Source organism: Phacochoerus africanus, chromosome 4, assembly GCF_016906955.1.
Source record: "Phacochoerus africanus isolate WHEZ1 chromosome 4, ROS_Pafr_v1, whole genome shotgun sequence".
Classification (NCBI taxonomy): domain Eukaryota; kingdom Metazoa; phylum Chordata; class Mammalia; order Artiodactyla; family Suidae; genus Phacochoerus; species Phacochoerus africanus.
In genome coordinates, this window is record NC_062547.1 from 134,560,438 (window position 1) to 134,671,247 (window position 110,810).

The 110,810-nt window shown below is 44.9% G+C and overlaps 2 protein-coding genes and 1 long non-coding RNA gene across 5 annotated transcripts; 2 read left to right on the forward strand and 1 right to left on the reverse strand.

The window, feature by feature from the left end:
- The first annotated feature begins 11,468 nt into the window (after positions 1-11,468).
- Positions 11,469-55,434, forward strand: SLC22A4 (solute carrier family 22 member 4). The gene is made up of 10 exons (XM_047778585.1): positions 11,469-12,074; positions 27,733-27,836; positions 29,696-29,850; positions 36,074-36,245; positions 40,546-40,672; positions 46,225-46,325; positions 48,243-48,457; positions 49,348-49,530; positions 52,186-52,321; positions 55,061-55,434. The coding sequence occupies exons 1-10, from the start codon at positions 11,682-11,684 to the stop codon at positions 55,134-55,136; spliced, it is 1,662 nt and encodes a 553-aa protein (XP_047634541.1). The 5' UTR covers positions 11,469-11,681; the 3' UTR covers positions 55,137-55,434.
- LOC125126314 (uncharacterized) lies at positions 54,679-76,044 on the reverse strand. Its single transcript, XR_007134592.1, has 3 exons — positions 75,719-76,044; positions 73,315-73,432; positions 54,679-55,068 (listed from the first exon to the last, which is right to left on the reverse strand). It is a non-coding gene; the product is annotated as an uncharacterized LOC125126314 (long non-coding RNA).
- A 132-nt stretch (positions 76,045-76,176) lies between these two features.
- LOC125126315 (solute carrier family 22 member 5) lies at positions 76,177-102,962 on the forward strand. Of its 3 annotated transcripts, XM_047778586.1 has the most exons (10): positions 76,177-76,740; positions 84,296-84,399; positions 91,314-91,468; positions 92,495-92,666; positions 93,830-93,956; positions 96,537-96,637; positions 98,201-98,415; positions 99,924-100,106; positions 101,049-101,184; positions 101,533-102,962. In XM_047778586.1, exons 1-10 carry the CDS (start codon positions 76,348-76,350, stop codon positions 101,618-101,620), a joined length of 1,674 nt encoding a protein of 557 aa, XP_047634542.1. In that variant the 5' UTR covers positions 76,177-76,347; the 3' UTR covers positions 101,621-102,962. The 3 variants fall into 3 exon arrangements, with proteins under 3 accessions (XP_047634542.1, XP_047634543.1, XP_047634544.1); XM_047778587.1 differs by lacking the exon at positions 84,296-84,399 and having other exon boundaries at positions 76,198-76,740; positions 91,427-91,487; XM_047778588.1 differs by lacking the exon at positions 91,314-91,468 and having other exon boundaries at positions 76,199-76,740; positions 92,604-92,666.
- Positions 102,963-110,810: the final 7,848 nt, after the last annotated feature.

The following is a 110,810-nucleotide window of genomic DNA, read 5'->3' on the forward strand; positions in this document are numbered from 1 at the left end:
ATGGTTTAGTAAAAAACCTAAAGCCATTTAACAATTAAGAATCTTTCGAAATCAAGCATGGTCTAGCCTCTTCCAACCTTTCCAAACTCATCCTTCTGCCTTCCCACAGCACAGGTTTGGTGATCACATGGGCCAATATCCCAGGCTAGATCAGAATGCCTGGGTGCCAGGGGGTGGCCCATGGAGCCACCTGCCCCACATTGTTGACTCCAAGCTCTTTTGGTCAGAAGGTTGCAGAGGCAGGGTTTGAACCTGTAAATGAGATTGCAAGGATCTTGTCTTGCTCAGGCTTGGGGGCAGCACAAATGCATCCTCCCCAGTCATATATGAGGAGCATGACTACATATGACACTTCAAGGTCACAGCTTAGATCTTCCAGGCCCACTGTTTACTCCAGCCACTGATAGGGCAACCAGCTTCTCTGAGGTATCTCACCTCAGCTGCACTGCTTACTTCTTACTTTCTGCTCCTGGACTTCTCAGATGCTAAGGCATAAAACACGTTTGGAAACCTGCTCAACACTCACACATGTGCAACGTGGAAGTGTGGGGAGTTAACACCCAACAGGGTGCCAGAACCAATGAGGAGTGGGAACCTAAGGATACACATTGCCTACTTCTGAATCTTAGACAGATGTTTCTGAGACATCTTCTCCCAGGTCCCCACAGCTGAAAATAGCCCTACACTATACCTTTGTACTTGCTTTTCTTCTTCTCTGTTTCACTCTCCAAGGTCCCTAACATCTGTTCCCTTAGAATCATTCCCAAATAGAAGGCAGACTAGAAGGCAGACTTGCATGGAAGGGATTCTACACACCTTTCAAACAGAGATAAGAACCCCATTACTGTTAGTAAGTAGAATGGTAATTTATTTTAATTTTTTTTCTTTTTTTTTTCTTTTTAGGGAGGCAGGTGTGGCATATAAAAGTTCCCAGGCTAGGGGTCAAATCGGAGCTGAAGGTGCTGGCCTACACCACAACCACAGCAACACGGAATCCAAGCTGCGTCTGACCTACACCACAGTTCACGGCAATGCTGGATCCTTAACCCACTGAGCGAGGCCAGGGATCGAACCCACATCCTCATGGATTCTAGTCAGGCTTTTTTCTGCTGATCCACAGTGGGAAGTCCAACAGAATGGTAATAATCGCAGCAGGCAGCAGCATCATTTACCAGAACTCTGAGCTTTGGTAGATTAAAATGAGATGCAAGTGGAAAGTGAAGCTTTGGCTTGTGTCACTGTTTTTCAGTCAGGTCTATTTAACACCACTCCCCCCGCCCACGCCGCCACCCCCACCCCCCACCCCCTGGTGCACATTTAGCAATGTCCAGACACATTATTTGTTACCACTAGGGGAGCATAATATGGCATCTAATAGGTAGAGGCCAGAGAAGCTGGTAAATATCCTAAAATATATAGGACTCCCTCTCACAAGAATTACCTGGGTCAAACTTCAGCAGTGCCAAGGTTGAGAAACCCTGCTAATGGCATTTAGAACACATGAGAACAATGGTGACTGTGGACTTTACTGGTTTTGCTAAGTGCTTTAGAAGCCTTGGAAAATGAAAATGGTAGGCCCAGGTGAACCAACTATAAACTCAAGGCCCACTGAAAGCCAGGAGGCCTCCATAGAATCTTATGAAGAGTCTCACATCTCCAGCAGCCACAGTGGAGATTGTGCTGGAAATCAAGCCCAGGATTTATTTAACTGATTTGACTTACTGTGAGCGTAGGAGAGTCACAACAAAAGGCTGCGTGCACAGCTATATTAGGTTTCCTATGACAAAGTCAGAGCCCTGATATGAAATGCACAAAACCCTGGAACGTGGGATAGGGACATTTGGGTAAGTTAATGTGAGCATTCTGAATTCTTGGATTCCCCTAAACCTTCAAGGCCAGAAGGAGCAGTTCTCTTCCCTTTGCTATAGGGGAGTAGCCCCTCCTTGCCTGGAATGCCTGCCAAGACTCCTCCTAAGACAAGTGGCTCCAGAGATGACAACTATCCTTCTCAAGATCCTTTCCTACCTCCCTATTGTCTCCACACCAGAGTTAGGTTTCAGCACAGCCTAAGTGGGGAAATACAGTCCTTGATCCACAAGCAAATAGCATACATATTGAAAAAAACGACAGGACCTATATCCTGGTAGGAACAGGTAGGAGTTTACTAAATGTCACGAGACATGTTTCTACAATATTTTCTTAGCCTCTTGCTGAAAATTCCATCTTGTCCTGCTTTACTTGACCCCATCTTCCTGCTTGAAAAACAGTCACAGGGCTGGTGAATGACTTAAGCTTAAGAACAAAGACCTAAAGGCCTAAGTTATTCATAGGGTCAGCTGAATGAGGACATAATGCGTTGGTCTAGGCATGCCAGACCTGTGCAGATAGGCACACCGTTTTTGCACAGCATGATCTGTCCTCTAAAGAATAAGAGAAAGAGAAGCATCATGGACCCAAGGGGTTTATGAGGGATCGTTAGCAGGATATGCATTAGCAAGGAGAACGAGATGCAAATCTAGACATGGCACACAGGGTTGCTGCAGATAGGCATGCCCTCTGCAGAAGCACAATGGTGATTCTCTAGATGCTATGCATAGATAGCTGACGCCAGACGTTCTCAAATGCTAATGATTGTTAAATGCCTAAAGGTCAGAATAAAAACTTAATCAACAACCGGCTATGTGACTTTTAAAATAACTTAAAAAAAAAAACCTATATCCTGCACCTACAACCCCCTCCTCACTTGACATAATCCTCAAGAGCACAATAAAAGCAGTGTGGTTTCTTGAGGCAGCGCTCTTGGTCCCTGAGACCTTGAGTCACCCGGTTCCCACCTTTACTTAAGATAAATGTCTCTGCGTCTTATTTTATGTTAACTTTTTTCCTTAAGTTTCACAGCACCCGTTCTTCAGCCCCAACCTGCTGAGCTGGTCTCGGCAACTAAAGTAAACCTGGAAGCACTCTCTCATTATTCTGGGTTTAACATCCAAAGATACAGAAAACCATTTTTAGGAGTTCCCGTCGTGGCTCAGCGGAAATGAATCTGACTAGTACCTGTGAGGACGCAGGTTTGATCCCTGGCCTTGCTCAGTGGGTTAAGGATCTGGTGTTGCATGCACTGTGGTATAGGTCTCAGATGTGGCTTGGATCCCTTGTTGCTGTGGCTGTGGCATAGCTGGCAGCTGTAGCTCTAGCCTGGGAACCTAGCCTGGGAACCTCCATATGCTGTGGGTGCAGCCCTAAAAAAAAAAAAAAAAAAAATCTTCATATGCTTCTGATACGGCTCTTTGAAACCTGGATACAATTATGGCCTTTGGAAATGAGGCAGAAATGCCAGAACTTTCTTGACAGTATCAAAGGGGTCTGAAGGCTCAGGGGAGTGAGAATGTTATACTGTATTATCAGGCAAGACCAGAGAACCTATCACCAGATTACACTCCCAAACCAAGTTCAGCAGACACTCCCTTCACTAACGCAAAACACAATGCACAGGTGTCAGTGGGGATGGTAGGATTCTAGAAGAGCAGAGGCTGGATGGTGACACTTAACCAACAGAGGCAGGGTGAATGTAACTACAGGCCAAAGGGGCGACCAGAGTGCTTCAACCCATGCGATCTGTGGTGATGGCTAATAGACCATGATTTTACCAGGAGTTAAATAACAGGCAGATGACTGAGTATTAATTAACCTCTATAACAACCACACCCTCACAATCAAGAGCTAGTGATCAGAAGGCGGATGACAACTGCCACAATGAAATATAGCATTTCTTCATAAATTTCTCAGATCCAGCCCAGATCATAAGCTTAGAGCCTACTGATTGAAAAGGAGGCTAAATCTCTTTAAAAAAGAACCCTCCCCAAAATGCCAAAGGTATATATGATAATTATTTCCCCAATCTTTCCCCACCAATAATCTGTGGCTATTTCAGACTGCTCAGGCTGCTATAACAAAATACCATAGACTGGGAGGCTTAAATGATAGAAATTTATTTCTCACAATTTTAGAGGCTGGAAAGTCCAGGATCTAGTGCTGGCTGATTCAGTTCTTGATGAGAGTCTTCTTCCTGGCGTGTAGACAGTTCTCTGGTGTCCCTTCTTATAGGGGCACTAATCCCAGCGTGAAAACCCCACCCTCATGATCTTATCTAAACCTAATTATTTCCCAAAGGCCCCATCTCCAACCATACCTCCATATTAGGGGTTAGGGCATTAACATATGAATGGGGGGCACACAATTCAGTCCATAGCCATGGTCATTTACCTGAACAACTCTGGCCTGAGACAGGGAAAGACCCAAATCCTTGAAGGCCTGTTGGATACAGAGTAAAAGCTGGCAATGATACCAAGGGATGGGTAACACCATTACGGTCCCCCAGTTATATTGGGAGTTCATGAAAGCCAGCTGGTAAATGGAGTTCCCCTTCAAGCAAGTCTGATGGGTCTAAAGATCCACAGTGGATCTTGGGTAGTTCCCTGGTCCCTAAGTGCATAACCGGGATAGAAACACTTAGCAACTGGCAAGATTCTAACATTTATTCCCTGTCCTGTTAAATAAGAGCAATTATGTTACAAAGAACCAAACAGAAGCCTCTAACACACCCACATTTCTGACCAGTTAATCACATCAGAAGTAAAAACACATCCTGGGAGGAATGGCAGCACTTAATGCGAACATCAAAGATTTTCTTCTGGAGTTCCCGTCGTGGCACAGTGGTTAACGAATCCGACTAGGAACCATGAGGTTGCGGGTTCGGTCCCTGCCCTTGCTCAGTGGGTTAACGATCCGGCGTTGCCGTGAGCTGTGGTGTAGGTTGCAGACGCGGCTTGGATCCCGCGTTGCTGTGGCCCTGGCGTAGGCCGGTGGCTACAGTTCGGATTCAACCCCTAGCCTGGGAACCTCCATATGCCGCAGGAGTGGCCCAAGAAATGGCAAAAAGACAAAAAAAAAAAAGATTTTCTTCTTAATCTCCTTCAGAAAGGAGGATCAAAAGCTGTTTGCTTTTCTGTGGGATGAATAGCAGTACATATTCACAGTCTTGCCCCTGAGTTATATTCATTCTCTTGCTCTCTGTCACAATACAGGATTTAGTGATTTTGATTATCTTAATAGTCCACTATAATATCATGATGGTCCACTGTATTGAGGACATGATGCTAATAAGTCATAACATAGTAAGCAGATGTCCTGGTAAGACACATCTTTGCCAGAAAATGGACAATAAAGAGTATGATTAAGGATCTTCCAGGCTGGTGAAGTTTTGGGTTTTTTAACTTTTTGTTCTAGAATGAGTAAATACATATAAAAGCAGACACACGAGTAAAATGAACCCCTAGGACCACTATTATGACCAATCATATTTCATCTACACCCTTATCCACTTCTCACTACAATTCATTCTGAAGCCAATTGGTGAAGTTATTAGGGATCCAGCACTCAGAAGCAAGCCAGGCCATCCTCTGTAAGGTAAAAGCACACTGTTTTACTCTGGACCCTCTACCACTAACAAAAAGACATGGTGCTTGGTGAGAATACTACTCTAACCCATTTAATGGGTGCCTTGGAAGGCTCCCACTTTTGAGTGAAGCCCAGAGCAAAAGAGAGCTCTACAGTGTGTCCAACTGTAGTACAAGGTTCTCTGCCTTTGGTCCATATGACGCAAGAGAATCAGTGGTGCTAGAGATGTTCATGGTGATAAGAAGCCTGGGTAGAGTCTCTGATAAGACCTAATAAAAGAGTTCCAGTGAGATCTCCAGGGTTCCAGAGCAAGGTCATGCCTTGTGCAGCAGAGAACTATTTGCCTTTTGAAAAGCAGCTATTTGAGGCCAATATCACTGATGAACATAGATGCAAAAATCCTCAAACAAACACTAGCAAAATACTAGCAAACAGAATACAACAATACATTCAAAGGATTATGCACCATGATCAAGTGGGATTTATCCCAGGGGCCCAAGGAATTTTCAATATATGCACCTCAGTCCTTGTTATACACCACATCGCCAAACTGAGGAATAAAAGACATATAATCATCTCAAGAGATGTAGAAAAAGCTTTTGACAAAATCCAACACCCATCTATGATTAAAAAAAAAACACTCTCCAGAAAGTAGGCATAGAGGGAACTTACCTAAACAAAATAAAGGCCATATGTGACAAACCCACAGTTAACATGATTCTCAATGGTGAAAAGCCAAAAGCATTTCCACTAAGATTAGGAGCAAGAGAAGGATGTCCACTGTCACCACTTTTATTCAACATAGCCTTGGAAGTCCTAGCTACAGCAATCAGAGAAGAAAAAGAAATAAAATAAATCCAAATTGGAAGACTGTTTGCAGATGACATGATCTTATACATAGAAAGCCCTAAAGATGCTACAAGAAAATGACTAGAGCTCATCAATGAATTTGGTAAAGTCGCAAGATACAAAATCAATACACAGAAATCTCTTGCATTCCTATACACTAACAATGAAGGGTCAGAAGAAGAAATTAAGGAAACAACTCCATTTACCATCACATCAAAGAAAATAAAATAACTAGGAATTAATCCACCTAAAGAGGCAAAAGACCTATACTCTTAAAACTATAAGACAGTGATGAAGGAAACTGACAATGACACAATCAAATGGAAAAATTATGCCATGTTCTTGGACTGGAAGAATCAATACAATATGTTAATCAATATGGTTAAAAGGACTATATTACCCAAGGCAATCTACAGATTCAATGAAATCCTTATTAAATTACCACTGGAATTTTTCAGAGAACTAGGACAAAACATTTTAAAATTTGTACAGAAATTCAAAAGACCCTGCATAGCCAAAGCAATCTTGAGAAGATGAACAGAGCTGGAGGAATCACTCTCCCTGACTTCAGATTATACTAAAAAGCTACAGTAATCAAAACAGCATGGTACTAAAAATCAGTATGGTACTGGCACAAAAATAGACATATAGATCAATGGAATAAGATAGAAGGCCCAGAAATAAATCCACCCTCCTATGGTCAATTAGTCTATGACAAAGGAGGCAAAAATGTACAATGGAGAAAAGACAGCCTCTTCAATTAGTAGTGCTAGGAAAGCTGGACTGCTACATGTGCAATAATGAAATTAGAACACTAACACGATAACACAAAAATAAACTCAAAATGTATTAAAGACCTAAACATAAGACGGGATACTATAGAACCCTTAGAGGAAGACATAGAACACTCTTTGACATAAATTGCAGCAATATCTTTTTTTTTTGTCTTTTGTCTTTGTTGTTGTTGTTGCTATTTCTTGGGCCGCTCCCTCGGCATATGGAGGTTCCCAGGCTAGGGGTTGAATCGGAGCTGCAGCCACCGGCCTACGCCAGAACCACAGCAATGCGGGATCCGAGCCGCGTCTGCAACCTACACCGCAGCTCACGGCAACGCCGGATCATTAACCCACTGAGCAAGGGCAGGGACTGAACCCGCAACCTCATGGTTCCTAGTCGGATTTGTTAACCACTGCGCCACGACGGGAACTCCAGCAATATCTTTTTTGATCCCTAAGCAAAACAAAAAGACAACCCACAGCATGGGAAAAAAATCTTTGTAAATGATTACTTTGCAAGTAATCAACAAGGGATTAATCTCCAAAGTATACAAAGACTACATGAGACTTTATATTAAAAAAAAAATCAAAAAATGGTCAACGGATCCAAACAAACATTTATCTAAAGATACACAGATGGCCAAAAAGCACACAAAAAGATGCTTAACATTGTTAATTATTAGAGAAATGCAAATTAAAACTACAATGAAGTATTACCTCATACCAGTCAGAATGGCCACCCTCAAAAAGTGTATAAACAATAAATGCTGGAGAGGGTGGGGAGAAATGGGAACCCTCCTACACTGTTTGGTGGGAATGTAAGCTGAGGTAACCACTATGGAGTACATTATGGGGGTTCCTTAAAAAATTAAATATAGAACTACCATATAATGCAGCAATTCCACTCCTGGGCATATATCTGGAGAACACCATAATTGGAAAAGATACATGTATCTCAATGTTCAACACAACACTATTTACAATAGCCAAGACATAGAAGCAACCTAAATGTCCATCAACAGAGTTTTGGATAGAGAAGATGTGGTACATACATAAAATGAAATATTACTCAGCCATCAAAAAGAATGAAATAATGCCATTTGCAGCAATATGGATGGACCTAGAAATTATCATATTTAGTGAAGTCAGACAGAGAAAGACAAATATCACGAGATCACTAATATGTGGAATCTAATAAAGAATGACACAAAAGAACTTACAAAACAGAAACAGACTCAAAATTTTTGAATCCAAACTTATGGTTACCAAAAGGGAAACACAGGGTGAGGAAGGATAAATTAGGGGGTTGGGATTGACATATACACACCGCTATACATAAAACTGAAGGAGTTCCTGTTGTGGCTCAGTGGTTAACGAATCCAACCATGAGGTTGCAGGTTCGATCCCTGGCCTTGCTTAGTGGGTTAAGGATCCAGTGTTGCCATGAGCTGTGGTGTAGGTTGCAGGCGTGGCTCGGATCCTGCGTTGTTGTGGCTGTGGTGTAGGCTGGCGGCTACAGCTCCGATTGGACCCCTAGCCTGGGAACCTTCATATGCCGTGGGTACGGCCCTGAAATGACAAAAAGGCAAAAAAAAAAAAAAAAAAGGAGGGCTACTCTGGGAGTGCGGCCCTAAAAATAAATAAATAAATAAATAAATAAAATAAAACTGAAGAGTTACAAGAACCTACTGTGTAGCACAGGGAAGTGTACTCAATATAATATAAAAATTTATATGGGAAAAGAATCTGAAAAGGAATGAATACATGCATATGTATAAATGACTTACTTTGCTGTATGCCTGAAATTAACACAACTTTCTAAGTCAACTACACGCTAATAAATTTTTTTAGCAAAAGAAAGAAAGAAAAGCAGATATTTGACTGCAGTAAAAACTGAGTGCCTGGCAATGGGACATCAAGGGTCTACGCAACTAGAAATGTCCAGTAAGAGCTACATATTGTTAAATTATATCAAGTCATAAGATTAAGCAGGCACACCAGCAATCCATCATATAACAGAACTGGCAGAGTCAGGATTGGGACTGAGCAGGTCCACACAATTCATGTAAGTTCAAGAACAGGTGGCTCAGACTCCATGACACCTACCTTCGCTATACCAATACAAACTCACACCTGTGGTCCTATGGGGTTGGTTCTCTATAACCAACTGATAGAGGGAAAAAAATACTCAGCACCATGCCACAGATGATATCAGCCAAAACCTGGATTATTTATTGCAGCATAACCCCATTTAGGAGTGGCGCAAAAGGACAACGGTGAAGGGACATCCTCCCTTCATTCATTTTGTTTGGCAGGCAAAAACGTTCAAGGTATGGATTTACATATATTCATGGACTAAGACAAATGGTTTAGTTTAGAGTGGTACCTGTTGGCTCTCACATACATGCAGCCTGGAAGTGAAACAGAGTTGACCAATGAAGCCAGAACTAGTAAACAAATGCCTCTTCATTCTATACGGCTCCTCAGAAGGTCCCAGCAAGATCAAATCCCAATTACGCCCAATTACGCTCGGTTAATTAGGGCTGGGAAAAAGCTGAGGCAAGTGAAATGAGTGCGGTACTTGCCTCAGGTGCAAAATTTAAGGAGGTGCTAAGAAATTCAATCACCAAGATCAATAATATTTTAACATAGGACTTAAAAAAATCAAAACCAATATAAAAATCCATGATGAACAGAATATCAAAATTTGAAGTAAAGATACCATTAGTTATTACTAATTTTCTCCTTTGGCCTCAGACTCCAACGTCTTAGCACAGCAGTGTCACTGCCCCTGGAAACTACCAATGACCACCTTAATTACAGCCTTGTGTTGGCCTTACCTCCTCCCCTGTTCACCCTCCCTAGTACTTCACTCCTTTCCTTGGGCTCACTCAAAATTAAATGATCTCATAAAAATTCTTATCTCAGGCTTTGATTTTTTACTGGGGGAAAGGGGGAAGGAAGAAATCCAAGCTAAGTAAGACAATGACATGAAACACTGTTCAAAGAAGGATACTTCTGAAAGTAAAGGGAAGCACTATTAATAATTCCACCGTACTAATAGGCATATCAGAGCTGTCCTGGCACATCTGGGCATATGGTCTTATTATATGTAAAGAAACTGAGTTCCAAGGGGGTGGGAAGCCAGCCTAAAACTGGAGACTACAAAAAATGAGGCAGAAAAGTCTCCTGCCTCTTAACCAGGGCCGGGAGAAGCAAACACTTGTGCAAAATCTCCAAAGAGGTAGGCCCTTCAGTCCATCAATTCCTTCTGCCTCAGGAACCCCAGGATTCCCAGTGCAGGCCCAGGCTAATTCACCCAAAAGCAGAGGGGCCTTAGGCCTGGACACTAGCAGGCTGGTCCCTGTTCTGGTTGCCCTGCCAGAGTTGGGCAGCAAAGTGAACCTTCTCCTCTTTCCTTCCTCCCTCCCTCTGTTCCTGGACTGGGGGTGTTCCCTTTGGCAAACCAGAGGCCATCCAGTCCAAAAAGACTCTAGCAGCCAGCCCCAATGAAAAGCCCTACGGGATCAAAATCAGAGCCCAGGAGTGGTAACAGATGGGCCTCCATTACCGTGCTCTCACGGGGCCAAGCTCCCTGTAGAATCTTCTCCAGAGGCCTCAACAGGATCCTGGGGCAACCTGGTCGTCCCTGCGCCCAGCTCCTCTTGGTCACAGCTTATCACTGACGCAGTGTGACCTTGTTCATCCCTTCTGGGCTCTGAGCCTGTTCCCCCTTTCCAAGGTGAGGCTCCTGGCTGTCCTCGGGACTCTTCTTCAGGCGCCGCCAGCAGGTGACTGAATCTCCAGACCTAGGATGGGGGGGTGGGGTGGGAACAGCTCCTCGTGGGTCCTCTGGTGCCGGCCACTTGCGCGGCGGTGGGTCAAAGGAGGGGGCGTGCTCCTGTCACCCTTGCGCCCGCAGAACTTTCCCGGGAGCCCGGATCCCACGGACTCGCCTGTCTGCACCCCGCCCGAGGCCCACTGACCTCAGACTCCGGGTTGAAGACCTCCTACCCCCGGCCGAGGCCTCACGCAAAGCCGACAGAGAAGGCAGAGGCCCTTCCTCTCAAAGACCTTGCTCTCCGGCCTCGGCTCTTGGCCCTCGCCTGCTCTCCCCTGTAAGACCCAACCTGGCGGCCGAAGGCGGCGCGCTCAGCGTTGAGGGTGCACAAGCGGCGCAGGGGGCTCAGGAGCCGGACCCCCTCTCCGATAGCTGGCGGCGGGGCTGACCTCCCACCCTCGGTGGGATGTACCGCGGGGTCGCCGGGGGCGGGGGTTGGAGCATGGGCGTGGCCACCAAAAGCCCCACCCCATCCCGCCCCGCCGCCCCGCCCTGCCCCGCCCCGGCCGGGGTGGGGGTGTGGTCCTGAGTTTCTGCAAGGCTTCAGCTTTGCGTCCAGCTCCAGGGAGTCTTCTAACGCCGGCAGCCCGTTTGCCGGGATCTGTCCCGGCCCCGCGCCCCACTTTCCCTCAGCGTGCCTGGCCCGCGAGAACATTCTGACGCCCTCGGGCAACGCCCTCGACCGACCTCGCAACACTGTCCGAGCAACGCTCTTTATTACCCCTTATTGCCACCTGCAGAGCAGCGGCAGAAAGAGCATGCGGGACTACGACGAGGTGACCGCCTTCCTGGGCAAGTGGGGGCCCTTCCAGCGCCTCATCTTCTTCTTGCTCAGCGCCAGCATCATCCCCAACGGCTTCAACGGTATGTCAGTCGTGTTCCTGGCGGGGACCCCGGAGCACCACTGCCGAGTGCCAGACACCGCGAACCTGAGCAGCGCGTGGCGCAACCACAGTCTCCCGCTGCGGCTGCAGGACGGCCGCGAGGTGCCTCACAGCTGCCGTCGCTACCGGCTCGAGACGATTGTCAACTTGTCGGCGCTCGGGCTGGAGCCGGGGCGCGACGTGGACCTGGAGCAGCTGGAGCAGGAGGACTGCCTGGATGGCTGGGAGTTCAGCCAGGACGTCTATTTGTCCACCATCGTGACCGAGGTGGGTGTGCGAGCGACCCTTCATCTGCATCAACCCCCTGCAGACACCTTAGCAGTGCCTGGGTCAGCGTCTCCAACTCCTCATTAAACCTGGCTAACAGTCACCTGGGTTATACTTCTAAAACAGGTGTGAAACCCCGGATAGTAGGACTCAGACTCATTCCTGATCAGTTTGTCTAGTACAGAGGGGAAGGAGAAAGGAGGCAGCTGTCAACTGCCTTTTCCTTTGGCAGCTTCACCAAAGACCAAGTTGTTTCCCAAGAACCTAGATACTGCCAGGCCTAGGCTCCCCAGATGTACAGTCTGAGTCAAGTTCCTGCCACAAACATAAGAAGGGATGTGGGGGAGGCTGCTGAGCCCATGAGCAGACACAAGAGCCTTGCTGCTGGGCAGAGCATGGGCAGATCTGGTGTGTTCCCTGGCTGTAGACCTCTGAAAGCATCTGGGGGCCTCCTGCTCTGTCATACAGCTATGGTGAGGCTTGGGTCCTATCCTGAGGCTCCAGTGTCTCTTGAAAAGGAGCAGAAGGCCTCTTGATACTGGGGGAGTACAGGGAACTAGAAGAGGCACAACCCTAGCCCCAGGGCACTCATGAAGAGTGATTCACAGAGGAGTTCCCATTGTGGCGCAGTGGTTAACGAATCCGACTAGGAACCATGAGGTTGCGGGTTCAGTCCCTGCCCTTGCTCAGTGGGTTAACGATCCGGCGTTGCTGTGAGCTGTGGTGTAGGTTGCAGACGCGGCTCGGATCCCGCGTTGCTGTGGCTCTGGCGTAGGCCGGTGGCTGCAGCTCCAATTCAACCCCTGGCCTGGGAACCTCCATATGCCGCGGGAGTGGCCCAAGAAATAGCAACAACAACAAAAATAAATAAATAAATAAATAAATAAATAAATAAATAAAAGAGTGATTCACAGAGACCCTAAGAGCATAGGGCCCAGTGGTGGTCAGGAGTTCCAGCTTATGCTTTTAGCCCCTTAACATCCTAGGTGGTTTGGTGGCAGGATTTCTAAGTTTCAGGAGCCAGTGCACCTCTAGATCCCCCCAGCATTGGCACCATGCCTACCATGGGCCCTGAGGTGGCCTGCTTCTATGGCTTTGATCATCATGCTTGCCCACCCTCTGCCCACAGCCTTGTCCTGGGAGGTCTAAAACGATGTGCCAGCTCAACCTACCTCAGTTCCTGGAAGTGTCCTCAGCATCTGAATTGGAGCTGGCCCTACTGGCTGCAGCCCTCCTTGACAGCAGCATTGGCCAGTCTCTTTCCCCTTCCTCACTGGTTTTATTCACCTCAGGGTGTGAGGGGTGAGCAGCTCCTAGCTTACAGATCCATAGCTCTCCTGTCATGCCCTGCTCACAGGGGCCTGTGGACACCTCTGGGCGTGCACATCATCACACACTCACACATATGCACCAGGATTTGTGGTTTTCAGCGGCCTTTCCCTTCCTTGTTTCATTTTTGGGTGTTGGGAGCAAAATAAAAGGCAAAGGGGCAGTGATGTTTGGGAGGAAGGAGAGAAGTATGAAAGTGAGTAGGGTGGGTGATCACCTCAGAGAAGTGGTGGCACAAGGAGGTGTTCTGGAGTCAGAGTGGTGGGCCAGTTCTGACCCCACCCCTAAGCCTCAGCTTCCTTGTTTATCAAAGAGAATACAAGCAAATAAGATGCTCAGCATCACTCATCATTATGGAATGTAAATCAAAACCGCAATGAGATACCACCTCACACCCATTAGATTGGCTGCTTTAAAAAAAAAAACCGGAAAAAATAACAAACAAGGATGTGGAGAAGTTGGAACACTTGTGCAGTGTTGGTGGAAATGTAAAATGGTATAGCTACTATGGAAAACAGTATGGCAGTCTCAAAAATTGTAAAATAGAAATTCCATATGGTCCAGCATTATCGCTTCCAAGTAAATACCCAAAAGAATTGAAAGCAGGGTCCAGAAATATTTGTACACCCATCTTTATGGCAGCATTATTCACAGTAGCCAAAAGGGAAAAGCAACCCACATGTCTAGCAGCAGATGAATGGATAAATAAAATGTGGTAGCTACATACAGTGAAATAGTAATCAGCCTTAAAAAGGAAGGACATTATGACACATGCTAAACACAGACGAAACTTGAGGACAGTGCCAAGTGATATAAGCCTGTCACAAAAAGACAAAAATGGTATGATTTCATTTATATGAGATATGAAGAGTAGTCAAACTCACAGAAACAGAAGTAGAATGGTAGTTGCCAGGGGCTAGGGGGAAAGGGATGGGGAGTAGTTTAATAGAATATACAGTTCCGTTTTGTAAGATGAAAAGAATTCTGGAGTTTAGTTGCACAATAAAGTGAATATATTTAACTCTACTGAACTTCACGCTTAAAAATTGTTAAAGTGGTGGAGTTCCCATTGTAGTGCAGCAGAAACAAATCCAACTAGTAACCATGAGGTTGCGGGTTCTATCCCTAGGCTTGCTCTGTGGGTTGAGGATCCAGCGTTGCCTTGAGCTGCTGTGTAGATCACAGACATGGATTCTGCATTGCTGTGGCTGTGGTGCAGGCTGGCAGCTGTAGCTCCAATTCGACCCCTAGCCTGGGAACCTCCATGTGCCACAAGTGCGGCCCTTAAAAAAAAAAAAATTGTTAAGGTGGTACATTTTATGTTATGTGAGTTTTATTACAGTTGTTAAAAATGAAAATCATAAGAATATCCAGCTTATCCAACTTGTAGCGAGGATTCACTGAGATCACGCACCATGTTACATCCCAAGGCACCAGCAAATGGGCATCACAGGTGGCTGGGTGAGGAGTGGTAAGGGCAGGACCTTGTCACCTCTGGCTGGGCACTATGAGCGTGGCGCGAGCTAAGGTGTAGGTTTCAGCCAGTGTAATGGATGATGAGACTTGCTGGTGGCAGAGCCCCTCTCCCTAGGGTGGACTTCTAAGGCTCAGAGAATAGGGCACAGGGCTGAATCCACTGTTCCAGGGGGAGAAATGGCCTAAGCTCCCCCAAAAAAGCAAGCACAAAGGCCCTGAGCAAGTTCTCTGCATTCTTCTGGCACCATACAGGTAGTGGGACTATCCTCAGAGTGTCTCTGCTTATCCCTCGGTATGGGATCTCCTGATGGGCATACCCTCTGGGACAGAGAAGCCTACCTGGGAAGACACCAGCCAGGAACTCAAGGATGGCATGTTCTGCTGTGGAAATGCCTTTCAGAGCATGCCAGGAGCCTGGGACCTCATGTTTGAGTTGGGACCTTTGACAGGGGGGAGGCATCTGCCTATGTGCATAGGTATCTATGTTGTTAAAGGCTGTTTGTGAAGTCAAATTTATTCATCCTGTGCAGAGCTAAGAATTACTTTTAAAAAACAGCTTTATTTTGAAATAGTTTTCACCTAGAAAAAAATTATTAAAAGAGCACAAAGAATTCATATATACCCTCTGGAGTTCCCGTCGTGACGCAGTGGTTAACTAATCTGACTAGGAACCATGAGGTTGCAGGTTCAGTCCCTGGCCTCGCTCAGTGGGTTAAGGATCTGGCGTTGCCGTGAGCTGTGGTGTAGGTTGCAGACGCGGCTTGGATCCCGCTTTGCTGTGGCTCTGGCATAGGCCAGTGGCTACAGCTCTGATTAGACCCCTAGCCTGGGAAACTCCATATGCCGCGGGAGCAGCCCAAGAAATGGCAAAAAGCCCAAAAAAAAAAAAAAATTCATATATACCCTCTATTGAGCTTCCTCCCATCTCCACAATTTGTATAACCATAATTCACTTCTCAAAAGTGGGAAATTAAATGTTAGTTACAATGTTATTAACTAAATTAAAGACCATGTTCGAATTTCACCAGTTTTCCCACTACTGTACTTTTTCTGTTTTAGGATCCAATCCAGAACCCCATGTTGTATTTCGTTGTCATGTCTCCTTCATCCCCTCCAACCTGTGATAGTTCCCCAGGCTTTCATGACCTTGACACTTTTTATGAGTCTCTCAGTTATTGTGATGACTGTTCCTCAATTTGTGTTTGTGTGATTTCTCTCGTGATAAGATTGAGTCTGTGTGCTTTTTGGTAAGAATACCATAGAAGCGATACGTCCTCTGGGCATCCTACATGATGCCCTGAGGTACATGATGTTGATTTGGTTGGTTACTAATGATGCTGACCTTGCTCATGTGGCTAAGTTAGTGTCTGCTGAATTTCTCTACTGTAAAGTTAACTATTCTTCCCTTCATAATTAATAAATATCTTGGGGGAGATACTTTGAGATTATATAGATATCCTGTTTCTCCTTGAAACTCTATCCATTGCTATCCATCCATTACCAGATGTCCACTGAAACAACTATTTTTGTGGGTGTTTGCCTAGTGGCAGTTTTCCATCTCCTGCATTCCTTCCAGTTTATTAATTGGAAGTCTTCTGTAAAGAAGAGTTTCTTCTTCATTCTCATATATTTACTTATGCAATTATTGCTTCATATTAGTACAGACGCGTACTATTTATTTTATTCCATGAATCCTAACCTAATACTATTCTTATTTATTTCATTGTTCTGCTTGTTCCAGCTTGAACCAAATTATTTTTTACTTTAAGGTTAAGTAATGTAAAAATCCAGTCTGATATTCTTCCTGTCTCTGGAATTTGGACTGGAAGAGCCTATGTTTGCCTCTGGGGCAAGAATGCCAGTCACCTTTTAGCTAAGTTATCTGCAAGGAGTGTAGCAATAGGAGCAGGAGTGAAGCTTCTGTTGGGGAAGGAAGGGACCCCAAGCATCCAAGACAGATGGAGCCCTTGTCACTGAGACCTACCGCAGTGGTGAGGCTGCTCTCCAAGGGCATGATGCTCCATATAGCTCTTCAGTACCACAGACCCCAGAGAGCAAAGGTCTTATGTATGAGGAAACGCAGAGCCTCCTGCCCTGAGGCTGAAGGAATGGGGAGGGCAGCAAATGCCCTGCTCTCCAGGGATTGAGGAGCAGGGCTGCTGGGCAAACAGTAGGAGTGAGCCTGGCTCCTGGCAAGGGTCTAACATGGGCTTGCCTTTCCTCTGACGTGTCCTCTTTCCCCCTGGAACATCATTAGACAGACTTGACCCCTTGTATCCATGGGCTAGGAAAACTAGGCAGTTGCCTCTGGGCCAGACCCCATGCTCCAGAGGCCCTGAGAAAGGCTTCTTTGGTAAAGAGCAGCCTTCTGTGGCCGGTCATCTGAGAGGTCAGGTCAGGCAATGACCCGAGGCAGGGCTGCTGTTCCCACATATCAATTTCTATCTTCTCCTCCAGCTGGCTGCACCCTCTAGGAATCCAAGGGTGGAGCTACTGGTAGCTATGCCCTTAACCATGATAAAACATTCAACAGAGGGCCTGGACCTCTGGCAGCACTAGTCTTGTGCTATTTTTCTTGCGACTTGGGATCAGGACTTGGACAGAACAGGACACACTGATTCTCCACCCACAGTGCGAAGGTATGAAATAAGAACATGGGGGCCTTATCCTCTGCCAACAGGGTGCTATGGGAGGCCCTAGGAGCAGTGAAGGAGGGAACGATGAGACAGACAGAACCTGACCTCTGAGTGACAACTACGTGGGATTCCATATGGCAGCTCATAGAGATGTACCTCCTTTGGGGGCTGTGTGAGCTCTGCCAAAGATGAAGCATTTGTGCAGGAAGCACGTCTTGACTTTTATCTTTCCATGAGGCCTGCAGACTGCTCTAGAATATTGCTGGCTGGTGTGAGACTGGCAGCTTAGCTATCAGGACAGTCCGAATATTAACCAGGTTCACAACTCAGACCTGCGCTCTGGCAGATTCCAAAGGGGATATAATGGCGACATCCACCTCAGCCCACACCAGCAGACTTTTATTTTTAGTCAGTGGTTTAGAAAGAGAAAAATAAAGGGGACGTGGGCCTTTCTCTAGCTCTGACCTGAATTTGCTTCCCTGTTTATCAGCTGCTTCATGCCAAACAGTTTGCCTCTTGCCTCTAAGTTGTGTTCCTGTCATAAAGGCCACCAGGATCTCAGAATGTGCCTTTGTCCAAAGGCTGCTTCACCAGCACCTCCTGCCAAGTTTCTGGACAAATAGACTTTGTCCATCTCTCTTGGTGGGCAGCAGAACCCTCACACTTGGTCTAAGAGGTAGGATGGTGTGTTGACAAAAACAAGGGTCTGGCTGGGCTGGTAAGAGGAGCTGCAGGTGCCTCAGGCCTCTGAAAGGACTGTAATTTCTTCTTTGTGACAGGCTAAATTTGATTTATATTCAAGGCTAATGCAGGCCTGCCTTCTAATCTGAAACCTTGGTATAGTTTTAAGTACGTTTCTAGAGGCCAAAAGAAGGCACAGACAGCCCAAGGCTGGTGGCTCCTGCTCTGTTTTCAGGACTGCAGGGCAGGTTCACAGTGGCATCTTTCAGAGTTATCCCGTGGTGCCATGTGGCTGGCAGAGCCCTCATCCCATTTGCCCTGACTCGCAGAGTGGAGCCCAGTAGAGCTGTGGTGGATGTAATATCAGGACACAAGGGAGAGATCCAGGTCCCTGAGTGCCCCTTCTCCTTTCCTCAGGCCCATTCCTTCCCTTCCTCACCACTCCACTTAAAGTCACTGGGTCTTTTGCTTCGGCTCAGCCTCTGATGGCCACAAAATTCTTCACTGAGACCTTTCCACTTATGGGTGCTTTTTCCTTACCTCTAGTACAAAGAAAGAAAGATACTGAGAGCATTTTAAGATTTAACCCCTCTCCATCTCCTGAGCTCTGAGTTGCAGAGTCTTCATTTCTGGTGAATGCAGCCAGGAGACTGGAGGAATCCCATCCTCCACTCAGTCCATATTGATATAGTGGCACCTTGACTCCAGTTTCGACAGGCTGAGAATGTTGGGGCCCTGGTTGCCCTTGTCCCAGCTTGTTGTAGAATGGAGATCCCAAGCCAGGAGAAGCAAGCCGAAAAGAAGGACACCATCACCTCCAGCCAGCATCCAACTCATAAGGCAGGGGTGTCATTCTGAGGGCCACTTTCCCTTCCCCCAGCTCTGGAGTAAGGGCTCAGAGATTTTTCCCCAGGGGAAGAACCAGGTCATAACAGCAGAGTTCTGAAGCTGTCCCCTGCAGAAACAACTTCACTTGAAACAGGATGTGCAGAAGTTGAAGCTTAAGAGTGCTCTTTAAAACAGTGGAGATTGTGGTGATAAACAATTAACAGACTGGAAGCTACCTTAGAACAACAAGCTAACCCATAGGGCAACCAGTTTACCAGAGAGAACCAGAAAAATAGACACCTCACAGCAGCCCTCCTGAAGTCAGAACAAACTTCAAAGACCTGGCTCAAAACTACTTCTTCAAAGGGGATTGAATTTAATTGAACTAGACTATGAAGTGATTTATGCTCTGAGGTATTGTTTAAAACAATCAAGGAATCAGCCTGCAATTGGTGGAGGCTAACAGCTAGGTGTGATATCAGCAGGGCAGCCAGCTTAATTAAAATACCAGGGAGAGTTCCCTTCATGGCGCAGTGGTTAACGAATCCGACTAGGAACCATGAGGTTGCGGGTTCAGTCCCTGCCCTTGCTCAGGGGTTAATGATCCGGTGTTGCCGTGAGCTGTGGTGTAGGTTGCAGACACGGCTTGGATCCCGCGTTGCTGTGGCTCTGGCGTAGGCCGGTGGCTACAGTTCAGATTCAACCTCTAGCCTGGGAACCTCCATATGCCATGGGAGTGGCCCAAGAAATAGCAAAAAAGACTAAATAAATAAATAAATAAAAATAAAATACCAGGGAAGGGGAGTTTCCATTGTGGCTCAGTGGAAACAAATCTGACTAGCATCCATGAGGTCACAGATTTGATCCCTGGCCTTGCTCGGCAGGTTAAGGATCTGGCATTGCCATGAGCTGTGGTATTGGTTGCAGACGCAGATCTGATCCCACATTGCTTGGCTATGGTGTAGGCCAGCAGCTACAGCTCTGATTCGATCCCTAGCTCGGAAATCTCCGAATGCCATGGGTGCAGCCCTAAAAAGAGAGAGAGAGAGAGAAGAAAAAAAAAAAATAGAGAAAGAGACAGTCAAAAAGAACTCCTCTAAAACCATCATTATCCTAGGGTAACTGTGCACATGCCCAAGGCTATGCCTTCTGAGGAGCAATATCAGAGGCTTCACACTACAGGGGAAATGGACTTCACTAAGAATTCAGCCAAGTCATTAAACAAATTAACAAGCAAACAAAAACGAATGCCCCTAGGGTGAGGAGGTACTCAATGCTCAGAGTTTCCACAATATAGTGCCTAAAATGTCCAGTTTTTAACAAAAATAATTACAAGACATGCAAACATGTCTTATATAAGACAGGAAAACATGACTTATACACAGGGGGGTAAAGCAGGAAACAGAAATTACCTGAAAGTGCCTACCTGTCAGATTTAACAAATACTGCAAACCAGTCATTATAAATATATCCAAAGAACTAAAGAAAGTCTCGCTTTAAAAAGCAAGAGAAGGTATGATGACAATATCTCATCAAATACAGAATACCAATTAAGAAATAAAAATAAAAGTTATATTAAAAATCAGGAGTTCCTGTCATGGCTCAGTGGCTAATGAACCCGACTAGTATCCATGAGGACGCAGGTTTGATCCCTGGCCTTGTTCAGTGGGTCAAGGATCTGGTGTTGCTGTGGTTGTGGTATAGACTAGCAGCTGCAGCTCCGATTCAACCCCTAGCCTGGGAACCTCCATATGCCACAGGTGTCCCCCTAAAAAGACAAAAAAAAAAGAGTTATATTTAAAAGTTAAATAGAAGGTCTGGAGTTGATGCATATAGTAAGTGAAATTTTAAAATTCACTACATAGCCTTAATAGTAGATTTGAACAGAGAGAAGAAAGAATCAGCAAATTTGAAGATAGAGCTACAGAGAGTATATAATCCCAAAAACAGAAAGGAAAAAAGGAATGAAGGAAAATGAACATGGTCTTAGAGAAATGGGGAATGTTATTAACCAGACCAACATATGCTTAATGGGAACACTAGGAGAGGACAGAACGGAGCAGAAAAAATAGTGAAAGAAATAATCACTGAAAACTTCCCAAATTTGATGAAAAACCTTTTTATACACAGCTAAGCAGCTCACTGAACTCCAAGTAGAAGAAACAAAAAGAGTTTCACACACAGACACGTCATAGTAAAACTGCTAAAAGACAAGATAAAGGGAAATTTCTGATAACAGTGAGAAAAAGATTACTTGTCTCATATAAGGGAACCCCAATAAAATTTATATTTGACTTCTCCTAAGAAACAATGGAGGCCAAAAGGCAGTGGGATAACATATTCAAAATGCTGAAAGAAAAAAGATATCAAAAATCTTATATCTGGCAAAAGTGTCTTTCAAAAATTAAATAAAGATCTCCTCCCAATACACACACACACACACACACACATACAAACAGAATTTTTTGCTAGCAGTGCTGCCTTATAAGAAAGACTAAAGGAAATTCTTCACAGTTTTTTTAAACATACAACTTATTATTTGACAACTGTAAAGCATCTTTGAAAGAAATTAAAGAAGGCCTAAATAAATGGCAAGATATCTCATGTTCTGTTTGTGAAGCAGAAAATTTAATATTGTTAAGATGGCAACACTCCCCAAATTTATCTACAGACTCAACACAAAAGATGTTTAGTATCATTAGTCATTAGGGAAATGCAAATCAAAATTACAGTGAGATACTTCTTAACATTCGCTGGGATGGTTCAAATCTAAAAGACATACAATAACAAGTGTTGATCAGAATATGGAAAAATGAAACCCTCATTCATTGCTGTTGGGATTGTAAAATGATGCAGCCATTTGAGAAACGTTTCTCAAAAGGTTAAACATAGATTTATCATATGACTCACCAATTCTATTCTTCATATATACCCAAGAGAAATGAGAGCATGTGTCCATGCAGTGTCCTGTACACAAACGTTTATAGTAGCTTTGTTCATAATAGCCAAACAGTGGAAACAACCCAAATGTCTATTAACTGATAAATGGCTAAATAAAATGTGGTATATGCATACAGTGGTATATTATTCAACCATAAAAATGAATGAAGTACTGATACTTGGTACAACATGGATGAACCTTGAAAACATTATGCTAAGTGAAAGAAGCCGGTCACAAAAGCTATATATTGTATGCTTCCACTTACATTAAATTAAATGTCCAGATAGGCAAACCCATCGGGACAGAAAGTGTATTAGTGGTTGCTAAAGGCTGGGGAAAGAGAATAGGAAGTGACTGCTAATGGGTATGAGGTTTCTTTCCGGGTGATGAAACTGTTCTAAAATTAGATAGTGCTGATGATTGCACAATTCTGTGAATATAGTGAAAACCACTGAACTGTAGACATTATAAAAATGAATTTTAGGATATGTAAATTATATCTCAATAAAGCTCTTACAGCCAGTTTCCCTCCCACTCCCCCAGTGGTTACAAAATTCCAGCTTTAAGTCTGCAGCTAAGTTATAAAGAAGAAATTATGAGTAGATGTATGTTCTATTACTAATTACTGCTTCCTCTCCCCCTCCCCCTGGAATGAAAAATAACTATAAGAGGACACACAGAAGTCTGGTTTTCATTCTTAAATGGACTGTTGCTAATTTTTCATCCACAGTCATCTCTGAGATTGAAGTCCATTTTTTTTTTCTTTTGGCCGTGCCCACGGCACGTGGAAGTTCCCAGGCCAGTGACTGAACCTGCACCACAGCAGTGACATGAGCCACAGCAGTGACAACACCAGAGCATTAACCTCCTGTGCCGTAAGAGCACTCCTGAGGTCCATTTATAAAGAGATTTTACACCTTGTGGTAAAAGCTTTCCTGGTTTCGGTCATTGAATAGAAAGTTCTCATTTCTACGAATCTCTTCTGTCTTGTCAGGTTTAAGTATAACCTGCTTTGCTTATTCATTAATGTTTGTTCAAGTCATGGTTTTGCTTAGGACAAAAGCATGAGATTAGTAGCAAGGGAACTATACTTAATGAGGGCTGTAATGTGTCAGACACTCTACTTACATTTCCTGTCCAACACTCACGAAACCTCAGGAGGCAGTATTGTCACCTCTTTGAAGATGAGAAAGCAGGCTGCAAGAGGTGAATGCCACGTGGCCCAAGTCACACAGCCAGAAGTGGCTGGACCCGACAGAGCCTGTGCTCTTTGCTCAACGTCAGACTGCTTTCGAGAGTTCTCAGTTCTATGCAGGTCACGGGGTACACATCTTTATGGTCCTTTATGGCTTTGGTAAAGACAAAAGCTGCTAGACTTTGGCTACTTGCAGAGTTCAAGGTTGAGGGTGATTTTCAAAGGACAGTGTGTTTGATACCACACATTTCCAAACTCATTTTCTGCGGCTCCAAATTCATTCATTCGTCCACAATTTGTTAAGCATCCGGCCATGTGCCTAGCCTTGTGCAAGCATCAGGTATCTAAAATGATTATACAAGTGTATTCAGGTTTTAGAACGCTGGCTGTCTGAAGGAGGATAAGCGGGGCCGCCTCCGTTCCTCTCTAGTCAGAGAGCAAGGGCACAGTGGCTCAGAACAAAGCCCTCAGGACTGCGGGGCTCATGCATGCACATGTGCACACCTGCTCTGTCCCATAAAGTATGCCTGACCTTGAGCTTTGTAGAGGCAGTGACCATGTCTGCTTTGTGTCCCATTCAGAGTCTGGCACAGAGCAGGTGTTTAGTGACAGATGAATAAATGATTCAGCAATTCCTTTTACCAATCCACTAGAACTTGGCCTGGCCACTTCATCGCTCTGTGACGTCTTCATGTGTAAAATAAGGATAAGGGCAGTACCCATTTCACATGGCATCTTTGAGATCCCAGGAGATAATATGAGGTATACAGTGAGCACTCAATACACTGCACTCGTTATTCCTGTTATTATTACTGCCGAGGGCCTGAGAAGCATATTCTTCTGGGCCAAGAGTGACCTCCCATCCCCTATGACCTTGTGACTTGGATTTTTGTGTTTTGAAGCAGAACTGAAGGCTAGATGGCCAGCCAAATGGAGCTTACTCTGTTAGGGAACATTAGTCTAAGACCTTGAGGATGATTCAGACACAGTAATCCTGCAAGGGCACACTTAGTGCCCCAACCCTGCAGCTGGGGTCATATGGTTCCCACACTCAACTCTCTGTCCAGAGTGTATGTGGGAGTATGGGGGATGTTTAGAAATGGTAATTGACCTGAAACCACAGCTCCAAAGCAACGCCAAGCAGCTCCTCACCAGGTCATCAGCCATTAGCTTCTGAGTGGATCTTGTGTATGAATGTTTGTGTGTGCATGTATGTTTGTGTGTGCATGTATGTATGTGTGTGCACACATGTGCCTAGACCCATGGGACAGTTCTGTCTCATCAAGGAAAAGACTGTCTTCCACTGGTCCTGCCCTGTCATTGTTAACCACAGGGACCCTGGGACCTAGCTAGTGGAGCCCAAGACACACCCCTAAAAACTCCAAGGGGGTGGGACAGGCAGGGCCTGGCCTCCTCAAGAATAGCCAAATGGAGAAAACGGCCCCTCTTCAGGGTGGCATCTGATTTATTAAACACCAGTCCCATAAGCTGCAGCTGGAACTTTATCTGCCAGTCTTGTGTCCTATTACGAGGCCTCTTGCAGCTTTCTAAAAAGACTCTTGCATACAGTAACTCCCCAAGAGAGAGCCCAGCCTTGAAAGCAACCATGGGTAGCCATGAGGTTTAGCTGCCTTCCCCTGCCAGGTGCAAGCAGATTCTCTGGACAGAATGCTCCAAGGGTCTGGGGCAGATGGGTGCTGTGTGTACATGGCCACCTTCTCCTGAGAGGGCTTCTTGGACCCCTCTTCAGGGAGGGAAAGGCTTCTTGGCCTCCAGTAGGAGAGTGATGGGGAACTTGCCCTCACCTCACCCTTCTAAGTACCCTATTCGGAATGCCTTTCCTCGCTCCATTCCCCAAAGACACCAGGCTCCGTGGGCATCAGCCCCCCACAGTCATACAGGGCCCCATACTTTGTTTTAATGCTCCACCACTGCCATCTTGAAATTCTTGTTTTTGAACAAGGGGTCTTTCAGGTGTGCTTGGCCTGCGAAGCATGTACCTGGTCCTATTCATTATCTTTGCTCATACGATGCCTAGAGTCACATCTGACAGCCTTCCTCTTTCCTGTCTGTTTCTAAGTCCTGTCTATCCTCCCCTAAGGCAATGTCCTAACAGAAAAACATTTAAAAAAAAAAAAAAAACACACAAAGGAGAGCACATTATCTTGGGAAGAACTTTCCTGCTTGACTTCACATGGAGTGGTGATGGTTGATAATGGACACTTTAATACCCCAACCAAACTTGAGATTTTTCTTGGCTCTGTCCAAGGCTAAAGGCTGTGGTGGAGGCCTTCTACCCCTAGCTCTAGTGTCACAGTCCTTGAAACATTGTAGGGGGTTGTATATAATAAGCTGGCCTTGGGAGTTCTTGTCCAAAGCGGGACATGGGTACATGTTCTGAGGCCCCAGTTGGTATCTCACTTGCCCACTCACTTGATATGACTTCAGGCAAACATCAGTCTCAAAGCCTCAGTTTAGTCTTCTGCAAAATGGGCACACTCCACATCAGGAGGCTTTGGGGCCTCAATCACTATTCTCTGTGTTGGGGCAGACACTTTGGCGAGTGATTTTTGGAAGCGGGTAGCCATTGATTCAGGTACATGTCCTGTCTATGCCTTCTGACCCATGGCATGGCAGAGCACATGAATCTGGCCATACAGTTTTGGAGGGTTTGTGCCTTTTCCCCTGAAGCTCGTTCAGGGACTCCAGTTGAAGCTACCCTACTCTGAGTGTGATTTCGGACTTATCCTCAGATGTGCCTGAGGGTTAGCAAGCCAAGGTTCTAGCCCTCATTGTTTTTCTTCTGCAGAGCTGTGCTTGGGTGTCCTGCTTGTGGTACCTGGAGAGGCAGTCTCATGAATCTTGTTATTGTCTCTGGAATGGGGGTGTTCTCAAGGACGTTAGCCTCAACATCACAGAGCGGCTCCTTTGAGGAAGGAAGCCTATGGAACAGACTTCTCTCAGCTCTCAGTACTCAGAAAAACGGAGCTTTTTTGCCATGAGTTTATCACTTTGGACACTGTGATCCTGAGAGCCGAGCTGCTGGAAGAGTCAAAGCAGATTTCAGGGCTTTCCTGGCAAGCAGACAGGCCTTTGGGCAGGACGGCCAGCGGTCAGCCTTAACCCTGGCTTAGTTGTTTTGTAATCCCTTCTCCCCTGTGATTTCCACTTGCCTCAATTCCCTTAGTTTTTGCTGTACACGTTTCTCTCATATGTGTCCTTGTAAACACCTCTCTCTGCTGCACAATAAGGCATGGCATAAATATATGAATTCATTTTTATATCTAATTCAGGCAAGTTGTGAGGACTAAGAACTAAATTGGTTTGGGAATGTCATGGGAGCAGCACCACTGTCAAGGGGGCTGAGGTTGGGTGGGAGGCAGGGGGTTTTCCTCTAGATGGGATCATTAGAGCAAGGCCCTGACCCACAGCCCTGAAATACTTATTGACACCTACTTATTTTTTAATTAAAGAAAGCTCACTGAACCCACTTTGAAATTTTTGTACCCTCCCCTTGAGATTCTGCTGAATTGACTTAAGTCAAGAGCTGGGAACTGGGGAGTTCCCGTTGTGGCTCAGTGGCTTAAGGATCCGACTAGTAACCCTGAGGATGTGGTTCGATCCCTGGCCTTGCTCAGAGGGTTAAAGGAACCAGTGTTGGTGTGAGCTGCAGTGCAGGTCACAAATGTGGCTCAGATCTGGCATTGCTGTCGCTATGGAGTAGGCTGGCAGCTGCAGCTCCAATTGGACCCCTAGCCTGGGAACTTCCATATGCATAGGTGCTAAAAAGACAAAAAAAAAAAAAAAAAAGGAGCCGGGAACTGAAACTCTCCCTGAAACTCTCATTTTATGGGTCCAAAGCAAGGACTTGTTAGGGCTTCAGTAGCCCATGGGCCCTGGGGAATGGGAGGGACCAGATTCTAGGAGGGCTGCATGGGAAGTAGGGTGGAGGAGTGTAGAGCGGAGATAAGGTCCACTGGAGAGGTGTGGGATCCCCACCCCTAGCACACTGGGGCCCTGGATCAGGCCCTAAGCATGGCCTAGGGTGCAAGTAGGCCAAGGAGTACAGGGTAGTTCACTGGAGGAGTCTCAGAAAATATAATCGCAGGCCCCCTGAGGCCCACTTGCATTTTTCAACAAGGTAGAAGAAACTTCTATGTGTGGATGAAGTGACCATGCTCTCTTCCCCACCCTGCAGGCACTGCAAACACCTTCCCCCCCCAGCTGGAATGCCTTCTAAAGCAGAAATGGCACCTTTGTTTCATAGACCTTCACAGCTGAGGAGTCATACCTCAGCTGACTTCTCGAGATGCAATGTAAACAAAGCCAAAGGCATCACCTTCCCTTTCAGAAAAGGAGAGTGAGACTCAGGCAGGACAGTGACTTGCCCCAGTAAATGGTAGAGTCAGGAGTCAACCCCAGGGCTGTGAGGCCTGTGACCTTGGCACAAAAGTGAAAGCTTGGCACAGGGGAGGAGAGCCTGCCTGGCTGCCATGCTACTATGGCTCGGAGCTGGGCTAGGGCCAGACCTGCTGAGGGCTGGGCTCATGCTTTGTGTTTTTTCCTTGGCAGTGGAGCCTGGTGTGTGAGGATGATTGGAAGACGCCCCTCACCACCTCCCTGTTCTTCATAGGTGTGCTCGTTGGCTCCTTTGTGTCCGGGCAGCTGTCAGACAGGTAAGGATGTTGGGAGGGAGAAAGGGTGATTGTCAATTCATTGCCTGTCTTGGGGTTGAACTGAATTTAGGGTCTTTTTACCCAGAGATAGGGATGCCTCTTAGGCCACCAAGTGAGTGATAGGAGGAACCATGATGTCTCCTGCCTTCAGCCCCTTTCTGGGACCCTCTGGAAAGTGGTACCCTTGTGTCACCAAACCCCTCAAAAAAAGAATACTGTCTCACCACTGCCTCCCTGCCCATCGCTAACTCTCCGGAGCCACGTGATCTGCCCACAACCAGCCACCAGCTCAGTCAGAGTCAGACAACGAGTACCCCTCACTAACTGTGCACCCGCCACTGCTGTAGGTCAGACCCCTGGCTAGACGCTGGGGCTACAGAGCCGACCAGGCTGATTCTGGGACCCCTGGATCTCAGTCTGGAGGAGACAGCATCACAGCTCTGGGAACATGCTCCCAATGGCCCATGAATATTCTGTGGGGACCAGAGCAGGAAGGTGGGAGTGTTCAATGGCAGTGTTGGGAAGACGTCCTGGAGGAGAGGCTGTCCCTCCCTGAGTTATGAAGCCCAGTGGGACTTCAAACCCAACAGCCTAAGACCTGAGTTTGGAAGATGGAGTGGGAGACTGTTCTGCTCACACCCATGTTCCATCCTAGCCATTGGACACTACCAGAATGTGAAATTAAGACTTAAGCCAAGCATAGTGTCACTAAGGGGCATTGCTGGAAGCTACAGTTTCCATAGAGCAGTGGTTCCCAATCTGGGATGCACAGTAGAGTCACCTGGGAAACTTTTTAAGTCCTAATACCCAAACTGCCTCCGGTTGTCTACATCCAGATAATAAGAATCTCAGAATGCAGGTGTTTATTTATTTTTTCTTTTTATTTATTTATTTATTTGGTCTTTTTGTCTTTTCTAGGGCCACTCCCGCAGCATATGGAGATTCCCAGACTAAGGGTCTAATCGGAGCCGTAGCAGCCGGCCTACACCAGAGCCACAGCCACGCAGGATCCGAGCCGTGTCTGCAACCTACACCACAGCTCACAGCAACGCCGGATCCTTGACCCACTGAGCAAGGCCAGGGATCGAACCCACAACCTCATGGTCCCTAGTTGGATTCGTTAACCACTGTGCCACGACGGGAACTCCAATTTTTTTCTTTTTTTTTTTTTTAAATTGCAACTGCAGCTGCAGGCCTACACCACAGCCACAGCAACACCAGATCCGAGCCACATGTGCAACCTATGCCTCAGCTCAGGGCAACACGGGATCCTTAACCCACTGAGCGAGACCAGGGATCAAACCCATGTTGTCATGGATACTAGTCAGGTTCTTAACCCTCTGAACCACAACAGGAACTCCATCCAGATAATAAGAATCTCAGAAGGCAGGTGTTAGCACCAGTAATTTTTGAAGCTCTCTAGATGAGTCCAAGAACAGCCAAGGTTGAAGACTGCCATTGGAGGGACTCTTGGTTCTGGATTGACAGAATTTCCATGTTGCTGATATTAGATGTATCTGTAATCGGTACTGTACCCACTTTCCAGAAACATGGTGACAACTTCTACCCCTGGCTTGTTCTAAAGAGCAGATTTCCATGTCATCTATACATAAGCTGATCTGTACCTTTGAGATATGGTGCTTACACAGGAGGTTCAGAATCTCAACAGCTACCTCCTGGGCAGATGGATACCTGAAGCCTCACCAAGGAAGAACCTGGGAGGATGTGACAGGGTGAAAAACCTGTCCCAGCCCTGAGAAAAACAGAGTGCGAAGCAATGCCTGACTCAGGGCTTCCACACGCCCTGATTACAGCCCTACCTGCATGGGCCCTATTTTGTGCTGTGCTGTTCTTTACAGGTTTGGCAGGAAGAGTATCCTCTTTGCAACCATGGCTGTACAGACTGGCTTCAGCTTCCTGCAGATCTTTTCTATCAACTGGGAGATGTTCACCGTGTTATTTGTCATCGTTGGCATGGGCCAGATCTCCAACTATGTGGTGGCCTTCATACTAGGTAGGAATGGCTTCTGACCTGCAGGGCTCCTCCTTCCACCCCTCTGAGAGGCCTGGCGGGGGGGGAGGGCACTAAGGAGGGCACAGGGAGTGCTCTTACTCAACACAGAAGGCAACCCCTCAGCTCATGGACTGTGCTTCCAACATGTGATCAGCCTCAGGGTTGTATGTGCTGGGGATGGGGGTGCAGCCACAGGTTCTTTGACTCGGTCATAGGCAGGGCAGGCACTCACAGGGAGCCAGCTCTGTGCTGGGTCCTGAAATGGGATGGTGAATAAGAACTGCAGCTGGTAAAAGCCAGCTATGTAATTACTGAGACACATGTCAGGAGCACAGGGCTTGAGAGAGGCACAGAGGAGGGGATCTTGAGAGAGAGACAGTCTAGGGATGTCTTTGATTGGTGCTGCAAAAGCTTAAGACTTCTGCCTGGGCCAGGGCTAGAGGGTGGTTAGTGTGGCCAGTACACAGGTAGAGGAGGCATGTGCCAGACAGAAGTCCAGTGCCAGCCTGCCATTGTTAGGCAGGTCTGGCCTTACCGTAAGTCAGAGCCCACTCCCAGAGCCTATCAGCTACATGCAGGACGAGCTTCACTGCTGAGATCAGTCCTATCTCCTAGCAGCAGCCTTGGTTCTGGAATATTAAGCTGCTTAAGAGGGACTCACAAGCTAAAAGGCCATGAGGAAGCCCCCCGGGCCTTCACCAGCTTTTCCTGGAAGGCAGTGGGGTGAGCCCTCAGCAGGTGGATGAGGGCCGTCCGCAGGAGTGAGAGTCCCCGGAAGGCTTTCTAAACCCACCTGCTCAGAGATACGGGGAGATGGGGGCACCTCTGGGATATAGACACCAATTTCCATAATCTCTAGTGTGATCGTATATTCTGGCTGTCCCAGTTTATCCCTATTGTCACAGTGTAATTACCAAGATGCGCCTTTAGTGTAAGTCTAATAATTCTTATCTCAAAGGTCTGACTAGTAAGATGATTCTGATCCCTTTTAAGAGTCTGGATGACTCACTGGCTTTTGAGATGCTGTGTTCTCTTGGTCGAGGATGTGTACGCCCACTGTCCGGGTGCCAAGGTGGAATTGTTCGGATTCCACTCCTTTAATCATTTGTGAAGATCTCCTCACAACAGGCCCGGCCTTGGTGTCTGAAGAAGGAGGAGGGGAGGGCATGCTGAAGGTGCCGCTCTCTACTCTGTAGGCAAGGAGGGGAGCAAGATTTTCTTAAAGGAGGTCATCATGCAGAAGACTCAGAAAGCTGCAGGCCAGTGGTGTTGGAAACTGGAGATTGGAGGAATTTAGAAGAGAAACTCCAACCTCCTAATGCCTGATGGCCCCAAGAACATGGCTTTTGGACACAGCAGAGCCTATTGTTCTCATGGTCTAAATCCCACAGCCCATCTTCCTTGTGGTGACCCTCCCTATACCTGAAAAGCCCAGCGGGTAGCTTTGCTTGGGTCAGAACATACCAGAGACTAAACAGAAGAATCTTCCTGAGGCCAGCAGAGCCCTTTAGGAGGACCTAAAGGATCATCTGAAATGGAAGGGCACAGCACAGGATCATAGTGAAGCCAGAGGAGCCTTGTCATTGGGATCAGGAGCCAGGTGGCATCTGTACCACACCTGGCATCCCCCAGGTCCTGCTAAATGGTCAGCATTGAGACTTACCTTTCCAGGGGCACAGGGTGCTTCTGGAGCCATGGAGCCTCCCCTGTGTGAGTGCATGAGGCCCAGAGAGCCCACCCTGGGCCTCCTGCAAGAAGGTCCCTGCCCAGATGATCCCAACACTACAAGCAACTTCCCTCCTGCTCCCCATGCTAAGAAGAGTGAGGAGGGTCAGGGGGAAAGTAAATCTGTAAGATTATTCAGAGCCCAGATATCCAAGCCAGTGATCAGCAGGCGGGACTCTGGGTGCAACAGGTTCCCCATCAGTTTGGTCCAGGGCTGCAGCAGGGTGCTCTGGGAACCTCCCTGGCTATAGTGTTACGTTGCCGTGCTCTGCAGGAAACTGCTGATTTTTGAGACTCCTTACGCTGGGTTCTTAGACATGAACATTTAGGAGTGTCACTGCTCCCCCTGGAGCAGACAGACTCCATGAACAGCAGGGGAGGGAGCGGGGAGGACGGCAGCTGGCTTCTCACGGCACAGTAGCGCTCTCTGGTGTTCTAGGGTTAAAACAGTTGGATTCTGGGTTTTAATTAACTAAAAGAAACCGCAACTTGGGGTCTGAGCTGAGTTCTGCCTGGGCCTTCCACTTTTGCCCTCTGGCTCCAGGGAAGGTTGGCAAATTCTGTGATGATAATCTCCCCTTTTAGTAGGAGTCTTCACATTAATTCATAAGCTGAATTACCCCCACTCTCAAAGCAGTGCAGAAATGGATCCTCTCCTTGCTCTGCCTTTTAAGAATCATAAAGCTTGCTAGAGTCTTAGGAGACTAGAAAAGGAAAGAACAGTGCTAACTAAAGGAGCAGAACATGGATACACCTGCAAGTGAGGGAGCTGCCAGAGTGATGCTGATTCAGGAGGAAGTGACCACTCAGGACCAAGGACACTGATCCTCCTCACACTCCAGCTCCCCTCTCAATCTCCTACTGTTTCCCAGAAATAATGCCTTGGACCTGTCCACAGCCTCTGGGTGATATGCCAGCATCCTGCTCATCTTTCATAACTAGCTGCTTGAATTTATTTTGCACAGTTAACTGCCTCCTGTCTTGACTGATCCATTAATTCAGTATTTTCGCGGTACTCTTAACATCCTCCTCCTCTGCAGTATTTGTTCCAGCATGTGGAACCATTTAAAGTTCTACTTCCACTGATGTCTAAATGTGTCATCTTCCCTTATAACTTGGCTGCCAGGAAACTCAGGCAAGACTGAAATTTAACTGTATTAACTATGCAGCTTCAATCAGCCACATAGTTTTTAAATGTTTTTAAATTGAGATATACTATAATATTAATTCTTAAAAAGTGTGTAATTCAGTGGTTATTAGTACATTCACAGAGTTATACAATAATACCTCTGCTTAACTCCAGAACATTTTCATCACCCACAAGAGAAAGTCATTAGCAGTCACTCCCCCATACTCCTCTCTCCCTGGCCCCTGGCAACCACTAATCTACTTTCTATCTTTATGGATCTGTCTCTACCGGACATTTCTGATAAGTGGAGTCATATAATATGTGGCCTTTACGACTGACTTCCTTCATTTAGTGTTTTCAAGATGGGTCCATTGTTGTAGCATGAATCAGTTTTCTAGTGTATGGAGATAACACGTTTTGTTCATCTCTTCATCAGTTGATGGACATCTGGTTAATTCCATTCTTTGCCCAGTTTGTAGAATGTTACTGTCAACATGTGAGTACAAGTTTTTTGTGAATCTGTTTTCACTTCTCCTGGGTATGTACCTAGGAGTGGACTTTCTGGCTCATGTGGGAATTTTAACCATTTAAGGAACTGCCAGAGTGTTCTCCAGAGTAATCCATTGCATATTTTTGTTCTTTTCTCCAAGGCGTGACGTTTTACTTTTCTTTATATTTTACTCTAATGTTGCCATTTTATTTTATTCAAACGATAAGCTACCTCAAATGGGATATAAATACATTGGAAAGATGCAGAGATTTTCTGGCAGTCTTTGTCTGCACTGCACCTTTTGAGGGAAGAACAGGGGAGACCCAGGGAGGAGCAAGGAGTCACTCTGGTCTGGCTTTAAGGGCTCACATCTGGTCAGCAGAGGCAGGGGTGTTAACAAAAGCCAGTGTGGGTTGTGGGCCTGCTGGTGTTGGGGGAGCTCAGATAACTTTTAGAGGGTATATACAAAGATAGAAAAGGTTACTTTTACCTAGGATGATCCATCAAAGTTTATAGAAGGGAGAGGGGAAGCCTGAGCAAGAGACTATCTGTTAATCTGAAGAGGAGTCTGAGTATTTTCTGAGGAGGAAAGAGAAGTTCTGCTGTCTTCCATTGGGTTTCTTGGTCAAAGGCATCATGTTTTCCAACAGTCCCCTGACATGTGGCACATTTCAACTGTTTGACTAAAATAAAATAATTAGTTCTCTCTGAGCACCTACCATATACCAGACACTCACTTGACTAGGCCTTTTACCTACATTATCTCAGTGCTCATAAAAATAACTACATGAAGTAAGACTTATCAAAGTCACTCTAGTAGCAAACGAGTGACACGGAGCCCAGGCCCTGCACAGGGCTGATGGAGGGCATGCCTGCTCATCCCAGGGATGCCTGGGTCCTAGCCCATATCCTGACAACTGCACCACAGTCTTGGCTCTTGAGCTGGGGCCTGCTACGGAGATGATAATGAAGAAGAAGAAGAAGATGATAATGACGACGATGATGATCGAGGGAGAATGACTAAGAGTCAGAGCCAGAAAGTCATACTAACAGGAAAACGTTCAGCTTTGTGCCATCTGTATTGCTCCATGGGAAGGCACAAGGCGGAGCTATGAAGCTGTTGGTACTCTGCAAAGGTAGAACAACTCTGTTCCTGCCTGAGATTCAAGCTTAGGGATATTATCTGGGAATCCAGCAGTGTAACTTCTTGCTCTTATTAGGGTCACTGAAGTTTGAGGGAGCTCCCTTGGCCTCCTGAGTCTACAAGACTCTCCCTTGGGCATGTGCACTTCTCTCTTCCACAGTCACATCCTCAGCTGCTTCCCTTCTGAACCTCTGCTTAGGAATAAGTCACCCCCTATTCATTCTCATATCATGAGAATCACAGACAGAGGATTTAGAAACCATGGCATGGTGAGTCTTCTCTTGGAATGGTAGAAAGGTCATTAATGAGGTAAGAAAAGATCTGGAAACAATACTTATGATCCTCAAAGAAGTTTGGCCCTATTCCTGGGAATGAGTGTAGAGGCTGAGACATACGCTGGGTAGTTTATCTTCCAAGGTCTGCGATGCACAGTACTGGCCATTCTTATCAACCTGGCTTTTAGAAACAGCTGTTCAAGAGGGAACTACTGAGGCACATCCTCTGTTAGGCTGAGTGAGGAAGAAGAGGGGTGTGGACAGGAATAGGTAGGAGGTGAGAAAGGGAAACCAGTAGAAGTAGTAGTTTTACTGCCTCTCTGGATTTAGCCCTTAATTCCTTAGCCATTGCTCAGGGCATAGAAACCCAACTGAGAAATTCCGTTTTGAAAGCCAACCCTGAATGACCTTTGAATGGTCTGTTTTGTATTTTCTGGGCTATTTCTCTGTAGTGGTGGGCAGATCTTAAGCAAAGGATGGGGTGGAGCCATTGCCATTGGCCAGATCTCCACCCTAGGGCAGAGGACAGGAGTGGACTCTGTGGAAAGGGCCTGGAGCTTTGTGACAGCAGAAGGAGCTTGTTCTTGGACTCCTTGTCTCAAAGCAAATGCTCCAAGGAGCAGGCAACGTCCCAGGAAGAAATAGGGCCGAGCGATCCACTGTGGCACTGAGCAGAGCAGAAGCCTCTCCCAAAACAGGGCCAGAGGCCAAGCAGTCTTGGGCCTTTGTAGTGTTCTGGGAAAGCTCTGTGAGGTGCAACACACACACACACGATGTGTGGCCAGCTCCAAGGCTGCTGCCTGCCAGGCCGGCAGAGCAGCTTCATCTCATCTTTCCTTGGGCTGTATGGACTGATCCCTAAGCCCCGTGTGGCTGCCATGGAATTCAGCCTGGGGTGCCGGGGTCCTGCTCTGTGCACCTCCAGAGACAGCTAGATCCTCTTTATCATTTCTCCAGGCTCAAAGGTGGCTGAGGATGTCCTGACACGACTCAGTAACTGAACTCTCCACTATTTCCCAAGAGACCTATGCCTGCCTGTTAGTGCATTGTGAAAAAGGCTGAATGCCCCAAGATCCATGGCCCTCGGCAGAGCCCCCAAGTCTCCTGGGACACTCTCTCTGCTCCTCACCCCGGGGCTCTTATTTTGGAAATGTGGTAGTCTCAGAAGGGACTGCCTCTTGGGGTTGGGTATGATATTCCCATGACATGAGAAGGCCTTAAAAAAATGAAAATATATGACTCCTTTAAAATCTCATGAAAGCTCATCCTTCTATAGGGTGCTAAGTCTTGGCTCACTTCCGATCTTCCTCCACCCTGACCGCTCCTGCCCTGGGCCATTAGCAAACACCTTTGCTCTTTTCTAAGTGGTTATATTTTGAACTCTAACTGCCAGGTAATGATGTAAAAAGCAAATATGAAAGTGAGTTAAAATGCTAATACTCCTCCCTTGTTTTGAACAGGAACAGAGATTCTTGGCAAGTCAGTTCGTATTATATTCTCTACGTTAGGAGTGTGCACATTTTTTGCAGTTGGCTACATGCTGCTGCCACTGTTTGCTTACTTCATCAGAGACTGGCGGATGCTGCTGCTGGCGCTGACGGTGCCGGGGGTGCTGTGCGTCCCGCTGTGGTGGTGAGTGTGGCTTGGTCCCAGACAGCCCCCCTGCTACGGGCCAGCAGCCGGAGCCTGGTGCTGACCCTGGCGTGAGCTTGCTGACCTCACTGGCGTGATGGGGGCCTCAAAGCCTAGAGACATTTGCCTCCATGTGGGTGGGCCTGTGTGAAGGGGTTTCATTCTCCACCCACACCGTTCTGTTCTCAGCAAACCTAGTCCCCGTTAGGCTCTCCCCGCTCTTACCTTTATTGCCTGTTGTTGTTGATGTTTGTGGAGCTGGTACTGTTGGCTTCTGATATTTTTAACTCTGTCCTGCTCTTCTGACACTTTTCTCTCTAGGAAATCTTTCTCCTTATGGCTTCAACTAATGTAACTTCCCTATTACATGATGATTAGCATGCCTGTTTATGTGCTTTGTCTTGAAGGAGGAGAGAACTGTTTTTGTTTAATAAGTCATTAGAAAAATGTTCTCTTCTCTCCTCCCACAACCTTTCTTTTTCTTTTTTTTGTTTTGTTTTGTTTTTTGTCTTTTTGCTATTCTTTGGGCCGCTCCCGTGGCATATGGAGGTTCCCAGGCTAGGGGTCCAATCGGAGCTGTAGCCACTGGCCTTGGAACGAGCGATCCAAGCCACGTCTGCAACCTACACCACAGCTCAGGGCAACGCTGGATCGTTAACCCACTGAGCAAGGGCAGGGACCGAACCCACAACATCATGGTTCCTAGTCGGATTCGTTAACTGCTGCGCCACGACGGGAACTCCCTCCCACAACCTTTCAACCCAATTTTGACATGTCAATGTGGGAATAACCAAGTGTTGAGATACTGGCTCCAGTTTTATCTATATGATTATGTGGAAGATTTTAGGTTAAAGAACAGATTGAGAGTAATGGAATAAGGTTCCAACCATACCCATTTTTGGGAGATTCCCCATTTCTTTGGTTTTTTTTTTGTTTTTTTTTTTTTGTTTTTTCACATTTAGGCAAGAGGAAAAGAGATTTTTCCCATTGGTGGGTCTGCCTCTCTCTCTCTCTGTCTCTCTCTCTCAATAATTAGTCTTTGGTTTCATGATATCCAAGTCAAATCTCCCAGCAGTGACTGGTTTTCCTGAACTGCTTGATCTCTGTCTGCTTACACACAATGAAGTTTCTTTGATCAGTTTTTGGAACTCAGGGGTTAGACCAGCCCTCATGGTTGCCCTTTCCTATGGACACACTGACTTAGGAAGTTTCCTAGAAGAGCCTTCATCTTGCTGCAACTGTTATGCAGCCACAGAGGCTGATAGGTAGTACCTCTTGATCTTGGCCTTGTTATACCAGATGGCTCTGGTTAGACCACTTCAAACTACTGTCCTTTTATGACCTCTAGGACTACTGTGATTTACCAGTGCAAATTCTTAGCATGGGTGTGCCTACGGGAGAGAAAGCACTTTTTTTTCTTACTTCCCTAGAATTTGAGAGCCAGTGTGTTAGACGTCAGATACTATTCTGATTTCCTAACCCAGTCTGAGAGCTGGGCACTTTTCTGGAATGAGAATCCTCCTCCTCCTCATTATCATCACAGCCTCTGTCCCTCTCTCCACAAGCCCCTTGCCAACTTAATTTACTGCAAAAGATGTTGGTGATCAGATGGTCTCTCAAGACATAGGATAGAAGTATTCAAAGGTTATTTTCTGCCTCTTCAGATGAATGATTTTTTTTTTTGTCTTTTTGCCATTTCTTGGGCCGCTCCCACGGCATATGGAGGTTCCCAGGCTGGGGGTCGAATTGGAGCTGTAGCCACCGGCCTACGCCAGAGCCACAGCAACGCAGGATCCGAGCCGCGTCTGCAACCTACACCACAGCTCACGGCAACGCCGGATCCTTAACCCACTGAGCAAGGGCAGGGACCGAACCCGCAACCTCATGGTTCCTAGTCGGATTCGTTAACCACTGCACCACGACGGGAACTCCAGGTGAATGATTTTTAACAATCCATGTTCTCTGGCTCTAGCTGTCATTTTGGCATAAGAGACCAATACTTTTAAACCATGTTATAATCTTGCTGTACAGCAGAAATTGACAGAACAATGTAAGTCAACTATAACAGAAAAAATAAAAACCTAAAAGAAAAGAAAATATGTTAGAATCAAGCTTATTACTGTATGATTCTATCATAGAGAGAGAAAGAGAACAAAAATAGAAGGGCCCTGACTGGCTGTAAGAGATTAGTAGATTTTAATTTGTGGGGCTTGGATCTTAGCTTCAGAACTAAATATCAGAGCAGGGAACAACTCAGATATGTCAGCCCTTTGAGTTTCTAGCACAGAAGGTCCATGCCACAAGGGGCTGCCTTACTCTCGCCCTGAGGAGGGATCTTCCTCTGTTGTCCATGGGTTGGTGAGTGCCCCTGGCTGTGGGCACACTGTACCAGGGACAGGACTGCCCCAGAGAGAGGAGAGCCCGGGGCCAGGACAAATAAGCTGAGGGCTCATCCTGAAAGTTTAAAAATAGCATCACCATTTTTCTAGAAAAACAAAATAGCTTCTCTTGAACATCTTGTCCTCGAGAATGGGACTTTCTGAAGTGATGCCCATCTGTCCAGGTGGGCTGGGATAATGTGGGGAGTGCTTCAGGCTATCGTGATCTCTGCTGCCTACTCAACATGTGATACAGGCTCTCCAGCAACACCTTCCCCCTGTTCAGTTTGAATTAAATTGACAGAGGGACTATAGTGTACAACCTCCACCAACTTCAAATGATCAGCTAGACTTAATTCTTCATGCACCAAAAAACCACGGCAATTCAAAAGGAGAGAGCACAGCAGTCCTGAGTACAGTGAGCTGGGAATGGGAGGCTATCCAGGTGGTTTGGGGATGTTTTATGTCCCACGTTCCTTTTTATAAGGCTTGGTGGTAAGGCCACCGGCATGTTGAAGTATGTGTGTGTGAGTGGGGACAGGGCCCATAGATGCATCCTGGGGAAAGCTTTGCAATGCCTAGCTAAGTAAACATGAGAAATCTGAGGCCAGTGATGGCCCTCAAAGCCCACAGTCAGAAAGGTAGGATATTTCTAAGAACCACCTGGTTGGAAAAAGATACCTCTCGGAAGTAGAACTGCCCATGCCATGTATAGTGACTGTGGGATAAGGCCTCTTACTTTTTACTAATGCAGTCGCCACTGGCCACATGCAACTATTTAAATTAAAGCTAAATAAGAGTAAATAAAATTTAAAATTAGTTTCTTCAGTCACACTAGTCACACCAGCTCAGAAGCCACACGTGGTTAGTGGCTGCTGTATTGTACAGCACAACTCTAATTATGGAAGGTCAGTAGCCTAACGTCATCACAGCTGCTACAGGGACCAACAAGGCTATATTCAGGAAGGAAAACTGGGTTCACTTTTCAACTCATGTGCTTGTAGTAGGCTGGGGATGGAAGTCGGGGGTTGGCCGTTTTGTATGTTGTGTTTTGCTCTGAGATAATTCCTAGTGAGGCTTTGGAGGGGCCTATTAATTATAGGAGGACTCTGTCTGCTACATATAGTTTATTTTCCAGGATAACTAAGTACTGACAAATAGGTAAGGAAAGCAGGAGCTGGCAGAAGAATGGCTAAACAATTCTGAAAAATAAACATCAGGGAAAAAAAAATTAAAGTATGATTAAAGATAAATAGAAATAAGAAAGAAATCACCTGTGTTTAAGCATCAGTTAAAAATGTAGATAGACTGTATAATAAAAAATATGTTTCTAGACATTAAAAAATATGACCACATAGGCTATCTCCCCAAAATTGGTTTGGGTACTCAATGAACTGGGACTCTGTTGAAAGCCACGGGGACAGCCCACAAGAGGGTGTCGGTGCGTTCACTTCCTCCTCTGACTACAAGAAAAGCTCAAGGAACACAGATGCCATTTTTGACTCAGTAAACTTGCGAGCATCACCAGATGGGGCACCAGGGGTTCTCCTAGGGATGGATATACTAAAAAGATATTAGATTGTATTTCTTTCATGAGCCACATGGGATATGAAGTTTTAATGGCATTCTCCAGCTGCCCTGGCTTAAGTATGCCCCCAGTTAATGCTAACCCTGTAGAGCCTGGCTCTGGCTTCAAATACAACTGATGATCCATCTTATGATTTGATGAGAACTTTGCCCCTTGAAGGTGTTTTTATTTATTCCTACAATCAATGGAAATCTTAGGAGGCCTCCCCTCTGATGTTCTTTAAAAAGACGAACTAGAATTGTACAAAACAAAAATTATTGTGGGGAAACTTAGAGTTGATAGTACCAAACTCGGCTACTGTGAAAAATTATAAACCATTCCAAATGAATTTTAGGTTTATTCCTGAATCTCCCCGGTGGCTGATATCTCAGAGAAGATTTAGAGAGGCTGAAGAGATCATCCAAAGAGCTGCAAAAATGAACAATGTAGCTGCCCCAGTGGTGATTTTTGATCCTGTGGAGGTAAGCATTTGCAAATGTTTCCTCTTGAGATCAGCTATGTGTTCTTGATTATGGAATCAGAAATTTTTTTTTTTTTTTGGTCTTTTTAGCTATTTCTTGGGCCGCTCCCGCGGCATATGGAGGTTCCCAGGCTAGGGGTCGAATCAGAGCTGCAGCCACCGGCCTACGCCAGAGCCACAGCAACGCAGGATCCAAGCCGTGTCTGCAACCTACACCACAGCTCACGGTAACGCCGGATTGTTAACCCACTGAGCAAGGGCAGGGACTGAACCCGCAACCTCATGGTTCCTAGTCGGATTTGTTAACCACTGCGCCATGACGGGAACTCCTGGAATCAGAAATTTTTTTTTGTCTTTTGTCTTTTTAGGGCCCTATCCACAGCATATGGAGGTTTCCAGACTAGGGGTCTAATCAGAGCTGTAGCCTCTGGCCTACGCCACAGTCACAGCAACGCCAGATCTGAGCCGCATCTGCGACTTACACCACAGCTCATGGCAACGCCGGATCCTTAACCCACTGAGCAAGGCCAAGGATTGAACCCACAACCTCATGGTTCCTAGTCAGATTCATTTCCCCTGTACCATGATGGGAACTCCCAGAATTTAATTTGGTTCAGTAGGTTTTGGGTGCCTACTATGTACCAGGCACTGTTCAAGGCCTTAGAGACGCAATGATGATGAAGTTCTGAGATAAAACCCACCTCAAAGGGCTATGGACCAATTAAGTGCAATAATATATGTAAACTGCTTAACACACAGCAAGTGTTGATTAAATATTAGTTTCCTTCACTTTTGCAAGTTTATCTCCAACTTTTTATTGGTCTTGCTCCATATCATTGATGCAGCTACATACTGGTGAATTTCAAATGTCCAGATTAAGTGGGAAAAATGTGTTTAAGGGGTATTCCACCCATGGGTTCCCACACCATATCCTGAATCTCACCAAAGCCTGCTGAGGAAGCTGTACATGTCCTCAGTCTCGCTAAGTCACATCTAGAACTTTAAGGCCTGAGATCAGAGGCTGGAGGATTCACCCCTGCAGGCAGGAGACCACAAGGAAAAACTGATATTCATTGGAAGCAGACATGCTTCCTGACAGTCAGTGAGGACTCGCAGTGCCCTTGGCCATGCCTCATGCCACCTCCTAAAGAAAAGAAGGAAAATTAGATACAGTTCCTATGCATAAGAAGCACAGAATATAACCAACAGTGTCAAGAGGATTAGATGGAAGATAAATGATGACCAAGGGGTGGGCACTGAGCCAGCAGAGAAACAGAGCAGCAGAGTGACTCAGGGCTGAAGAGGCAGGTCCAAGCCAGGGGGGACATTTAGAAGGATGGAGAGGATGGCGCAGGGCACTTCTGGCTAAGAAAAGGGTAGGGGACTACTTAGGACACCCCAAGAAAACTATATGCTTGCCCTGTGCTCACATCTGTACTTCTGGCTGCCCTGGAAAGGACTCCGCAGGGTGGCAGGCGTGCCAGTGCTCTACCTCGAGGGCTTCCTCCATCCCTGGCCTTTGTGACCTTTGACAGAAGCAGATACCCTGGAGGTGGCTGGAGAGCCTAAACTCTCAGAGGAAGCCAGGACAAATATGTCTATCCTTTGCTTTTCAGATTAAGAATTCTCTTCTCAGCCTTGGTCACGTTAACTGGATGCAAAAGTAACACTGGGAGTGTCTCGCACTTCTGCATCTCAGGGTTGTGTTGGATGTTTGTTGATATTTAATGGATATGTGGTCTGACTCCTGTTTTGAGGAACTTACAGTCTAGTAAACCAGGAACAGAAGTACATAGTTAAGGACAAATAAGAATAAAGTCCAGTGTCAAAATGCAAGCTTCTGACAGCACCTGGTTTCCTCCTGCCATGAGGCACATGGAGCCTTAACCGAAAAAGCCCAAGAAGGGAAAGGGAGCTAGTGCTTTCCTGAGGCCCAGTCATCTCCCCTGCTCACCTCCCAGGTAGGGTCCTCTATAGGAGGACCTGCAGAGCCCTGTGCCAGCAAATGCAGCCCGCTCAGAATGATAATGGAGAGGCTACCAGATGCCAGGCACAGTGTTCAGCTCACTTGATGCTCATGCCATAACTAGTAGGTACTACTACAGGCCCATTTTTTAAGGAGAGAAAACTGAGACACAGTTCTTTTTAAATGAGTTCTTTGCCCAGGATCACACAGCTAGAAGTCTTACTTGGTCTCTCTGGTGCCAAAGTACATGCTCTTAAGTGCGCTTTCTCATGTCATGTTAGGTGCAGTGGCATTAACATGGACAGGAAAAAATACAGAGTTAGTATCATCTTAGAATGTGAACTTGGGCTTCTTGAGCTTCCCTTCTGAAGGTGCTGCTTCAGAAGTGCCTGGTCCAAAGGCATTTTGGTTGCTCCATACAAGTCAGGGATAAGCAATGGATACAAGGATGCTCTTATACTGAGGTTTCCAAATTTGACTGATTATCACCATCACCCAAAGAACTTAAAAAATACAGATTCCCAGGCCTCTGGGCCCCAGGAAAGATTCCGATTAAGTGGGCCCAAGGTGGGACCTGGCAGCTGCATTTTCACAAGAGCTCTGTGGAAGCACCAAGTGTTAGCATAGGCCTAACCCACAGGTCCCATCTGTGCCTGGCATCACTCCCAGAACCTTTCAGGAGGGCTGCTGTTCCCAGTAGTTTTTGCAGGGCCTTTCTTTGTTGTGATAACAGGGTTATACGGCCAGGGGCATGTTCCAGAGCTGCACACTCCACGTAGTGTAGAAGCGAAAAGATGGCTATGAGCTGCGTGAGGAGGTGTCTGATTGTTCTCAGGATGCTAATATTGGAGAAGCAACTGCTACGAGGGCAGGTCTGACACTTTTACTTCCTTCAAAGCAGAAAATCCTTCCTTAGCCTCTAACTGAACACACACCATAGGGCCATGGAGTCACTGTCCTCTGTACAATGAGATTCTCCACCCCAGAGCCTTGTAAATTTGAGTTTCCAAGTCTTTTTTTTATTGAAATACAGCTGATTTACAATATTGTGTTAGCTTCAGGTATACAGGAAAGTGATTCAGTTATGTATATTTTTCTGACTATTTTCCATTCTAGGTTATTTCAAGTATAGAATATAGTTCTCTGTGTTACACAGTAAATCCTTATTGCCTATCTACTTTCTTTTTTTTTTTTTTTGTCTTTTTCAGGGCCATACCCACAGCATATGGAGGTTCCCAAGCTAGGGGTCGAATCGGAGCTATAGCTGCCAGCCTACGCCACAGCCACAGCAACGCCAGATCTGAACTGCATCTGCGACCTACACCACAGCTCATGGCAAGGCTGGATCCTTAACCCACTGAGCGAGGCTAGGGATGGAACCCACAACCTCATGGTTCCTAGTCGGATTCATTTCCGCTGCGCCACGACAGGAACTCCACCTATCTACTTTCTATATAGTAGTTTATATGTTAATCCCATATTCCTAATTTTCCCCTCCCTCTCTTCCTTTCCCCTTTGGTAACCATCAGTTTGTTTTCTATGCCTGTGAATCTGTTTCTGTTTTGTATATAGATTTATTTGTATTAATTTTTGATTCTACATGTAAGTCATGACATATTTGTCTTTGTCTGATTTACTGCATTAAGTATAATATTCTCTAGGTCCATCCATGTTTTCTGTAAATGGCAATAATTCATTCTTTCTTATTACTGAGTAATATTCCATTATATACATATACCACATCATCTTAAGCCAATCCTCTGCTGATGGGCACTTGGGTTGTTTCAATTCTAATAAACTTAGTTATCCAATTCTTAATGTACGGCAAGTTAACAAGTAAATTAAAAATAAAGGAAGGGTGTTCCTGTCATGGCTCAGCAGTAATGAACCCGACTAGGATCTTTGTGGACGAGGGTTCGATCCCTGGCCTCGCTCAGTGGGTTAAAGATCTGGTGTTGCCAGAAGCTGTGGTGTAGTTGCAGACAAGGCTCAGATCCTGCGTTGCTGTGGCTAAGGCATAGGCGGCAGCTACAGCCCCGATTTGACCCTAGCCTGGGAACTTCTATATGCCAAGAGTGTGGCCCTAAAAAGACAAAAAAATTAAAAAGTTAAAAAAGTAAAGGAAGCCCATCAACAGCAATAAGAAATTGCCACCGGCCACTGACAGCTCATGTCTTTTCCTCAATGCTGCAGTAATTATGATAATAGTTAAAATGTAAAATGTATGGGGCATTTACTATGGTTCAAGTACTATGCTAAGATTTATATATATGATCTCATTTAATCTTTTCAATTCATAATTATTACACCCATTTTACAGAGAGGATAAACAGTAACTTGCCCTAGGTTCCCTAGTTAACCCTGGTGTGTCCTGACATTGAGACACAACAAGGAAAGTAGAAAAAGCACATATGGACCACAAGGCAGTTTGGGGATATAAGGATCTACCCACTCAACAGGCCCTAAGGCTCAGTGTGATTAAGGTCACCCATAGTGACAACCACGAGTCAAGGCAAACTATGTCAGCACTCAGGCTTTACATATAAAGAGACAGTGAAGCCAAAGTCACTTATTTTATTTTATTTTGTTTTTATTCTTATGGCTGCACCTGAGGCATGTGGAAGTTCCTGGGCTAGGGGTTGAATCAGAGCTATAGCTGCAGGGCTACACCACAGCCAGAGCCACACCCAGATCTGAGCCTCATCTGTGACCTATGCTCCAGTTTGCAGCAATGCTGGATCCTTAACCCACTCAGCGAGGCCAGGGGTGGAACCCACATCCTCACAGGTATTGTGTTGGATTCTTAACCTGCAAAGCTAAAACAGGAACTCCAATGTCATATATTTTATTTTATTTATTTTGTCTTTTTACGGTCACACTCACAGGATATGGGAGTTCTCAGGCTAGGGGCAGAATCAGGAACTGCGCCATGACAGGAACTCCCAATGTCATAATATTTTAAAGGCTTCTGTTTAAAATGGGCCACAGGGAATTCCTGTCATGGCGCAGCGGAAATGAATCCAACTAGGAACCATGAGGTTGCAGGTTCAATCCCTGGCCTCACTCAGTGGGTTGAGGATCTGGCATTCTAGGTTGCAGACGTGGCTCGGATCTGGCACTGCTGTGGCCGTGGCATAGGCGGGCAGCTACAGCTCCGATTAGACCCCTAACCAGGGAACCTCCATATGCTGTGGGTGCGGCCCTAAAAAACAAACAAACAAAAAAAGACAAAAAGACAATAAATAAAATAAAATGGGCCATAAACATTTTTGGGGGCCACACCCTTGGCATGTAGAAGTTCCTAGGCCAGGAACTGAACCCAAGCCACAGCTGCAGCCTGCATCATAGCTGCAGCAATGCTGGATCCTAACCCACTGCCACAGGGGACCTTCCAGCCACAAACATTTTTAAATGTTAGAATAAGCATCATATATTTAGATGCCCTTATTCCCTGCAAATTCCAGACTTCTAAGCATGTTCAAAGTGAAGTGAGAGTCACAGGCATAAAAAGACATATGACAGTACCGTCATAACTAAAGATACTTCTTTACTACCTCTTAATCTCATGGTTGTTTGCATTATTTTAGCAACAGGAGCTCAACCCCTTGAAACAGCAGAAAGTTTTCATTCTGGACCTGTTCAAGACTTGGAATATTGCCACAATAACCATTATGTTTTTGCTGCTATGGTAAGTAATAAGAGATCTGGAAATGCAATGTACAGCATGTAAATATACAGCTGATTTTCTTAATTCAAGGGAAAATCAGGTCAAGGCCTGGGTCTTCCTGAGACAAAATGAAAATTTTATAATTCTACGTTATTTGAAAAGGTCTCAATTTAATCATGGAACTAGATACTGAAAAATATGTCACAGGGAACAATATTTAAGTCTTCTAAACTGTGACCATCAGAGAAAGAGTTCTGCCCCTCCTAAACTTACTGGGATTAAGATGTCTCTGGTGCCTGTAGCCAAGATACTGATTCAGCTCCTGCTTTCTGAAGCTGCAGTGGCAGTTGATCAGTGAGGTTAGAATAACCTGAATCCCCATTGCCTGGACTAGAGTTTTAAGAAGATTTTTATAACTTGCTAATAGCAATCTACTGAGGGTTTTTAAGGCAGATGAATAATTAACTGACTTTATAGGCAATATTTAATAATGTACCTGCCAATAAATGAGGAAGAAGACAAAAAGAACATGTCTACCTTATGGTGGCAGCACAGAAAACAATAACAGAACTAGTACGTCCACACTGCAGCTAGTCTAATTTTAGAGCCATCCTGTATTGCAATTAGAAGAAGTCAGTGACAGAGTTTATGGCTCTGGATTAAGTATGTCCTGGGCACATGGTTTTCCTCACAGTAGACCTCTTTAGCTCTTACCTGTCAGCAGGTATCACTGAACAGTGGCACTACTGAGCCAATAATAAACTAGTCACTAGTTTTATCTAAGCCACTCTTATTATCAAATGTGAAAATCACTAAGATCCCTAGAGCAATAATATACCACTTTTTGTTTTGTTTTGGATAGCCCTTGTGCCACCCAACCTAGAGTATGTATAAAAAGATCCAACAGTGTTCCTGAAAACATTTTTTCAGATGTCCTTTGCATTTCAGTCATGATGATAATACATGGATTTCTGCACAGAAGGGTTTGCATGGGGCAGCTTTTTTCCACAGGAAAACTTTTCCATGGAAATTAACTATAATGGCAGGATATATAGTGTGCGCTCTGTGATACCTTGAAGCATTATGGGACTTGAGCTTTTTTCTCTCAAGTGAGTTTTATTAAATCAATTGAAATTTACTATAAGTGGATCCCACAGTATTACCTATGTATCTCCTTCTTCTTTTTTTTTTTTAATAAGAATGCAATATGGAGTTTATTTTCACTAATGTGCCTAACATTCTTTCTTCAAATAATAGCTCAAGGGAATGAGAATGTACAAACTCTTCTAGTGACATCTGAAATTAATTAGCCTAGAATATGTATTGTTGAATATTGGTATCTCTAGACTAGTGCTGTCCTAGTAGAATTTTCTGCAATAATGAGAATGTTTTACATCTTTATTGCCCATTATAGTAGCCACTAGCTACATGTAACCTAACAAGTGAAGTGTGGCTAGTGCTAAAGTGAGGATTGAAATTTCAAATTTTATTTAATTTTAATTTATTTACTTTTAAATAGTATGTAATGTGGCTAGTGGCTACTTGTAAGACAGCAAAACCTATAAAATTTCTTGACCATCATGAAACTGTAATGTGACTCAAGCTATCCTTTTTTTTTTTTTGTCTTTTGTCTGTTGTTGTTGTTGTTGTTGCTATTTCTTGGGCCGCTCCCGAGGCATATGGGGGTTCCCAGGCTAGGGGTCGAATCGGAGCTGCAGCCGCCGGCCTACGCCAGAGCCACAGCAATGCGGGATCCGAGCCGCGTCTGCAACCTACACCACAGCTCAGGGCAATGCCGGATCCTTAACCCACTGAGCAAGCGCAGGGACCGAACCCGCAACCTCATGGTTCCTAGTCGGATTCATTAACCACTGCGCCACGACGGGAACTCCCAAGCTATCCTTTTGTCCTTTTTGTCTTCTTTCTTTTGTCTTTCAGGATGCTAACCTCAGTGGGTTACTTTGCTCTGTCTCTCAACACTCCTAATTTACATGGTGATGCCTACCTGAACTGTTTCTTCTCTGCCTTGGTTGAAGTTCCGGCTTATGTTACAGCCTGGCTGCTACTTCGAACCCTGCCCAGGCGTTATGTCATAGCTGGAGTACTACTCTTGGGAGGAGGTGTGCTTCTCTTAATTCAATTGGTACCTGCAGGTAAGAAGTTATCCAATATTAATAGCTTACCGGGAAAGATCCACACTTTGACTGGGCTAATTGTTAGTCACTCCTCCCTGTTCATGCAGCTTTTACATCATAAACCGTTCACAAGTCAGTTATACAAGTAATAGCTAAGTCTGCGATTTCCTATGTTCAAAATTACTCCCTTCAAACATGGAGAGGTAGCCATGGAGATTCAGAAATCACCACCTGACAAAGAAGAGTAATTCTCCCAGTCATCCCCTTCACAGAAACATTCACCTAAACCCTCAAACCTCTTTCTTTGAGTCATAATCCCAACTGCTAATTTCCTGGTACATTCAGACCTTCTTTCTGATGTGTACATTCAAGTGTTAAGAGTTGGTAGTACATGACAGTTCCATTATAAGTTCAGTGATTTTTATGATCTGTCATCTTTTAAGTAGTTAGAGAACACATGAAAAGATATATGCTTTTTCCTCTTATGCCTTTCTCATATTGTTAAAAGGTTAAGTCAACATTATTTCTGATATACAGTATTATGCATAAAAATATATTTCTTAAAATAATAAAAAGGATAAAAAGGTTTGTTTCTTCAATTCAAAGAGTAAACTTACCTATATTAACATGTTAACAACTTGCTATGAAACTGTTGTAATAAATAAAAGTGGACAAAATCGCTGAATGCACAGATGATTTAGAATGACAGAAGAGCAAAGCTCAAATCAACCCTTCACTCTCCATCTTTATCCGTGTGCAATGAGGAAGACTTTGAAGAGCAAGTGTAATTTGGGGAACATCTTTATATTATAAAACATTCCCATAAAAGCAAAAAAGACAATATAAGCAACCATTAAGAAAGTATCACTTCTAAAGGCACCTCTGTTGACACTAGGTCTCTTTTCCAGATTACAACTTCTTGTCCATTGGTCTGGCCATGATAGGAAAATTCGGGATCACCTCTGCCTTCTCCATGCTGTACGTCTTCACTGCAGAGCTCTACCCCACCCTGGTCAGGAACATGGCTGTGGGGCTCACATCTATGGCCTCCAGAATAGGCAGCATTGTTGCTCCCTACTTTGTTTACCTTGGTGAGATGCATCTTATCAGTCTACTCTTTTTAAAAATAAAAGTAACAGGTTTTCATTGTGAAAAATGCAAACAGCATAGAAAGTACTGGAAAAAGGACAAGTTCACCTCTACTCTCTCAGTTCCCCAAATCACAGTCCTCGAAGAAACTAATATTAATGGTTTGGTGAGTAGTGCTTCAGGCATTTTGTTTTTCACAACATATATGTGTGTGTGTGTGTATACACACACACACACACTTTTTTTTAAAACACATGAGGAGTTCCCTGGTGGCTCACAGAGTTAAGGATTCAGCCTTGTCAGTGGTGTGGCAAAGGTTCAATTCTTGGCCAGGCAACTTCCACATGCTGTAAGCACACCCAAAAAAAAACCACACAAACAAAATTATACAATAAATATTGCTTCACAACTTTTTTTAAACTAACATTGTATCAGAATATCTTTCCATATTGGTATATGTAGCTCTTTTACCTTCTTTTTAGTTAGTACACAGACTTCCAATGAATGTATATACATTATTTATTTAGGCTCATGGATGGACATTTTGGCCATTTCCAGGTTTCTGTTACTACAAATAACACTGCAATGAACATTCCTCTACACCCCATAGTCTTTGCATATTTAGATCCATGGACTGTTGGAGCAGTTTAAAGATTTCATAGATATTGCCAAATTGACCTCTAAATACCGTACCAATTTACAATCCAACTACACATATAGATATGCCTGTTTCTCCATATCTTCACCAACAATGGGGATTATCTAATTTTTAATCATTGATAATCTGTTATGTGAAAAATTGACATAATTGTTGCTTTCATTTCTTTAATTATAAATGAGGCTGATAATTTTTTCATACATTTATTTATTTTAAGAGATCTGACTGTTCATATCTTTTGCCCATCTTTCTAACAGTTTGTTCAACTTTGTATTTTTGATTTGGGGAGCTCTTTGTGACTGAAAAAATCAGCCCTTTGTATACATATTATAAATATCTTTCCTAATTTATCATTTCCATTCTGACTTTATGAATTTTTTCACCATGTAGGAAATTTTAGCTTTTATATAATTGAACTTATCAACCAGATGGGCTTTGGTGGGATGTTCAGTGGATGTTGGTTCTGGTATTTCAAGCCTAATCCTCCTCAACAGCTCTACTGGTGAGAGATGCAGACACAGGTCCTTATTCTTCCTGATCATTGATGGTTGCCTACTGGTTCAAACACACACACACACATCCCCAAAGACATATATGATTTCTCAGAAAAGGTACACTCTAAATCGTTACAGAGACAGAAAAACATTTTTCTGCCTTAAACATACTCCACATAGCTGCCCTGAAGAACACCTGAGAAAGTACATTATTATATCCCTTTTATTTATATATATATATATATAAATTTTATATATATATAAATTTTAATGAAGTAAATAAAATAATTGATTTACAATATTGTATTAATTTCTGCTGCACAGCAAAGTGATTCAGTTATATATATTTTTCACATTCTTTTCCATTATTGTTTATCCTAGGATATTGAACATGTGCTATACAGTAGGACTTTGTTAGTTATTTATCCTATGTGTAATAGTTCCTATCTTCCCTATACTTCTAAACCATGCTCATATGATCTAACGATGGACTACTGGTACATAGGAAATGGAGTACATATTCCATAATAGCAGCTCCTGTTGGTGACACAAAGGCCTCGGAGAAGCTTCAAGATTAATATTTTTTAATCAAAGAAGATTCTTTAGTGTGTTGTTCCTCTGCAATCTCTGTATGCAGAAGGGAAGCAAGATGAGGATCTGTCATTATTCTCCTATCTCCATCAGATAAAGAAGAGGTAGAGTGGTTCTTCCAAGACATATAAACCAAGATATAGAAATATTGTAAAACAAACAAACAAACCCACATTGCCTGACATTTATGGATTTAAATTGGATTAACTATATTACTTAGGTTTTTTAATGAGTCTAGGAGTTCCCACTGTGGAACAATGGGATTAGTGGCATCTTGGGAGCACTGGGATGCAGGTTTGATCCCCGGGCGGGCATGGTGGGTTAAGGATCCAGCGTTGCCGCAGCAGTGGCTGCAGCTTAGGTTGCAACTGCAGCTCAGATCTGATCCCTGCCCTGGGAACTCCATATGTCACAGGGCAGCCAAAAACGGAAAAAAAAATTTTAAACAGTCTCACAGCTCTGTGGACCTAGCTTTCCACAACAGCCTACTGGTCTGGGCAAAAGCAAAGGTCATAGCAATCACAGCAACATGTACCTGTCCCTGCACCATCCTGGTCAACCCCTCTCCCCTTGGTATCTTCCCGTCCCTCATCTCCAATGATTTTCACCTTAAGAGGAGAAATTTGGTAGGCAGAGATTTATCAGAGGAATACGTATCACACATGGTTAAGCAGTAGCTTAGAGAAAACAAGTTGACATGAAAGACCTTATGATAATGCGAATGATTATAGAAATTTAGATGCAATGACACCTGCCAAACAGAAACTGTGGTATTTTGCACACTTTTTTTCTTCTGTAAATATTCATGTTTAAAACTGCTTTCAAACAGTGTTTGGTACCTTTACAAAATGATTCTCAAGAGCATCTGGAGGTTCCCGTATCTAACTGATGTTCTCATGTCCCATGCCTCACAGGTGCTTACAACAGAGTTCTGCCCTACATTCTCATGGGCAGCCTGACTGTCCTGATTGGAATCATCACCCTTTTTTTCCCTGAAAGTTTTGGAATGACTCTACCAGAGACCTTAGGCCAGATGCAGAAAGTGAAAGGGTAAGTGGAACTTTAAAAAGTGATATCAAAATTCCTCAGAAGGAATAAACCTGCAAGAATAGATAGGAAGTTTCTGAAAAGGAAGAGTAATAAATGGAGAACAGCTCTATCAGATAATAAAGCACATTATTAAACAATGGTAATTAGAAATAGTGTGACAGCTGTATAGGAAAAGAAATCACTAGAATGGAATAGAGTTCAGAATTAAACTGAAAAAAATAGGAGAATTCAGTGTATGACAAAAAGTAGCTCAAAATCAGTGGGAAACAGATTATTCCATAAAAAGTGTTACAACATACAGCTAGCCATTTTGGCTAAATAAAAAACTTGAATCCTACTTCAAAATACATCAAGATAAATGCCAGGAAGATTTAAAAACTGATACCTAAAAATAGAAAGTCATAAATATACCAGAAGAAAACATAAATATCTAAATAACCTTAGCGCATGGGTTTATAACCTTTCTAAGTATGATATGAAAAGCAAAGAGCCATAAAGAAAAAGATTTATATATCTGATTATGTAATTTTAGATATTGTTGGCACAGCAAAAATGAAACCATAAATTAGAATAAAGGTCGACAAACCAGGGGAAAAATATTTCCAGCACACGATATAGACACAGAGTTAATAAACTTTATATATAAGATGCTCTTAAATTGGTACAACATGGTAAATCAGCTATACTTTAAAAAATAAAAAATAATTTTGAAAAATTCAGGAAAAAAAAAAGCTTTTAGCCATCAGTGGGAAAACGAGAAACAACTCAGAGGAAAACTGGCAATGATCATGAAAAGGAAATTTTATTGAAAATATACACATGAAAAAGAAATACTTGCCCAGAGTAATTAAAAAATTCAGTATCATTTTTTGGCCTATGAGATGGTGTGAGCATTTTCTTCTGAAATCAACCAATTCTGACACCTGTTCTATAATTTCATCTAATTAGGACAGTAATTACCCAGAGTTAGCATCAGACTCTGCAGATTAAAGGGTCACTCCCACAAGACTGCCCTCTCTCTAGATTTTAGTTGCAAGTAATGAGTCCCCAAGGTTACCCACACTTGTGGCTATTGGGGAAGGGGAAATTTACCCCTCTACCCCTTGGAATTCTTATGACTGAATAATAAAATTGACACAAGTCAAATTAACAGGCGAAAAATAAACAAATTTTAATTCATGCACACAGAGATCTCTCAGAAATAGGCCCCAAGAAATGGCCAAAGCAGGTGGTTTTTACACTTTTTAGACAAAGAAAAAATAAATTTGAGAGGACTTGACAAACTTCAGTTTAGGTGCTTAATTAGTAAGGAATTTAAGCAAAGTCTGGGCTTGGGTAGTAAATTAGTAAAGTGGCAGCAAGGTTTGTTTATACAGATTTCTTGGTCCAGCCCTGAATTCCCTACCTCTAATACTAAGGGGGTCCTTCTACCTCCAGAGGCAGAGGTATACCTTTCGCATGAAGGATTTAATTTCTGCTCTCGTAAGGTCAGTTTCCTTTTGCATCAGCTACTTCACAAGCAACTTCAATTCCAAATAATCAATATGCCATTGACACATGTCCAACATGTCCAACTTGGCTACAAAGTATGGTGTTTCCACAACTTTCCTCCTCACCTTCAGGAACTAGAAAGACTCACAGAACTCAGGAAAACCTATTTACTTACTAGCACTGGTTTGTTATAAGCAATGTAAATGACACAGTGTGAAGTCCAGAAGGGTCGAGAGCACAGAAGCCTTTGTCCCTGTGGAGTTGAGGTATGTTACCCATCTTGGCACATCAATTTGTCTGCCAATTCAGAAGCTCCAATCCCTAGTGTTTTTATGGAGTTTTCGTTGCATGATCAATTATTGTTTAACCTCAGGCCCTCTCCCTTCCCTGGAGGTTGGAGGGTAGGCCAAAGATCCAGGCTTCTACTCAAGGCTTGGTCCTTCTGCCAATCAGTCTCCATCTTTGAGGCTATGGAGGGACCTGTCAAGAGTTGCCTCATTAAATAAGAAGTAAGACTCCTATTACCCTTGCCACTTAGAAAATTTCAAGGGATTTAGGAGCTTCATATCAGGAATCAGGACAAAAATCAAATATCTTTCTATGACATCACAGATTGGTGAACATTTCAAAGATGAGTGGTATGATAGGAAAAGTTTAGATTCTAGAGTGAGCGCCTAACCTCAAATCCCACATCTGCTGCATAAATTTGGGCAATTTTCTTACTTTTCACTAAACTTCAGTATTCCCATCTTTTATATGGTAATAGTTCATATGGCTTTTGTGGGAGTTATATACTAGAAAGTGTTTTTTAGTGCCTGGCCGTGATAAAAATAAGTCTGTATATGAATGGATTCTGACCCCAGACTGAACATGCATAGCCAAAGGTACCCACTTTTTATGGTTGGTCAGCAGTTGGTTGTGATTTTGTTTTCGTGAGAGGAAGTGAGCTCAAGTCCTCCTGCTCTACCATCTTGTCCAAAGGTGCCCACTTTCAATGTTGTTTCTTCTAATGACATAAGCACTTCAGTATCAGCTTTAACTTGCCAGGAACTTCATGCTAAGCACTCTGTGTTCTCCTCAGAAAAACTGTAAATCACAGACTACTGGTTCTAGACTAATGAGATTCTTATTAGAGCTAAAATAATTACCTGTTCAAAGACTGGAGAAATGTTTTTCAGTGTCATTTTGGCATTCTGAGGAGCGGAGCCTTGAATGTTTAATTTTCTTCAGCATTTATCTTATTTTCAGGTTCAGATCTGGGAAAAGAACAAAAGATTCAATGGAAAAAGAAGAAAGTCCCAAAGTGCTAATAACTTCATTCTGATAAAATTTCCACCTTATCTGGTGAACTGAAAAACAGACCCATAAGACTACGAAGAAACTAAAGCCTTTCCCGCTGAAAGGGACTCACTGTAAGGATTAACGCTAAAATGGACCTTGCTATGGAGAAGTGCTTATCATACAGCAAACTTGGGGTGACTCTTCCAGATAAGCTCCTTAGTTGACAAAACAAACCATTTATAGAGTCTTTCATATGAATTAATTTGTAAGAATTTTTGAAAATGTGTTGGTCAAGGATTGGTAAATCCATACAAAGATTAACACTCATCTCAAAATACAAATACTATCCACATTTTAAAAATATCATTGTATTAACACAACTATCAGGTGGCAACATGTGCCATATGTGTGTGTGTGTATGTGTGTGTGTAAGTGAACCAGCACATTCAAAATTTACAATAGTTTTTGTTTTTTGGTTTTTTGGTTTTTTTTTTTTTGTCTTTTCTATGGCCTCACCTGCAGCATATGGAGATTCCCAGGCTAGGGGTCTAATCAGAGCTGTAGCTGCTGGCCTACGCCACAGCCACAACAACGTGGGATCAAAGCTGTGTCTGCAACCTACACCACAGCTCATGACAATGCCGGATGCTTAACCCACCGAGCAAGGCCAGGGATCAAACCCGCAACCTCATGGTTCTTAGTCGGATTCGTTAACCATTTGAGCCACGACAGGAACCCCTACAATAGATTTTGAAGTGAACTCATATTGCTATAACCAAACGATTATATGTACTATTCCTATCCAGAAAATTTTATTCATTCCTTTGAGAGGAACTGATGCAGATATTAATAGCATTTTACAAGTGAAATACAGCAAGAGATCAAGTGGCCTGGTCCATATGGTCTCTTGGCCTTTGAAAAGGGCACTAAGGCAGTTCTTAGCTACAATTTCAGCAGCTTTGGCTCACAGCCTATTGAAGGGGCCACACTTGTGCTCTTTGCTTAGACTGGCTTAAGAGAGATTTTACTGGTAAACAGAATCAGGAACCACAAGCCAGTAAGATTGGTAGAGGTGGTTTGTGTGCCTCACAGACAAGAGGGGTCAGCATTCAGGAAGAAGGTGTTTCAAGCCAACAGTCTGGAGAGGATTTTAAAATAGTTCTTCCTGGAGTTCCTGTCATGGCACAGAGGAAACGAATCTGACTAGGAACCATGAGGTTGCGGGTTCGATCCTTGGCCTTGCTCAGTGGGTTAAGGATCTGGTGTTGCCGTGAGCTGTGGTGTAGGCCGGCAGCTACAGCTCCCATAGACCCCTAGCCTGGGAACCTCCATATGCCACGGGTGCGGCCCTAAAAAGACAAAAGACAAAAGACAAAAAAAAAAAAAAAGGTTCTTCCCATTAATATATATCTTCCTAAACATGGTATGCAGTTCTGTCTTCTCTAACCAGGGGTACATCAGTCAGCAATAGCAGAATCTCAGCTCTATAAATGAGCATAAAAGGTAAATGCCAGGGAGTTCCCATCATGGCTCAGCGGAAATGAATCTGACTAGTATCCATGAGGTCACAGGTTTGATCCCTGGCCTCACTCAGTGGGTTAAGGATGTGGCATTGCCGTGAGCTGTGGTGTAGGTTGAAGACTCAGCATGGATCTGGAGTTGCTGTGGCTGTGGTGTAGACCAGCGGCTACAGTTCTGATTCAACCACTCGTCTGGGGACCTCCATGTGCCTAGGGTGCGACCCTAAAAAGACAAAAAAATTTTTTAAATAAAATAGAATTTAAAAAGGTAAATGCCACTAATAGGATAATGTATTTGCATAAGATCAGAAGATAAGTGTCAGCTCTATGCCTCCTCATGTTTTAGGCACGCTGGGATGATGACATAGCAAGAAGTTCCTCCCAGAGACCTGAGCAGCATGCTTCCGCCAACAGCAGCTTCTCTGGGAGCAGCATGGTGACAAGCTACCGACCCTTTAACACATCCAGCATGACAGTGCATATGTAGAATAGGTAGCCATTGGGCTACTGGTTTTTAATATGCTGCTTGGTGGCATCATCTAAAATTAATTATCCCCAAATGTAAATATTTACTATATAAATGTTTTTCTTTCTTTCTTTTTTTTTTGTCTTTTCTAGGGCCTCTTCCTGCGCATATGGAGATTCCCAGGCTAGGGGTCTAATCAGAGCTGTAGCCGCCGGCCTACATCACAGCCACAGCAACACGGGATCAAAGCCGTGTCTGCAACGTACACCACAGCTCACGGCAACACCAGATCCTTAACCCACTGAACAAGCAAGGCCAGGGATTGAACCCGCAACATCATGGTTCCTAGTCGGATTCGTTAACCACTGCTCCACGAACTCCCTAAATGTTTTTAAAGGAAAATGTGGTGTGATATCTTGGTAAGCAATCTTCATTACTTCAAGATCGTTATCTTGAATTTTTCTGATTAACTCAGAATTTTTTTTATATTGCCATATTTCTTTCTAGCACACATTTTATATCGGACTGACACCGATCCCATTTTTGGTTACTTTAAAACCCCTAGACTATCTTAGAATAGTTGATGCTTTGTCACTGGAGACTCATATGCACAGTTTTATCCACCCAGTGCTTTCATCTCCCCCACGGATGCAGCCTGTCTGGATGACCTTTCCACCTACCCTGCCAGACACTGGCTGCCTGGCCTGCACAAAGCAGGTCCTGCTGCCTCCCAAGAAGCATTCCTTGAACTTCCTTCGCAGCAGCAATGACAGTTCACTCCACTGTGCTCTTCTGGTATTTGTCATCTTCATTTAATCAGGCTCTTATCTGCTTGCCTCCCCACCCCACTACAAGTCCATAAGCCTCTGGGAGGCCAGGGACCTCACCTTGCTTATCTTTTTATCCTTTGTGGTGCTGCTTAGCAGAAGTGCTTTCTTGCACATAACAGGCATTTTAGAGATATTCTTTTTTTTTTTCTCTCTCTCTCTCTTTTTACAGCTGTACCTGTTGCATGTGGAAGTTCCAGGGCTGGATCAAATCAGGGCTGCAGCTGAGGCCTATACCATAGCCACAGCAGCATGGAATCTAAACTGCACCTGTGACCTGCACCTCGGCTTGTGGCAACACCGGATCCTTAACCCACTGAGCAAGGTCAGGGATACAACCCGCACCCTCAGGGAGAGCAGGTCCTTAACCCCTGAGCCACAACAGGAACTCCCAGATATTCATTTTAATTAAAATACTTTGTAACTCTTTCTTGGTGAAAATGTTATGTTTGAAACATAGACATTTGAATTTTTAAACACCTAAGTATAAAAGGCCCTTAAAGTGATTTCTAAATATAAAAAGGATGTGATTATTGCCTTTTATTGCTGTTTGTATGAGTGCTTCATATTTTATAATAATAAGAGGTGACTTTTTAAAAAAAAATCTCTTTATAACAAGGCAACAAGTACACAAATGATTATTTCCTTGGTAGTTCAAAGACTGAGTAGATCAATATATGCCAAAATAGTATTTGATTAAATTCAAGATATATTCCTGATTTTTAAAAACTACTTTTAAAATTAGGTCTATAAGGCAACTACCTGAACTTGCTTATGAGTATCATTCTCAGACTGTTGGGCAATATTACGCCATATGTTTGAGTAAAACACTGGGGAGGCATCCCATTAACAGTAATTTTATGCATACATGTTTTAGCACCTTTTTGACATTTTTGGATAGGTTTTGGTAATTATAGTCATGGTATAAAATATAAGAAGTAAAACTATTAGAAAATAGACAAAATTATCAACATTTCAAGGAGCATATAATGATATCCCATTTTCAAAATCCAAGAGAATTAACCAAAAATTCTTATACTTAGAAATTTCAGTTTAAGTGGAGGCATATATGTTTCTAAATCACCAACTTTTTATGTATTAGAAATAGTCAGCTAGAAAATACACAGGAAAAAAAAGTTCCGTTCCTAATAGTCATAAGAACATAAAATACCTAGAAATAATATCTTTTAAAATGTATAAAACCTAAGTGAATAAGTTATTCTATTTTACTAAGACTTGAATAGAGGTGTCATGCCCTTAAATGTGTAGAATGAATACTGTGAACCTGTGATTCTTACCAAATTAATTCATTATTTTAGTATTATTAAAATTAATACTTCAATGAGACATTTTAAGAAATTAAAAAATAATTATAAAGAGCATATGAAAGAACAAATACACAAGACTAAGAAATTTTTGGAAAAGAAGAATGGTAAGATAAAATATTCCCTCACAGACTGAAAAAAAAAGAAAGATAAATAGGTAGTCCAGAAGTTTATAAAATTTGGCATATGATAAAAGTACATTACAAATGATCAAAAAAAGGATAAACTACTCAAAACTAGTGCTGGGACAATTGACAAGCTAGGAAAAAAACAACATCTCAACATAAAACACACCAAATTAATTCTGAATGGATTAAAGATTCAAAAGTAATAAATAACTAAGCTTAGAGAAAATATAGGTGATTATTTAATCTCAGGATGGATAGGGAATTAAAGGTAAAATAAATAAGATTTTGCTAAATTTCTATACATCCAAAAATCTTAAATTAACACAACTTGGAAAAATAATAAAAATATATTGGACAAAGTTTCCTTTCATTTGTGCATCAATTTTAAAACACCAGCTAAGACTCTAGTTAAAGCAAATAGTAAGAAGGTTAAGTTCATCATTGGAGACCAGTGTTCCTGGGCCTAATCCTGGGTCTGTCATTTATCAGCTGTATAGCCTTGAACAAGTTATACAGGCATACCTTGTTTTATTGTGCTTTGCTTGATTGTGCTTCACTGATAACGTGGTTTGTTTGGGTTTTTTTACAAATTAAAGGTTTATAGCAACCTCACATTTTCAGAGGGTAGTTAGCCTTTTTTAGTAATAAAGTATTTTTAAATTAAGGTTTGTACATTGGTTTTCTGTTAAGATTCGATGCTATTGCACACTTAACAGACTGCAGTATAATGTAAACATAATTTTTATATGCACTAGGAAACAAAAAAAAATCATGTGACTCACTTTATTGTGATATTCACTTTACTGCAATGGTCTAGAACTGGATCCATAATATCTCAGAGATATGCCTGATTTTTCCCAAATCTCAGCCTCTTCCTCTGTAAAAGGAGGCTGAGCAGTTCTATGAGACGATTGTAGGGTGTACACAAGATAAGGCATGTATTTAGCACCGTGCCTAGAAGACATAAATGTTTTCTTCTATCTCACATCTCACTGAACTCAACAGTTAATCATTATAATCAACTTCCTTGCCCCTTTCTTCATCCACCTTACTCTTTGGGCAAACTGGTTAAATCCACCAGCACTTGCAGAGCTAGACATAGCTAGAAAAAATATGTGAACATGCTGACTTGTTTCATTTAAAATTAATGAACAGTCACCAAGAGGAACGTTATTGCTGACTGACAGTCATGTTCCACTGCCCTGGTCTGTTCTCCATCCTCAGTGACCTTTCTCCTCAGCTCTCTAATATCTCCTCCCCGACGCTCACCCTCAGCTGTGCCTTTGTTTCCTATTTCATTTAGAAAATTGAAGAAATAGGAGAAACTTCCCCTCGCTCTCTTTCTCTCATGTGTGTGTTCTTGCATCTCTGAACTTGGTGCTCCTGCCCCCTTACCTACTCAAGGACATTTCCAGCAATTAATTCCCCTGACTGTTTACCCCATGATCAGTCTTCTCTCTCTACTAGATCTTTCTCAGTGAGCGTGCAAACATGCTGTTATTTCCACAATGATGAAAAAGCTCTCCTTTGACCCCACTTCTGCCTTCAGCTACTGCCCCACCTCTCCTTATCCCTTGACAGCAAAATTCCCCTAATGATGACTCTATATTTGCTACTTCCAATTGTTTTTCCTTCTGCTTTTCTCTTGAGCCCACTATAGTTGAGTTTTAGCCTCCACCTCTTCACCAGAGCAGCTTTTATCAAGGTCCCCAGTGACCTGCATGTTTCTGAACTCAATGGTCAACTCATAGTCCTCATCTCACCTGCCCTCTCAAGGCACGAGACAAACTGATTTCTCTTTCCTTGAAATGCTTCCTGGGACACCACACTTGCTCGGTTTTCCTCTTACTTTGTTGACTGATCCTTCATAATTTCCTTTGCTGGTCCTTTCTTATCTCCTCCAGAGCTAACCATGAGAGGGCTCAGAGCTGAGTCTTGGTCCTCTTCCTTTTCTTTAAACCCAGTCTTATGATTTTACATGTTTTTTCTATATTAACAACAACCAGATACAGAAAGAGCTTAAACCCAGGTGCACATACCAACTCAATACCCTCACTTAGCTAGCTACTGGGTATCTCAAACGTAACACATCCAAATTTAGTCTGTGCTCTTAGTTCCCCTTCCACCTGGCCCCAAGTCTGCTTTTTCTGAAGTCTTCCATATCTCAGTAAGAGGCAAATTCATTTTTCCAACTGCTCTTTTTCTGATACCCCATATCCAAACGGTCAATATCTTTGGTCATAATTTCAACATACCTAGGATCTAGAGTCTGGTAGCTTCCTAACCAGTCCTTCCTCCTTAATGCTGCTCCTTCCCTCCCTCGATCTATTCTCAGCCTGGCGGTATGAGTTACCTAAATGAGATCATTTCACTTTTCTGCTCCAAATCTTTCGATAGATTCCCATCTCGGTCAGAGTTTTAAAAAGCCAAAGTATTGGAGTTCCCATTGTGGCTTAGCAGGTGAAGAACCCAACATGGTGTCTGTGAGGATGCGGGTTCCATCCCTGGCCTTGCTCAATGGGTTAAGGATCTGGCATTGCTGCAAGCTGTAGTTTGGGTCACAGATGCTGCTCGGACCTGGTGTTGCTGTGGCTGTGGTGTAGGCCAGCAGCTGCAGTTCTGATTTGACCTCTAGCGTGGGAACCTCCATATGCCTCAGGTGCAGCCATAAAAAGAGAAAAAAGAAACCCCAAGTATTTACAATGGCCTCTAAGTAGAATGACCCCATATCTGAGTTTTACCAGGACAGTTGTAGCTTCTATCTACAGGCCTAGTGTAATTATCAGTAACACCTCCTTTTCACTCTAAAAATGCCCCAATTTGGATGGTAAATTGTACATGGTCCCCCAGGGCCCTACTCTATGTGCCCCACCCTTTAGCTCTCTGACTTCATCTCCTATTACTCCCGCCATGATTGTCCTATTCGGGCTACCAAGGCCTTGTTCTCCTTTGAACATGCTAGAGAGAACCAGCATGTTCCCTCTTCCTGGGAGTGCTTTTCCCATTTATCTGCGTGGCTGGCTCCCTTACTTTTATGTCTTTGCTCAAATGGCAGCTGATTAGTAAATCCTTCCTTGAGGACCCTACTTAAAGTTGTATCCTGTTCTCTCTTTGCCTAATCTTACGCATCCCTGCTTCACTTTTCTCCAGAGTTACCACTCTCTGACATCCTAACTAATTTACTTCTTCATTTTGTGTTCTTCTCTATCCTCATGGGGCTTATATTCCATGAGGATCACTTCTGTCTTCTCAGCACTTAAAACAGTGCTTGGCGAATAGCAGGCTCTCAATAAATATTCGTTGAAAACGTGAAGGAATTATTATCATTATTATGGTTAAATGGGCAAAAGAAATTGTTAGTTTTCAAATAAGAAGATATTGGTCAGCCAATAAACATAGCAAAAAAAGTGTTCTTGCTTCATAAACAATTAAAAGAATATTAACTGTAGTGAGAATGTGATGTTATTTTCCATGTAACATATTAATAAAAATTACAAAATGACATGATATTCATTATCATGTATGACAAGGGAGGCTCTCATATTTTTCTGGTGGAAATGTAAACTGGTTTCTTTTTTCTTTTTCTTTCTTTTTTTTAGGGCCCCACCTATGGCATATGAAGTTCCCAGGCCATGGGTTGAACCAGAACTGCAGCAACCGGCCTACACCACAGCCACAGCAACGCAGGAACTGAGCTTCATCTGCAACCTACGCCAAAGCTGGTGACATGCCGGGTCCTTAACCCACTGAGCAAAGCAAAGGATGGAACCCGCATCCTCACAGACACTATGCTAGGTTCTTAACCAACCCACTGAGCCACAATAGGAACTTCATATTTTTTTAGAAAAAAAATGGCAAAGTGTTTCTAGGGCCTTAACATGATTGGATTTGTGTGTGTGTGTGTGTGTGTGTATGTGTGTGTCTTTTTAGGTTCACACCCTTGGCATATGGAACTTCCCAGGCTAGGGGTCAAATCCGAGCTGCAGCTGCCAGCCTACGCCACAGCCCCAGCAACGCAGGGTCTGAGCCGTGTCTGCAACTTACATCACACCTCACAGCAATGCTGGATCCTTAACCCACTGAGCGAGGCCAGGGATCAAACCCATGTCCTCAAGGATAATAGTCGGGTTCATTACCACTGAGCCATGACAGGAACTCCTTGGATTATTCTTTGATGTAATAACTCTACAACTAGGAAATAACCAGAGATATATGAAATATTTATGCATATAGATGTTTCTCACAATATCATCTGCAGTCTTAAAAATTATGTGTGGCCTAACAAAGGAGGTGAAAAACTTATGCACCGAAAATACTAAACATTGCTAAAAGAAATAAAAAATAATACAAATAAATGAAAAGACATCCCATGCTTATACATTTAATGCTATCAAATATCATTAAAATGTCCATACTAAAGCAAACTGATCTACATATTCAATGCAATTTCTATCAAAATCCCAATGGCATTTTTGCAGAACTAGGAAAAACCAACCTAAAATTCAAATGGAATATCAAGGAACCCTGAGTAGCCAAAACAAACTTGAAAAAGAAGAACACAGTTGAAGGCCTCTCACTTCCTGGGTTCAAAATATACTATAAAGCAACAGTAATCAAGACAGTGTGGTACTGGTGGAAAGTAAGATATATGGACCAATGGAACAGAATAGAGAGCCCAGAAATAAACCCTTGCATATATGGCCAAATGATTTTTGACAAGCATGTCAAGACTACAAAATCAGGAAAAGACAATCTCTTCGACAAATGATTTTGTTAAAACTGGATATCAAACACATGCAAAAGAATGAAGTTGGACCCAAACCTTATACAATATACAAAAAAATATCTCAAACAGGTTAAAGACCTAAGTGTAAGACCTAAAACTATAAAATTTGTAGAAAAAAAAGCTTCAGGATGTTGAATTTGGGAATGGTTTCTTGACCATGACACCAAAATACTGACAACAAAAGGAAAAATTGACAAATGGGACTACATCAAACTAAAAAACCCATGAGTGTCAAAGGAAACACCCAAACAAAAAGGTAACCTATAGAATGAGAGAAAATATTTGTAAATTATATATCTGACAAAGGGTTAACATCTAGAATATAAAAGGAACTTCTACAACTCAGCAACAAAAAACAAATCCTGATTTAAAAAATGGGCAAAGGGTTTGAATAGGCAATTCTCCAAAGCAGATACACAAATTACCAGCAAACATAGGAAATGATGCTCAACATCACTAATCATTAAAAAAATGCAAATCAAAACCACAATGAGATGCCACCTCACACTCAATAGGATGGCTGCTATCAAAAGAACAAAAAACATGTGTCGGCAAGGATGTGGAGAAATTGGAATCCTTGTGTACTATTTATTGATGAGAATATAAAATGGTGCAGCCAGTAAGAAAAACAGAGGTTCCTTAAAAAATTAAAAAAATAGAATCACCATGTGATCTAGTGGTACCATATGATATCACATCTGAATATATATCCAAAATAGTTCAAAACAGGATCTCAAAGAGTTATTTGCACACTCATACTTGCACATTCAAGTTCATTTTTTGGTTTCTTTTCTGTATTTTTCCATGCTTTGTTTTGCAAATAACATACATTATTTTTATAATCATATAGAAGTTAACAGATTGCACTAACTTTTATTGATACTCATTATTTAAAAATATGAGTTAAAAACGTATTATTTTACTGAGTATCAACTCAACGCAAGTTTTATTTGTTAACTTCCATATGATTATAAAGTGCAAGGTCCCAGGAAGTAAAGATGAACAAGAAGAATGTAAAATCCGAGCTCTCCATGGATTCAGTCTAGCCAGGTTATAAACTCCTATCTTTGTGGCCTCAGCAACCAGCCCAGTGCCCCGACTCGGAGCTGAGCTTTGGAGCTGGAACCCAGGTCAAAGTCATTTTTTCCCATTCAAGACCTGAGTATCTGAATCTTTCCTCACTCTGTTTGAGCAGCAGTCACCTCTACCCTGATCTAGACCAAGTCCAACCTGCTCTGCTGTGGCGAATTACCTTAACCCAGAGGGTTATATTTAACAGACGACTGAATGGGTTGTAAAAATTATGAGGATGTGAACTATCACCCAGTGCCTCTGCGTTGGCAGGGAAACATGTGAAGCCTGATTTTGAAAACCCTGAAACCATCTCTCTCCAACACTGCAAACTTAATCCTTATCTAGTCCCTTCCTAGCCCCCCACTGTTTCCTTCCCTGCTACTGCGTCCTCCGAAACCCCCATTCCATTGTGGATAAACAACTCTCCTCCCTCAAGAATATCCCTGGTTGCTCACTCCAGTGCCCTGTCTAGACAGAGATCAGGCTCCCACTCCCCACCCTCTGAGAGCCCCACTTTCCCTGCGGTCCTGTCTCTCAAATGGAGGCTCTTCCTTTTCCACTTTCTATGAACTTCAGAGCCAGGTAAGGTCTCAGGGTTTTCCTCATTCCCCACCATAACTCCTTCACCTTCACTTATATAAAATGTCTCCTTCAAGCCTTGCACTGTGCCTTTCCTGCTTCTGTTACCAACAATCTGCCAGCTGCTTATCTACCTTCCATGAGCTCTCTAGAACCTGGCCTGAGGTATTGACTTCTGGGCTCAGAAGGTGAGTAATCCTACACTTCACCCTCATAGTATTTGACCTTTACCAGCACTTTAATCCCTCCCTGCCAAGGACACATCCTGGGCCCCAACATCAGTCACAACAACTCCACCTCATTCCAGGACCTTTTATTTTCCTCGAAACATTTTTTTTTTTTTTCCAGTTTTGGTCACCCCGTGGCATAATGAAGTTCCTGGGCCAGGGATCAGATCCGAGCCACAGTTGTGACCTACCTTCCAACTGTGGCAACGCCACTGTGCCAGGCCAGGGATTGAACCTGTGTCCTGGTGGTCCAGAGACGGGGCTGATCCCAGTACACCACAGCAGGAACTCCTAGTTTCCTCACACTCCTCTTATTTTAGTTCTGACTTTTTTATGTATTTATTTATCTTTTTAGGGCTGCATCTGTGGCACTTGGAGGTTCCCAGGCTAGGAGGCGAGTCGGAGCTGTAGCTGCCGGCCTACACCACAGCCATAGCAACTCAGGATCCAAGCTGTATCTGTGACCTACACCACAGCTCGAGGCAACGCTGGCTCCTTAACCCACTGAGCAAGACCAGGGATCCAACCTGCATCCTCCTGGCTGCCAGTCAGATTCGTTTCTGCTGAGTCGTGAAGGGAACTAACTCCTAGTTCTGACTTTAACACCCTTTCCCATCCCTTCCAGGTTATACCTCATGATCCCCCTCAATTCGCTCACACTACTTACTGCCTTGGTCCTTTTGTTTACTAATCCTGCAAAATCTAAATCCAAGATAAATCAAGCCATTTTACTCTTTGCTCTCAACCTGCTGCTGAACTGAGATACGGACAAGAAAGGGAATCACTGATGAGTTGAAAGAACATGCTGTTTCAGAGAGTGGCAAGTAGGGTGAAAGTCCAGCCACTACTGAAAAGGTAAGTCTGGGAGTTCCCGTCGTGGCGCAGTGGTTAACAAATCCGACTAGGAACCATGAGGTTGTGGGTTCGGTCCCTGCCCTTGCTCAGTGGGTTAACGATCCAGCGTTGCCGTGAGCTGCGGTGTAGGTTGCAGACGCGGCTCAGATCCCGCGTTGCTGTGGCTCTGGCGTAGGCCGGTGGCTACAGTTCCGATTCGACCCCTAGCCTGGGAACCTCCATACGCCTCGGGAGCGGCCCAAGAAATAGCAAAAAGACAAAAAAAAAAAAAAAAGAAAAGGTAAGTCTGCAGAGATATCAACTCACATGATTCTACAATCTTCTCCAGTGTCCCAGAGTAGGAGTGAAATGCACAAATGGTTGGATCTGGGGCTTTGCAGTACAGGTGAGGAGAATGACAAGACCATGGAGGAACTGAGATTGAAGCAAAGGACTAAATATCAAGATGAAACAGAAGGGAGTTCCTGTTGCAGCTCAGTGGGTTAAGAACCCGAAATAGTATCTCTGAGTATGTGGACATAGTGTCCCTGAGGATGTGGGTTCGGTCCCTGGCCTTGCTCAGTGGGTTAAGGATCTGGCATTGCTGCAAGCTGCAGCGTAAGTCACAGATGCAGCCCGAATCTGGCATTGCTGTGGCTGTGGTATAGGCTGGCAGCTGCAGCTTCAATTCAACCCTTAGCTTGGGAACTGCCATATACTGCAGGTGCAGCTGAAAAAAAAGATGAAAGAGAATAAAAACATGACAATTTCTGTTGATCCTTGTATGCTGTGTTCATCTACCTTTTTCCTCTTCATCTGGTGTATGAGAACCTGGCACAGTGTTAAGATCCAGAGCATTCAAAAGAAGAAACTGCTGATCAGTTTAACTAAGGTGGCAGGATCAGCACCATCTTTCTTGGATTGTTCACCACCACAAACATGTGACTATGGTGATATGAAACCTATGGAGATAGAATGCAGTCAGTTGGTAAGGGCTGAGGGCTAGATTTCATTTTTCAGAATAATGAGATTAATAATTAATAGTGTAAGCTTGAGGAGATAGAATGCAGTCAGTTGGTAAGGGCTGAGGGCTAGATTTCATTTTTCAGAATAATGAGATTAATAATTAATAGTGTAAGCTTGAGGCCAGAATTTTAATTTGGCCCTGTCACATACTAATTCAAGCAACAGGTTAGATGACCTAACTTCTTCCGTTTCTTTATCTGTAAAGTGAGGACAGTAAGAGCAGATTTGACGACTTAATGAGGCCTTGGGCTTTTGTTAGCTTATTATTATTATAATACAATAGCAGAAAGGATTGACACTTTCCCAGGAATTTCTAATTTCCACCCTAACCTGGCATCTAGTTCAGAAGATTAAGATCTTCAGTAACTTACATTATCCTAATTTAACTCAGTCATAGCCTTCTGATCTTTCCCTATGGAATTTTACTCCAATATGACTGTATCCTGTAGAAGACCTATGTGTTCTTAACGTATCTTCTCTCGTAGGTGATCTCATTCAGACCTGTGGTTATATTATCATCCATATGTGGGTAATATTCTACTTTATTTCTCATTCTGATCTCTCCTATCACCTACAGGCTCATATATCCAACCATCTCCAAACGTTTATTGAAATACAAGTTTTAAAAATTAATATATTTAAGTATCATTTTAGTTTTATATTTAAAACAAAACATTTTTGTTCAGAAAGCAAAAGAAAAAATTGATAAAAACTGAACTATACCAAAACTTAAAACTTCTGTGCCTGAAAGGATATGATCAAAAGAGTAAAAAGGCAACCCCTGGAATGGTAGAAGGTATTTGGAAACCAAATATCTGATAAGGGGTTAATATCCAGAACATAAAAACAATTCCTACAATTCAACAACAAAAATCCAAACAACCCAATTAAAATGAGCCAAGGACTTGAATAAAATATTCAAAGAAATATATGAATGACCAATAAGCACATGAAATAACGTTCAACCTCACTAATCATCAGGGAAATACGTACAAATCAAAACCACAATGAGGTACCACTTCACACCCATTACGATGGCTGCTGTTAAAAAAAGAGAGGAGTTCCCCCGTTGTGGCACAGCGAAAACGAATTGGACTAGGAACCATGAGGTTGCGGGTTCGATCCCTGGCCTTGCTCAGTGGGTTAAGGATTCGGTGTTGCTGTGAGCTGTGGTGTAGGTCATAGACACGGCTCAGATCTGGCACTGCTGTGGCTGTGGTGTAGGCTGGCACCTATAGCTCCGATTGGACCCCTAGCCTGGGAACCTCCATATGGCCCTAAAAAGCAAAAAAAAAAAAAGGCAAAAAAAAGAGAGAGAAAGTAACAAGTATTGGTGAGGATATGGAGAAAACTGGAAACTTTGTGCACTGTTGGTAGAAATGTAAAATGGTGCAGTCCTATGGAAAAGTATGGTGGTTCTTCGCAAAATTTCAAATATGGAGTTCCCTGGTGGCCTGGTGGGTTAAGGATCCATCACTGTCACTTCTATAGTTCAGGTCACTTCAGTGGCTCAGGTTCAATCCCTGGTCTTGAGAACTTTTGCATACAAAAGGCATGGCCAAAAAAAAAATTCAAAAATACAGTTACCATTTAATCCAGCAATTCCATTTCTAGGTATATACCCAAAAGAACTGAAAACGGGGACTTGAAGAGATATTTATACACTTATGTTCATATTATTCACAATAGCCAAAAGATGAAAGCAGCCCAAGTGACCACTGACAGATGAATGGAAAAAACAAATAGTGGAATATTATTTATACACGCAGTAGAGTATTATTCAGCCTTAAAAAGGAAGAAAATTCTGACACATGCTGCAGCACAGCTCAACCTTGAGGACATTACACTTACTGAAATAAGAAGCCACAAAAGGACAAATCCTGTATGATTCCATTTATATGAGGTATATATAACAGTCAAATTCAGAAAGACCGAAAGTAGAAGGGTGATTGCTAGGGGCTAGGAGAAGTGGGGAGTTAGTGTTTAAAAGACACAGAGTTTCAGGTTTGCAAGATGAAAAGAGTTCCAAAGATGGATGATGGTGATGGCTGTTTAACAACGGGATCTTACTTAATAGCACTGAACTATACTCTTAGAAATAGTTAACATGAGTTCCTATTGTGGCTCAGTGGTAATGAATATGACGAGTATCCATGAGGATGTGGGTTCAATCCCTGACCCCCGCTCAGTGGGTTAAGGATCCAGCATTGCCGTGAGCAGTGGTGGTGGCTAGTAGCTGCAGCTCTGATTCCACCCTTTCCCTGGGAACTTCCATATTCCATGAGTGTGGCTCTAAAAAAACAAACAAAAAATAGTTAAGATGAGGAAGATGATACACTTTATGTTACGTGTATTCTATCTACCACAATAAAAAAAATCTGTATTAAAATACAGTAAAACTCTTAATTTCCCAAACCCTCCACCCCACCCAATTTCCTCATTCCAAAAACTTGCACCATGTTGCTTAAGCCAAAAATCCAGGAGTCATTATTAATTTCTTCTCTCATGCCCATATCCAATACTAAGTCATGTTACCTTTTGCTTCCAAAATACATCCTGAATTCACCCATTTATGTCTTTCACAGATACCACTCTACTCCAGGCCCTCCTAGGCTCTTGTCTTCTATAGTCTATTCACCACCCGGCAGCCAGAGTAGTCTTTTTATGATAGAAATCACACCTTATCCTTCCTCTGCTTAAAAAGACTGATGGTTTCTCAATGTACCAAGGATAAAATTCAAACTCCCTGTCACTGGCTACAAGGCACTAGATGATCTGGTCTCCATTTAACGTGACCTCTTGCCAAGGTCTCTGACCTTATGTCTCACCACTATTCACTTTGACTACTATGTTCCAGGCATGCGGGTCTTCCTTCTGTTGCTTGAACACCCCGAGGGCACGTCCTCACCTCACAGCCTTTGCACTTGCTGCTCCTCTGCTTGGAACACTGTCTTCCCAGCTCCTCACAGGATAGGTTCTTTCTCACCTCCATTTCAGCTCAGCTATCATCTTCTTAGAAAACTATTCATTCACCACTCAATCTAAAGTAGCCACCCACTGACCGTCATTCTTGACACCACTATGCTCTTTTATCTCTACTTGACACTTACCACTATTGGAAATCCATATTTATTTTCACAAGTTCATTGAAGCTCCACCATCCCCCAACTAAAATGCGAGCTCCCTGAGAACTGATACCTTGTTTCTTTCTCAATTCCCAGAACCCAGGATGGGGCTGGGCACATAACAACGTATTCAAATATTTGCTGAATGAACAAAGAAGCAAATAATATTAATGACCCAATTTTCCTTTTATATATACATAAAAGCCTTTGGGGAAAACTTGTATTTCTAACTTTAGCTGTCACCAATGTCTTTTCCATCTATTCTAGAATGATCATCACATGCTCGTGTGATAACTAGATAACACTATCACACTCGTTTGTGGCTATGAGTAATTATTTATGTGGAATTTTAAAACTCGCATATGCCTCCTGAAGCCAAATTGTACATTTTCACATTGGAAATGACACACGTTCAAAGGAAAAGTCTGAACAGCTATGTCTTTAAAAAATTTTTCAGGAGTTCCCATCGTGGCGCAGTGGTTAACGAATCCGACTAGGAGGTTGCGGGTTTGGTCCCCGCCCTTGCTCAGTGGGTTAATGATCCAGCGTTGCTGTGAGCTGTGGTGTAGGTTGCAGGCGCGGCTTGGATCCCACGTTGCTGTGGCTCTGGCGTAGGCCGGTGGCTACAGCTCCGATTCGACCCCTAGCCTGGGAACCTCCATATGCCGCAGGAGCAGCCCAATAAATAGCAAAAAGACAAAAAAAAAAGTTAAAAAAATTTTTTTTTCAAAATATTTGATTACTTAATTCTCTAGTCTGCAAAATGTTTCGAGGCCCATTGTCTTCAAGATTAGTTAACCTATCTGTCCAGGCCAAAATAGACTAGCATTAGAATGCAGGATCGGGAGTTTCTGTCGTGGCGCAATGGAAGCAAATACAACTAGGAACCATGAGGTTGCGGGTTCGATCCCTGGCCTTGCTCAGTGGGTTAAGGATCAGGTGTTGCTATGAGCTGTGGCATAGGTCGCAGACTCAGCTTGGATCTGGTGTTGCTGTGGCTGTGGTGTACGCCGGCAGCTACAGCTCCAATTAGATCCCTAGCCTGGGAACCTCCATATGCTGCGGGTGCGGCCCTTAAAGACCAAAAAGAAAAAAAAAATCAGGATTGTATGACAGTACATGATTTCTCTGACCCTTCTATTTGTGCAATCCCAAACTCCTCCAAAGCCAAACCTCTGACCACAGTTGGGCTCATTAATAAGACTTTTATGTCTTTTTCTTTTCTTTTTTTTTTTTTTAGATGTATCTGCACTGGACACCTGGAAGACAGTACGGAAATGCTATAAATCAACTGACAAGTGAAGTCCTGCTATGCCAAGCTTAGCTGCAGCTGCTCTATACTGTGCCCCAAATGCTGATACACATGGATGGTGATGTACCACTTGTGACGCTATCTGATGAGGTGGCTGTTTTTTCTTTTGGACTATACTCTGTTTTTTCTTTTGGACTATACTCTGATGTTCTAAGGACAAGGCAAACAATGTCTCTAAAATATCTTGGCAAAAAGAGCTATTTCAGATTTTACTCAAGATGCCCTTTCTATAAAATCTGTATACAATCTATGGGATCACCAGCAGAGGCTGGACCCACCCTCGGAATCATCCTCCATTCTGAATAGAAAGGTCTAATATTGGACAAAGCCTGGACACTCTATCCCTTCTTTCCTCAAAGTTCTTTCTTTGGAGGCTTCCTCCTCCTTTGGCAAGTAAGAGCTGACTGCTTCATTCCACAGAACCTACATCCATGTCCAAAGGTGCTTCTTTAGAGTCAGTAATCAAAATAAAACGGTTAATTATGGCTAATATTTATTTTGCATTTGATGTGTGCTAGGCACAGAGCTAAGCACCATCATCCAGGATATAGAAGCTTGGAAAGCTTTAAAAACTTGCCAAGATAGAACTTGAAGGAGTCTGCCATTGATGACCAATCTTTATAAAGAAACAATGCTTTTAACCAATACCCTAAGCTGTGTCTTGACAAGGAAGTAATTATAAGGTTTACCTGTAAAACTTTTTTCTGTTGAATAGCAGGTAAAACAAATCAAGGAGGCACAGACATTTATTCTCCTGTACCTCAATTCAACATATTGTTTAATAATCTGTGAATTAGTTATACATTGCTGTATAACAAATCACTCCCAAATTAGCAGCTTATAAATGAACATTTATCTCTCACTACTGATGAGGGTTAGGAATCTGGGAGCCACTTAATTGGTGGTTTTGACTCAAAGTGTCTCATGAGGTTGCACTCAAGCTAGGGCTACAGTCATCTCAAGATTCAACTGATGCTGAAGTTGCTACTTACAAGCTCACTCACATCATGGTCAGAATGCCTCAGTTGTTCACTGGCTACTGGCAGCAATCTTGCCATTACCTGGGACTCTCAAAGGGCTGGTTACAACATGGCAGGTGGCTTGCTTCTCCTACAGAAAGAGACAGAGAAAAAGGACATCCAAGTCCTTTAAAATCACGGAAGTGATGAAACATCACTTGTGCTATATGATGTTGGTCACATAAAACAATCCTGGTACAAAGTGGGAGGAGCCTTCACAAGGAAAGGAAAAAGAAAAAAATCCAGGAGGATACAAGTTAGAAGAGCTTACCTGGAGTCTTAAGAAGTGCAACTTGGGAGACACAGACTTGTGTAACCCCAAAAAGCATTCCATGGAAGAGAAAGACTCAAGAGCTTATAAAGACAAAAGGCCATGGAGATTGTTAAAAGTTACCTGGCAAGAACTGTGATTGATTCTGATGCAAGTCAGAAAATAATTGCCCTTAAGACATCATGAGTTGATTTAGGGTAGGAGTCTGACAAGTAGATAGACTATCACAAGTTAATTTAGGGCAAGGGTCCCAATAAGTAGCTTGAGTTTGTGGTAGGTGTTCTGGATGACTTCATCAGGTCAAAAGGTCAGATTCCATCAGACTGAGACTTCCATAAGTCATAGTTCTTTAATGGCCTCTGGCTCCATTTTTTAAAGCTCTCTCAGCAATACCGACTCCATTTCCTTACACAGTACCAGAAGGCAGGGATCACTGGGTGTTATCTTGCAGACAAGCTACTACGTGTTAATATTTTAATCCATTTGATCTATAGTTCTAACCTTGAATCTGCTATCTGCCATATAAATCAGTCTTATTTTCTCTTATTTATAAAATAGGAACATCCTAATTTGGAATCTCGAGGGTTTTAAAGGGCCTCATGTAACTGATTCTCTCAGATTCTGAGTTCAATCTCTCCTTTACAAGATGCAATTTAAATAATAACAACATTTAGATAGAAATATCTGCCCCGCCAAGAAGCAGAAGGCGAGGCCCTGGGTTGCTTTTGGCTTTGTGTGTGAGGGCAAGTGGTTTGCTTTCAAGATCTGCAACTTCTTTGGTAGCCTACTGAATTGTTTCCAAGGAGTGTTTTTGGATGCCCAACTGGTATTTCTTAAAGTAAGACTTTTTCACCGTGTTTGGTCTGGACACAGGCCAGCATTCTTCTCAAAGTTTTCATTTATTTTGAAATATTAAAACAATTTTGAGAGTCGATACAAGAAAAATGTTTACTTTCAAGAAGCTTGGTTTTCCTTTCCAGTTAGTTCCAGTAAAGGACAATTACTTGAGATAAAATGTTAGAAAGGATTAAGTATATTACTGAAGGCCTAGCCAGGAATCTTCAGGAGGCAGGAATATTGGACAGTAAGTATAAATGAAAGGACTAAGACTTGTGTTAGGAATTTTAGCATAATTTTTTAAAAATCTATCATACTTTATGGAAATGTTTATATTTCCTTGTGTAAAACATGCTGGTAAGCTTAGCTTCCCATTCTCTATTTTCAAAGTAGAAAATATTAGTTTACCTAACAGATTACACTTAAAAGTGTACATTTAGAAGACTATTATTATAAAAAGGAGCCACTCTTACTATAAAAAGGAAAATCCTCCAATGCTAAATTTAGCAACCCTAATTCTTAAAGGCCTTAGAACAGTGTTGTCCAATAAGAGAGCTCACAAGCTACATGTGGCCACTAAGCTCTTAAAGTATGGCTAATCTGAATTGAAATGTGCTATAAAATACACAGTGGATTCTTAAGATTTAGTATGAAAATTCTTTAAATATAAGATCGATGGTTTATTAACATAAGAATATAAAACATTTCAGTAATTTCTATATTACATGATGAAATGATAATTTATGAACATATAAATTAACATATTAAAATTAATTTCACTCATTTCTTTTGACTTTATTATGTAGGGCTGCCCTACACAATACATTTGAACTGCATATGTTCCCTGCATATATTTTATCACTATAAAATAATCCGTTGTTTATCAGAAATTCAAATTTTCACTAGTTGTCTTATACTTTTGTTTACTAAATGCGGCACCTTTACTAATATGACCACTAAAACACTTTATATTCTATGGGACAGTGAAGCTTGAGAATCACCTAGTTACTTTTTTTTTCCCCCTATAACCCTTCAACTCTTAACTCTGTGGAGAAATAACTAATCTAAGGGAAATACTTAATCCTAGGCTGGGATCGTCAATAATCCTGAAGTTAAAATTTTACATTGGTTTGAACAAGTTAAAGGACAACAAAAGGGCTTGTTCGCGACCAAAATGGAAAGGGCATTTGGGTTAGAAGTCATTGCTTCCAGTCTCTCCATGCGAGTAATCAACGGTTCCGGTTTCAACATAACCCTTCTCACTCTTACCAAGATGAGCGGTGTCAAAGGCAGTAAACTAGCAGTGCGACCGTGGGCTAGTCCCAGTCCGCCTTCAGACCTCCGTAAAGAGGGGTAGGGGGCGGGCGGAATTTGTGCTACTCCAGCCTTCCGCCGCCTGGCCCACTCTGGCTCTTGCCCGGCTCCGGGCTGGGCCAACGAGCTGGGTCTCAGACGCCTCCCAGGCCCCAGGTCTTGCTGCCTCCCTCAGCGGAGCCAAAGCTCCTTTGGCTGTAACTCCGGGCCTACTAGGGTCCGCCCTGACCCGTCCACGCCGGGACCGCGGCTCGGCCCGAGACTGTGCGCGCGTCGGGCGGCCCGGGCCCTGCCACAGTCATCACGTGTGGCCCCGCCCCCGTTCGCCCCGCCCCGCCGTTGGGCTCGGCGGGATTGGCAGTTTAGGCCCAGAGCCCGCCCCAGCCTCGCGCTCTATGTAAGGCCGGTCTCTCCGGCGAGGCCGCGGTGGCGGCGGGAGCTCAAGAGCCTGCTCTGTCTGCGAGCGGTCCCTCAGGAAGGCTTCCCTGTGGGGGCCCGACGCGCACGCGCACGCCTAGCCCCGCCCCCGCGCGCCGCCGCGTCCTCTGACCCAGGGCCGCGCGCCACGGGCAGCGGAGGGCGGCATGCGGGACTACGACGAGATGACCGCCTTCCTGGGCGAGTGGGGGCCCTTCCAGCGCCTCATCTTCTTCCTGCTCAGCGCCAGCATCATCCCCAACGGCTTCAACGGCCTGTCTGCCGTGTTCCTCACTGCGACCCCGGAGCACCGCTGCCGGGTGCCGGACACCGCGAACCTGAGCAGCGCTTGGCGCAACCACAGTCTCCCGCTGCGGCTGCAGGACGGCCGCGAGGTGCCTCACAGCTGCCGTCGCTACCGGCTCGAGACGATTGTCAACTTCTCGGCTCTAGGGCTGGAGCCTGGGCGCGACGTGGACCTAGAGCAGGTGGAACAAGAGGGCTGCCTGAATGGGTGGGAGTTCAGCCAGGACATCTACTTGTCCACCATCGTGACTGAGGTGGGTACCAGCCCCGTGCGGGAGCCTGGGACCGGGGAGTAGAGAGGACCTTCGCAATCTTTAAGGTCGCACACTCCACCCGCCAAGGTGTGCGCTGTCACTCCCTCTCCGCAGACTTACTACACACTGGTGATGGGCATCCTCCAGCCAAGTGACTCGGGAGCACTTTGCACGGTCACTTCCAGCCAGATCTTGGCCATCGCAGCACGGGTGTCCGTGCTGGCCACCCATCGTGTTGGCTACCTTGACGAGGAAGCCAAGAAGGCCCTGGCGACTCCTGGTAGATACTCCAAGGTTTTAAGTAGTTAAAGACTTAATCTAGATGGGTGTGGGAATGCTGAGGACCAGAGCTAGAGCTTGGGCCAAGGAGCTGACACCGTTTTTTTCCTCCAGCCTCTTAGCATCTGCTCAGAAAGAGAGGAAATACCCACCACTTTACTTTCTTGAACTTGTAAAGTTAAAGGAAGCATGTCTATAAAACTGTCTCTTGCTCCTTTCTCCAGTTACTCCTTCCCCACCCACCTTCACCCCAAAATGACTGGTCCTTACCCAGGGAACTGTTTACCTTTTGTTCATAGTTAGTCATTAGTCTTTTAGAATTCCTGCATCTAAAGATCCATTCAGGGGGACACCTTGACCTGGAATGTTTTGCATATTTTAAGGAAAAGTCATTGGGCTGATTAAGTTAAAGCATAACAACTTTAGTTCATAGAAGCAGAGGGAAAACCTTTCTCATTCCCCAGCTCCTTGGATTTTCCTTTTGGGTGGCCTTGTTTATCCCCTGGTGACCTTGCAGTTATTAGAGCTGGATGTATGACCTGAGGTTTATGGATGCATGTAGATAAGCTTTGCATCTTACTCAGACACTGGCCCTCTAACTCCCTGCAGTTTCAGCAGAATTGAGCAAGCAGGTCACTGAAAAGGGTCCTCCTAGATAGGCTCTGGGGTGCCCGAGTTCACTGAGTGCCAGGATCAGGGGGTTGAGGCTTAGGGAAGGCTTCTTGGAGGAGGAGACGTCTCAGTGAGTCTTTGATGTTTAGGTCATCAGACGCAAAGTCTGGAACAGCAAGAAACAACCTGGCAGGAGGGCAGAGTTCACAGGGAGGGGGCTGAAGGGAAGGATGTACATGTCCCTGCTTGAGCCTCAGAGTGGCTTACATGAGTTCTGGAAACCCTGTGTGTGTGTTGCTTCTGGGGGTTGTCACCCTTCAAAGGAGTCTGAACACTGCCCCCAAGAGACTCGCGCTCGCGCCTGTGGGGTGATTTTGTATATTTGACTTTTGCTGTCCCCAGCATCTGTGCCCCCTTACTCCACATATATGTAGTACAAGCATGACAGGAGCGTCACTGGGATCTCTCAGCGAAGGACATCACTCAAGTGTCTTGAGGCATTGCTACTTGAGAAGAGAGGCACTCATTAGAGCTAGCTGACTGTGATTTGTGGCCAAAGAGGGCATGGAGTACTCAAACTTCCCATCGTCAGAGTTACCTGGTGGCCTAGTAGTTAAAGATCCAGCCTTGTCACTGCTGTGATGCCAGTTCAATACCTAGCCTGGGAACTTCTGCATATCCCGGGCATGACCCTTCTGCAAAAAAAAAAAAAAAAATTCCAGTCATCACAAATCCTCCGACCTAGCCTCACAAGCACATCTGTCACTCTGTTGGAAGTCAGAGCTGTGAAAGCACAGGCTGTCCCTCAGATTGCAGGTAGAAACCACAGAGGGGAAGCCATATTCCATGACTCAGGGATTCCTGAAAATTCTGCTTCTGGCTGCCGATGGAAGGAGGAGGCAGGGAAATCAGAAGCAGCTTATGGCTTCTCTTAAGATGTTCCCCTGACTCCTAGGGTCCCTGACTTAGGGACTGAACATTTGCTTTTTTTCTTTTTTGTCTTTTTAGCACCGCACCCATGGCATATGGAGGTTCCCAGGCTGGGGATCAAATTGGAGCTGTAGCCGCTGACTTACAACGCCACAGCCATTGCAGCACCAGATCTGAGCCGTGTCTGCCACCTATACCACAGCTCACAGCAACGACGGATCCTTTCACCCACTGAACGAGGCCAAGAATTGAACCCATGTCCTCGTGGATACCAGTCAGGCTTGTTACCATTCAGCCACAGCAGGAACTCCTAGCCACTTGCTCTTGCTTTGCTGCCCCAATCCTGTCTTCAGCTGAGAGTGGTGGCATTGATGATGAGCTCCCAAACACCCACTGTTCCAGAAGGGTCCTTGAGCTATGTTGCTGCCAGTGTCAGCCTTTCCCCTTGTACATTTAGCCTATTTCTTTAGCTGGCTTAGCAGTTTTCTACGAGTTGTGTGCCCTTTCACCTACTTACAGGTTGTCAATCTTTGCAGGGAGCCAAGATTAATACCTTACTGGGCCCTTTGTTTGGAGATGGTGGAATGCCAGACCTTAAGCTCAAGCCTGCTTTTTCCTCTCTGGCGAAACAGAGAGGCTGTTGCATTAACATTCTGGTGGCTCCATTTTTCTAAGGCCCATTTTCTTTCAACCCAGACCTGGCCTGCTGACCCCTGCAGCTAGTCTCGAGCCTGCTAAACGATCTCCAAGCCTGCCCTCTGCCCCAAATCATACATAAAGGTGCACTAGTATTCAATTCCTATTCATGTTTTTCAACAGAAGATGAAAACCTCACATCTCCTGTTTAGTTTTTTTCTGTGTTGAAGTTAACATGTGCACCTATAGTACCAAGCTTTGTAGTCGATTTCCATCTTCATATCTCCCGCAAGCCCCGATTTTGATGCTGGGTGCAGATCAGGTACTCATGAAAATTTTTGCTGAATGGATTCATGAATGATTTCAGAATCTTCTCTAAAGTGTGAGAACTGAAGAAGAAAAGGGCAGGTTTAATGCAAAGAAGGTACACTTGGGGGTGGTAGCCAAGCAGAATAATATTTTAAAGGAAATGTCATCCTCCCACCCCATGAACTGGGGCTTGCGCCTATGTGGATCTGCAGCAAGGTGTTAAGTCTGGCAGGAAGAAGGGGACACTCTGAGGTGAAAGAGGTGATTCTCCCATGTTTCAGGAATAGTGTGGCGGTCCACATGCTCCTAGGCTGGCCCCTTCTCTTGCCCTTCAGTCACCCCTGGGGTGCAGTGGAGTCAGCCACCTCCCCATGCAGTGCTGCTCAATCCCTGAGTGCTTCTTGGCCCAGGTTTCCCCCTTTGGCAACCTGGATGATTTCTCAAGCTGCCTGGGTCACCTGCTTTTTGGTGTCTCCATAGCACAGCCTGTGGCCATAAAGATTCCTTTAGAGATTTCTAGCTCTTCTGACACCCCCGAGTTAGGGTCTTTTCAGCCAAGATCTGTCAGTCCTCTTTGTCCCCTTGCTCCCTGCCAGTCTCTGCTTCCCAGAAGCCCCCTGCCCTGGCCCTTGGCAGCACTCTCGCTCACACCCTGCTCTCCTGGAAAGTCTCTTTTTCTGGACCAGGGTGGGGAGACCCAAGAGACCTGGACCCTGTGCCTCACTGCTCTACCTTTGATGACTTCCTTCACTCTAGGGAAGCACTGACCCTCACCCCTGCCTTGCACCGCCTGACAAGCTACCTGCCAGGTTCCCAAGGGCCCCTGTGCTCATGCAGTCCCAACAGACCCATCTGGCCATGAGTGGTCAGATTGATCCTCTCTCTGGTGGCTGAGAACTGACATAGAGAAGGGAATGAGGGAGAAAGGAAAATAATCTGTTCTAGAGATTGAAGGTCAGGGTTCACCTGGCTTTGGGCCGCCAATCCCAAGGACTCAGCCTCAGGGAGACTATGGTTTCGGAGATTAACAGCCTTTTTATTCATCTAGTCCCTCTCTCCTGTAGGTCCCAAATAGCTATCAAGCCTTTCCTCTGCCAGCTGCTGCCAGGCTTGACAGAGGATATGGTAGCAAATTCTTCATCTCCGACCAACACCGCCGCTTACAGCAATGCCAGATCCTTAACTCAGTGAGTGGGCAAACTGAACACTGAAGGGGTAAGGGGACAAGGATTCGCCATTAATTGTAGCAGGAGGCATGATGAAACATGTGTAGGCAAACATGGCATTCTGTAACAGGTAGTGCTTACCAGTGCGTTTAACCAGTGATGCAGTCAGGCTAGGTACATCTCAGAGAGGAGCTTCTGCCCTGTGGGCACAGACTCTGTCTCTTTTTTCTCCAGCCAACTCACAGGTAAGAACATTTAGTTCCAAGGAACTGTATTACCTCTCTACTTCCCATAACTGAGAAGGAGCACTGATTACATACTGCGTACAAGAGACACAATTCTCTTCCTTCTTAAAAAATGCAACAGCTTCATTGAGATATAAATGATGTAAAACACACTGCACATAACCAAAGTATGTAGTTTGAAAAGCTTAAGATACACACAAACACACAAACACACACACACCCACGTATATGAAGCCATCACCACTAGAAAGGTACATTTCTGACCAGGAAGGATGGCATGTCTAGCCCCCTGGCCAGGGTTACTCTCAGATTTCTTCAGTTTGCATCTGCTCTTATAGCTCACCCAGCTGAGGAGTAATGACCTAAATCTTAAACCTACACCTGTAGTTTTTTTTTTGTTTGTTTGTTTGTTTTGTCTTTTTGCCATTTCTTGGGCCACTCCTGCGGCATATGGAGGTTCCTGGGCTAGGGGTCGAATTGGAGCTGTAGCTGCCAGCCTACGCCAGAGCCACAGCAACGCAGGATCCGAGCCACGTCCATGACCTACACCACACCTCACGGCAACGCTGGAACCTTGACCCACTGAGCAAGGGCAGGGATCGAACCCGCAAGCTCATGGTTCCTAGTCGGATTCGTTAACCACTGCGCCACGACGGGAACTCCCTACACCTTTAGTTCTAATGTTGATATTTGTCATCATCAACCAGTGCAGCCCATCCTCCGTACCAGTTGGAGGCATTGGTGAGCGGGTTTATAGCTGCTTTAGTCACACCTGCAGAGCCAAGACCTCGGTATAGAAATATTAGATTGTTCTAAACACAGCAAGCCCAGGGTACCTAGCCTGGACTCTATGGGCTTCTCACCCCACCTCTCCTAAGGAGGATTCAGGCCAAGTCCTGGAGCCCACTGCAGTCCATCTCGTGGTTGACAGGTAAGTAGATGGCTAGGCTGGGTGGGACCTAGTCCGTGCTGGCCCTTCTGTTCATTTTTTGAGACCTGCTACCTTTGCTGACCCTACTCACAAGCTCCTTGTGGCCAGTAGGAAGAAAGTGTTAACCCATGCTTGCTTTTTGGAGGGTCCAAAGCCAGGCCGTGAGAATTATTAAGAAATGTTGGCGAGTTCCCGTTGTGGCTCAGCGGTTAACGAACCCGACTAGCATCCATGAGGACGTGGGTTCAATCCCTGGCCTCACTCACTGAGTTAAGGATCTGGCATTGCTGTGAGCGGTGGTGTTGGTCGCAGATGCAGTTCGGATCCCACATTGCTGGGACTGTGGTGTAGGCCAGTGGCTACAGCTCCAATTCAACCCCTAGCCTGGGAACCTCCATATGCTGTGGGTGCAGCCCTAAAAAGACAAAAAGACAAAAAAAGAAAAAAAGAAAAAAAAGAAAAGACATGTCAGTGGTGGATAGAGACCGTAGTGACTTCAGGTAGTTACTCACTTGCCTGAGTAAGGTCCAGGTGGTGGGAATGAGGCTGTGGGAGCCAGAGAGATGCTCTGGGGACCTTTCCCAAGAGGTGCTATAGGCACCTTGTTTCCTGCAGAGCATAGACTGACCTGGTTCCAGGTGGCACCTGGCCTTGCCAGTCCAGAAGTCCCTAGAAGCCTATATTGAGAGACTTGACGTGGTGTGAGGCTGGGGATAGTTCTACCCCAGGACTCATTGCAGAAACCCCTGTGGACGTCCCATCCAGTATTTCAGCTATATCAGTCCCTAACCCTCATGACAGACCTATTGGGAAGCAGCTGCTAATTCTCTTCATTTTGATTATCTTTTGATTATTAGTAATGCATGCTAGCTGGGAATAGTTCCCATCATATTCAAAAGTGGCAATAGCCTTAATCTGGCCCTGAAGCTCTGCCTGACAGCAGAGGCTGGCACCCTATCACCAAGTCCCTCAGCTCTGCCTCCCTTGCCACTCCCATCCTGACTTCAGCAGCTGTGTCCAGGCAGGGGCTGCCCTAGGAGCACTCTGAGGCTGCAGAGGTGGGAAGGCTCGCATAGCCTGACCATTCAGGCCTTGGTGCTCTTTGCCTGTCTCCTGCCAGACTGGGCTTCCTCTAGATTTAGGAGTTCGTGACCCCCGCCTTTTCCCTGCACAGGGAATCAGCACCCCATCCTCGGGCCATCCAAGGTACACGATTGTTCTAGAGCAGAGAGCCAGCTGTGTGGCTGAGTGATCCTTATCATCGGCTGCGACGGTTCTTCATGTCCACCCTGAGGGCTGCCCTCTGACCCCCTCTAAGATGCCTGGAGGCTGCGTGCACACACTGCCCAGCTGGGCCCAGAAACAGACTGGTTTTTCCTCTCTGGGTCTGGCCTGGAAGAGATGCAGGCTCTATGGAGGGCAGGCTCACTTTCTGGCACCAGACAAGCCAGGGTCTAATTTCCCGGGAAGGTGGCCTTCTTGATTCTGCTGAGCACCATCTCTCTCTTCTGGGAAACATCTTTCTGGGAACCACCAAGCTTCCTGTTTTGGTTTTTCTTTCTTCTTTTGGCCCTTGTTAGGCTGGAATAATCTAATGTCTGAGTGTTCAGGTGGTTCCCCACCTGCAGACCTCTCCATGCTGACTGTGGATGGAGCTCCACATTGGGTCCTGAGAAACTCAAGCACTGCGGCCCATTCCCTGTCTGAATCACTGTTTTGCAAATGGGGAAATTAAGGCACAACGAGGGGAAAGAGCTTGTCAAAGGTGGAATGACAGTAGGGTAGAAGTTAAAACTCAGTTTCTTAACTCCTTGTTCAGAGCTGTTGGCTGTCATTGGGCCTAGTGTTGGCGCAGCATCCAGGATCCCAGCTCTAAATGTCAGCAGAAGGACCCAAGGGTCATTGGCCCAGAGTTGGGGCCTGAGCAGAGCTGAAGGAACAGATTCAGATGGTATATACCATGCTCTCTGGCCTCAGACCTTCGCTGGATGCCTTGACTCTTAGAGCCACTGAGCCCTGCTCCAGAACCGCTCCTGTGCCATCCCTGCCAATGGCCTAACCCCCAATGAAATGAGCCCACAGTCCTGGGCTCAGCCCACATCCTTAAGAGCAACCGTGAGAGGCCTCACCTCCTTCTGAATTGGTACATAGGTGAAATATTTACTCCCTGCCTTTCTCCCCTCCTTGAATTGGTAGCAAAATAGTGGAGCTAAAAGCTCTTACAAACAGGAAGGCGAGCAAGGCCAGTCTCCCTGCGAGGAGACCCCTGCTTTCTGCCTCGTCGCCTGATGAACCTTCACTTGCCTCAGTGAGCTCACATACCCTTGCGGTGGTGTAAAGAGAGCGTGCGGGGAGGCAGGATATTCCAATTTCATTCAACAAGAAGCCTTACATTTAAAACATTTTTTAAAAGAAGTGAGTGATACATCCCTCTGCTCCTCTTTCAGTGGAACCTGGTGTGTGAGGACGACTGGAAGGCCCCGCTCACGATCTCCTTGTTTTTCGGGGGTGTGCTGGTGGGCTCCTTCATTTCGGGGCAGCTCTCAGACAGGTAAGGTGGCTGTCTATCTCCTGCAGCTGCAGGGGACCCCAGCCCTGAGCAAGGTAGTGTCTCAGCCCAGAGCCTTGTATTTTTAAAAAGGGAAGGCCCAGAGCCTTGTATTTTTAAAAAGGTATAGACTCCATACCAGGTAAAGAAAACCAGCAACCTCCTCTCCCTAACACTTGCTGAGCAGAACGACCTCAGCCAAGTGTATCCATGATCTAGTTGACCAGGAAATACGCCCCACTTCTCCTCTACACTGGCTGGCTGGCCTTCTCTTCGAGAGCGTAACTCTTTCGTGTCTTGGAGCCTAGGAGAGATGGACTCTACACACGTGCACGTGAGCGCTGTTGTAGATCTTGGGGTGCCCCATGGCTGACTGCCTCCATGTTCCCCAGGCCCTTGCTCTCCCATCCAGGTGAGAGGAGATCTCAGTAGCCAGTAGCAGCGTGATGGGCAGAACTCTTGTGTTCACAGGGCTGACACCCTTTAGCTAAGAGGCTTGTAGTTATGGCATTTCACGGCAATCAGGAAATGTGCTGTTTTGACCCATAAGCAGGTGTTCTATGTAATTCCGGGGCTCTTAACTTAAGGTCCATTCTTGGCTTTAGGAAGTTCATTTACTTTGGAGATTACATGTAAAATTTTAGAGCGTGTATGAGCGTTTTTCTAGAGAAAAGTCCATAGGTTCCATGATATCCACAGAGGGGTTTGTTTATCTTGCTGTGTCTTCCTACCCCTGGGCTTCAGGGTCTGTGGGAGAAGCCCATGGCAAGAAGAGCGGCCTTCGGCGAAGTCCTTGGCCACACTGGGAGGAGTCCCAGCATCCTCCCAGTCTTCGTTCATAAGGAATATGTGCATTTCTCACTTGATTTGTCTTTTCAAGAGTGTCATCTAGTGATTTTTTTTTAGGGGACCCATTCCTACAGTCACCAGTGAGCACGGACGTGTTAAGTAGGCCGTAACTACTGCCTGACAACTGTAGATGAGCCTGAGAAAGGGCAAAGGGCTTTGTTTCTTTAGGGGAAAGACCCGTAACCTAGCAGCAAGCATAGCCGATTACCTGTATTTCTTTAACAAACACAGGGCGTCTAATATGTGCCATTCACTCTTCAGCACACTGTACAAATAAATAAATTAATATTCATAACCCTATGAAGTAGGAAGTATTGTTATTCTCATTTTACAGATGGGGAAAATGAAACCCAGAGGAATTAAACGGCTTACCCAGAGTCACAGAGCAGGCAAGTGGCAGGGCTAGACTTCAGGCCCAGAGAATCCTAATCCCTTGTTTCATGTGGACTGCCATTTTAGAGCCCTGCTCTTCCAGATCTTGCCTTCTAGCAAGGCAGATTGTATTAAACGACACACGGAGGGAAGTATTGTTCTATTCTGTGGCGATAAGTGAGTGATACAGAGGGAAAGTGCAGGCTGCTCAGAGAGGCCCCGACGGAGGAGGCTGAGACCGTAAGCGAAGCTAGCGGGTTGAAAGGTGAGGAGAAGTTAGCCAGCTAATGGGGGGAGAGAGGAAAGAGCCCTCTGGGCAAGGGAGCCGCATGTACCTAAGACATAGGAAGGGCCTAGCACAGTGTGGGAGCCATAAGACAGTCCTCTGGGGCGGTGTGGAGATGATGTGGAGGGGTCCAAGCAGAAGAGCAGGCCAGGCTTAGCAGATGGCAGGTGGGCATTCGGGTTTTAATCACAGAGCAGTGGGGAGCTATTGAGGATGTGACATCCTCAGATTTGCCCTTTTATTTTTATTTTATTTATTTATTTATTTTTGTCTTTTTGCCTTTTCTAGGGCCACTCCTGCAGCATATGGAGGTTCCCAGGCTACGGGTCGAATTGGAGCTACAGCCGCCGGCCTACTCCAGAGCCACAGCAACGTGGGATCTGAGCTGCGTCTGCGACCTACACCACAGCTCACGGCAACGCCAGATCGTTAACGCACTGAGCAAGGGCAGGGACTGAACCCGCAACCTCATGGTTCCTAGTCGGATTCGTTAACCACTGAGCCATGACGGTAACTCCAGATTTGCCATTTTAAAAAGATTTTTTGAGGAGTTCCCATTGTGGCTCAGTGGAAATGAACCCGACTAGTATCATGAGGACACAGGTACAATCCCTGGCCTCTGTCAGTGGGTTAAAAGATCTGGCATTGCCATGAGCTGTGGTATATGTCATAGACTCGCCTCGGATCTGGCATTGCTGGGGCTGTGGTGTAGGCCAGCAGGTGCAGCTCTGATTCAACCCCTAGCCTGGAAACTCCCATATGCTGTGGGTGCAACCCTAAAAAAAGTTTAATTAATTAAAAGATTTTTTTGATAGCTTTGTGGAGAAAGGATTGAAAGGAAGCAAGAGGGATTGTGGAAAGGCCAGTTAAGAGGTTATTACAGTAATTTATACAAGAAACAGTGGTGGCTCGGACTAGGCTGAAGGCAGCAGAGACACAGAGGAGTGGTAGAAGGTGCACCAGCAGGACTGGGCTGTGGGCTGGACGAGGGAAGTGAGAGGAGAGAGACTTCCGGCTTGCCCAGCCAGACAGACGACGCACCCTTCTCTCGGACAGCACTCTGGAAGAGGACGGTATTTGCAGGAGAAGATGTGGAGTTCAATTGAACAGACTGGAGTTGGGGTGATAGGAGACTAGGGGTCTCGTAGGAGGAACTGAGAATGGGGTCGGATGTGTGGATGCAGTGCTGCGTACACCACAGGTCTGGGCTGGAGAAACACATTCAGGAATCGTGAGCTCATGGAACCCTCCTCAAAGCCCCAAACGTGGATGAGGGTGCCTGGGGCCAGTGTGGCGTGAGAGGATGGCCTGCCCGGGGCTGCTCTCAGAGGCCCTCCCAGAGGGCTAGTGGGCATTCCCCTCCCACAGGGTTGGGTGGCAGCGGAGACTCAGAGGGGTCACCTTGATGTGAAAAACAAGGAGGAGGGACCCGAGTTTCAGAGTCGAAGCTCAGTGCCTTTTTCTGGGTCAGCAGCTTCATGGGGTAGGTAGATCTCTGCGGGCCAGCGTCACAGCCTGATGACCGTGTAACAGCCTGATTCCCTGAGGAAGGTGGTTAAATTCCAAAGTCTGCACCCACAGAAACAAAATTAGTGAATACACTGAGGACCACCTTAATTTTCAGAAGCACTGGCACGGTATTTCTCAAACCTTTAAAAAATTTTTGGGGAGTTCCTGTCGTGGCTCAGTGGTTGACAAATCTGCCTAGGAACCATGAGGTTGTGGGTTTGATCCCTGGCCTCGCTCAGTGGGTTAGGGATCCAGTGTTGCCTTGAGCTGTGGTGTAGGTCGCAGATGCGGCTCAGATCCTGCGTTGCTGTGGCTCTGGCGTAAGCCAGTGACTGACTACAGCTCCGGTTAGACCCCCTAGCCTGGGAACCTCCATATGCCTCAGGAGCAGCCCTAGAAAAGGCAAAAGAACAACAACAAAAAAACTTTGCCAGCAGACCTAAGTATGATCTGTTTAAGTCCAGTAAGTGAAATTGCCAAAAATGTGCCTATTCTGGCCACAGCCCCTGCCTTCAGTTCTCAACACCAGCCCTCAAGCTTGTCTAAACTCCCTTGGAAAGCCCAAGGCTCTGTGGCATGGATAGTTTCCTCCTAAGTGAGCCATTTAAAAAACCTAAGCCAAGCAGATTACCTAAAAGCAATGGATTCATACCCTGCAGCGGGGTCTAGGATATCAATAGTAACTTTTCATAGAGGACTCCTTCGTGCAATATGAGTAAGCCTGAAAGTCAAGAGCAATTACAGTAATCTTGGGTTGTCAGAGCATCTGGCATCATAGAGTCACCTTTACGTGCAGAATTACAAGAGAGGCACACCCCTGCAGAGAGGTAGCTGAAATTTCCTATTTTCTAGGCATGTATGTGTGTCTGACTTTTGCTGACAGACTTTAAAAACAAGTGTCTCTAGCTCCACCCAGGATTGCCAAGGACTAGCTAGGGCTACGTAAGGGGTCCCTGGGTCTCCCTCTTCCCTCCTTTCCCAGGGGGCCCCTGGGAAGGGAAAGCAGGGTAGGAAGGCCCCATCTCTCGGTTGGCTGGCCCGGGGGACGCTCCTGTTACAGAGCAGTGCAGGGCGGAGTCGGAGTCTCCTTTTAGGCCAGGGCTGCTCAGCCTTGACACTGTTGACATTTTGAACCAGAGAATGCTTTGTTGTGTGGAGAGGTGCCATCCTGGGCATTTTATTTTATTTTATTTTTTATTACTCAAATGAATTTATCACATCTGTAGTTGTATAATGATCATAACAATCTGATTTCACAGGATTTCCATCCCACAGCCCAGGCACATCCCCCACCCCCCAAACTGTCTCCTCTGGAGACCATAAGTTTTTCAATGTCTGTGAGTCAGCATCTGTTCTACAAAGAATTTCAGTCTGTCCTTTTTTTTCAGATTCTACGTGTCAGTGAAAGCATTGGATGTTGGTGTCTCATTGTACAGCTGACTTCGCTTAGCATGATAGTTTCTAGGTCCATCCATGTTGCAAAAAATGCTGGTATTTCATTCTTTTTAATGGCTGAGTAATATTCCATTGTGTATATGTACCAGATCTTCTTGATCCACTCCTCTGTCGATGGACATTTAGGTTGTTTCCATGTCTTGGCTATTGTAAATAGTGCTGCAATGGACATCGGAGTACATGTGTCTTTGCGAGTCGTGGTTTTCTCTGGGTAGATGCCCTATCCTGGGCGTTTTAGCATTTAGAACATCTCTGGCCTCTGCTCTACGGGTTGCCAGTATCGTCAAAAACAAAACCCCCTGTTGCAGTGGGGAGAAGCTCCACACTCCTTACCATGGCCGAAGGCCTTGGGTGGTCTGGCTCCTGCCCACCTCCCCAGTCTCCTGGGAACAGCTGGCCCCATGTGTTCATCGGCCCCTCCGGCCACAGTTGTGTGTGCTCCTCTCACCGTCTTGGCAAAGTGTTCCCCGCCCCACCCCCACCACACAGGCTACCTCAGGGTCCAAGGTCTGCATTGCCCTGGTCCCTGTGCCCTGCCTTCACAGCACCTGTAAGAAACTGATAAATTAAAGCGTAATCATATGAATAATGTTGGTCTCCCCACTGTACTGTGAACATGCTTGAAAGCTGGTCCCTCTTCCCTACTTGTCAACAACTATTTTTCCTTTGGGCCTCCCATCAGGAGGGAGATGTTCCCTGAATGCCCACATCCCCAGCCCCTGCCTCCGGTCCAGGCTGGGCTCCTTTGCTGTGTCCCTTGTCACCAGCATGCTGATCCGTCAGTGCTCCTGTTTCAGTGTGTAATCCTACACTCAGTAGTGTGGTTGTTTGGTTAAAATGTGATTATTGTCTGTCTCACCAGCTATAGGCTCTAAGCTCCTTGAGGGCAGAGCAGTATCTTTTTTTATTCATATATATCCCTAGTGACTAGTACGTCATAGATGTTCAAATAAATAGTCATTGAATGAAAGTGGTGTCTGTCAGCCCTGGCCAGACTCAGGCTGAATCTGCTAAGTTGAAAGAACTAGGTTGACTTGTCTGTCCTTGTTGAAGCTCTGTCTTTAAAACCAAACAAACTCAAAAAAACCCAGTGTTTTTTTTTTTAATTTAAATGAACACAGATACAGAAAAGCACATAAAACAAATATGGCTTAATGAATTATACCAGGAAGAAAACCTTGTAAATACCACTGAGTCAAGAAATAGAACTTTGCCAGCCACCAAGAAGTCCCATCCATCTGTCCAGTCCCAAGGATAAGGGCCTCCCTCCCTTATAAGTAACCACTAGTCTGGCTTTTTATAGTAATAACCGAAGTTCCCGTTGCGGCTCAGTGGTTAACGAATCTGACTGGGAACCATGGGGTTGTGGGTTCGATCCCTGGCCTCACTCAGTGGGTTGAGGATCCGGCATTGCCGTGGGCTGTGGTGTGGGTGGCACACGAGGCTCAGATCCTACATTGCTGTGGCTCTGGCGTGGGCCAGCAGCTGCAACTCTGATTGGACCCCTAAGCCTGGGAATCTCCATGTGCTGCGGAAGCAGCCCTAGAAAAGGCAAAAAGACAATAAATAAATAAATAAATAAATAGTAATAACCCCCTTATGGATTTTTTGGTAGTTTTATCATCCAGTATGCATACTTAAACACAAGTTTAGTAATGCCCACTTAAACATTTTTATGTCTTTTATTAATCTAGAGAGTCTCCATCGTTTTCTGTGCCTGTGCTCTTTCACTTGTGGAATTTCCCAGGCTGAATTTTGCTGATTATGTACTCATGGTATGGTACAGCATATTCCTCTTTTTTCTGCATTTCTTGCAAATTGCATCTGCATCTAGAGGCTTGAAGATTCAGGTTCAGCTCCTTTGGCAAGACTCTAGGAGTCATGCGATGTTCAAGTGTCTCTTTTTACGATTAGCAGTCGTTGAAACATAATGTCATATCTATTTATTCGTTGGGTGTTGTAAAATGATGATGTTCTAATTTTATCATTTTGTTTTCATTTAATAGTTAGAATACTTTTATAAAGTGATACATTCCCCTCATCTGTTAGTGGCTACTCTTCACAGAGTTTCCATAGGAAAGCCAGGACACACGTTTTCCCCTTTATTTCCCAGTTTTCATTTATAATGAGTTGTTTCTCCATCATCCTCCAAAAGTAAACTAATTCTTCTTAAAAATAAATTATGAACGTATGAATTCAAGCATAATGAATGTGTTTCATTCCCTGGTAATCATTATCTTAATTCTGCCACTGCCCTGGTGCCCAGAGTGTACTTTGGCCCGGGAGAGTGGGGAGGGCGGGTAACAGGACTGCCCTGCACCAAGTGCCCTGGCAGCCCTGCCCACAGCCCCTCCCTGCGTGACTCTGGGGAGATGCCCCTTTGGGTGGAGCCCATTCCCTCTGCCTTCTCCCAGCTGGGTCTCTATCACTCTCCTTTCCTTCCCAGGTTTGGCCGGAAGAATGTGCTGTTTGTAACGATGGGCATGCAGACAGGCTTCAGCTTCCTGCAGGTCTTCTCGAAGAACTATGAGATGTTTGCTGTGCTATTTTTCCTTGTAGGCATGGGCCAGATCTCCAACTATGTGGCAGCGTTTGTCCTGGGTATGGCGATCAAGTTGGAGTTGAGTACTTGATCCTGTGTTTCACCATCCTCCCACCTCCCACTTTATGGAGGCAGCTGTGATGTCCCCCCCCGGGGATGTGGTCTCTGGCAGCACCGACAGGGATTCTTGGTGAACCCAAAGAGTAGCCAGGGAGACTGACTCGACCAAGTGCCCATCCTTGGGTCCCCAGCAGCACTGACTGCTGGATTCTAGTTCTTTTCTGGCTTCCAAGGTGTGGCACCTTGGTCACATGAGTACCTCATGGCCATTTTATCGGAACTCACCCAAGGTCATCTATTAAAAGTAGGGTGCCCCCCCCCCAAAAAAGGGCATGCCACTGCCCAGGGCTGGGGTAGCTAAGGAAAGAGGGAGGCATGACGTGAGGAGCAAGGGCCATGATTGGCAGGCTCACCAAGGAAGAAAACTACCCCTTCTGTAAAACACAGTGGCCAGTGAAACCAACTGGCAAAAGCAATTGATGGGAGTGGGCTTTAGTCACAGGAGTGGGCTTCCTGGTTTTAGTTCAGAGTCCACCCTGCAAGGCTTTGGCCTGTTCTCACTGAAAAGTTGCCAGTCTCACTATTCAGAGGAATCTAACTCTAGCTTATTGGTCTGTGGGGTCCTTGGATTGCTTGTTGAAAGGATTATTCCTTTCTTTTCACATTTATTACAATATTTTTCCTTAAAGTGTAACAGTTACCATATGTGGCTTAATAATGACTTCCCCTTTAATGAATCATTCCTCACATGAGGTTTTAACTTCAAGACCTCACGTGGCATCTTTAGCCTACAGCTTCAGGAAGTGATGACAGTTTCACTAGAGAACTGTGGCTGAGCAGCCAGTGAGGCCACAGTGAGGCACCCCCAGCAGGTGGTCAGAATCCCAACCCTCCCTGGGGCTTGGAAACCTCGAGATAATTCTGCCTGCCTTCTTATCTCTGTGTTGAAAATTATGCAATAGAAGATTAATAAGGAAATAACTGGAATTAAAATACTAACATGACTCCTCCCTTGTTTTGAACAGGAACAGAAATTCTTGGCAAGTCAGTTCGTATTATATTCTCTACGTTAGGAGTGTGCGTATTTTATGCATTTGGCTACATGCTGCTGCCACTGTTTGCTTACTTCATCAGAGACTGGCGGATGCTGCTGCTGGCCCTGACGGTGCCTGGATTGCTGTGCGTGGTGCTCTGGTGGTGAGTGTGGCCCTGTGCCCAGTGGCGCCCACCAGCAGGATGCCTTCTGTCTGGCCTTCACTAGGGGGCAGCAGCAACCCGCCAATCCCTACTTGGGCGCCCAGAGACAGGAAGTCTAAATTATTTATAAGTTGTTTCAGATGTTTTTCCATACTCAGAAAAGCCAAAAACAGAACAGAACAACCCCAAGGCATCAACAGACTTGTTCTCAGCCCTGTGCTGGGTTGATCAGCGTGCAGGGAGAGGAAGAAGCGGTGGCTGTGAGACAGTGGGGTCTAGTGTGACCTCCAGGAAGCTGTCAGACTGCAGGACAAGACAGCTTAAGCCCTGGCTCTGGTTGTGCGTTGCCATGGCCTCATGTCGTAGGCACTGGGGGAAGAGGGAGCACACTGTGAGAGTCCTCAGGGTAGCTGAATGGAGGAAGCCAGGTAGCTGAATGAGCCTCCAAGATAGAGGACAGGCAGAGGGAAGGGCAGTACATATCAAGAGAGAGAATACAGCTGAGGGACTGGGGTAGGGATGGTGAGATCACTGGTCCACATGGACATGAGAGCATGACATGGCCAAGCGTAGTGGGAGAAGGTAGATACAGATGAGTCGCAATCATGGCCTAAGAGCAGGGGCTACCTGGTGAGGTAGAAAATACGGTCCGCAAAGTCTCAAAGCACCCACATGCCTTGCAGAGTCAGCTGACTGAGTCAGGGGTTGGGATGGGGGAGTGCTAAGGAAAAGCTAGAGGCTAAGAGGGCAGTGCAGAAACACTGCACTGCCAGGAACAAGCAGAGGAGAACAGCAAGGTAAAGATCTGGGCTGGGCTGCGCCCGTGGCTGAAGCCAGGCTTCAGGAGCCCGTTTCGTGCCTGTCTACCTAGTGTCCAGCAGGTGGCATCACCACTCCTCAGAAATGGAGGTGGCTAGCCAGGGGAGGATTTCCCATCCTGGTGTGCTGGCCCCTTGAAATTTTGTGATCTCCCATGTATCCAAAGCTCACACTTCAGGTCATTCCTGGGTGTAGTAGGGTACATCTCTTAGCTTCTGTCTTGGAAACATCGAACATTCCCCAAACCCAGTTCTGGTTCTGAAACCCCATTTCCCGCTTCCACTTGTGCTACACTGGTCCATTAGGCAGGAAGGCCTCAGTCAGATTGCTCCTTGCACTTCCAGGTTCATTCCTGAGTCCCCCCGATGGCTCATCTCTCAGGGACGATTTCAGGAAGCTGAGGTGATCATCCGCAAGGCTGCTGGAATCAATGGGATCGTTGCGCCCTCCACCATCTTTGACTCAAGCGAGGTGAGCACTGTGTGGGAGCTGGCGAGAGGGTCTTGGTGACCGTGATTTTAGGGTCGCACCCAGAGCCCCAAAGCCCCCCTTTCACGCAGGAGCCCAGCCCTCTCTGCCTGAGTGACAGCTGCCCCCAAGGCAGGCCCTGTTAAAATTCAGAAATTGATTGGGTTTAGGAGATTCTAACTGTTATATTTAAAATGGATAAGCAATGAGATATTACTATACAGCACAGGGAACTATATCCACTCTCTTGGGATGGACCGTGATGGAAGAAAATATGAGAAAAAGAATATAGATAAGTAGATAGATAGATATGGTACTGTGTCACTTTGCTGTACAGCAGAAATCAATACAACACTGTAAATCAACTGTATGCTAATAAAAATTTTTGAACAATGAATTTTAAAAACTCAGAGATTGAGAGGAAGGTGCTAACTGCCTAAATCCCTTCACCTTTTCCATGGATTTTAGGTTTTCATACTTTATATAATTCTTTTCAGTTGAACCATTACCTTTAAATACTTTATTTACTTATTTAGTCTTTTTAGGGCCTCACCTGTATCATATGGAGGTTCCCAGGCTAGGGGTCAAATTGGAGCTACAGCTGCTGGCCTACACCACAGGCATAGCAAGGCAAAGCCCAAGTTATGTCTGGGACCTACACCACAGCTCTCAGCAATGCCGGATCCTTAACCCACTGAGCAAAGCCAGGGATCGAACCATCGTCCTCATGGATACTAGTCGGGTTCGTTACCATAACAGAAACTCTCATTACATTTAATAAGAAAAACTCTTTATGAGTAATAGGCCTCTTGTGAAGTTGGTATTTGGGAAAATTGTTGTCTCTTACACCTTAGGTAGTTCCTCGTCTTAAGAAAAATCATGCAGTACCTGAACTGTGAAGCATAAGTAGATTTATTTATTTATTTATTTATTGGTCTTTTTTTTTTTGCTATTTCTTGGGCCACTCCAGTGGCATATGGAGGTTCCCAGGCTAGGGGTCCAATTGGAGCTGTAGCCACCGGCCTACACCAGAGCCACAGCAACGCGGGATCCCAGAGCCACAGCAACGCGGGATCCCAGAGCCACAGCAACGCGGGATCCGAACTGCGTCTGCAACCTACACCACCGCTCACGGCAACGCCAGATCGTTAACCCACTGAGCAAGGGCAGGGACCGAACCCGCAACCTCATGGTTCCTAGTCAGATTCGTTAACCACTGCGCCACAACGGGAACTCCAGCATAAGTAGATTTAGAGTTAGACATGTCCTGTCCCTTTCCTGCCACCAACAGGGAGTTGTTGAGTGTTGTCTTGGAGCCTGGTCCTTTTGGATACTCGCCCTCCCCCGCCCCACCCTACCTGCGAACCCTGTTCTCACAGGCCAGGAGTAATTTCCTGGCTCTGCCTGACTCCTGGGTCTTGCTTCTCCTTCCTATTCCCTTTCTTTCCACCCTCTCTGCAGCAAGAGGTTTTCCTCATCTCCTGAAGGGTAGAAGTTGTCATGGCTGGCCGATGGGGTTCTGGAGTGTATCTCTGCTCTGATGAGAAGACAAGGGGCTGGCTGTGAGAACAGCCACCAGCAGTCATGCTGCAGTGTGCAAAGGCGTGTTAGCGTGTCGGGCTCCAGATGCAGACCTGGGGCTTGGGAAAGGGAGACCAGTTATTATGGGCAGCAAAGAAGCTGCTGGCCACTTGGCAGTCCTGCCAGCCTCACAGTTAAGTGGTGACCCAGCACCAGTCCCACTTAGCATGTCCTAGAAAGGGCCCTGGTGCACAGAGGGGAGGGGTCTATGCAGGGAGGGCTTTTAAGGGAGCTAGCCTCCGTAGCTTTGCAGGGGTCAGTCTGTGTGAACCCGTAAGTCCCACTGGCATCTTTGTGGAAATGGGGCTATTTCAGGGGATCTGTTAAGTCAAAAGTTGACCTTTTGTTGAACCACGGACTTGGGAAAAAACAAACTCCAAAGCTGGGTTTGCTTAAGAAAGCAACCTCAGTGTGTTTAGACGTGTGGTTTATTAATGTCCTTGGCTGTGCCAAATTTCATAGGAAGTTACTCTGGGTGAAGCTGAGGTCAATTTTCCTGTTTTTCTATCTGAAAAAATTTTTTCCCTGGAAGTAGTCCATAACTACATGGTATGAGGACTGAAAACATTAATTCTTTTAAAATATCCTATCCATAAACTACACAGCCAGTTTCTTTCTATGACCCAGAAGGCTGGGAGCCAGCCTCGGGGAGGAATGCTCAGCGGCCTCCCTGGAATGTGGCCATTGACTGGGCTGGGGGTGGTGCCGGGAAGGCGCAGTCAGCTGGGGCCTCCTCCTCCGCTGCCTCATCGCCTCAGGGACTGGTCGCCTCCTCTTCCTCCTCACTCTTGTTCACTAATTCGTTTATCGACAAGGCCTGGGGAGCCTTCTGCAGCCCAAGATACAGTCACCACAGTCCTCTTCTTATCCAGCAAGACACACAAAACATTCCCCAACCCAGAGATGTGCAAGGCTAAGATGCGAGGGTTTCAAGTATGTTTTCGCGTCTCTGAGTCTCCAACCTTCTCTCCCTCCCATACCCTTGTCATGTTGTTCCTGCAGCTACAAGACCTGAGCTCCAAGAAGCAGCAGTCCCACAGTATTCTGGATCTGCTCCGAACCCGGAATATCCGGATGGTCACCATCATGTCCATAATTCTGTGGTGCGTGAGTGAGCCCTACCTGCGTCCAGACAAGGTGCTGGCCGTGGCCGTCAGGCCCTGCATTTACAGACGCGTCTTAGACCAGAATTCAAAGCCTGTATCATCGGGGATGTGTCTTGCGATGAAAAGAAATGGGCATGTCCAAGTTCTTAATCTTGGAAGAGGAGAATGAAACTGTTGTGGGGGCTTGGGGGGAGATATGGGATCTCTGGGGATCCCTTCGGGTCATAAGGCAAGTCATTGCTCACTTTGGGTCTTAGTTTAGTTGTTCCAGTCACCTGTGCATCAGACATTGACCGAGGAGGACAGCTGAGGCCTTTTAGAAGTTCTAAGTGAAGACACCATGTCCTTTCGATTACAGAGGATGCTAAATACATTCTGAAAATGTGGAGACAGGACATCCTCCCTCTGGGATGGTTGAAGACAGTCCTGGAGGCAGAGCCAGGGCCTAGATGTCCTCATCAGGGCCCTTCTAACACGGCATTTCTCCAAGTGTGTCGGGGAGGGGTTCGTGATTGACCAGGAAGAAGGAACATAGCCAAGTGCCTGCATGGAGTTTGCTCAGTGGCCAGACCCTTGGGATTGCAGGCAGCTACCTGAGCTGCTGGGGGAGGAAGGCAGACTTCCTCTCAGCATCCCTTCTGCTGGAGTCAACAAGCCCTGGCAGCCAGCTCTTTTGCTCACTGAGGGTACTATGAGTCACCCATTTCCAAGGAATGGCCTGGGATCCCTTAGGGTGGTGCACCACCCCTGAGTTGGCCTCAGGGGTGATTCAGCCTGCCCCACAGACCTGCCAGCCTGCGTGAGTCACCTAGGCCCTCCTCTTGCACGTGCCCTTTTCCCTGATTGTACCGGCTGTGCTTTCAACCTGCTGGCCAGTTAAAAACAGTCTGATTCACATAGGTCTGGTTTGCCCAAGAGTGCTGACCATCAGTAGCGAGAATGCCTAGTGGGGACAGGTCTAGGCCAGGGGCAGTGAGGGGCATGCAGATGGCCCACTGGGAGCTCCCTCGAGTCCAGTGGGGGTGAAGTCATCAGCTTCTGACCAGCCTCTTCCTGGCTGGTCGCCCCAGTGGGTCTGCCAGGGATCTTCCTCCAAAGGTTTGACTCCATGATTGTTCCTTATTTTCTCTTATCTCACCAGTCTGATCACACCTCACTTGCTACCTGCCTCCTTATTCCTTAGCTCCTTCTACAGTTGGATTTAAGCATTCAGAGGGTAAGGAAGCAGGCTTTTGTGAGTGCTTCAGCTTAGGATTTTTAAAGCCAAAAGGCAGGTTGAAATTTTTTGGTTTGGAGAATTTTTTCCAACAAAGTAAATCTATCTGAATTACATATCTTTTTTCTGGGACATTCTGGAATTGACTGAAAGTGCTCTGGCCCAGAAGCTACCCTGGGCTAGGGCAGGTTATCTTTCTTTCTGAGAAACAAGACTCAGGGTTAAATCTGCTGCCCTCTTGCTAAGGATAGTTTTCAGTTCCCTCCACCTATTGTATTTCAGTTGTCCAGGTTGGGAGGCGTGTGGATGCTGCCTCTCCAGCTTCCTTCTGCCCTCTGTTCCAGGATGACCATATCAGTGGGCTATTTCGGGCTTTCGCTGGACACTCCTAACTTGCATGGGGACGTCTTTTTGAACTGCTTCCTTTCGGCTCTGGTTGAAGTCCCAGCATACGTGTTGGCCTGGCTGCTGCTGCGGCACCTGCCCCGTCGCTATTCCATGGCCACTGCCCTCTTCCTGGGTGGCAGCGTTCTTCTCTTCGTGCAGCTGGTGCCCCCAGGTAGGGACCGTCCACATCTGCGGCCTGGGATACCCGTTGAGTCACGCAGTCTCTGCCAGACCATCCTCCTCATTTAATAAAGAGCCTAGCATCGTGCCTGCACATCTGCGTTCTGGGCTAACCGATCAAGACAAAGTGTCTCCTGGGACCAGATGGTCATCATGGCTCGGGCTTTATGGGAGAAGAGAGAGTAACCACATTGGGCTGGTGGTTAATTTTACTCTCTCCCCAAGTTCCTGTGTGTGTATTTGTTTTTCTCTGAAGACTGAGGGGAGGAACCGTCCCCTTGTCATTTTAACCTGGCCCCTTAGTCACTTATCCAGTAAGTAGCTACAGAGTATGTGCTGTGGGGGAGGCACTGTGCCTGGGGCTAATAATGCAGAAGTAAAGGAGTCAGCCGAGCTCCAGGCCCCCCTGGAGCTCACACTCCAGTTGAGAAGACAAGACAACAGACAAGTAAATGAAACACGTATTATAACACAGGCTGTGTTACCTTTAATAATAACAATAAAGGACAGTGGAGAGCTGGTTTATATAGAGTGGTCACAGATAGGCTCCCTGAAGAGGGAGCGGTTGAGCAGAAATGGATGAAATGATGAGAACCCTGAGAAAGTCTAGGAGCCCAACATTTCAGGCCGAAGAGACAGCAAAGGCAAAGACCCTGAGGAAGGAATGGGCCTGGCCTGGTTGAGGAGTAAGAGGGAGCTGGTAAGAGATGAGGAGAAGGGGAAGGGGCTGGAGGGGGCAGGCCACAAAGTGACTCTCACAGGCCAGGAGCAGAATTTTATTTGCAAAACTTGCCTGCTCTCGGTATCCCACAGAAGGGTCGGAGATTGCCTCTTTGCAAATCCAGAAAGCAGTTTATGAATCCTGAAGTCCATCATGGTACCCAGAGCTGTCATGGATTTGGGGACCTTTGGTGATCATTTGTGGGCCCCTGAGGCTGGCAACAGTGCCCAGGAATAGCCCCAGCCACAGCTTAGCCGGGAACCCAGGGGTGTGTGTGGAGGTTCATACCGGAGCTCAGGGAGGCGTTTCCTCATTGGCCCAGTGAGCAGGAGAGACCAGAGTATCGTTCCTGAGGGTCTGCTAGTCTGCGAAGTGTGAAAGCCTGAAATGAATTAGCCTTGACCTTCCCACTCATGCACGAGTCATTAGTTAATTCCGCAGTGCCCGCAGCATGAGGTCTGGGGTTCCTGCTGCCCCCCTGACAGACATGACTTTAATGACCTCTGGAAGGTGTCTTTGGGCCCCTGGGGGGGTACCCCCTGCTGGTCTTGGGGCTGAGGAGATGAGCACGTCCTCACACAGCTACAGGTCCCAGCCTCCTCTCTGCCATCAGCTTGGAGGGACATTAACCCCTTAGCCCACGGTAGGAGGTTATAGACACTGTCCCCCGAACCCCCACCAAGAAAAGGGAGATGGTATGTCTGTTTCAGGCTGGAAACTCCGTAACAGTGAACCTCAGGTTGGCGCCTTCCCCTGCTTTCTTCCCTTTGCCTCTCCAGACCTGTATTATTTGGCTACAGTCCTGGTGATGGTGGGCAAGTTTGGAATCACTGCTGCCTTTTCCATGGTCTACGTGTACACAGCCGAGCTGTACCCCACAGTGGTCAGAAACATGGGCGTGGGGGTCAGCTCCACAGCGTCCCGCCTGGGCAGCATCCTGTCTCCCTACTTCATCTACCTTGGTGAGTCCTGTGGGCCGAGTGCCAGCCTGAGGGTTGGGGTGGAAGCATGGACTGGCTCTAACGTGAGCTGGGAGGACTGGCACGTAGTAGATGGGAACCTGCCGACGCCAGATCTCTGTCCAGGGAAGGTTCCTGACCAGGCGCACCGTGGCCGAAGCACTGCCATGGAAAACAAACCTATAGATGTCAGCTAGAAGTTGATGGGAAATGTATCTGTTTTAGCCTTCCCTTCCCAGGTCTTCCCTCTGGGAATACAGTGCCCCTTTCCTAAGGGATTGCAGAGTGGTTCAGGGAGCCGGTGTATTGGGGAAATTTCTTGAAATCAGAGTTTAAAAGGACAGATAGGGAAATTTATTCTTCAGGAGAATAAATAAATAGAAAACTTCTATAACTTGAAGCACTTTACCTGCCTTGTACCATCTTATGTAACAGGGTCCCAGCTTCCTCTTCAGCATCTAAACTATTTCCTCATGGCAGCTGGTCCCTTGCACATGCCCAGCCAGCACGGTCTCTGGGGAGGGGTGGCGCCCATGCTGGGAGTGCAAGAGTGCTTTGTAAACATGCAACCTGGCTCCGACAAGCAGAAACACCTTCTGACTTGGCTTGAAAACAAATCTACCCGTCTAGGGAGCGGGAGGAGTTATTCCTGTCCCTGGAGCAGTACTTAGAGTTCCTTGGAAACCCAGCATTAGGAAACATGAATAGAAATGGCCCAGCTCCATCCTCCCGGTCTGCACTCCTCCCCTGCACTGCAAGGCATCACTGGTCTGTGCCAGCTCTGGGTTCTGCAACCTGTCTTGGTGCCGATTCCAATATGGTAGCTCATACTGGGAGATGCTGAGGCCACGAAGCAGGTGATCCCCATGAGAGTCCTGGGAACAGAAAGGGAGGGACCTCATCTAACTGCATGCCCAGACCCGGGCTCTGTCTGCTTTGCCACAGGTGCCTACGACCGCTTCCTGCCCTACATTCTCATGGGGAGTCTGACCATCCTGACAGCCATCCTCACCTTGTTCCTTCCAGAGAGCTTTGGCACCCCACTCCCAGACACCATTGATCAGATGCTCAGGGTCAAAGGGTAAGGAGTCCTCTTTCGAAAAGTAGGTGCACTGGGTCCAGGCCTGGCAGAGAGTTCCCCAAGAACTCACACACACCATAGACTAATTTAGTCTTCCGAAGGTCAGACATGGCCAGATGGGTACAGCCTCTCCTCTCAGCTCGGACCCAGACCACCAGGTCACCATGCACATCTCCACAGCACCCACAGCTCTGGGATGGTGCTGAGATGAGGAGAAGCCTTTCAGAATCTGCCATATGATTCTTTTCCCTATGGTGAGATAGCCTCAGTGTTGGGTTTTATTTGCTTGACACTGGTAGGCATCTTCTTAAGATTTGTTACTGATACCTGTTTGGCTTGTTTTTATAGAATAAAATATAGGCAGACTCCAAGTCACTCAAGGATGTTAAAAGATGGTGAAGAAAGCCCCAGAGTGCTTAAAAGCACAGCCTTCTAACACCACCTCCAGTGAGAAAGTGGAGAGGGAAGACTGTGCTATCAGAAATGGCTTGTGCAGACCCTGAGTCCTTCAGTGGCCAAGGTCTTTGTTGATTATTCTATGGACGCTGTGTCTGACCTGCCGTGGATGGACGCCCAGACTCAGAGCTGTAGTGGTCCTCAAGCACCACCTTCCCCTCAGGGACACTGTGGCTACTGGCAGACAACTTCGGATGAATCCTAACCACTACAGTGATGGACTTGGCACTTCCTAAGACGTTAACTTTGGAAAGATATGAGAGGTATTTACTAAATTTACATTTTCATTTCAGACGGCCTGAAAAGACCCCTGATAAAACTGGAGATCTAACCCTCCAGACCCACACCTCCCCGAAATGTGTCCTTTCCCCACTTCCCTCTAATGGTGCACTTTAGAGGAAATGACCTCACAGGGAGTTGGATTTCTCATAGTCTCTCAGCGACAGAGGATATTCACTGGGGTTGTTGCTTCCCCAGCGTAGGAAAGCACATGTCTGGGAAAACCTGAAGGTAATTAATATGGAGGGGACTGAGCGGATAGAGGGTACAGGAAAGTGCATTGGTTTATGGGCTCTTGGACCACTCAGTGTGACTGCTGGGTAGACTTGTTTACATCTGATCAAAGCACTGGGCTTGTCTAGGCCTATACGAGATGCATCATTGAATCTCCTACTTGTTTTCCTCCGCTGTGTGAATCACATCTCCTCACTACTGTGGTTTCTGATGTGTGGTTTAAAGGAAGCATATCAGTGAGTGAGACAAGCAAACTTGTCTCTGCTCCCAAAACTATAATGTGGATTTTGATTATATGTGTTTTGTTTGTTATTTTTGTTGTTGTTGTTATGTCTTTTTCTCCTTAAGTTATTTGCCCTTCAGAATAGACTTAGGAAAGGCTGGTTCCTTAGTCTCCTGGTTTGGTGTCTTTATGTTTGTTTCAACCGAGAATCACTCCAGCAGAGGTCTGCAGTGGCCACTCGTGCAAGGCCTCACCAGCCTTAGCCACTAGCACTTCTCTGAGTGCCAAAAATGACGTCATTGTATGTGTTCCTTTTGTGATACTTAATCATGGAAAAAAAATTACAAAAGAAAAGCTTAAGTCATGTTCACTGTCTTTCAGAGTTGCTCACTTCAGTGGTGTAACACTGGGAGGTATTTTGTGTTCGGTGTAAAATTGTATTCTCTTTTCTGATTATGTTACCATGGTACTCCTAGAGTATATGCTTCATCTGGTTGAAAAAAACACATATTTTTGTGAAAGATACTGAAGTGCCTTGGGAAATGAAGATGTTTTAGTAAATAAAATGATTTTTTTAAGATAATAACAACAGCCCACAACTTGTATTTCCATAATTTGTTGAGCCATGCTACACCATCATGTGACTTTTCCCTTTGTCCCCTTGGGCTAATTCTAGCAGTGGTTTGTGACTAGTCTCTAAGGTTAAGATTTAATCCCCATGTCCTGGAGACCTTCACTCAATTAATTGATTGTGGACTGAGCCAGCATTCTTGCAAAAGTGTCTTTGCCTGGATACCGCTGAAAGCAAAGCCTGAGACCAGTGCTTCTGTGCAGTTAGGTAGTTTATTTAGAAACAAGATTCCAAGAAGCATGGAGTTCCCGTCATGGCTCAGAGGTTAACAAATCCGACTAGGAACCATGAGGTTGCGTGTTCTATCCCTGGCCTTGCTCAGTGGGTTAAGGATCCGGCGTTGTCATGAGCTGTTGTGTAGGTTGCAGACGTGGTTCGGATCCCGCATTGCTGTGGCTGTGGTGTAGGCCAGCGGCTACAGCTCCGACTCGACCCCTAGCCTGGGAACCTCCATATGCTGCAGGAGCGGCCTAAGAAATGGCAAAAAGACAAACAAACAAACAAACAAAAAGATTCCAAGAAGCAGAAGTAAAAGATAGAGGGAAGAAATAGGGAAGGAAGGACACCCATTATTAGGGAGACAAGGATGCCTTATCGAGATGGCCAGCACCAAGCTACTGCTCCAGCCAGCCGGAGGCTCTCAAGAGCCTCATGAAATGTATCTTAGAACCATCTGCACTGTGGATGAAAGGGAGGCGCACTTACATGTTGGCCCCCGTTCCCCATTCAGCAAAGGTGGCCCCTCAGGTGTCAGCTCCCATATTTCTGGGTTCCACATGCATGAGTCTTAAAAAGCTTCTGTCCCCTGGCTAGAAAGCAAGAGGCAATTCATTGCAGGCCTGAGGTGGAGCACTGTCAGGCTACACTTCAGTGAAGCTGGTTAGAGTGTGTGAACTGATTAAGTGCAACGTGGCTTGGAGTGAGCAGTGCAGCTGAGAGGATTGGGGACTGGACATGGTGCACAAGACATTATATATTTTACACACACACACACACACACATATACATAGTGTGTCACAGGACAATCTGAGCTAGAAAGTATAGACAGATCTGGGTACAAACTCCAGGGTTGGGTAGATAACCTAAAAGCCATGTTGTGCAACAAAAGAAGCAGCATCAGACTCAGGTGGGAGAGAAGAAAGCTCGGCTTCTAGAACACTGTCAGTTTCTCTCCTCTCCTTACACCAAGTTCTGTGCAGGGTTCCTGATTATGTGACATCACAGTGGTTCCAGAATATGAATTATAGCCCTTTCTGCCCTTTCTCCTGTTGTACAAATGAGCAGTTCTGAGTTTTCTCTCTTATTCTCAATGCCACCACTGATTCCAGTTGTTTGTGGCCTCTGGGTGCAAAAATCTTAAGTACCTAAATGCTTCAAGCTCTTCCTATTGGCAGGGCAATAGCCCACATCACTGCTCCCAGGCTGAACCAAGTATCTGAAAATCCAAGGCCTCTGTGCAGGCCTGCTGGACTCCAGTGTGGCTTGTTTCCATCGGAGCCGTGACTTTGGGAAAGTGACTAGGTTATCCGGACCAGGGATCTCCGCGCAAGGAAAGACGCATGTAGAGCCCATAGTCACAGGGATGTTTGGTGCATGATGGGATGCTCAGTTAATGCCCATAAGAATTAGAAAGTAGGATAACCACAGAATGCAAAGGATAAAAAAGGGAAGTAGAGGAGCAATTGAGATTTTTAAAATAATAATAAAAAAATTTCTGCCATAGATCAAAGTGAAGAGTGTACCCCTTAATTTTTGCCTATTCTTGGCAACTAGTTCCCATCTCCATGGCTCCCTCAACACTCTCCTAAATTCCAAAGAGGCTGGTGTTTGCCAAAGGGAATTAGTCTGCTTAATACCTAGAATGAGTGACAGTGAATGAGTTGGGCAGAGGGCCATGTTCTCCGTGGGGTAGTAAGTAGCACAACAAATACTGTCCTTAGGTGTTTGTCATCTAACTGATTTTCCTAAAGGGCTTTTTTTTTTTTAATCTTTTTGCCTTTTCTTGAGCCGCTCCCAGTGGCATATGGAGGTTCCCGGGCTAGGGTTCTAATCAGAGCCGTAGCCACTGGCCTACGCCAGAGCCACAGCAACGCAGGATCCGAGCCACATCTGTGACCTACACCACAGCTCACGGCAACACCGGATACTTAACCCACTGAGCAAGGCCAGGGGTCAAACCTGCAACCTCATGGTTCCTAGTCAGATTTTGTTAACAACTGCGCCAAGACGGGAACTCCCCTAAAGGCCTTTTTAGGCTGATAGAGAGGGGCTTGATGCACTTCAGCATTATCAATACCTTATGTTACATGCCACTGCTATAAAATCACGTAAGAAAGATATATCTTTTTTCTCATTTGATCCTCATAAAAGTCTTTTGAGAATGATAATGGGTGCCCAGGATAGCAGATCAGAGGCTTCTCGGCAGAAATCACGTCTTCCTGGAGTCTCAGGCAGACCCACCCCCAGAAGGCCTCACCTTGGAAAGACAGGGCCTCACCTCAAGGACAAGTGTGCCAGAGGCTGCCGGAGACACTGACTGAGACATCATCCGCGTTGGGCCAGCCAGAAGGCAGCAGCCAAGCTCCAGACTGACTTTTCACCCAAAAGTCTTGCATGAGAAACTCTTCTCGAGGATATGCAGGGTACATGTAGAAATACGCTCTACATATCAAGGAGAGTCTGCTAAATGCACGCTGCAGTAGCAGTGTGTCACAGGGATAGTTTGCCGAATCTTCAGAACTATTTTATTCACAATCATGTAACCTTTGATCATAAACAAAATAGTTCTGAAAATAACAAATGTCATCATAGAACTGCCCTCCCCAGACCAAACAAAATGAGCATAAAAAAATAAAAACCTATAAATCTTTTTCACCAAAATTAACCAAACAAGAAAGCAGCATAACTTAATACACCTTAAAAACTGGTGAAAGGAAGATTTGTTGTAGCCCAGTGGGTTGAGAACTCAACATAGTGTCCATGAAGATGAGGGTTTGATCCCTGGCCTTGCTCAGTGGGTTAAGGATCCGCCATTGCTGCAAGCTGCTGTGCAGGTTGCAGATGGAGCTTGGATCCACTGTTTCTGTGGCTGTGGCACAGGCTGGCAGCTGCGGCTCTGATACAACCCCTGGAAACTTCCATATGCCACTGGTGTGGCTGTAAAAAAAAAAAAAATTGTAAAAGGAAAGAAATAGAAGATTCTAATATTGCCTGCAACTCTACTCATACTCAAAAGCCATCAACGTCTAGAATAGTCTCTCTACCTACCTACCCCCACATCTGGTGAACAGCAGACTCGGTGAAGCCCTCTATTTATTTCCCTGTTCAAAGACTTTTGGCAACTACTATAGAAAACAAATGGATGAGATGGAGAAAATGGACACTGGAGCTGAGCATTCTGAAAGGAGTGAGACCTGCTCTATGAGAAATGCTAAAGGGAGTCCTTCAGGCTGAAATGAAAACAGCAAAGCAAATCCACATGAAGGAATAAAGAACACGGATAAAGGGAACTACCTAATAAATATAAAAGTATTAATGAGAGTGAGGAAGTTACTACCAACCTTACAGAAAAAAAGGATTATAAGAGAATCCTATAAATTAGAATAACCTAGATGAACTGGACAAATTCCTAGAAACATACACATTAACAAAATCAACTCAGGAAGAAACAAAATCTGAACAGACTTAAGTAAAAAGATTGAATTAATAAACAAAAACCTCCCAACAAAGAAAAGCCCAGAATCAGATGGCTTGTCTGGTGAATTCTTCCAAACATTTTAAGAAGGATCAACACATCCTTCTCAACTTCTTCCCAAAAATAGAAAAGGAGAAAATACTTCCTAACTCATTCTCTGAGGCCAGCCCTGAGACCAAATCCAGACAAAGATATCAAAAGAAAATAAATATTTCTTATGAGCGCAGATGTAAAATATTCAACAAAATATTGGTAAATCAAATCCAGCAACATAACAGGTTTATATATTGTGACCAAGTGGTATTTATCCCAGGGATACAAGGGTAGGTTCAAACATGAATCAATATAATATGACACATTAATAGAATGGTTTAAAAATGATCCTATAAATTGATGCAGAAAATCATTTGACAATATCCAACACCTTTTCTTGATTAGGAAAAAAAAAAACAAAAAACAATACTCAGAGTTCCCATCGTGGCTCAGGGGTTAACGAATCTGACTAGGAACCGTGAGGTTTCAGGTTTGATCCCTGGCCTTGCTCAGTGGGTTAAGGATCCAGCATTGTCGTGAGCTGTGGTGTAGGTTGCAGATGCGGCTCAGATCCTTTGTTGATGTGGCTGTGGCATAGGCTGGTGGCTGTGGCATAGGCTGGTGGCTATGGCTCTGATTAGACCCCTAGCCGGGGAACCTCCATATGCTGCAGGTGCAGCCCTAGAAAAGGCAAAAAGACAAACAACAACAACAGCAACAACAAAAAACCCTCAACAAACTAGAAATAGAAGGGGAACTCCCTCAACATGATAAATGGCATCTATGAAAATCCCTGCATCTAATATTACTCTCACTGGTGAAACTGAAAGCTCATCCCCTAAGATCAGCTTGGGTGTTCATCTGGCCACTTCCATTCAACACTGTACTGGAAGTTCTAACCATAGTAATTAATCAAGAAGAAGATATAAAATGTATCCAAATTGGGAAGAATATGGAAAACTATGTAATCAAAACAGTATTGGCAGAAAGACAGGCATATAGACCAATGAAACAATAGAGAGCCCAGAAATAAACCATCACAAGTATAGTCAAATGATTTTCTTAAAATTTGCCAAAGGAGTTCCCTTGTAACTCAGCAGGTTTAGGATCCGGTATTGTCACTGCTGTGGCTTGGGTCGCTACTATGGTGTGGGTTTGATCCCTAGCCTGAACTTCTGCAAGTCATGGGTACGGCCAAAAAAAAAAAAAAAAAAAAGATGCCAAGACCATTCGAGGGGGAAAGGACAGTCTTTTCAACAATGGTGCTTGCAAAACTGGAGGTCCACTTGCAAAAGAATGAAGTTGGACCCTTACCTTTCACACCATATCCAAAAATTAACTCAAGAATGGATTATACAACTATAAATGTAATAAAATTCATTCAGTTAAAAAAATAAAATATAGGGACTTCCCATCGTGGCGCAGCGGAAACAAATCCAACTAGGAACCATGAGGTTGCAGGTTCGATCCCTGGCCTCGCTCCGTGGGTTAAGGATCTGGCATTACCGTGAGCTGTGGTGTAGGTTGCAGATGCAGCTCGGATCTGGCGTTGCTGTGGCTGTGGTATAGGCCGGCGGCTACAGCTCCGATTGGACCCCTAGCCTGTGAACCTCCATATGCTGCAGGTGCAGCCCTAAAAGACAAAAAATAAAATAAAACAAAATATAAAAAATAAAAAGAATGGGTTAAAAAAACTAAACATAAACTAATACTTCAATAAAAAATTTTTTAAGTATATTTATGTATTTTGGGAGACAGCAATAAAAGAAAGGGGCAAATTTGTTAGCATTGGCAAAATGCTAATAATTGGTGAAAAAAATTTTGATGGGTAAAGAACTTGAGACATTTCTCCAAATAAGATATACTAATGGCCAATAAGCACATGAAAAGATGTGCTAATCTTTCGGGAAATGCAAATCAAAACCACAATAAGATACCACTTCACACCCATTAGGATGGCTGTTATTAAAAACAAAATAAAACAGGAGTTCCCTTTGTGTGGGTTAAGTATTTGGCACTGACTTTGCAGTGATGCAGGTTCATCACTTCCAGTTGCAGTGGGTTAAAAGGATGGGGTGTTGCCACAGCTGCAGCTGGGATTTGATTCTTGGCCCAGGAACTTCCATATGCCATGGGTGTGGCAAACAAAACAAAACAAACAAACAAAAGAGAAAATAATAAGTTTGGTGAGGATGAAGGGAAATTTGGAACCCTTATGCACTGCTAGTGGAAATGTAAAATGAGAGAGTTCCCATTGTGGTGCAGTGGTAACGAATCCAACTAGGAACCATGAGGCTGCAGGTTCGATCCCTGGCCTTGCTCAGTGGGTTAAGGATCCGGTGTTGCCCTGAGCTGTGGTGTAGGCTGCAGACGCGGCTCAGATCCCACATGGCTGTGGCTGTGGCATAGGCCAGCAGCTACAGCTCAGATTCGACCCCTAGCCTGGGAACCTAACATATGCCGTGGGTGCGGCCCTAAAAAAAAATAAATAAAATAAATAAAATGACACAGCTGCTATGGAAAACTGCATGGCCTTTTTTAAAAAAAAAAATCAAACAGAATTATGATAGGATGCAGCAATTCCACTTCTAGGTATATACCCGGATGAATTGTAACCATGGACTTAAACATATTTGTACATCTATGTTTACAATAGCATTACTTAACAACAGAAAAAAGGGTGGAAACAATCCAAGTGTATATCAACAGACAGGTGGATGAACAAACTGTGGTACACACACACACACACACACACACACACACACGCATACACATAGGACTACTATTCAGCCTTAAAAAGGAATGGAATCCTGAGACATGCTACAGCATAGATGAACATTGAAAACACTGTTAATGAACTCAACCAGACACAAAAGGGCAAATACTGTGTGATTCCATGTATAGGCGGTTCTGGAAGAGTCAAATTAATAGAGACAGAAAATAGAATAATAATTACCAGGAGCTAAGGGAGAATAGGTAATGGGAGATCTTGTTTAATGGGGAAACAGTTTCAGTTTGAGATGATAAAAACTTCTGGAGCTGGATGGTGGTGCTGACTGCACAACTTGAATATACTTAATTCCACTGAAGTGTACACTAAAAATGGTAAATGTTATATATACTTTAATCACAAAAATTAATTTTTTAAAGAAATTTTCAGACATAATGGAAATAAATATTCTTAAATATTAAAGTCAAGCAATAAGGTACCCATAAATCCTTTTTGAAAGAAACAATTTAAAAATTAAATCTGGCCAATTATTAAATGAGTTCATTTCCAACCCATATAATAAAGAGCTAATTTACTTAGTATAAAAAGACCTCCTACAAATAAATGAGATAAGCAACCTCAATAGAAAATTGGGCAAGAAATATAAATAATATAGATATTGAAGTACAGATGACTTTTAAACATATGAGAAGATTCTGTACCTCCCTAATGAAAATACAAACGAAAATTATACTGAGACATCATTTTCCATCTGTCCATCTATCCTCCTCCCTGTATAAATTCAAAGAAAATGTATCTAATAATATTTTCCCTAATATTAGTAGTAACAATTTTTAGATAGGATTTGGGGAGCTTTTAAAAGCTTTTATTGTTGTACCTGCTATAGTGTTTATATTCCTTATAATGAGCCTGTATAAGTTTTTAAGTAGTTTTAATTTTAAAACAAAACAATGTAAATAGGCAAGATGAAAACAAGGATGAATTATTTTCTTCTATGTACTTTTCAGTATTTTTTAAAACTCCTTCAACCCTCTCCCAAATGTGCATATATTTTAATGTATTTCAACTCCTGGAGTTCCTGTTGTGGCGCAGCAGAAACGAATCCTACTAGGAACCATGAGGTTGCAGGTTCAATCCCTGGCTTCACTCAGTGGGTTGAGGATCTGTTGTTGGTGTGGTTGTGGCATAGGCCAGAGGCCACAGCTCCAATTAGACCCCTAGCCTGGGAACCTCCGTATGCCAAGGATGTAGCCCTAAAAAGACATTTTAAAAAATGTATTTCAACTCCTGATATGAACACTTCCAGTTTTATATTTCTTTTTGACACTCCTGCCTTCATACATAC

Bases quoted from the DNA above. Each gene is read 5' to 3' on its own strand.
- SLC22A4 (XM_047778585.1), top strand. From the start codon at position 11,682: ATGCGGGACTACGACGAGGTGACCGCCTTCCTGGGCAAGTGGGGGCCC. The intron at 48,458-49,347 runs GTAAGAAGTTAT...TCTCTTTTCCAG, and splicing joins AATTCAATTGGTACCTGCAG to ATTACAACTTCTTGTCCATT. The intron at 52,322-55,060 runs GTAAGTGGAACT...TCTTATTTTCAG, and splicing joins CAGATGCAGAAAGTGAAAGG to GTTCAGATCTGGGAAAAGAA.
- LOC125126315 (XM_047778586.1), top strand. From the start codon at position 76,348: ATGCGGGACTACGACGAGATGACCGCCTTCCTGGGCGAGTGGGGGCCC. The intron at 96,638-98,200 runs GTGCGTGAGTGA...CCTCTGTTCCAG, and splicing joins ATCATGTCCATAATTCTGTG to GATGACCATATCAGTGGGCT. The intron at 101,185-101,532 runs GTAAGGAGTCCT...TTGTTTTTATAG, and splicing joins CAGATGCTCAGGGTCAAAGG to AATAAAATATAGGCAGACTC.